Source organism: Benincasa hispida, chromosome 9 (genome assembly GCF_027475165.1).
Source record: "Benincasa hispida cultivar pf3 chromosome 9, pf3_genome.v1.1, whole genome shotgun sequence".
Classification (NCBI taxonomy): Eukaryota; Viridiplantae; Streptophyta; class Magnoliopsida; order Cucurbitales; family Cucurbitaceae; genus Benincasa; species Benincasa hispida.
In genome coordinates, this window is record NC_143486.1 from 89,866,140 (window position 1) to 90,010,318 (window position 144,179).

The 144,179-nt window shown below is 34.8% G+C and overlaps 8 protein-coding genes, 1 long non-coding RNA gene, 2 other non-coding genes and 2 pseudogenes across 14 annotated transcripts in view; 6 read left to right on the forward strand and 7 right to left on the reverse strand.

The window, feature by feature from the left end:
• The first annotated feature begins 23,119 nt into the window (after positions 1-23,119).
• LOC120087282 (uncharacterized) lies at positions 23,120-24,617 on the forward strand. The gene has a single exon (XM_039044228.2). It carries the CDS (start codon positions 23,273-23,275, stop codon positions 24,386-24,388), a length of 1,116 nt encoding a protein of 371 aa, XP_038900156.1. The 5' UTR covers positions 23,120-23,272; the 3' UTR covers positions 24,389-24,617.
• Positions 24,618-24,718: 101 nt separating this feature from the next.
• Positions 24,719-26,174, reverse strand: LOC120087283 (LIM domain-containing protein WLIM1). Its single transcript, XM_039044229.2, has 5 exons — positions 25,768-26,174; positions 25,531-25,627; positions 25,398-25,441; positions 25,225-25,314; positions 24,719-25,112 (listed from the first exon to the last, which is right to left on the reverse strand). The coding sequence occupies exons 1-5, from the start codon at positions 25,900-25,902 to the stop codon at positions 24,939-24,941; spliced, it is 540 nt and encodes a 179-aa protein (XP_038900157.1). The 5' UTR covers positions 25,903-26,174; the 3' UTR covers positions 24,719-24,938.
• Positions 26,175-27,532: 1,358 nt separating this feature from the next.
• On the forward strand, positions 27,533-27,604 carry TRNAP-UGG (transfer RNA proline (anticodon UGG)). Its single transcript has one exon. It is a non-coding gene; the product is annotated as a tRNA-Pro (tRNA).
• Positions 27,605-27,634: 30 nt separating this feature from the next.
• Positions 27,635-34,760, forward strand: QQT1 (P-loop containing nucleoside triphosphate hydrolases superfamily protein). 4 transcript variants are annotated; one of them, XR_005484355.2, is made up of 11 exons: positions 27,635-27,972; positions 28,661-28,705; positions 28,827-28,906; positions 29,286-29,360; positions 29,825-29,928; positions 30,254-30,410; positions 30,497-30,584; positions 30,981-31,053; positions 31,133-31,263; positions 31,619-31,867; positions 34,445-34,760. XR_005484355.2 is itself a non-coding variant. In XM_039043684.2 (10 exons), exons 1-10 carry the CDS (start codon positions 27,881-27,883, stop codon positions 31,674-31,676), a joined length of 903 nt encoding a protein of 300 aa, XP_038899612.1. In that variant the 5' UTR covers positions 27,635-27,880; the 3' UTR covers positions 31,677-32,036. The 4 variants fall into 4 exon arrangements, 1 of the variants encoding a protein (XP_038899612.1); XR_005484353.2 differs by lacking the exon at positions 34,445-34,760 and adding an exon at positions 33,955-34,414; XR_005484354.2 differs by lacking the exon at positions 34,445-34,760 and adding an exon at positions 34,109-34,414.
• Positions 34,761-36,635: 1,875 nt separating this feature from the next.
• LOC120086521 (uncharacterized) lies at positions 36,636-37,591 on the reverse strand. The gene has a single exon (XM_039043218.2). It carries the CDS (start codon positions 37,460-37,462, stop codon positions 36,839-36,841), a length of 624 nt encoding a protein of 207 aa, XP_038899146.1. The 5' UTR covers positions 37,463-37,591; the 3' UTR covers positions 36,636-36,838.
• Positions 37,592-46,494: 8,903 nt separating this feature from the next.
• On the forward strand, positions 46,495-46,600 carry LOC120087398 (small nucleolar RNA R71). The gene has a single exon (XR_005484536.1). It is a non-coding gene; the product is annotated as a small nucleolar RNA R71 (small nucleolar RNA).
• A 6,758-nt stretch (positions 46,601-53,358) lies between these two features.
• On the forward strand, positions 53,359-57,519 carry LOC150034179 (uncharacterized; annotated as a pseudogene).
• Positions 57,520-64,720: 7,201 nt separating this feature from the next.
• Positions 64,721-67,202, reverse strand: LOC120084940 (increased DNA methylation 1-like). The gene has a single exon (XM_039040752.2). The coding sequence runs from the start codon at positions 67,095-67,097 to the stop codon at positions 64,851-64,853; it is 2,247 nt and encodes a 748-aa protein (XP_038896680.2). The 5' UTR covers positions 67,098-67,202; the 3' UTR covers positions 64,721-64,850.
• A 14,480-nt stretch (positions 67,203-81,682) lies between these two features.
• Positions 81,683-85,037, reverse strand: LOC120085284 (mitochondrial outer membrane protein porin 2-like). The gene is made up of 6 exons (XM_039041196.2): positions 84,763-85,037; positions 84,588-84,655; positions 83,048-83,158; positions 82,884-82,970; positions 82,569-82,777; positions 81,683-82,299 (listed from the first exon to the last, which is right to left on the reverse strand). Exons 1-6 carry the CDS (start codon positions 84,812-84,814, stop codon positions 81,993-81,995), a joined length of 834 nt encoding a protein of 277 aa, XP_038897124.1. The 5' UTR covers positions 84,815-85,037; the 3' UTR covers positions 81,683-81,992.
• An 11,728-nt stretch (positions 85,038-96,765) lies between these two features.
• On the reverse strand, positions 96,766-99,271 carry LOC150034180 (uncharacterized). The gene is made up of 3 exons (XR_016532529.1): positions 99,132-99,271; positions 98,964-99,027; positions 96,766-97,013 (listed from the first exon to the last, which is right to left on the reverse strand). It is a non-coding gene; the product is annotated as an uncharacterized LOC150034180 (long non-coding RNA).
• Positions 99,272-108,781: 9,510 nt separating this feature from the next.
• On the reverse strand, positions 108,782-109,855 carry LOC150034181 (uncharacterized; annotated as a pseudogene).
• Positions 109,856-134,139: 24,284 nt separating this feature from the next.
• Positions 134,140-140,056, forward strand: LOC120086929 (autoinhibited Ca2+-ATPase 1). The gene is made up of 7 exons (XM_039043736.2): positions 134,140-134,893; positions 136,071-136,125; positions 136,210-138,161; positions 138,399-138,557; positions 138,767-138,938; positions 139,023-139,321; positions 139,458-140,056. The coding sequence occupies exons 1-7, from the start codon at positions 134,717-134,719 to the stop codon at positions 139,704-139,706; spliced, it is 3,063 nt and encodes a 1,020-aa protein (XP_038899664.2). The 5' UTR covers positions 134,140-134,716; the 3' UTR covers positions 139,707-140,056.
• A 1,722-nt stretch (positions 140,057-141,778) lies between these two features.
• The window catches only part of LOC120086930 (cyclin-D5-1-like), a 2,496-nt gene continuing 95 nt past the window's right edge, over positions 141,779-144,179 (reverse strand). Inside the window, exons 1-5 of the mRNA XM_039043737.2 lie at positions 143,740-144,179; positions 143,559-143,645; positions 143,189-143,480; positions 142,969-143,105; positions 141,779-142,882 (exon numbers count right to left, since the gene is read on the reverse strand). The exon at positions 143,740-144,179 is cut by the window's right edge and continues 95 nt beyond it. Coding sequence (XP_038899665.2) covers positions 142,655-142,882; positions 142,969-143,105; positions 143,189-143,480; positions 143,559-143,645; positions 143,740-143,946 — 951 coding nt within the window. The 5' untranslated portion in view covers positions 143,947-144,179 and the 3' untranslated portion in view covers positions 141,779-142,654. The remainder of the gene's footprint in view (positions 142,883-142,968; positions 143,106-143,188; positions 143,481-143,558; positions 143,646-143,739) is intronic.

Sequence of the window (144,179 nt, forward strand, 5' to 3'; positions counted from 1 at the left end):
ACAAACTCCTTTGTATAGGACACCCCCGCTCGCATGTCTCTACATGAATGATCAGGATCATACCATTTGTAGCACTTTATAACACTTGTAACATCTACAAAGCGGGTCGTATCCATAATGTTACCAGGATAAGGTTTTCCTCCTTTATCCATATACTATAGACCATTTAGGTTATCACTTAAGGTATGTTCCACTTGTATGTCTCCATATACATGCTTAAGTTATAGCGACAACCAGGGATCTTAGTTTATTGGTTTGTGGTAAATGCAACTAAAATATCTCATATTTCATAGATAACAGTGAAGAAAATATCTCATATTATTACATCACAAGCGTGTTCATACACGTGTTTACAAACTACAGAATTTTACAGAGTTTAGGGCATCAACCCCAACACAAACGTTACTTTTTTTGGAAGAAAACCACAAAAGGAGCTCAAGCCACGTAGCAAAATCGTGTTGAATGAAAATTTCCAAGAAACTATTGAATCCTCGACAAGATTTGTTGAAGTAAGATCATCTAATAGGTCAAATCCACCTCAAGTGATGAGGGAACCTTGATGTAGTGGGAGGGTTACAAAACCCTCTGTTCGCTATATGGGTTTAACAGAAATCCTGGCTATGGTAGTTGATGGTGAAATTGAGGATCCATTATCTAACAAGAAGGCAATGGAGGATATTGACAGAGATGATTGGATCAAAGCGATGGATCTCGAAATGGAGTCTATATAATTCAATTCAGTATGGGATCTTGTAGATCAACTTTATGGGGTTAAACCTATATGTTGCAAATGGATCTACAAGAGGAAACGGTGTGCTAATGGGAAGATACAAACCTTCAATGCTAGATTAGTGGGAAAAGGTTATACCCAGGTTGAGGGAGTCGACTATAAGGAGACTTTCTCACTTGTTCCCATGCTCAAATTTATCCGGATACTCTTATCCATTGCCTCATATTATGACTATGAGATTTGGCAAATGGACGTGAAGTCCACCTTTCTGAATGGCAATCTTGAGAAGATCATTTACATTGTGCAGCTCGAGGGATTCATAACCTAAGGTCAAGAGAAAAAGGTTTACAAGCTTAATTGGTCCATTGATGAGCCTTGTGAAGGAAATTGGAAGCGAGATTTCCATGAGCAGCGGAATAAGACTATTCCAAATTACAATCATGAATGAACACATATTTACAGTCGACTTCAATACAAACGGTTATACAATTCATACAGAGAAATTACATCATGAATAAACTCAAATGAACAGAGATCAAACTTTATGCACATATGAGGATGCGTCTCCACGCTCTGTTGCTCAACTCTGATCGAACAATAGTAACCACGAGTGCTCGATCTATATGACTGCAACACAGCACGAACACCGCACGAACACTTTGCGCTCGTCCTCAATGATCTCCTCGATCACGAACTCCTCCACAACACGAGCGGCCTCAACAGTACCATGAACGGCCTCCAGAAAACCTCGATGGTGTCGAGTTGAGTCTGACACCACCACAAGGCGACCTTGGTATTCTCGGTGTGAGAATCTAGAGGGTGGGCTCTATTCGGACTTGGTATGAGGCAGATGAATGGAGGAAACAACGATTGCATACACGATTGGGCAAGTGGCAGATGGTGGAGACCTATCGTAGAGGTCGATGAATAATCATTTAGATAAAGCTATGCGATTGTCTAGCAAAAGCTATACGATTGTTTAGTCTATTGTTTAGCTCTGTTTGTTGCCTACAGTAACTGAGATCGTTTACCTTGGGCCATCGATCGTCTAGCAAAACTATGCGATCGTTTAGTAAATACTGCATGATCGTTTAGCTTTACTCTGCACGATCATTTAGCTCGCCCAACCGTCATTTAGTAAATCTGTATTTACTTGACGACTATCGTGAGTTTCTATTGCACGAGAAAAAACTCAAAAACTTTTTTCAACGTTTGTCAAAACTTCTTTTTAAAATAGGAAAACCATTTTCCTTTTAAACTCACGGTTACCATGATTCAATAACCACCCACTACTTTGGTTATTTTATAGAAAAAGAATTAATTATCCAATAATTAATATTATTATAAACAAAGATGATAACCAACTTATCATACTATATTTATAACCTATAGTTTTAATATTTCATCTCACGAAACATATAAGCCATAGTTCTTTTTCTATTCCATGCTACTTAATGTAAATCTCATTTACATCAATCCTCTACTAGATGTATCTCATACATCATACTGATTATATCATATATAATTAAAATACCTCTTGTCATTTGAACATTTCAAATCAACACCAAGAACTGATCCTTAACTGAATCCATTGAGCGACTAAGGGGACCTTATGGACTTGTAGCTCGAAGCTCCAATGGTACGTGAATAACTGACTAAACTCTTTAGTCATGGGATCCACCATCCGTTAACTGCCAGACACTCCACTAAAGATCGACAGCTGAACTCTCCTTAACATAGATATATTATGTGTCCATCTTAACCAATTAGCAGTGCGATAACCCTTCACAAATCACTCGTAAGTACAGCTGGGCCAATAACCGTTATGCCTCTGTAGTTACATCTGCCTTCTTAAGTACCACTGATCCCTCTAATGAACATAAGTCATAGTTCTACTATGACTAAGTCTTTTCTTTCAAAGAGAAGTTATGGTCACTATGTTCAAGCCCCGGAATCAGCCCTTCAGGGAGCAATCTCTCTACTTATCCCTGCTTCAGGAAAAGAGTGAATTCCATCTTGTGGATTGAGTTCCCAGCTCCTAGATCAGACAAGTCCCCAAAAAGGTAGGCATGTTGATTTGGCAATCTGGCCACTCTCACCCATACTAATCAAAGGACCACCATCAAAGGCAGGAGTTCCCAAAACATTCAGGATTGAGGTCGTGTCACCTATGGTCATTTAGGTGAGATGCAAGTCTCTACTATCAACGGTGTTATATACAGAGACTAATCATCTTGTGGTCTAGGTCTTATAAACTCTTTGTATAGGACACTTCCGCTCCACATCTCCACATGAATGGTCAGGATCTACCATATGTAGTAGTTTACAACACTTGCAAACCTCTACAAAGCGGCCCGTATTCGTAGTGTCACAAGGATTAGGTATCCCACCTTAATCCTTATACTACAGACCGATTTAGGTTATCACTTAAGGAATGATCCACTTGTATATCACATGTACATGCTTAAGTTCACGTAAGATAACCAAGGAGCTTTGTTTATTAGATATGAGTAAATGCCAGAATTAAATAACATTTATTTTATTCATTGAAAAATGTATATCTTTACAAAATAATAAGACTCCGGGAGAATTAGGACACCAATCCCAACACCTTATGTTTACAAGAAAATCATCAACCGTTCAGTAGTTTTTCTAGTATTGTATATAGATGATATTCTACTCATTAGGAATGATGTAGGTTTACTGATTGAGGTTAAGAACTAGGTAGTGACCAAATTCCAAATGAAAGATTTGGGAGAGGCTCGGTTTGTTCTAGGTATTCATATCTTTAGGGATTGAAAGAACAAAATGCTAGCTCTATCTCAAGCATCGTATATTGACAAGATGCTTGTCAAATATTCGATGCAGAACTCCAAGAGGGGTTTATTGCCTTTCAAGTATGAAATTACATTATCTAAGGAACAATGTTCTAAGACATCTCAAGAGGTTGAGGAAATAAGACGGATCCCCTATGTATTGGTTGTTGGCAGCCCGATAAATGTGATGTTATGTACTAGACCTGACATCTGCAATGTAGTGAAGATAGTCAGTAGATAACAATCTAATCCAGGATTAGATCACTGGACCATCATTAAGAACATCCTCAAGTATCTACGAAGAACGAGGGACTACATGCTCGTGTATGGTTCAAAGTACAAAATGACAATGAAAAATCAGGGTAGAGAGCCTGGTAGCAATATCTTGCTTCCCAAGGCTTTTACACTGTTATATCTATTCTGCCCAAAAGATGTTCTTGCTTCCGCAAGAGTTGGCCCTCTCTCCGATTTGGACGCTCCCCGACACTCTTTCGAGTTTACCGTGACGATCTCTCGGTGTAATCTCCCTTCTCTCGCTCCCGCCTTCTAAGTAAAAGAAAAACTATGAACAAGGCTAACTGCTATCTATATGGAGAATTCTATAACTGAGCGAACTGAACGAACTCCTTCACTGAAGGTGGCCTAAGGTATTTATAGAGCTTCAGGGTGAAAAGCTTCTTCTCTTTTATGATTGCACTGATGAGATGACATTAATTCTCTGTCTGATGCACCGAATAATTGTCACTGAAAAGTTGAGTGTACTTGCTACAGTAGGTCGTTAATGACTTGTCAGCTTAATTCGGAATCGACCGTCATCAGCTTTCTATCCCATCGTGATTTATTAAGCTTTTAACCAGATGTGCTGGCTCTATGCGACCACCTCCTTGAGCAGATTTTCGCGAGCGTAAATGATCGCATAGCCTTGCGGTCGCGATCTTTTAATACGCTTGGACGTTAATTTCTTCGGATCGCATTTTTGCCTTGCGTCAATGCATTGTCTGCACAAAAGTACATAAGTTAACTGTTTTCATGCGATGGACGCATGCGATCGTAATGTTGTGAACTTAATGCTTTTGGACGCAATATTGTATATTTTTACCATCGCAATCCTGCATTATTTATAACTTTGTGCTGTAATAACGTGCATTTCTGCCCGTTATCACACCCCCAAATTTAAAACAATGCTTGTCCTCAAGCATAAGCTAAAGATTTTCTCTAGAAAGTCGACCGCCTTCTCTTTCCTAGATTTCATAAGGATGCCTTATTTAAATCCTATGTACCAAAATCTCCTTAATTTTTATCCAAGCCTCTTAAAATATTTCTAAAATTTAGGGACCACAAGTTTAACCTTCAAAAAAACTTTACTAGATTCCAGGGCATCGCATGATTTATTTCAAAAAAAATTTCCAATTGGGGTGTTTTCAAATGATTTTTATCCTTGCGTATTTTAGGCACATATATATATATATTCTATGACCTTACGCTGATCCAAGTGCCTAGCTTTCGTTTTGGCTTGCTCTCACGTGTGTCATGCAGACATCCAACTACGAGCAAGGCGCTCTTTCTCAGTCCAAACTCATGCCAGTTTGGCATCGGAGTTGCGATCATTTTATTTATGCATTGATCACGATTCCTACCTTCATTTTGGCTTGCCCCACGTGTGTCATGCAGACATCCAACTACGAGTAGGATCCGATCGCAGTGTTATGATGATTTTGTTATAACCTAAAAATAGTAAGGTCGAAAATGAATACCGCACCCCCAAATTTAAAATGCGGCCATGTCCTCATTGCTGAAAGATTGAAAGAAGTTATGCGATGCTTTTAGAAAGTTTCGTAAAAAGTCAGTTTGAAAGAAAGCTGACAGACCACTAATTTTTAGAAATCTTTTATGAGTTGACTATCCTAAAATTAAGTTGACTCTAGTGTATACGAAAAAATAGAAGCATGCATTTCATCATTGAAATCATAATTGGTAAGGAGAAATAATGCGGTGACTTACTAAATTAATCAATGTTAAATGATTGCACCGACTAAAGAGGATGTGATGATAAAATTTTCAAAATTAAAATGCGATGCAATAGAGCAAAATTTGGAAATAACGAAGTCAAGAAAAGATACAACCCCCAAATTTACGTTGTCACACACATTATTTGTGAACGAATCCTTCTTTGCGGTGAACTGCTCTCTTTGATTGCAGTGATGGAATAAAGTAGTTGCGTCTTCCATGTAATGCCGCGCAATCGTTCACCTCGATTGTTGCAAAGAAAACATTGAGAGGGTCAAATAAAAATAGAGTTAGCAAAATCGTTTACCACGATCGTTCAACACGATCGCATTTTTTTTCTTTTTTCTTATTATTATTTTTTTTTATAGAATCACAAAGACAAATATGCGATAATAGTTAAAAGAAAGGTAACGAAAGTTCATGATTTATTTATAGGAAAAAAAAAGATATTCCAAAAGGATTGCGTCCCTAATGAGTGTGAGTCGTATAGCAACGCAAGGACTGCTTATTTCAATCTGTGCTTTTTATGTCCAGGGTGGCTTCCTCTTCTTTTCTTGGTCTTCTGAGACCTTGATTGCCTTAATCTGGAGCTTTTCCCTGTTAACGTTCATCACGATCTCCCTATTGTGCACATCAATTTGAGCGCGACCAGTCGAGAGGAATGGTCGTCCCAATATAATGGGCGCACTTCGTCCGCTTTATAATCCAAAATGATGAAGTTTGCCGGCAAGATGAATCTGTCAATTGAGACTGCGGCTTCTTTCAACTCTCCCTCGGGATGTATTCGGGATCTATCCATAAGTAGGAGAGTCTCTATCGTGGGTATGAGTTTGCCCATATTTAATCGTTTGAAGATGGACAGCGACATTAAGTCTACACTCGCCTCAAGATCGCATAGTGCTTGACCAATGTACACCCCTTCAATTGAGCATGGTATCGTGAAGATTCCTGGGTCGCACATTTTTGGTGGGATCGTGGTATTTGATGCGTTATTTTATACGATGAAATAATGGTGTAGAATGCAATGGTGGAATATGCATTGTGCATGCAAGATTTCTCAGTAAGACCCAAGTATAAATTCTACTGAGTTGCCTGGTAAGCCCATGGTCGAACACAGGGACTAAGGAAGACAATATGCGATGGTAATTTTAGATCACTTTGTGGTAACAATTGAATCAATGGATTGGTTGGTTTGTTTTTTAAGGTATAAAATGTATGCGTGGAATTTGAGAAAAGAGTAATTATGCGACAAATACACTGAGTATGCGGAGGAACGGGTTGAGAAGGTCTTTAGCTAGTGTTTCCCAAAAATGCGTTCAAGCTATGTGATCATGCTACACTCATGCGACAACAAATCATTTTCCAATGCAAATGCAATAGCTCCTAATTTTAGGACACATGCGATGAATGCGATAATGTCTATAGAGCTTATTCCTAAGTCTCTACTTCTTGCCTATGCGATGACAAAAGATGCACACAAGGACAAGGCGACCACATACAATCATATCCTCTCTCTAGGGTGCATGCGATGCTTTAATAGCAAATAGAACTTATTCCTAAGCTTCTATCTCTTGATTATGCGGTTCTAATCTGACTCTCCTGAGCCTAGATTCTAATTTGACTTTTCTAAGCCTAGATTCCATCCTTAGACTACCCTCTCGAGTATCTCTAATGGACGAATAACGCATACATAATACAAGATAATCACATAGAATGAAGATCTCAGGTTATGCTAGCTAAGTGCTTCTCAACCCATTCGACAAATTTAGCTACTCATGCGTAATGTACAGAGAGTGGACAGATATAAAGATGCAATTTTCATTTTTATAAATAGATTCAGAGTAAAAATGACGATGAAAAATAAGGGTAGAGAGCCTGGTAGGAATATCTTGCTTCCCAAGGCTTTTACACTGATATCTTTATTCTGCCCAAAAGATGTTCTTGCTTCCGCAAGAGTTGACCCTCTCTCCAATTTCAACGCTCCTCGGCACTCTTTCGAGTTCACTGGGACGATCTCTCGGTGTAATCTCCCTTTACTCGCTTCCGCCTTCTAAGTAAAAGAAAAACTATGAACAAGGCTAACTTCTATCTATATGGTGAATTCTGTAAAACTGAACGAACTCCTTCACTGAAGGTGGCCTTTGGTATTTATAAAACTTCAGGGTGAAAAGCTTCTTCTCTCTTATGATTGCACTGATGGGATGACATTAATTCTCTGTCTGATGTGCCGAATAATTGTCATCGAAAAGTTGAGTGTACTTGCTACAGTAGGTCGTTAACGGCTTGTCAATTTAATTCGGAATCGACCGTCATTAGCTTTTTGTCCCATCGTGATTTATTAAGCTTTCACCGAGATGCGTCGGCTCTATGTGGCCACCTCCTTGAGCAGATTTTCGCGAGCATAAATGATCGCATAGCCTTGCGGTCGCAATCTCTTAATGCGCTCGGACGTTAATTTCTTCGGATCACATTTTCGCCTTGCGTCAACGTATTGTCTGCACAAAAATACATAAGTTAGCTGTTTTCATATGATGGACGCATGCGATCGCAATGTTGTGAACTTAATACTTTTGGACACAATATTGTATATTTTTACCATCGCAATCCTGCATTGTTTTATAACTTGGTGCTGTAATAATGTGCATTTCTGCTCGTTATCAAAATCCCAAATTTAAAACAATGCTTGTCCTCAAGCATAAGTTAAAGATTTTCTCTAGAAATTTGACCGTCTTCTCTTTCCTAGATTTCTCAAAGATGCCTTATCCAAATCCTATGTACCAAAATCTCCTTAATTTTTATCTAGGCCTCTTAAAATATTTCTAAAATTTAGGGACCGCAAGTTTAACCTTCAAAAAGACTTTACTAGATTCCAGGGTATCGCATGGTTTATTTCAAAAAACTTTTCCAACTGGGGTGTTTTCAAATGATTTTTATCCTTGCATATTTTAGGCATATATATATATATATATATATATATATATATATATATATTCTATAACCTTGCGCTGATCCAAGTGCCTAGCTTTCGTTTTAGCTTACCCCCACGTGTGTCATACGAACATCCAACTACGAGCAAGGCGCTCTTTCTCAGTCTAAACTCATGCCTGTTTTGTAGTGGAGTTGCGATCATTTTATTTATGCGTTGATCACGAATCCTACCTTCGGTTTGGCTAGCCCCCACGTGTGTCATGCGGACATCCAACTACGAGTAGGATCCGATCGCAATGTTATGATGATTTTTTTTATAACCTAAAAATAGCAAGGTCGAAAATGAATACCGCACCCCCAAATTTAAAATGTGGCAATGTCCTCATTGCTAAAAGATTGAAAGAAGTCATGCGATGCTCTTAGAAAGTTTCGTAAAAAGTCAGTTTGAAAGAAAGCTGATAGACCACTAACTTCTAGAAATATTTTATGAGTTGACTATTCTAAAATTAAGTTGACTTTAGTGTATACGAAAAAATAGAAGCATGCGTTTCATCATTTAAATCATAATTGGCAAGGAGAAATAATGCAGTGACTTACTAAATTAATCAATGTTAAATGATTGCGCCGACTAAAGAGGATGCGATGATAAAATTTTCAAAATTAAAATGCAATGCGATAGAGCAAAATTTGGAAACAACGAAGTCAAGGAAAGATACAACCCCCAAATTTGCGCTGTCACCCGCATTATTTGTAAACGCATCCTTCTTTGCAGCGAACTGATCTCTTTGATTGCGGTGATAGAATAAAGTAGTTGCGTCTTCCGTGTAGTGCCTCCGCAATCGTTCACCTCGATCGTTGCAAAGAAAACATTGAGAGGGTCAAATAAAAACAGAGTTAGCAAAGTCGTTTACTACGATTGTTCAACATGATCACATTTTTTTTCTTTTTTCTTATTTTTTTTATAGAATCACAAAGAAAAATATGCGACAATAGTTAAAAGAAAGGTAATGAAAATTCATGAATTATTGATAGATATAAAGATGTAGTTTCCATTTTTATAAATAGACTTAGAGTACAAAATGACAATGGAAAATAAGGGTAGAGAGTCTGGTAGCAATATCTTGCTTCCCAAGGCTTTTACACTGTTATCTCTATTCTGCCCAAAAGATGTTCTTGCTTCCGCAAGAGTTGGCCCTCTCTCCGATTTCGACGCTCCCCAGCACTCTTTCGAGTTTACCAAGACGATCTCTCGGTGTAATCTCCCTTCTCTCGCTTCCACCTTCTAAGTAAAAGAAAAACTATGAACAAGGCTAACTACTATCTATATGGATAATTCTGTAACTGAGCGAACTGAACGAAATCCTTCACTAAAGGTGGCCTTCGATATTTATAGAGCTTTAGGGTGAAAAGCTTCTTCTCTCTTATGATTGCACTGATGGGATGACATTAATTCTTTGTCTGATGCGCCGAATAATTGTCACCGAAAAGTTGAGTGTACTTGCTACAGTAGGTCGTGAACAGCTTGTCAACTTAATTCGGAATCGACCGTCATCAGCTTTCTGTCCCATCGTGATTTATTAAGCTTTCATCCAGATGCGCCCACCTTGATGCGCCGGCTCTATGCGACCACCTCCTTGTAACGCAAAATTTGATGATTCTATTTTAGGCATACGCATTACGATATATGATGCATGATACAAGTCCATGTCCCCGAAAACGGCGCCATAAGCTTGTAACGCAAAATTTGATATCTTTAAGCATCTATGGACATGAACAATGATGAATGTGAATCATATAAGCTAATGTTGCTATAAACTTGATGACTTGGAAAGATGGAGATGGAGTGTGAAAGTTGTGTTATGCTTATATACACTTTATGCGATACTACTTCTAGATGTATGCGTTATTAATGGAATGCTTGTAGTATGTTATGTGTTGTCACAAGTTTTCTTGCGCTGAAACCAAGTATAATTCCAACGCAAGTTTCTCAGAGTAATCCGAGGTCGAACACAGGGATTGTTTTCGTTAATGTGTTACATTTGTGATACATGCGATCGGTCTTTACAATTAATAAAGAATGTGTGTGTACAGGAAAGTAAATTGCGGTAAAGTAAAATTGTGCAGATAAACTAAAGTTGCGTTAATAAAATAAATTGCGATGAAAATAAACCTAAGCTAATGTGATGCAAGATACAAGATATACATGATGTTGAGTTCGAGACTGACTGTGAAGTTTATACAAAGGATCGTGGTATGCGATGGCAAGTCTTTTTGGATGAATCAGAAATAGAAAGGATAACTAGTAAAAATATCGCAAGTTTATTAATTGCATTAAAGATGTAACTATGGTTCCGTTTTCCCTTGGTGTAGACCTCTCGGTGATCGGCCACGTTCTCACATCTCTATGGTAAAACAGGGATGAACATAATGAACGCAAGGTTGCATCCATCTCTGAAAGTACTTCTCACTTTAGTTAACACATTCTTCCAACCCTCTCTCGATAGGTGGAATGACATCTTCACTTATGCTCTCACAGGTGAAGATGTCGTCTAGCATGCCTTAGCTAAACATAATTATTTCCTTATCACAGATGAATTTATTTGCTTAATTCTTACTAATTATTAGGTGATTAGGAAAACATCATGGAGAAAGTGAAATATGGAGGAGCGGAAATAGACAAAGAGATGATAATGGAAATGATCATAACATTTAATACTACGATTAAGCGTCTGATACATGGTGTGAATGATAGAGGTTAAGAAGATGAGTACAAGTGATGAACAGAGATAGAAACAAATACAGAAGAGTGTCAACGTCTTGACACAGATTTGTATGGTGGATTTGCTTGTCGGCGTGTGGAATGGATGAATAGAAGAGTTTCCCTCTCAGGTTTGCTCGTCTGGTAGAAGTAACCTTCGTACAGAGCTTCAACGATGGGGATCAGAAGGATTATTGCCTGGAGACTCACCTCTCGGCCTTGTCTCTTAATTCTTTTCGGATCTTCTCTGATTAGTCGCTCAACCAGTCTCTCTCTCAGATCAGTATATACATTTCTCTCTGTATTCAAGCATATTTTTTGAGTGGAATTGCCAGAGCTATTTATAGGCTAAGCTTTGACTTTCTGACTTGTGGTCCCCACTGTATTGTTATGGCAGTTCTGAAAATGGTGGAATGAATATTTCTTCTGTTACGCAATCAATCCCGTCAGAAATGCACAACGGTCAGCTGTACATGTGTCAAAATCCTCCACATTTGCGTTGCTCTTTCCATCTTCGATCGTTTGCCCGCATGCGGTTGAAATTGCGTTGATCGCTTAGCTCTTGATCGATTGTCGAATGCGCCATCATTGCATTGATCGTCTATTCATTCCTGAATGATTGGCGCAATGCGACGGAGATACGTTGTTCTTTTTATCTTGAGCCTTGAATGCATGCGGGGACTTGATTTCCTGCAAAACAGACTTGAAATATTCTTTTCCACCATCGCAATGGTGTCAGTGGGTGTATTGACGATAATTTATAATTCTCGCATTTCTTAGCCAACTTTCATACAATTTACGCAACTTTTTTTCCTTTTTTCCGCAATATCTAAATAAAACAGTATAAATAACTTGTATTTCAACAATTTATCGCCTTGAGCAGATTTTCGCGAGCGCAAATGATCGCATAGCCTTGCGGTTGCGATCTCTTAATGCTCTCGGACGTTCATTTCTTCGGATCGCATTTCTGCCTTGCGTCAACGCATTTTCTACACAAAAATACATAAGTTAGTTGTTTTCATGCGATGGACGCATGCGATTGCAATGTTGTGAACTTAATGCTTTTGGACGCAATATTGTATGTTTTTACCATCGCAATCCTACATTATTTTATAACTTTGCGCTGTAATAACGTGCATTTCTGCCCGTTATCAATACCTTATCCTGGTGACACTACGAGTATGACCCGCTTTGTAGATGTTACAATTGTTGTAAAGTGCTACAAGTGATCTGATCTTGATCATTCATGTGGAGACATGTAAGCGGGGATATTCTATACAAATGAGGTTTTATATACAAAAGAGTTTGTATAAGACTAGACCACAAAATGAGTAGTCTCATTATATAACACCGTTCTTAATAGAGACTTCCATTTCATCAGGATGACATAGGTAACACGACCTGAATCCTGAGTGAGTTATGAACTTCTGTTTATGAAGGTGGTCATTTGATTTGTATGGGCGAGAGTGGCCAAATCGTTGACTCAACATGTCTACCATTTTTGGGGATTCGTCTGATTGGGGAGTTGGGAACACATCTACACAAGACGGAATTCACTCATTCCCCAATGTTGGGGAAAGTAGATATATTGCTCCCTTAAGGGCTGATTTCAGGGCTTGAACATTGTATTGTCACACCCTCTCCTGGCCCGAGAGGGGTTCGTCATAGTGAGACTATGATTTATTGTTCATTAAAAGGAATTAGTGGTACTTAAGGTGTCACACCCCCTCCCAGACTACTCTCTTAGCCTATGCAAGGACATGACTGCAGCAGTTATCAATCCTTTTATGACGCTTACTGCCTACTAAATCTATTTAAGTAATCTGACAACAACATGCAATCTCAAATACTGCGGCTGCCACTAAGGCTAAACATATATTAACTGTTAAACACAAAACAGTTACAAAATTTACAATACAAGTCTCATAAGTCTCAACTCCCAAACTTAGTCCCTACATGCAACAACAACAACATGTGTACAAATATTTACAGGAACCACCTAGCTGATAGGTTACTAGAACTCCTGACTTTATGTGGCAGAACAGATGTAGAGCTATCTTCGGGGGAATTGACTGCTACCTGGGGAAAGAAAAAATTTAAAAACGGGGTGAGCTACAAGCCCAGTGAGTGACTTAAGAAAGAAAACAGGTTCCCATGCTTAAGTCTCAATAAAGAGATCATACTGAAACATAAGTTTTTACAGTAGCCTTGTACTGAAATGTAAACTTTCCAAGCATTAAATATGTAAAGTTGTTATCATCATAAAACATTAAACTGGTCCTTAGTTGAGAGTAACCCTGCTATAGTTAAATCCCAATGTCAAGCCTTAGTCAAGAGATAACTCTTTTGCTCAATCCCTCGACGTCTAACTACCTACATGCACGTGGTTATAACTAAGTACCATCATACCTTAGGTACTATAGCTCGGATACCTTCTCCAAGTCCTTCAGTATTGAGCCTGAAGTAACATTAGTCATACTAAGACTTGCTCTTTAAAGCATGTATACCTAAACGCATAGTAACATGTCTTTAAAGGCTCTAATGCATGTTTTGTGCATATGAACACATATAAGTCGTTTTACAACATTCTTTCATACATGGAATGCGTTTGGAAAACATAAACTCATAGTTTGTTTGGAAATACTACTTTGTAAAATAGCTAGCATGAGAATAATCTTTCTTAAAACCATTATAAATACTTAGTCACTCACAACTTTAAGGCTTCTCCTTAAAGGTTGATATGCTTCTAGCAATGGTGTCAATCCTATGGACACAACAACATATATTCAGCTACTAATAATGGTGTCCCTTTTGAGACTAACTTTTAATTAAGCTTGCGTTTAGCCTTCCTTAGAAGACCTTCACTCAAACGCATACCTAACTATAAGTCAAACACTTAAAAATTTTCTTGAGATTTAGGTTCTTGCTCTGCGGACAACACACCTCACAAAGTGCATTCCCACTATGCAACCAACACTTGCTTTAAGTGTTCCTTCAACTGCACATGGTCATTCATATAGCATCTATGCGTCCTAGTCTTCAATGCAAGTCTTCTCAGCCCAAACATCAGGTTAAACGCATAGGGGTGCTTAACCCTTCGTCTGCCCATGCGCCTACTGTGAGCTGTTAGCTTACTCAACCCAAGCAGCTACCTGCTTGTTCATAGAATTCCAAATTCGAATTACTTCATTAGTAACTCAGATTCTGAAGCTCATCTCAAGAAATTTCCTTCTACAAACTTGTTTAGAATTGTCTTAGGAAGCTTACCTTAAACTTTCAGCTTAAACTCTTTATGGTTCGTCCTAGAGCCTTAATTCTTCATCGATGGCCTGGATTTATCTGTGAACTGAACCTCTTGTCACTTTTTTCCTTCTCTAGCCTTATTCTGGAGACCTTCTTCTAGCAGCACTGTCTCTTAAACTAGACTCATAGAGATTTTCAATGACACCAAGAACTCTCAATTTGCATGGAGGAATTTTTCAAACTGACCTTTTGAAGTTCATCCATCCTTTTATACTACCCTCTACCGTTTACCATAAATGCTTAGCATGGAACCTCCACCTCAAGTGGGTTTAGTTCAGGAGATTAGGATAGTTGGTGCCCCTAATCGGTGGTTTAAGACTGATTACTTCACCTACTATCAACACATGCCTTCAATTAGGTTCAATGCACACCATAGTTCTCACGCAAACCTACTCCAAAGCATGTGCTTTGTGCCTTGGCCTCCTCTTGGCTTCAATCATCATCGCAACTCTAGCCCTTTCAGCTTTGCAAAGCCTGACCAATGCAAGCTCTACTCAATGCATGCGAAGCTTAATCATCGCACAACCAGCCATCGCCCAAGCATCGCTTGCTTGAACGCCCGAGGCTTGTCTTGCCACGCCCCCATCGCATGTTAACCTCTAAGGCCTTGTCCGCACGCTACACCTTAACGCACAACCTTGCCATCGCTTCCCTTCGCATTCGTGTGCTAGGCTGAACGCCCAGTCCTGTGCCAACGCCATAGCCCCATCAGCCGTGCATCCTCTCTTTGGCAACGCTCAACACCCTTCTGCCGCACGCATACTAACCTTACAAGACTTGGTTGCCGCATGTCTTGTCCACGCATAGGGTTGACTACGCTAAACATGGCTTCTCTTGGCGTGCACATCCGACACATAGCTTCTTCTCACTCGGCCACACTTGGCTTCCTTAAGAGCCCAACTAACCTCAACAAATAAATAAGGCTAACACACATGGCACACCTAAAACGCGTAACACAAAGCCACTCATGGCTACACACTAGCAACACTTAGCCAATTTCTAGCATCACCCGAGAGTCAAGCTTCCAAACTTAAACATTTCTTCTAACTCTTCACCCACTTCCCTACAATTAAACATTAGTTCTCACATTAATCTACTCACCATACTGATCTCAGTAGTAATCATACACAAGTAGGGAAATTAGGGTTCATGGTTTACATTAAGAGTTAGATGTAACTATAGGGGCAAAACGGTAATTTGGCCCAGCTACACTTACGAACTATTTGTGAAGGGTCTTCGTACTGTGGATTGGTTATATCCAATGGACACATAAATATATTTGTAGTGCGAAGAGTGCAGTTGTCGGTCTTTAGTGGAGTGCTCGACAGTTAACGGATGTTGAATAATTTAATTAAAGAGTTTAATTAATTATTCACGAACCATTGAACCTTCAAGTTACAGGTCCGTGAGATCCCCTCGATAACTTATCGAATTTTATGAGAATCAAATTTTGGATTAATTTGAATTGTTCAAATTACTTGACGGAATTAATTATATATGATATAATTAAGTTTATGTAATTATATATGATATAATTACTATAATGTATTTGATACATTATAATATAAAGAATTTATGAAAGGAATTAAATATTTGAATATGATTCAAATGTTAATTATATGAAATAGATTCATATAATTAAAATTTAATGTAAATATAATTATATTAAATACCATGAGAGAGAGAAAAGAAACTATAGGTTGTATTTTGTATATGATACAATTTTAAACTATATATATATGTTATATATGATATAACATATGATTGCATAATATATAATAAATTGGTTATTATATATATTTGTTATAATTTTAATTGTGAATTAAAATGATTTATTAATTATTTTATTATTAAATAAAATTTTAATTATTTAATTTTAATGTAATTAAGGGGAGGGAGTTACATTCACGTAAGAAGTAGTGAAGGTCTCTCCTTAAAAAACCCGCAAAAGAAGAAAAATGACAGAAAAGAAGGTTGCACTCTATAAAAGTTTTTTTTTTAAGCTTTCCCAAGGTTTATCTCTAAAAAAAAAAAAAAAGAAATTTTTCGTTCTCCCTCGATCCGAAAACACTTTAGAGCCCACATTGTTGGGATTGGTGTCTTAAATCTCCTTATAATCTCGTAATTTATAAACTTTGTATAAACATATTGTTGTTAATAAAATAAATGTTGTTTTATAAGCATATACTCAATCCAATAAACTAAGATCCTAGGTTATTTTATGTAATTTAAATAAGTATGTAGAGACATACAAGTGGATCTTGTTTAAATAATAACCTAAACGGTTTGTAGTAGATGGATAAAGTTGGGTACCTTATCCTGGTGACACTACGGATATGGCCCGCTTTGTAGGTATTACAGGTGTTGTAAAGTGCTACAAATGATCTGATCCTAATCATTCATGTAGAGACATGTGAGCGAGAGTATTCTATACAAAGAGTTTGTATAAGATCGGACCACGAAATGATTAGTCTCTTTATATAACGGCGTTAATAATAGATACTTACATTTCACTAGGATGACCATAGGTGACATGATCTGAATCCTGAGTGAGTTGTGAACTCTTACTCATGAAGGTAGTCCTTTGATTTGTATGGTTGAGAATGGCCAGATTGTCAACTCAATAAGCCTACCATTTTGGGGATTTATCTGACTGGCGAGCTGGGAACATAGCTACACGAGACGGAATTCACTCTTTCCTCGATGTAAGGATAAGTAGATAAATTGCTCCCTTAAGGGCTGATTTTGGGGCTTGAACATAGTGGCCATACCCTTTCCTGGCTCGAGAGGGACTTGGTCATAGTTTGACTATGACTTATTGTTCAAATACTATTATATGAATGAGATTCATGAAATTAAATTTAATATAAATATGATTTATATTAAATACTATAAATAAGTTGAGAGGAATTAAATATTTGGATATGATCTAAATACCAATTATATGAATGAGATTCATATAAATGAGTTTAGTATAAATGTAATTTATATTAAATGTCATGTATGGTTAAGAGAAAATACATCTATAGGTTATATTGTATTTGATACAATATGTAACTATAGATTATGTGTTATATGGGATATAACATATAGTTTATATACATATAATAAAGTTGTTATTATATGTATAGCTTAAAGGAATACTGCTAGAAAGAAGACGACAAAAGGCTCTTCACTCTCCTCAGACGTAAGTGGAACCGATCTACACAGCAAGACTACTAGTTTTCATATCCAGAGGAAGGGACATAGCCATATTTTTGTCCAATAATAGAGATTGCTAAACCCGTGACAAAAATTTTTCCTTGTGCGATATCAGTAGCTTTGTAAGAAGTCGGAGCTCTCTCATGATCCACATAATAAGACATTATAGGAGATACAGGTACGGTTCATCTTGTTACTTGTCCAAGCATGTTATTGTCTCATCGGATATGCCATACTCAAATTTTGATGAGGTTATAAACCATTTGTTGTTACTAGCATTGCTCATTACTAGGAAAAGCATTCCCGTTTATCGATTTTCATTAAGGTTACGTTGTAGCTTTCGCTTTAATAATGAATGATATGGTGTCTCTCAATATATATGGCACGCTTGACTAATAATTTCCAAAGGGGTTTTCAACATCTATTTCTGCCAGAACTCTTCTCGAGTGTCCCTCCTAGCGAACGGGAAAAGCTTATCCCTCACTTGCATTCGCCTAATCGAGTAGAACACCCGTCGACGATCATCCCACAACTAGTCCCACCTATAGTTATAGTGTCGAAGACACGATCGATTTTGTTGTTCTTACGACGGTTGTCAAAGACCAGATCTTTACACTTCGTGACCCTTTCTGAGTATGTGCTTAATGCAAGGCCTCATAAAACATAGAACAATGAAGTTATGGATAGATTTGAGGCTTCTATTCCCCAATGGAGTCATCAGTAGTAGCGCCTGCATTTTTTTTAGCATCACTTGCCACATCATCACGACTTTGGCCACAAAGCCCTATCAAAAGAGGAAAGAAAGAGGTTTAAAGTCGCCATCTAGGCATAAGGCCTTAGGACTCGAGAATTTGACTCCAAGTCTATGAACCATTGGTCCGAGAAAGGCTTTCCTTTATATATTCCAGTATAGTAGCAAGGCTTTAAAGCAGGCAAGAAAATGGAAGAAGCGAGTCATTCATTTTACTGAAAAAAAGTCAGCCATTCAGAATTTCGTATTACATAAATATGTGACAATTTTTCTTTAAGTAAGACATTGGCCATCGCCCAAAGGTGACTCATTGAGTCGGTCATCGTTTCTAACAGCCTTTCCTCACTTTAGAAGAAAGGCCACTCGATTATTTGTAAGGGGACGAATATTACTATTAATTTAATTTTATTAAATTAACATTAATTAATTGAAGGGAGGGAGTTACAATTCTCTTCCCCTAATTTCTCTCAGCCAAATATGTGATGAGAGGGGTCAGAGGGATGATGCTCATTGATCTTCCTCCATGAAACACTGAGAAAATAATTCTCTCTAGAAAAAACGAAAAGAGAAGAAAAGTTCTTCTCCTCTCTCCTCCACTCCTCATTCCCTCTTCCAAAACCTTAAAACAGAGCCTACACCTTCTGCCATTCTCAATCCCTAAGGAGAATACAGGAGGCTCCATTTGGTGTTGTCTCTTTTGGAGAAGGAGATCCATATGTGACTTGTTCTAAGGATTTAGTCTTCAAAGGTAAGAGTTTTTGAAACCTTAAGTTTTCCTTTTATTAATGCATGCTATAATTTCTGTAAATGCATATCTTGTTCTTGATTTACTGTAAAACTTACATTAAATGAAAATGGATTTGGCAGGATCTTGCTTCCGCTCAAGGTTCTCTCCCCATAGAGTTCCTTCACACACCTCCTAGATTCTCACTAGAGAATACTGAGGACTCCTTCTGGTAGTGTTCGAGAGATTCGTCTGAAGAACGTCTTCAAGGGTAAGTTTTCCTAAATCTTTTTGGTTTATTCTTTTTTGGCATGCTGTATGATTTATTTTCCCCAAATGCATATGCTGTAAAAATTGTTTTCTTTTAAAAATAGATTGGGAATTGGGATGATCCGCTTCTACTGAGGTCCCCTTCACATTTAGGATCAACTCCGACAACCACCACATACTTTGGCACACAACCACCCTAGATGACCAAATCCGACGACCATTATTTTAATTATTAGTTCATAGTATTTTATAATTGTTCTTTATAATAATTGAACTGTTAGTATATAACATTAAAACAAATTTGTATATAATTTTTTTTTTTTGAAAAAGAGTCGTCAAACACATGAGTATTTTTATTTTAAACAATTATTATTAAAAGTGTTTAAATGAAAATGACTTTTTAAATGACATTTTTTCCAAGTCAATCTAACCCTTAGATTCACTTATACTATGCGCTAGTCTATAGACTATAACACATGAGATGCAAATGAAATTTAGTTTTATTTTAATATATAGAAAAAGGTTGTAAAATATTATGAAATAGTCTTTTTGGGGTGTTTGGCTCACCAACATGAGTTGAGTTGAGCTGGTATAATATACTAACTTATTGTTTGGCCCACTAACTTTAAATGTTAGTGGAGTTGAGTTGGTATATTTTACCAACTCACCCCAACTCTCCATTCTTCCCACGTTTTCAATGGCTCTACCCATCGGCCACTGTGACACTCCAAGAACTAACTCCGGGCTTCGATAACCACCTCCGATGAAAACTCCGGCGACCAACTCCGAGCTCTGACAACCACCTCTGATGACAATTCTAGTGACGAAATCCGAACTTTGACAACCACCTTCGATGACAGCTTCGACGACTAACTCCGAAAACCAATTCTGGCCTTCGACAACCACCTCCGGTGACCCAACTCCGACGACCACCTTCGTGCTACCAACTCCGACGACCTATTGGCTCCGAAAACAAACTTCAATGACCAACTCCGAGTACAAATTTCGATGAAAATTACCTTTGATGATCACCTTGGAGCGAGCAACTTTGACGACCAACTCGAGGCTTTAAAAACCACCTTCGACGACAAACTCCGATAACTAGCTCTAATACCACCTTCATGTGACTAACTTCGGGCTCGACAGTCACCTTTGACTATAATCTCTAGCAAAAATTATCTTTGATGACTAACTTTGATGACTACTTTCGCCCGACCAACTCTCGGATTTAAAAACCATCTTTAATGACAAACTTTGACAACCAACTCCAATACACCTTCATGCAACCAACTTCAGGCTCCGACAATCACCTCCGACTACAAACTCCAACAAAAATCATCTTCGATAATCAACTTCGACAACCACTTCCGATTACTATAGGACTGATGATTGTTAAAGTATATTGTAGTTGATTATATAAAAAATATTATTTTGTCTACATTAAGTGCAATATTTATACATAAGAATTTGTAAAAAAATATTTTTATTTAATTGAATTCACATATCAAATGAGTGTTAAGAATATTTAGACGAAAAGTATGTATGTAATTGAAAAGTATGTAGCATATAATAAAAAAAAAAACCATAAAATGAATTTTTTTTTTTCATGTAACATTTTCCAGCAAAAATTATTTTAAAAAAATAAAGATTTATTCTCTGATGATCCTCCAAATTTAGAGGAAATGAAAGTGAAATTATTGAAGAAATGTGGTGACATTCCATTGGTTATTACGATGACGGAGGAGATTTAATTAAAAAAATTCATGACATAGTAAAAATATAGAGCAACAATAAAAAGAAGAAGAAAAAGAAGATGATGATGATGAAATTCACGGAGAAAAATTAGCTAGAATCAAAAGTGTTGATTTCGCTTTGGTTTCTCATTTTATTTAAACATACTTCTATAAGAAATATAATGGGCTAATTGTCGTTTATTGCCCAAAAAAGAAAGAAAAATTTTAAAAATTAAAAAAAATGCAATCCATATTTTATTCAAACAAATATGGGTAGAATTATTGAATAAAAAAGTTTCAAAACAAAAATAGTAATCATAAAAGTATATTATTGGATAAAAAAGTTTAAAAAAACTGCACTAGATACCCAGATATATGAACTCTGCACTCCAAACACAAACATATGAACTCGGACCAAATAACTCTACATCCCAAACATAGACATATGAACCCTACATATATATGAACTCCACATACATATGAATTCCAGATATTCTATCTCAACTCTTCATCCCTAACAACCTCTTTATGTCATTTGATGCAAATAGTAGTAACTATTGTTTCAAAAAGAAAAAAATAGGAGTAACTATTTTGAATAGAAAGATCACAAAATAAAATTTTAAGAAATTTTAAAGGGTGAAAAGTGTGATTACTTTGTTCAAATAAAGATACAAAGATTCTTCCTTCATAGTCTTTTAGTTTTCATAGGGGTGATATTCAAATTATGAATCTCTCGATGGCTGATACATATTCTATGATTTTAAGTTTGTGTTGACACAATTATCGATAAATTAATAAATTAACATGACATTAAAAATATAATTTTAAACGAAAGTATTAAAATAAAAAAGTGAAAAAGGTAGGGGGAAGGGGTAAGTAAGAGTGGAGAGAGGATGAATTGTGGGATGGTAACTGGAGTCCCCAAATTCCCATGGGAATAATAAAAGGCCCATTCATTTTCCTAACTCAACACAACACAGGGAGTTTCAGTTTCAGTTTCTACCATGCTTTGCGTGCTCTTTTTTTTTGACATTTACACCCCTATAATACTATTATTATTATTATTAAACCCTAAACCCTCTTCGCTCTTCCAAATTCAACAGAAACAAAACACACACATGAGGCAGGCGACGCCTTTTCCAACGCCCACACCGTCGCCCGCCACGTTTTCCCCTCATCCCTCCAATCCCCTTTGCATGCAACGCCCTTCGCATTGGCCCGCTCTCCTTGACACGTGCCCCCTCCCTCTCCCAATTATGTAACTGACCATCCCCATCTAGAACCATCTCATTGACAATTACATTCTAAGAGCCCTACTTCATCCCCTTTTGTGGTTCATATGACCTGACTCACTTGTTATTTTCAATTACTTAATGTCTAGAAGTACTTAAAGCTTAAGCATCTTCTTTTATTTGAATGTAATATTCTCAAATATTCTTTCCTGATCTTATAAACATGATACCGTGAAACTTGAGCTTCTTTTATGATTGTTATTTTAGCCTATTGAGATATGTGTTTCATATACTCTTTTACTAATAAGTAGTAAAATAATAGGAGTATGATCTTGATAAAAGATTAAGAAATTGTAGGTTCAATCATAAATGATTATCTAAATGTTAATGGGATTAGTCAAGATGTGCTTATGTTGATTGAAATGGATCCAACCAAACCAATTGTGATAGATGGATCCACGCATGGAAGCCAAACACACACGCGTTCCTTCATTACCATTGGTGCCACGGCCCATTGATTCGCATTCCCAGTTCCCACCCTTCTCTTATTAGTTATTCTCATCTCTTTCCATTGGATATGCGTTGGCTTTTGCATGGCCCCACTCCCTTTCCCACATGTCCCTTTTCCTTACTCTTCCCTACCCACGTACCCCACCGTACTCTTCCACCTGTCCTTCTCCCCCCTCTCTTCTTCCTTCATGTTGCCCTTCCCTCATTCGCCACTGCCCACCGTTTGTTTCAACTTAAACCCCTTCCCCCCCTTCTCTTTCTCCTCCCTCTCCCTCTCCCTCTCCCTCTCCGATCCCCACCACCACCGCCATGATCAAGACCCTCTCTCCCTTCACTTCCACCGAGAAGACGGCGGAGATCATGTCCCGTTACCGCCCCATTGCCCCTAAGCCCGAATCCCCCTTCCCCACCTCCGATCACTCTCCCAACATTCCTCATTCCGCCTCCTCCTCCTCCTCCTCCTCCTCCTCCTCCACCTTTCTTCGTAATGTATGGCCTCAGTTACAAGCCAGACCCACTCGTACTCGCAAAAGAGTTCGTCCTCCCCCCATTTCCCCTCATTCCTTGAAACGATCCAGAACTACTCCTCCTAATTTCTCCCTCCACCGCCCCTTTCCTTCTTTGCTTCCTCATCTTTCTGTTTCTGCCATTAATGCAGCTTCTGGGTTTGAAGACCCGTCTCCTAATTCTAATCTTGTCACTCTTCCGCTTCTTCCCCCTTCCTCTGCTTCTGATGAACCCACCACCCCTGCTTCTGAGATTAATTTCATTAAGACTTTTGATGAAGGGAGGGGTGTGGAATTGAATGTTGGTGGTTGTGCTGCTGTTGTCTCTGAAATTCCCCAAGAGAAGAATTTTTTGCAGCAACTTCAATGTCCGGTTTCCACTTGCAACGTTATAACGCCGCACCCTGTTCGTCCTGTTGGTTCTAGCATTCGCGTTGGGTGTATCAACGAAGCCCAAAACCCTGGTCACTCCAATAATACTCCGCAGCCGCCGAAAAAACCAGATGAAGTGGAGAAGGAGGTTGAATCCGAGGTGTTACCGGCGGTCATATCAGATTCGAATAATAGAGTGAGAATGGCGAATTCGGCATACAAGGAGATGGTCGGCCAGCCAGAGTGCCTGTGGCTGGATTCGATGGTCACCGGAGATGAACGGCTCAAAGGGAGAAGAATCGGCGGCGAAGTGATGCTCCACCTCTCCGATGCGGCGGCGGTGCCTCATTCGTCTAATGGGTTCTCTTGTTGGGTGAGGATTGAATGGGGAAACGGTGATGGAAAGAAAAATTCCGTCACCGCCTTTTGCGATGTTATCAAACTTTCTTGCGTGTCTCGAGACTATCTCTTCACGTGGAGGTTCCACACTCAAACAGGGGATAATCATAATAATAATGCTTCGAAACCCATTTGTATCAACGTTTGATAATCAAATCAAAACGTATAAAAAAAGAAGGGAAAAAGAAAAAAAAAAAACCCTTAGCCATAGCCTTAGCGTAGCTTAGTTTGTTTTGGGACTTTGATGCCTCTAAAGACCATATCCAGAAATTACGTATAATCGGTAAATGTTTTATGTATATGTTAGTGTTGAATTATAAGATATTAGAAGCTATTAATCATATATACATAGTGTTTGTTTAAGGTTGAAATTCAAACCCTGGTGTTCTGTAAATTGTGACGTCCAGAAATGGACAAATTAACAAACGGCCTATTTTGGAGCATGTTGATGTTATTTAGGTAACGGATGATTAATACGTTGGCTTTAATTATAAGTTTATTTGAATTCACCAACCAAAGTGGAAATCAGAGGCAAAACCCAAAAAAGACCCACGCAGTAACTTCTTTTGTTTTACAATAACGTTCAAATTTCAAAGAGAGTGGTACTAAAGTTGAAAAGGGAACAACGTAAAAACAGGACTAAAATAAGGAAGAAAGCTGAGAACATAAAGAAAAAAGGCCTACGAATGTAAGGTCCTTTAATGGCTTCCTTCCAGCTGGCTCAAGTTTCCTTTTTCTTTGATGAGTTGGGTATGGTGATGTTTGCAGTAAAGTCGTCCTTCATGTGCAATGTAATTTGATGGGCTGATTGTACATCCGCCATGGCAGCACTTGAAGCAGCTCTTATGGTACGAGGTTCCATTCACTGAAACCTGAGAAAAAAAATATTAAAAAATGGTCTTAAAATTTACCCAATTCATAACAGAGCTTCTTCAGTTACAAAATTTAGACAACTTCCAAATCCATTTCAATTCAAAATTTTACCTTTTCAGTTGGATAAACTGTGTTCTTACAGCCAAGGCACTTGTCTTTAGTACCCACGAACATACTTGCAAGCTTAGTCGCTGCTGGTTTCTGTCAAATGCATTCGAATAATCTCTTCAAAGGATGAGTTGAAATTAACACAAAACAGAGCAGAATATAATTTAATTAGCTACCTCAGAATCAGCCGGTTTCTCCGGTTTCCCAATCTTTGGCGTCCCTAAAATCAAGATACAAAAGAATGTTGGTTTGAGCTGATGAGAATGATTCAAACCACCTTTTTTTCTTTTTTTCCATGATTTTGAATACCTTCAAAGCTTTTGTCTAAGCTTCCAGTTCTTTTAAAGAGCTGATCAAAGTGTGGCCGACAATAAAGCACCCCTTCAAACGAATTGTAATTGCTTAACTGCAAATCAGATCTGTAATCAGTGAATCGTTTAATTTAACCATAACCCACCAAAATTAAGCTCTTCCAGTTAGCGATCTGAAATCTGATTTCAATGATTCGACAGATCAGAGAGTTTGATATAAAGGGATAATGATTACCTTGAGAGTTCCATTGCAGTGGTGACAGCGGAAGCAAGCTTTGTGGTAGACACGATTGTCAGCAGTGAGCTTGTCGACTAAATAGACAGTCTTGTCGCAAGCCATGCATTTCTGGGTGGTTCCTGCAAAAGCCATGGCAATTGCAAAAGAATCTCAGTTTCTTGTTTCTGTGTTGAAATTTGAGTCGGTGATTAAAGGGAAGGAGGAGGAAGAAGAAGACAATGTGAAGGAGATAAGGAAGGGGGAAAGAAGGGGCAGAGAGATAGAAATTGGGCAATGGATGTGTAAGATATGGGTGTGTATTGAGAGATTCAAATAGACAAATCTAAAGTTGGAGGGGCATAAATGGTAATCAAATTGTCTGAATTTGCAAGCATCCAACCCAACCAACTACCCCTATGTCTCTTAGATTTTTTCCCCCTTTCCACTTTCAATTTGGTCTTTAAAGTTTCTTTACAATATTATGAATAGTTTCATCAATTTGTAATAAAATTTGCTTTTACAAAAACGTTACATTGTTATTACTCTCATATTATCTGAGGTTTAAAATGATCAAATACAAAGCGTCTTGGTGATAAAGTAGCATTATCAATGTTATAGAATAAAAACTAAGTTTGTTACGACTTAGTATCATTAAAGTCGTGACAAATCATTAAAGTTGCATAGGAAGAAAACATTAAGGAAAAATTCCCTATAAAAGGTAAAGGTCATTCCTTCACAACAATACGCAACAATATCTTAACTTACCTCGGCATCTGTTTAGACTTAATATTGTTGACTTGAACTTTTGAAATGTACAAAACCAAGTATTATACTGGCCCAAGATTCTATTATTGAACGTTATATTGTTTATGAGCTAAGCTCATCTCCAATGTCAAACAAATCATTTAGTTTCTTTTGAATTGTGTATCAACAATCTAATAGATTGTCATATAAATGCCGATGGTTGATCATTATAATTATACCACCTAAATTGCTTAAACTAGATTTATGACCTAATAGGTGTTCTATTTCCTTTTGGTTCTATAGGGGTTATCTGGAGGGCAATATGTGTGTCAACGTATTTGGATGGGACCATGAAAATTTGGAGGGGTGACAAAGGAATTAAAAAGAAAAAAAAAAAAAAAAACCTCAAGTGCAAAAGGGAAATTTGAAATCACAAAAAGAAATAATTGAAATGAAATTAAAAGATTCCTTCCCTATTTACGAGCTTGTAATAATTAATCATGGGGGAAGAGGTATCGCTTTTTAATTGATTTCTTTGCCAACCACTTTACTATTCTTAATTGACGTTCGATTGATTTTGTTGTCATCTCATATATTGAATTTTTCAAAAAATTTGTCAAGTAAAATGTTAAATTATTATGATTCTGTTAACATTTTTATTAATATTTTTGCATGTTTATGAGCTCGCCATTAACATAAAAGTGAATTGACATTTATGATTAAAAAAATGATGAAACATAAAAAGAACCAATGATATTAAATAATATAATATGTACTCTAACTTAAGTAAAATATTTATTATTAATTTAAATATATATTCATGAAAATATTGATATTTCAATAAAATTGAGATATCTATATTTTTAATCACCACCACATCAAACTTGGTCAAAGAATATTTAAAGGGAAAAGGGAAGGTAGCCATGGAACATGGGCATTGGAATGATTGGGTTGGCACACCGAAGGCCTTCCAAGTTCCAATCACTCTCAACTTTTTAATTTAATATTGATTTATTAATTTGTTTTTAATTTTAATTCTGGGCATTTGGTCTAGTGGTATGATTCTCGCTTTGGGTGCGAGAGGTCCCGAGTTCGATTCTCGGAATGCCCCTAAAATGTGTCCCATTTTTTGGCAATTTCTTAACCGCCTTTTTCGTCGCGGGTTTTCTTCCTATCTGAAGCCCCAGTTCTCCTGAATTTACAGCGAACGAGTTTGAGTGCGGTTTTTCTGGTCTCTTTTCCCCTTCTCCATTGCTACTCAGCATTTTGGTACATCGAAATCTTTGGATTCAGCTTGTTGCAGTTTAATTAGTTGGGGAAATTTCTTGGCGAAGGAATTTCGAAAAGTAGGTCTTTTGAGGGTGGAGGAAAAGAGTGGAAAACGAAGATGGTATTTGGGCAAGTTGTAATCGGTCCGCCTGGTTCAGGAAAGACTACCTACTGTAATGGCATGTCTCAATTTTTGCAACTAATCGGAAGGTACGAACTTCTCTATGGTGTGCAGCGTAATAACGCATTGATTGAACTTATTTTGTGTTCGTAGCATCTTATCCTCCTTTGCTGCATCTTCCCAGTTAGCTAAACCCTAGGCTTGATCGAATTTTACTCCCTTGGTAGAAAGTCACGTGTTAACTTGTTGTTTGTTTATTCAATCCGACTGTGCGCTAGTCTTTCTATTTGTCATATTTATGAGTTTTCAGTATTTTGAACTGATACTGGTTAAATCGATGCAATAGCAAGCGAACTATACAATGTGATTGGTTGAAGAATGGAAATGAAGCAATTCGTAATTTATATAAGTTTCTTGACATAAGTCATCATCCGATCGTTTAGGTAGATGGCTGATAATTGAGATGTAGGATCGTCGCTTCAGAATGAGCCATGCACTCATGCTATAGTTAAGTTTTCTTATTTAGCATATCAATAGATAGCTTCTGTTATCTCATGACTTCGATAAATTCTTATATGTTAGAACTCCTTCTCTAAAGGGTGGCTTAAGAGCTTGTATTCGCAGTTGTGAAATCCAATGTTTTTTTCTTCCTTCTTTTTTTAAAGAAAAAGATTAACTATTTATTTATTTATTTTTTTTTTTTTTAATCTAGCAAGCCCTATATAATGAGTCCATCTCTTTTAATTACTTTCATGACTTCTTCTTGCTTCCTTACAGGAAGGTTGCTGTCATTAACTTGGATCCTGCTAACGATTCATTACCGTATCCTCACTAATCGTTTTTCTTCCCAATCTGTTGCTCTCTGAGTCTCAACTTTTTACGTGTATTCGAAGAGTTCATTTGGCTAAAATGCAAGTGAAAGGTATCCTTGACGTAAATGTAGCTATGAATGCGCTGTAAACATTGAGGATCTGATCAAGTTAAGTGATGTGATGATGGAACATTCTCTTGGTCCCAATGGAGGTAGGTATACCAGAGTCTTTGTTAAGCTCTTTTTCTTCTAAAATTATTGTGCCAGGTTCCCAAAAGTCCAATTAATTGATGGTGAGTAAAACATGTTATGCTATGCCACATGTTAAACTTGACGAGTTATGGATGAGAGATAGAAAATATCTCTATGAGATGATATGAACTATAGAAAAATTGTCTTGTATGAAAAACCTTTGGTCATTAATATAAAAAAGGGGAAACAGTGACCTTCTTTCAAGTTGAAAAAATTTAGCCTGAGAAATTTCAGTAATGTGTTGTAGACGTAGTAGTAGGTGACTATATGGTGAGCCATTGACCAACGTAGTTTGTTTTTTGATATCTTTGTTGGAATTTGTATTTATATGTTTTACAGGCTTGGTTTATTGCATGGATTATCTGGAGAAAAATATAGATTGGTTGCAAGCTAGATTGGCACCTCTTTTGAAAGGTTGGTATAATGCGTTAGTTTGTTTCCCGACAACTGGTTGATCAATCTATTTCCCACCTTCATTAAATTCTTGTCAAAATAGTGAGGAAATTTTTTTTTATGATGTTATATGAATTTCAATTATGTTTTTTGCGTATGCAATTCTGAGATGTGCATCAGGAAAATTAAGCTTAAGGATTGATATGTTATTAAATTATTGTTTGTAGTTTATCTTTATAAGTGCACCCTTTTGTTTTATCATTCGTTTTGCTCATAATAATTTTCTGCTGCTCATGAATGTGTATATATTTACAATGTGATTATATATTAGATTGTGAATGTTGAATGTTTAGTACGGGTAATTTCTTGTTTAATTGGTTTTTTGTTTGTCTAGATGTTACCCTTCTGTTGGTTTACTATATTCATCAGTTTCTTGGCTAAGAATTTTCAGAATTCCACCTGATGATATTATCAAATTTTTGCAGATCATTATCTCCTATTCGATTTTCCAGGACAAGTTGAATTATTTTCCCTACACTCCAATGCCAAGAATGTTATAAAGAAACTCATTAAGAATTTGAATCTGAGGGTACAGGCTTTTGGAGAAATATGTATATTTGAACTTTGCCTTCATTTCTAGGGTCCATTTGACAACATTGAGTTTCTACTTTTCTGTCATTAGAAAATTAGCTCATCTCTCTCACTCGCTCAGAACATATTTAAAATCCTTGTTAAAGTTTAAAAACCAAAAAAGTAGTTTTATTTTCTTAGTAAAAACAAAACAAATAAATTATTGGTGAACAAGCCTAGACTATAAAAACAGAAAATCAGAAATGAATTATTGTCAAATGGGCCCTAGTTTGTTACAAAATGCTATTAAAAAACATCTTAATAAGATTTTCCTTCTTCTACAGTTGACTGCAGTGCATTTAGTTGATGCTCATCTTTGCAGTGACCCTGGGAAGTATGTTAGTGCACTGCTGCTCTCTTTATCAACCATGTTGCATCTGGATCTCCCACACGTTAATGTCTTATCTAAGATTGATTTAATTGAGAACTATGGAAGGCTAGGTATGTTTTATTGTTTACGTTCGTGTCTGGTGAAGACCAATCACATTGGTAATTGTAATTGCTGCTTATTATTTTTAATCTTACAGCTTTTAATCTTGACTTCTATACGGATGTGCAAGACTTATCATACCTACAACATCATCTTGACCAAGATCCTCGCTCTGCCAAGTACAGGTTTGATGTTGATTGCCACATTTTTATCCAAATTTTGGATCTTTTCACTTTATAATTAATGGTTAAATTGAAGTATAACTGTTATCTTCACTGTCCGTCATTCATTGTTCTTTTATATAACTAGAGCATTGACCTTATTGCTTTCTCACTGTAGGTCCCATCTTTCAAAATGATATTGATATGTTTATTATTGATCTATCCTCAAATCTTTTTCCTTCCAAAATGATAGTTGCAATTTATGATCACAAATTCCATGTTGTCCTGGCATAATCTATTGTGATACAAATGCCTACTCAGTATTTTCTTCACTCTCTGGAAGATAGGTTAGCTTGCAAAGCTTCAAAAGTGCTTTTGGCATCTCTTTTATTATATGATAATATTCTCTCTTTATTGCAGAAAGCTCACTAAGGAGCTTTGTGGTGTAATTGAAGATTTTGGTTTAGTCGATTTTACAACCTTAGATATCCAGGCAAGTCATCTGTCCTTACTTTTTGCATATCAATTGGTCATTCCATTCTGATGGCTTATGGTCAGATCCTTATTCACAGGATAAAGAGAGTGTAGGAAATCTAGTTAAGCTAATAGACAAGACCAATGGGTACATTTTTGCTGGTATGGAAGCAAGTGCAGTTGAATTCAGCAAGATTGCAGTTGGTGCTACGGATTGGGACTATTACAGATATCCTTTTTTGCATACAATTTCTTGTTATATAATTCCTTCTATTTTGCCGTGTTTATTTTGTTAAATCATCAATCAACTCAAAGGATTAAGTTAATGAGTTATGGTAAATTTAATTATATTAATACTTCAACAATTCCCTCACGTGTGGATTTGAAAATTCGGTAGTAGACCCAACAAGTAAAAATCAATATTAATCAGGAAGGAAATGACTTTACAAGGATTCAAACACATGACCTCCAACTCTAACACACAACTGGTTGTGGTTGTCTTATATGCTGTTCTCCTCTCTTGTTAATGTTGATTTATTACTCTAAAGGAACAGTTTGTCAAAATTTGCTTAACTAAGTATTACAGTTGCAGCAGTGCAAGAGAAGTACATGGATGATGAAACTCTAAAGTTCGATGACTGATGACTAAGATTAATATAGATTTTCTGCCGAGGAAGTGCACGTATTGGTGAACTGGTCACATCTGCATTCACGTGCATTGACTGTGCATAAGTTCCCAAGCGTGGCGGTTGAACTGCAGCAATGTTTAGTGTCTTATCTCTTGTGCTGTGCAGCAGCAAATGTTCTTCTCAGCCATAGTGCCTGGTAAGATGGTGAGTGTTATAAATGTGCAAATTCCCTGTCTCTTTATAGTTTTTAAAAGCATGTGGTTCGGAGACTACTATATTTAGTCACTCGAGTATGACTGTGTTGTGCTCCATGGTGTCAAGTTGAACAACTATTGCCCCATCTTTTGGCATCTATTTATGATTTTTCCTCTCTTTTGCTTTTGTGTTTTTTTCCTTCAAATCATCAAACTCATAACTCATACTTCAAAAACAATAGATGACTATGCATTTGCATCGGATGATACATTACCCTCTTATTTCGTAGGTCAATTATGCATGTGTGTTTTATTGCTCAGTTGGTGGGTGGGTACAGTTAGAAGTTTTGTGGGTTCAAATAGTGGCTCCATGGGGGAGATAATTTGAAGGGAAAATTTGAAATTTTGTGTGGTGAAGCAATGGATAATGGAGAACGGTCGTTATCTGTTGGAATGTGGTTGTTATATGTTTGCGTTGCATTGCTCATTATTTTCAAATAATAGCTTTCATTTTCTTTCTTTATTTGTCAGTGTCTTTACGTTCATAATCTTCTCGACACATGCATGCACTAGCTCGTCTTCCCATCTCTCACCTGCCCCTTCGGCTCATTTAAGAATCTCTCACCATCATTTCCTAACTTTTTGTTTGGTTTGTTTCGTTTCTTGTTCCACTAGTCTATTAACACTTAGATATTTGTTTCTACTTTCTGTTTATCGGAAGTATTTCTTGAAGTTTATGCTAGTTTCTACAAATAGAAATATTTTTAAAACAAGATTATTATGCTTTCTGTATATCTAGATTTTGAATTTGAAATTTTAAAATGTAGAATTATATTAGAAAAGTTTAAAAGTTCAGTAAATCTGATATTTCAGGTTATAAACTTGATTTGTTTTTGTTGCTCTAAAATATGCATCATATAATGTTCTATAAATTATATGATATTATAATATAGTAATTATGCAAAGAAAAAATGTAAAATAAGTTTATAATTTAATTAATAATAGTTTATATTTAACAGGGTAATTACTCCGAGTTTGATGCTTTATAAATATATTATGGAACTCAAATTTTGAAACTTATACCAAATACATTTGAAACCATGCATGTTTTCAAAGAGAAAAATACCTTATTGGTTCTTAGGTTTTGGGTTTAGTTTCTATTTAGTCCTTAAATTTCAAAATGTTATACATTTAGTCCTTAATTTTCAGTTTAGTTCCAATTTTAGTCTATAAGTTTCAAAATATTCAATTTTACCCTTAACATTTGAGTTTTGCTTCAATTTGGTCTCTATGTATCATGATTTATACTCTTTTAAACTTTGATTATTTATTAAATATTCATTTTCGCACGAAACTTAAAAGAACCAAAAAGATGTTTTACCCTTTTCAAAAAATCTGTTTTCAAAATTTTAAATTCAAATTGTTTAACAAGCATGTCCTTAAATTCTTGACTAACAAGTTTTTAAAAATTATTTATTTTTTCTTTTTTTAACTTTTTGAATTTTAGGTTTGGTTTTTAAAAATTAGTGAACAGTATACAATAAAAATCAAATGGTTATTATTAAACAAGTTTTTCTATTTCAATATTTTGTATATAACAAAAAAAATATAATTAAAGGGACGTTTGAGATGTAGAGTAGGTTATTATAGTATGTGGGTTATAATAAACTGTCTGCTTTTATAGTTTGTATTTAGGGTGCAAACTTTTTCTACTACCATCTTTTATAATACTAATAATTATGCATATGAAATGTCATATTTTGAAAATATAATTACGACTATATGTTCTACCAATTTATATAAAATTAATTTGATCGTAATTTATACTAAAAATTAATCACTATTTTTTTTTGTCATTTTGGAAGGTACTTTAGTTAACATGGCCAAAAAGGGAAAAAAAAGTACATTACTTTCCTATGCTATTCATGTGTTTCATATATAAACCTTTCATTTTTGGAGGTAGAAAAAATGTAAGACAAAATAACTAACTCATGATTGCATGATTAAAATATGATTAGAAAGATTTCATGTCAAATATACTACAAACTTAAATGTATAATTGAAACAAAGTAAGCATTGTTCATTATTGAAAAGCAGTTCAAAACATGGGTTGATCAAACATTCTCTTCAAGGAAGAGGTTGTAATAGTCCACCTTCGGAGTTGTGGAAGCGAATAAGAAGCTTTCTGTACCTTGCACATTGCGGAATATGATTTGCATAAACTTCACCCTCTGTCGGTTATGCAATTCAGGAATATCTTGGAGTTGGTTTATGAATTTCGCACGTAGTTCGACTTCGGTTGCATGCCTCTCTTTCGACCATTCTGCAATCACCTTTAATTGGTCATTTGCGAACTCCATCGCATTCCTAACAATCTTTGTAATTTCATATTGATTCCCACTTCGCTTCTTCTTTCTTTCTCTTGAAGCATTTCCTGCTTCAATGTTTCAACCAGTATGTGTTCCATGCATGTCATCTTGTGACATGTCCATTCCCTGACTAGACATCGTGAGGATGTTTGGATCCTGTGATTCATGAATAAGAATACTATTATTCATATGGTTTGACATGTTAAACCCATCTATAGATTTGGTTTCGACCGCGATGGAATTAATGGAGATGAAGAAACGTGAAATCAGATTTGAAGACGACATTGAAACCAGATCTGAAGTTGGAGAAATAAAGAGAGAAGGAAGAATGAACCAGATTTGAGCATAATGTTCGATTAGACAAGAACAGAGACAGAAATGATGAGGGAAAAGAGAGGAGATGTTGCAAATAGTGAACAATGTTGATTGTGGGGTTGGAAATAGTGTTCCTTAGAGTTATAATCTGAGGATAAAATTGGAGTTCTAACTAAAAATAATTAGAGTCTCAAACATGGAGTTTATTAGTCCACTTCACTGCACTCCACTCTTGGGCCAAAACAGGTCCTTAATTTTTATCTATTATTTCCAGTTTAGAACTTCCACTTTATTTTTAAACAAAAAAAAAAAAAAAAGAAAAAAAAAACCATGTCGTATATGAAACCATAATCTTTCACGGATACATTGCCAAATTTAATCAACGGTTAATCTGTGCCTCAATAAAAACTCGAACTTAATGAGGGTGGTAGTAATCGTATTTTGAATCAATCAATTACTTTGTTTTAAAATCAAACTTAAATTGTTGCAAAATTGATCTTTTTAAAATTAGTGAGATTACAAAGGTTTATATATTGTTTTCGGTTAAAAATAGTGGGTGAATTGAAAAAAAGAAGAAAAAAAAAGAAAAAAAAGGAAAATTACAACATTTAAATAAGCTTAGAATCTAATGTGATGAAACTAAAGGTCTAAAATGAACTTAGGAGTTAAAAATTAAGTTCCCCGTCCCCTCAAATAATATATATATATATATATATAGAAAAATATTTAAGTGAATTTCGAACAGTATTTATCTTTGTATATTTTACTAAATTGTTCAATCATAATTTATCATGTGGTAATTTTTTTTAATATTTTAATATTTTTTTATGTGAGTGTAGAAAGGGATGCACAAAAATAAGAGCATCCCATCCAAATATTACCAATATATACATATATATGTATAATTTATTTGTAAAAGAAGTTGGCAATACCGAGATTGAATTTAAGCCTAATAAATTTAAATCACGAGGAATCTAATACTTCCATAGTATTGTAGCACACAAAAGAATCTGTTATATTGTAACACTTATTCTCTTAATTTTTATCTATTATTTTTAGTTTAGAATTTGGACTTCATTTTTTAACCCCCAAAAAGAAACACTGAAGTACATCATCCATCTTATATATCCAATTAGGGGTGTTTAAAAAATCCGATGATCCAAAAAATCCGATCAATCCAATCCAATCCATGCGATTTGGGTTAGTTATCAACTCATTTAGGTTGGTTGGATTCAAATAAATGAAAATTTTATGGGTCGAGTTGATTCCTGGTTCATCTAATATAACCAAAACCAATCCGAATTTATTATTAATTTTAAAATATATTTTTTATTACTTATAACACAATTATTTATACATATATTGATTTTAATTTTATTTAATTTTAATATTTTTTTAAATAATTTATTTTTCAACAACTCTTAAAAGTAGTTTATTTGCATTTTAGAAAGAAAATTTTCACTATATAAATTGAAATTAAGTTGTTGATCCTAATTCAATATATGAAAATAGTTAAATTAGATTTATATGAAAATAATTAAATTAGATTTTTACATATTTACATTTTACTTTTTTTAGAACAAAATTTTAAATAAATGATATGATTAATCCGAACCAAACCAACTCAAATATTTCATGGTTGGGTTGGGTTCATTTTTTAATAAGGGTTATTTGAGTTGAAAAATTTACTGTATGAACAATTGGATTAAGTCTAAAAAGACTTTCAACTTAACTTAATCCATGAACACGCCTATATCCAATCATAATTTTTTCATGAACAAACTTTATTTATTTATTTTTCAAATAAATTTTTTTATACGTGATAAAAATGATTCATAAATATGAAGTTGTTTTTCGAAACATAATGATACGAATGAAAATTACATTACCAAAAAAAGAAAAGAAAAAAAAATCCAAAACACGTTTAAGCAGTGAAAAACTATTTAAAACGGGAGGACAATAATTAAACAACAAGGATGGTATCAAGAGTCTTAAATGAAACAGTTTCGACATTAATTATGAACCATTGAAAAAGTCGTACTCAAAAACTCTCAACCTTCCATTCGGTTGGACCATCATTAATTAATCAGCATAAAAAGCTTAATTAGTACCGATTGTCATTGTAACAAATCTAATTAATTTACATTAATGACCATTAATTGAATCGGATCAAATTTTCGACCCAAACCCATCAAAGATCAAACAACAGAACCAAAAAGATCAAATTTTTGTTGTTGGAGGGAGAGGAAAAAAAAAAAAAATAATCGAAGTTGAAAGAAACAATCCCTTTGTAATCTTCACCCACTTCTGCGATGAGCTTGAATTGGAGAAGAAAGAGCAGAGGATCCATCTGGTTGTTTTTCCATCTTATTTGGAACCAAAATCCTTACCTTTTCCTTTCGTCTTGATTTCGATGAACTCTGTTTCAAAACAGGGACCAAATACCAAGCAATACAAGTGCACAAAATGGTCACTGATCTCCCAAAAACACTCAACAAAAACAGAATCAGTATCACTATGGCTGCAATATAATAAGATGGTTTGCTCAATCTCCTCAAATTTCTCGCACGTACGAGGTTGTTCTTGTTCTTGTGAGTTGTTAATTGTTTGTTCTGTTGAGACTTAATCGCCATGGCGTCTGAATCATTCGAGTTCTTGTCTTCTTTCTTGTCCTTCTGTTTCACCACGACAGGAACACACTCATCTGAATTCTTGTAAGCAAAACGGACCATAACTATGTCTTCAGGGTCAGTTTGAGAGTAAATTTTCTTCCTTTTCTCATCAAGATCGGTTAAAAGGGCAGAGAATTTGTCGAGGCCACGGTCGGAGTAAGGATTTTTCTTGTCTTTGTTATGGGTTTTATGTCCATTTCTGGACTTTTTGGGAGTGGAATTGGGAGAAACTGATTCATGAAGAGCCATTACTGATGGAGAAGAAAAGGGTTGACTTAGTTTAGAAGAACAGAGTTGCTGTTTTGAAGAAGGGGTTTGTTATGAGAGCAAAATGGAGAAGAAATTTGTGGGTTTATAATAGTCATTTATAGAGAGGATGAGAAGACCAGATCCAAGCTAATAGTTTGGTCAAATTGAAATCTTGATTTTTTTTTTAAAAAAAACAGTATTTAATATTTTTTTAATTGATAAAATATACAATAGTATAGAAGCTTCGTGGGCTGTTGATTTGTTTGACTTTTTTAGAGCAGAGAATGGGTATGATATTCGTTAAATAAATTGATAGTGTAACTTGGAGAGGGGGTTTTAATTCGTCAACAAGCAAAGCAAACATATGCTATAAGTCATAAAAATAAAATATGTAGCATAAAAGTTCAACGCATGAATTAAAATTTTATTTTAAGTTTTGATAATTATTAACAAAGAAATGTTTGAAGCGGATTTAATCAAGATTTTATATAGAAAATTATCTTATTGTGCAACCAAGAATCAAGAATGATTGGTATCTTGGAATGAGTTTCATTATAAAAGAATTTGAAAAATAATCTTGTTTGCTTTCTAGAAAGAAAAGAAATCTGTGTTTCCACAATTTTTAAAGAAGTTATTAGCCATTACACATGTGGCATGTTCTATTTACCTTCATCCAAGATTGATTTTTTTTTTTTTAAAAAAAAAAATTATTTTAGATTTTGACTTTGATTTCATCAACAACGTACTGAATTTCATCGTAATGTTTATTTTTTGCCGTCGGGATTTTGGAAAGAGATATATTTCGTAATAATTTCTTTAAAAGAAAAACAAAAACTCAACCATTTTCACGATGGGATGCAAGGCTAAGCGCCGATGTGACCCCTGGGGACATCATATCTATGAAATACATTTCATTTCTTTAGTTCTTGTCTCATGGTCATTTAGAGCCTGTTTGGGTTTAAGAGTGGAGCAGGTGGAGTGAGCTATTAGACTTCAAGTACTTTTAGTTGGAACTCCAATTTTATCCTCAGATTATAATCCTAGGGAACACTGTTTCCAACCCACGATCAATGTCGTTTACTATTTGCAACATCTCCTCTTTTCTACCTCATCATTTCTGTTTTCATTCTTGTCTGATCGAACATTATGCTCAAATCTGGTTTCATACTTCCTTCTCTCTACTTCTCCGACTTTAGATCTAGTTTCGGTGCCGTCTCCAGATCAGGTTTCACATTTCTTCATCTTTGTCAGTTCCATCGCCATCGAAACCAGATCTGTAGATGGGTCTAACGTACCAAACCATATGAATGATGGTGTACCTATTCATGAATCACAGGATTTGAACATCCCCATGATATCTAGTCAAGGAATGGACATGTCACAAGATGACATGCATGGTACACGTACTGGTTGAAGCACTGAAGGAGGAAATGGTTCGAAAGGAAGTAAGATGAAGCGAAGTAGGAATCAATATGAAACAGCAGAGATTGTTAGGAACGCGATGGAGTTCGCAAATGACCAATTAAAGGCGATTGCAGAATGGCTGAAAGAGAAGCGTGCAACCGAAGTCGAACTACGTGCGAAAGTTGTAAACCAACTCCAAGACATTCATGAATTGCATACCAGAGTGAATGTAACATCTCGAATTTCAGGAAAATTTAAATTAATTATCTAAAATTATTGAGTTTAAATTTCTCTTTCATTTGGAAAATTGAGATTAAATTGAAATAATTGGAAAACTTTTATTGGTTAAATTGAATTTAATTGATTAGATATTCGAACTAATTATCATGAAAATATTGAATTTTACTTCCCTTTGATTTTGGATTTTAGGGCCAACTTTAAAAAAAAATTAAAGAGATAATTAATTTTATGTGATTTTGAATTGATTTAAATATTTGGAAGGATTTAATTTATATCAAATTGATGGATGTTATTCCATTTAATTTTGATTTTTGAAATAAGATAATTTGAAAAGTTAATTGATTTATAAATTTAATAGAATCTTTGGAGATTTTGGAGATATTGTGATAAAATATTTTATTTATCTTTTCAAAATTAAAAAAAAAAAATTGAGATTTTTTTTTTCGAAATTAAATGAGAGTGAAAAGAGGACAAAAATTTGGAGAGAAAGCAATTCGGTTTTTCATCAGCTTCCACAAAATTGTCGATTTCTGGAGTTTGAACCGTTGGATCGTGCTCAAATTTGATCAGAAGTCATAGTTTTATTTTGAATGGTTTGATCATTGTTTAAAGCTCTGGGTTTGTTTGTAATCGCTGCTGAATAAAATCTGTAAAACTAGAAATTTCCCTTCTCTCTCACTCTCGCAAACCTTCCTCATGCAAGGCCTTCAGTACCAGTCGTGAGACTAAACAATTTATGCCATTCGACACCAACACCCGCTGCCTATCTATGGTAGCCATGAGCCGACGCGCCATCTATCGCCACTGCCTGATCTTTGCCGGAAGCTTGAGAAAAACCTTGGGTAAGACTTATTTTCCTTATAATTTGGGAGGTGAAATTCACCCATTTGATTTTAGGTTAAATTAGTAACCTGAAACTTAGATTCAAGATTTGGAAGTTTTGAGGCATTGACCATCAAGCTAGAGACCATTTTTCGTTTTGCAGAAAATTGGTAAAGAGTGGAAAATTAAGTTATTGATTTTGGATTTAATTCTTGATCAAATTGGCTAATTGAATTGAGTTTTGGAATTTTTCTTGGACCAAGCCACAACTTTAGGTTGATTCAAGTGTGCTAAAGAAATTCTAAGGAGATTTTGTTTTACGTTTTTTACCAAGTTGAGGTAAGTGGTACCATTACCGGTGCCTTTGTGCCAGACGACTTAGTTTAGAATTATAAAGTTAACTAATGGACTCTTGAAGCATGATTTTTTCATTATATTTGTTGCATGACAGTTATAAGTATTATGAGCATGTTCGAATTTCTAATAAGTACTGATATTATGTATGTGGTGCATGAATAGACCAATAGAGTGGTTTACCTTGACACATGTTTTATTTCAGAGGACCTACGAGTTTAGTTTCATGTTTGACGGTGTGTATACGGGCCGCTAGACATGCGTGAGTCGAAAGGTTCACGTTCATATGCCTACGGGCGGCTAGACATGCATGAGCCGACAGGTTTATGTTCATGTTATTTTTATTTTCATGTTTCATGTTTGACGGTGTGCCTATGGGCCGCTAGACATGCGTGAGCCGACAAGTTTATGTTCATGTTATTTTCATGTTTGACGGCGAGCCTACGGGCCGCTAGACATGCGTGAGCCGACAGGTTTACGTTCATGTTATTTCCATGTTTGATGGTGTGTGGGCTGCTAGACGTACGTGAGTTGACAGGTTTAAGTTTATGTTATTTTTATGTTTGACGGTGTGCCTACGGGCCGCTAGACATGCGTATCAAGGCAAGATTGTACGTCTTTTGATTTTCCTTTCATCATCAAAAATCGATGTAGCTGTATGAGCCACGAGCTATTTTTCTTTGCTCGTGGATGCATAGCCTGATCCCGGTAATGGGATCACTTACTGAGTATTTTATACTCAACCTTTCTTAATTTATATTTTTCAGGTAAGGATATGAACGGACCGGCGGGTGACGAGAGGGACCTGTGATCGTACTATATGGGACATGTAAATCTCTTCCGCTCAGCTTACGTTTTCAAGCTATTTAAAAGCTTTGATTTGAAACTAAATGTTGGTCAAAATTTTATTTGTTTAAGTTATTTTTTTTCTTCATTATTTTAGAGGCCCCGAACAAAGGTTTTTCTTATTTATTATTTAGTTTGGAAAATTGTCTTTATTATTTTAATGAAAATTTATTTTCCTCAATGATCAAAATATTTTGAATGTAAATGTGTAATTATGAGTAACGACCCTTATAAGAGTACTCAAAAGGTCGGGTCGTTACAGTGAAGCTTATGCAAATCATATTCCGTAGTGTGCAAGATATAGAGAGTTTCGTATCCGTTCCCATAGCCCTGAAGTTGGACTATTGTACCCTCCTTCTTGAAGAGAATGTTTGATCAACCCGTGTTTTGGACTACTTTTTAGTAATGAATAATGATTACTTTGTTTCAATTATGCATTTAAGTTTGTAGTATAGTTGGTATGAAATCTTCCTGGTCATATTTTAATCATGCAATCATGAATTAGTTAGTTTATCTTACATTTTTTTGTACCTCCAAAAAAGAGAGATTTATATATAAAGCACATAAATTGCATTTAAAGTAATTTACATTTTTTTTTTTCCCTTTCTTTTTGGCCATGTTAACCAAGGTACCTCCCAAAATGACAAAAAAGAAAAATGGTGGTTAGTTTTTAGCATAAATTACAAGCAAATTGATCTTGTATAAATTGGTAGAACATATAATCTTAATTATATTTTCAAAATATTATGCAGAATTATTAGTATTATAAAAGATGGTAATAAAAAAAGTTACACACGGTCTAAAATAATCTACATTCAAACTAATTATATTTTAGTTTGGTTCGGTTCAATTTTTAAAAACGGTTCGATTTTTGGGGTTTGAATGATCACCCCTACTTCCATATGTTTGCGAGCAAATACAGAATAACTGTTACAATATTTAAAAAAAAAAAAAAAAGCTGCAATATTACGGAACTATTAAATTCCTCATCACTTCTGGATGATAGAGATTTATTAGGATTAAATTCAATTGAGTATTGCTAACTCGGTTATTATTATTATTATTATTATTATTATTATTATTATTTGAGGGGGGATTTAATTTTTACCACCAAGTATCAATTTTCATCTTAATCCCTTAATTTCATCAAATTAGATTTTAAGCTTCTATCTATTCAATTTTTGCCAACTCACCCACTAAAATAATATAACAAACCGTTGTAATCTTACTAATTCTAATAATATCAATTTTGCAATAATTTAAGTTTATTTTTTAAAAAACAAAGCAATTCATTAATCACAAAACATAGTTACAACCACCCTCGATTATTCCTTAATACACAGATTAACTTGAATAAATTTAGCCATGTATTAATGTAGTTTTTCTTTGAAATTCTATCCAGCCTTGTATTAATGTAATTTTTCTTTGAAATTCTATCAATTTTCTTTTCTCTTTCAAAAAGGAAAAGGAAAAATAAAAAAATAAATCTTTTCAATTTTGTACCATACACATATTTTATTTTTCATTGAAGGCATATGAGGATGCTTTTCTTAACGAATTTTGGAACAAAAATTTAGTAAAGGATAGAATCTGCAACATTTTTTTTAAGTTTAAGGTTAAAACTAAATTACTTATCTAAGTTTAGGGTGGAATTTGATAAAATTAAAAATTTATTGCGGTGAAAATTGATATAGCTTAACTTCAGGTATCCCCTATCAAAATATTTTGTTTTAGTCTTCAATTTTGCATTAAAAGGGGAGGCTATGTCGTGCTCTTCAATATGAATATTTCTTAATCTAAATACAATGTTTTCTCTAATTAAATCCAAGTATAAATATAATTAGAGTATGCCTCAGTGTGATCCAAGTGTCGAACTCAGAAACATGCGATTAAAATGTGTTGTAATGTTTTGCTCGATCTTGACACAGTGTTTTGATTGTAAAGTAGGCGATGAAAAACTGTGTCTAACTATCCTATTTACTTCTAAGTGATGGGATGGATAAAGTAGATGTGATGATAATTGCAATTCAAAATAACGCAGTGTGGGACGAGAATGGATGAAATAACAATAGAGGAATAGGGTTGAGAAAAATTCACCAACATTTACTCAAGAAACTCATAATTAACGAACTTCAACTCTCGATTTTTTATGCCACATTACCCTATTTCTAGGATGCATGTGACAAGTTTTGATTGCGAAAGACTATCTTTATCTCTAAAGTTCCTTCTTTCATTGTTAAACTGATTCCACGATCGCTTCCTTTCTTAAGGCGTTGATTGTTATGTACTTAGATCAATCTCTTAGCAATTCCATGAGTACATGTTAGAACAAGATGTACACTTATTTATGCATGACTTAGTAAAAAAATGTCAGCTACTCTCCCTCAACCCATGGATAATTTAGCTACTCATGCTTGTGGAAATAGACAGAGTAGTATGAAATGTGGACTGAATTACATTCATATTAAGAATAATATTCTTCAACCACTACACTTAATACAAATATAAATGAATAAAATATGCAAGAAATAAAAGAGAAGTGAAGAAATCAAGTCGTAGGTGACAATCTCTTACTCCTTAAGGCTTTTGGAGGTGATTGCTTTATGCTGACTGCAATGATTTGGAGGAACTCCCTCTCATTTCCCGGATAATTATCAAGCTCTCACTTAAAATTCTCACAAGAAAAGCTTGGGGAATGGTGGTTATGGCGTACTTAGAGCTGGGTTTTGACAAAACTTCTCCTCTTTCGATGGATGAAGTTGATTTCAACTTCTTGGATGGGCTATTTATAGGCATAAAAAAGTGAAGGTCATCGCCTCTTTCTAATGATGGTTCGATGCCTTGCATTAAATTCCATGCCCTATGCCCTACTGCACCGCCTGCTATGCATCAGAGATCCACTGGCTATGTAATGAACCTATCACATCGGCCACCAACTTGCTCTGTTGACTTGACTTCTACTATTCACGCATTTATCATTTTCTGTTTGTTGTGTTTTGCTTCATCGCGTGGTACTATACGTTACAAAGTTGGTGTTGAAATGATATGTTTTCGGCTGCAACTTGTTTCACTTTCTTTTTCATTCATCCTGCGTCTAATAGTGACATGTTTCATACTTTTTTGTTTCAAGGATTGTTAGTTTTGTATGCTTGTGATCGCTTGATGTGATTAATTGCGTGATTTTCTTATCAAGCAAACACATTTTCTATGGCTTTCTCTAATTGTTTTAGAACAAAGAGACAAAATAAATTGTATTTCTACAAGTTATCACACTCCAAAATTTAAGGCAATGCTTGTTCTCAAGCATATATTTAAAGTCCTAATATATATCTCAACTCATTCTGATGCGTCAGCTAAACCTCTCAAAGTGCTTCCTAATTCTAGATTCATCAGACTAGCATTTTTCCTTGGGTTTATTTTCCTTCTTATGAAAATATTTCCAGCCCTTAGATGCAGCAAGCTTATTCTTCAAAAGTCACTTACTCATTTCCAAGCCATCTTATATTTCTTTTTAAAAAATAGGCTTATGATTTAGAGTAGACAAAAGTTTCTCCTTGATATTTTCTTCTCTCTCTTCTTTTTTGCGTTGATCCAAGCATGTCAACTTCATTTTGACTTTGCTCCCATGAGTGTCATCCACGCATCTAACTATGAGGAAGGTGCCCTTCTCAGAATTAACTCATGCATTTGCAAATTTCTTTTTAATATAGGCAGTGGAGTTATGATCTTTTCTCCATTGATCATGATTCTCACATTCATTTTGGCTTGCCCCCACGAGTGTCATGCGGACATCCTAAAGGAACCGTTGCAGGTCCTTGAGCAGAAACGGGATCGGACCCAAAATCCAAATTTTACAAAATTAACAATTTTACAGAAGAAACATAATATTATGCATTTAAGATAAATTACAACATGCTAAAAGAAAAAAATAAAAGAGAATAGGTAGATGAAAATTAACCTTTGAAAAACGATTTCTTCACGTTTATCCTCTCTGCAAAAAATTATGAACTCGAAATCTCATAATGGACACCACCACTTGATTTCCTCTGTATTCTCTGGGATGAGAATGTTGGGAGATTGGGGAAGATTAACTATTATAGAACCATTATGTAAAAACCTAAAGGAAGAAAAAGATGAAGAATCAATTCAACCCACCTTCTCCCACTAACATGTAGTAGAGAGAAAAAAAGGGAGGGAATTACAACTCCCTCCCTAAAATTATTTTTAAAAAATAAATTTAATAAATAGAATTAATTTTAATAAAACATTAATATATATTTATATGATAACTATTTTATCATACAGTATATATTGAACTATATGTTATATCAAATATAACATATATCTAATAGTTTAATATTGTATCAATTACAATATAACATATACTTTAATTCTCTCAACAACGATATTTAATATAAACCCCATTTATATTAAATTTAATTATATGAATCCAATTCATATACTTAATATTTGAATCATATTCAAATATTTCCTCTTAAATAAACTTTATATTATAATACATCAAATATATTATAATAATTCTATCATATATAATTAAATTAAATTAATTATATCGCATATAATTAATTCTCTCAGTTGATTTAAATAATTCAAACTAATCCAAAATTGATTCTCGTAAACCCCCGTTGAGTTACAGAGGGGACCTCATAGACCTATAACTTCATTCCAAATGTATACCGATTTTGTTTTTTATTGTTAGTTTATATATATTCTTTCTGTAAGTTCTCCAGTGGTGATGACAACGAAGATGGTTGTTGTGATGGGCTAGGCACTTGAGCATGTCGTTGCTGTCCTTGGTGGAACCCAGGTGGTCCACTTCTATTCATACCACAGTTACCATGTTAATCTGCATTAGATTATTGATTACCTCCCCAGGAAAAATCTGGGCGATCCTTCAACCTACATTGTAAGTGCTAAAGAATGGATAATTCTTCACAAAGCATACCGACTGAGAGTTATGCGGGCACATTTCAAGAGTATGTGGTCCATCGCATGTTACACAACCTAGGTCCAATATTTGATTCACCCCTATTTGGTTACCATTCTCTCTGCCATTCTTGTTCATAGTCATCACTCGTAGCAGTTTTGACATTGCGCTCACTTGTGTTTGCAATATCACGGTAGTGCTGTTATCTGATTTCGAAGTATTTCCTCTTCTAGAACTTGACCATGATTTGAATCCATTATCCTCCCAATCTTCATGATTTTGAGATATTTGATCCAATATAGCTTTAGCTTTAGTATATATCTTATGCAGTAGGCCTCTTTCTGCCACTGAATCAGTCGCAGTTTGTGATGCTTCGGTGAGAACATCATAAAAAATGTCCATTTGCACGTAGTCAGGCAAGCCATTATGCAGGCAATTTTTTACCAGCTTCTTAAATCTCTTCCATGCATCACTCAATGTTTTCCAGTTCTTCTATAGAAAATTTGTGATTTCTCGCTGCCTCTTAGCATTATTAGTTGGTGGAAAAATTTTCTTCATAAACTAGCTATCATTTGCTCTCACAAAGTGATTTCTCCTTGTTCCAATTCATAAGCCCATTGTTTAACTCATCTTTTAATGAGAATGGGAAAAAAACAGTCTAATCTCTTCGGCAGTAAAGTTTTGGAATCACAAATGTATTCCAAATTCCAAGAAAGCTTTTTAGGTGTGCATGGAGATCTTCTCCAGTGTACCTCCAAACTGTCCTGCCGTTTAGATCATTTGAAGCATCAACGATTTCATTTCAAACCTAGCTCCTTCAGCTAACGTTCGCAAAATTTATGATGAGAAATCATACAGATTAGGTGATGCATATTCTTGAATAGGTCTCTTGCGGTCATTTGTTAAAAGTATGGGGTTTGCCATTGCCAATGCGTTGTTCATTGCATTGTTTCCCATATTGTTGGCTGCATTTGGTGTTGTTGAATTACTGAGTACATGAGGAACCAAGGAGTTGGGTTGTTCATCCATTGCTCGAGTTTTGTTCCTTTGACGCCTTTTTCTATTGGTTCTTATCCGACTATGGAATGTCCGCTCAATTTTAGAGTCATATAATAGCTCAAGCGATGTACCTTTGCTCATACAATGTGTTGCACTCCTTAGACATGAATGTAATACACCAAAATCAAGTTCATGTGAAAATCAAAAGCAAAATAATTTTAGCACAATTTTAATTGCTAATGTCCTCGACAACAACCCCAAAAACTTGTTGCCTTACTAGATTGATGCGATGAAATGCCTTATGTTGTGGTATTCAATATGAATATTTCTCAATCTAGATATAATGTATTCTCTAATTAAATCTAAGTATAAATCTAACTAGAGTATGTCTCAATGCAATCAAGTGTCGAACTCAAGAACATGCGATTAAATGTGCGGCAATGTTTGATCTTGACTCAGTGTTTTGATTGTAAAGTAGGCAATGAAAATGTATGTGTCTAACTGTCCTATTTACTTCTAAGCAATGGGATGGATAACGTAGATGCGATGATAATTGCAATTCAAAATAAAGTAATGTGCGACGAGAATGGATGAAATAACAAGAAATGAATAGGGTTAAGAAAGATTCACCAATATTTGCCTAAGCTATGCATAAGTTATTCGTTCATGCCAAAAAAACTCATAATTAACGAATGTCACCTCTCAATTTTTTATGTCACACTACCTTATTTCTAGGATGCATGCAATGAGTTTTGATTGTGAAAGACTATCTCTAAAGTTACTTCTTTCCTTGTTAAACTGATTTCACAATCGCTTCCTTTCTCAAGACGTTAATTGTTATGTACTTAGATCAATCTCTCGATTTAATCTTAGTAATTTCGTAAATACATGTTTGAACAAGATGAACGCATATTTATGCATGACTTAGTAAAAAAATGTTAGGTACGCTCTCTCTCAACCCATGAATAATTTAGCTACTCATACTTGTAGAAGAAGACATAGAAGTATGAAATGTGGACTGAATTGCATTTATATTAAGAATATTATTCTTTAATGTTAATACAAATATAAAGGAACAAAAGATGCAAAAAAATAAAAGAGAAAATTGAAGAAATCAAGCCATAGGTGACAATCTTTTGCTCCTAAGGCTCTTGGAGGTGATTGCTTTATGCTGACTGCAATAATCTGAAGGAAATTCCTCTTCTTTCTCGGACAATTATCGAGCTCTCACTCAAAATTTTCATAAGAAAAGTTTGGAGGAATAATGGTTATGGTAGACTTAGGGTTGAGTTTTGACAGAACTTCCCCTCTCTCGATGGATGGAGTTGACTTTAAGTTCTTGGATGGGCTATTTATAGGCGTCAAAAAGTAAAAGTCATCGCCTCTTTCTAATGATGGTTTGACACTTACATTAAATTTCATGTCTTGTTCTGCCGCTTGCTATGCATCAGAGATCCACTGGCTATGCAATGAACCTATCACATCGACTACAAACTTGCTCTATTGACTTGACTTCTACCGCCTATACATTTATCGTTTTTGGTATGTCGTGTTTTGCTTCATCGCGTGGTATTATGCATTACAAAGTTGGTGTTGAACTGATACATTTTTGGCTACCGCTTGTTTTGCTTTCTTCTTCATTCATCCTGTGTCCAAAAGTGACATGTTTCATACCTTTTTTTTAAGGATTGTTAGTTTTGCAGCTTGCGATCACAGGATGTGATTAATCGCATGACTTTCTTATCAATTTTCCTATGACTTTTCCTAATTGTTTCACATAAAAGAGGTAAAATAATTTGTATTTCTACCAATTAAAAAAAAAAAAACTATTCTTTTAATCGAGTCATCAATGTGTATTAAAATTCCATTTTAATCCTTACAGATATTTTCATTAATCATTTTAAGAACTCCAATCTCCTGAGAAATCCAAAAACCCAATCAGGGTGGACCCACAAGTTGAGACCAAAAAGATATCATATATTTTTTTTTTTGGATAGAAGAAGAAGCAAATCATATTTTAAAATTTTAACTAAGTTGGCATAATCTCAACCTCCTTATCATTTAGCTATCTAAAAATATATTTTTATGAGCATTTTTCTAAAAGTGATTAAACAAAAAAAATCAAGTCAATTATAAATTAAATAAAAATATATATAATACCAATTAATTAAAATTATATTTATTTTTAGGGAAAAGGTAAATGTGAGTTCAAGTGGCAACATTAATACGCAAAATTAGAAGAAAAAAATCACGACTTCTTAATGGTTACTAAACAGGACCTAGAGGTCCATACGATTTTTATAAAAAGTAAAATAAAAACATTTAAAAATTTAGAAACTAAAATAAATTATATGTTTAAAGTTTAGAAATTAAAATGAGATAAAAACCTATTTTATCTCATATTCTTTAAGTACAATAAATATGATGGTGAGAATTTTGAAACTTCGATTTTAAAAGAAAGAATAGATACCTTAATTTATGTGTTATACTCATGTTGATTCATACATTATGTTTTTTAGTATAAAACTATATGATTTTAGTTGGATGACAGTTTTCATAATTTTAAAATATAGCCTTGAGCACACTGATTTATTATACTTGTAATTTTTTAAAAAAACAAATAATTTAATTAATTAGTGTTAAATTATTTGATAACATCCCATCAGTTCCGTTTGCTTATTTTAGTCAGAAATTGAATATAGAATAATCAACGTACTTAGAAAAATTCATTTAGATTATGTCGATAATTTTGATTGGTGAGGAATTCTTGCGTACGTGTACATAAAATTTTGACAAAGATAGATCTTTATATTATTATATCTATCATTTTCAAATATCAATTATAAGATGAAGGATTAATTAATATATGAATTTCTTTCCTAAAAAAAAAAGATAATATGTGAATTTCTACACTTTTTGCTCTATTTTCAAGATTGTATCATTAGAAATCTCATCTAGGTAATTTAGTTTTGCCATACTAAAGCTAACGTCAAATTTTCATTATTGTTACTCTAACAAAGTGTAACTAAATTATTTATCAATGGTATTTGCATCCTGACATCGAAACATAGTTTAATACATAAAACGTTTATTTTTATATCGGCCAATAATTTGTTGAAATTCTAGCTAAATTCTCGTCGTTTTCTCTAAATTTCACTCATGATCTTGTAATTCTCCCGCACACTTTATTGCTTCATCATGTAAATCCTTTGTGAAACCTCTTTGCCCCTCGACTTATCTCAAAAGTCCTAAGGGGGTGTTTGTTTCAAGGGTTGGGATTGGATGGATTAGGCATCCAAAGCCCAACCCTTGTTTGGGTTATGGATTTAGGAAGTCTGGCTTCCTACATCTTTTCCATGGGTTTGAATAGTGTTTACTATCAAACCCATGGGTTATCCCTTCCCCTTTTTTTTTTTTTTTATAATTTAATCTAGGAAGTATGTCGGTCAACCTTCAAACATCACATTCGGCGATCACCACGGCCAACTCCAGCCGCCTCTTTCCGACGATTGTTATCAGCCCCGACCACCATGGGCCAACTCCGGCATCCACCTCCGATCAACTCTGATAACTACCTCTGGCGAACACCGTTGACCAACTCCGGTCGCCACCTCCTACAGCCACCACTGGCCAACTCTGGCCGCCACCTTGGTGACTGTCGTTGGCCAATCTCCAGTCGCCACTGGCCAACTCTGACCACCATCTACCAACCTCTGGCAACCCCCTTCCCCTCACACTAGCGAAATTTTGGCCACCAACTTCGTTGGCCACCCTCTGACTGCCACCTCCCACTACAAGAAATCTAACTTCTCCCGACGTCACATTTCGTCGGAAAAGTATGGAAAACTCGTCGGGAGTTTGGTCAGGAGAAACCCGTTGGGAGTTAGTCGGGGAACTCCTTACGCCCTATACGTGCGTCGGTGGTTCCCCGACTAACTCCCGACGCCCTATATGTGCATCGGGAGTTCCCCGACTAATTTCCAACGCCCTATATGTGCATCAGGAGTTTCCCGACTAACTCCCGACGGTTGTTCTATGCGTCCGGAGTTCAAAACTCCCGACGGTTTTATTTAATGCGTCGGGAGTTACACAGTAATATATAAGTGGGGAGTTCATTCATTAGTTGAAAATTGTCTATCGAATATTTTTAATCTATTGTTTGTAAAATTTGATCTGAATAACCTACAAAACATAGTAACCCAAATAAAGATTCACATAATTAAACAACGAAAATGAAGTCCATATTATAACAAGTAAATAAAAAATTACAATATCCAAACGAAGTCAATACTAGAAGTTCATAAACATTCACATCACAAATACATAAAAGAAATAAAATCAAAACAATATCTAGAACACAACATCTTTAACAATTGTCCCAGCTCATCTCCGAATAGCATTCTACAATAAAACAAAAACATTCAAATGTTATATCGGTAAACATCCACAACATGTTCAAACTTCAATACAGGTGGTAATGAAACTCTACCCACCCCCCATGACAAACATGTAACCTCTCGAACATAAAAAATACACAAAACGAGTAAACAATGACCAACACACATAAAACTCAAACTTTTCCCCAAAATGGTTTAACCCAATCTCAACCCACCCCCCAACAACACATTAAACTTCGTAAACATTCATAAACACACAAGAACTCCGAGTTCAAGGACAAGACGGATGTAATGAAACTCTACCCACCCCCCACGACAAACATGGAACCTCCCAAATATCAAAAACACACAAAACGAGTAAACAATGACCAACACACATAAAACTCAAACTTTGTCCCCAAAATGGTTTAATCTAATCTCAATCTCCCCTCTCCCTCCCCTCCCCTCCCCTCCCCACCACAACACATTAAACTTCGTAAACATTCATAAATACACAAGAACTCCGAGTTCAAGGACAAGACGGGTGTAATGAAACTCTACCCACCCCCCATGACAAACATGGAACCTCCCGAACATCAAAAATACACAAAACGAGTAAACAATGACCAACACACATAAAACTCAAACTTTGTCCCCAAAATGGTTTAACTCAATCTCAACCCACACCCCAACAACACATTAAACCTCGTAAACATTCATAAACATACAAGAACTCCGAGTTCAAGGACAAGACGAGTGTAATGAAACTCTAACCACCCCCCACGACAAACATGCACTACAAGAAAAACGGGAACTCCTAACGCCGTTTTAAGGCTTCGGGAGTTAGGTCATCGGGAGAGACGGTCTCTCCTAACGAAGTAAAGGATGGGGAACTCTCGACGCCATAAAGGTTCGTCGAAAATTCTCTGGGAACTCCCGACGCATCCAAACCGGCGTCGGGAGTTCCCGGGGAACTCCCGACGGATCTCCCGACGCCCGTCGACGGCATCAGAAGAGAGGACCAGACCCTTTCTTTTTCTCGTGCACATCCAAAAAAATTTATCTCTCAAAAAACCCTAACCCCCCTCGATTTTTTTGCTCGTTGCCCCCATTTACACCGACTGCCCCATTTTCCTTCTTCCCTTCACGCTTCCGCCACTCCCCCCTGTTGCCGCCCCTCTTCACGCCTGCCCTTCCCCCTTCGCGTCACCGTCCGCCGTCTGCCGCCACCTTCCCCCTTCATTGCTTGCAAATTTGTTATTTATTTTCAAGTTTTCATCAAGGTTTGTGCACATCCATTTCATTTATTTTCTCTTATTTTGTATTTTAATTTAAGCCATTGTTTTTAATTTCTAGCATGTTGGTAATGTTGGTAATGTTTAATTTTTAGCATGTTACTAATGTTGGTAATTAATGTTGCTAATGTTTAATTTCTAGCATGTTAGTAATCTAATGTGAATTATGAATTATTGATTGTTGATGTTATTGTGGATTGAGTTTTTTTTTCCCTTTTAATTCTTAAGGTTATGGATTACTTAATTTAGAAAAAAATATTGTACTTAACGCATTTAATATTTTAAAAAAGTTTAAAGAATCTACTAGACATAAAACTAAATTTTGTGTCTAATAGAAAATTGAACTTTAAATTTTGTGTCCAATAGGCTTGTAAATTTTAGAAGATGTTAAATAGATGAAAGGCCTATATTAGACACAAAATTGAAAGCTTGAAGACGTACTAAATAAAACATTTGAAAGTTGTTAAGACAATTTAAGCGACCTATGTGTTTATTTTGCCTTAAGAAATGAAAATTATGGAACTCAATGCTTAATAATACTTTGTACTTTGTCCTCTAAACCAGGTTATTGTTTTAGATTACAAGTTGGTCAGAAAATATTTATTTTTAAGGATGAATAAAGAATGGATTAAACTAAGGAATAAGTTATCAGTGGAGTATAGAGAAGAAGTATCACAGTTCTTAGATATGGCAAGGTTTCATGTAAATGATTCCGGACGAATAAGATGTCCATGCAAGAATTGTATGATTTCAATTTGGGAAAAGATAGATATTGTGAAACGACATCTATTAACATTTGGAATATCTCCTTCATATTGTGAATGGGTATATCATGGAAAGCTAGTAAACTTATCTAGAAGTCATACAAGTCATTCAATACAGGATGTTGAAGTAGATAGTATAGAGAGTAATGCTGTCGAAGAAAATGAGATGTTGAATCTTATAAACGATTTACAAGTTCCAATTGAAAACAAAAATGCAAATGAAGGAAAGATTGAGAATAATGAAATGTCCTTTAATGGTCAAGAAAGAGATACCACAAAATTATTCGAGGATTTAATGACCGAAGCACGTAATGAATTATACCCTCGGTGTTCGCAATTTTCGTCGTTAAACTTTTTAGTGAAGTTGATGCATATCAAAGTTCTGAATGGCTGGAGTAAAAAATCGTTTGACATGTTGCTGGAATTGTTAAAAGCAATGTTTCCAGCTAGCACCTCTATACCTACTTCCTTTTATGAAGCCAAGCGAAAATTGTGTAATTTAGGCCTAGGTTATGAGTCTATTCATGCGTGCAAATATGATTGTGTATTGTATTGGAAAGAGTTTGCAGATTGGCAACAATGCCCTGTTTGTGGTGAGTCTCGGTACAAAGTTAATGATGGCAAGGGTAAAAAAATACCACATAAGGTATTGCGTTATTTTCCATTGATACCGAGATTAAAATGATTATTTGCATCAAAAGAAGGCGCTTCTGACATGAGATGGCATAAAGATAAGCGAGTTGAAATGGATGATGTATTGCGACATCCAGCTGATGCAGAGGGGTGGAAACATTTTGATCGTGAATTCCCTCATTTCGCTTTAGATCCTCAAAATGTTCGTTTGGGATTAGCTTCAGATGGCTTCAATCCGTTTGGAAATATGAGCACTTCTTATAGTATGTGGCTTGTGGTGATAATTCCTTATAATTTGCCGCTTTGGAAATGCATGAAGGAAACAAACTTCTTCATGTCTTTGTTGATACCTGGTCCAAAATCTCCTAGAAAGAAAATTGATGTTTACTTGCAACCGTTGATTGAAGAGTTGAAAGAGTTGTGGACAATTGGTGTACGAACTTATGATTCTGTTGTTGGTGAGTTTTTTCAACTATATGTTACCTTATTATGGACGATTAATGACTTCCCTGCGTATGGTGACTTATCTGGGTGGAGTACAAAAGTTTATCAAGCATGTCCAATATGCAAAGAAGATAACTCGTCCTTCGGGATAAGAGGGAAAATATCATTTATGGGACATCAACGTTATCTTCCAGAGAATCATAGTTGGCGTCGAAGTAGACAACATGATGGAAAAGTTGAACGTAGACCTCCACCAGTCGTAATGAATGGAGAAGAGATATTATAACAAATAAATACGCTAAACTTTTATGCTTAGCAAATATTCATCGAAGCAAGATAAAAAAGGAAAGCGAACTGGACTAAAAAAAGTATTTTTTTTCCAACTTTCATATTGGTCCAGACTATTGTTACGACATAAATTGGATGTAATGCATATTGAAAAAAACATATGTGACAATTTGGTGGGCACATTGTTAAATATTAAAGGAAAGACAAATGATACAACGAACGCTCGATTGGACTTACAAGATTTGAAGATAAGAAAGGACCTACACTTGATACAGGTCAAGAACAGATTTGTAAAACCACATGCAGCATACACATTAACAAATGGTGAATGGATTTCGTTTTGTAAGTATTTGAAATCAGTGAAATTCCTTGATGGATTTGTATCTAACATATCACGATGTGTCAATGACAAAGATGGAAAAATATCGGGGCTGAAAACACACGACTATCATGTGTTGCTTCACAGACTACTCCCTATTGGTATTCGAGCATACCTACCGAAGAATGTATCCACTGCTATTGTTGAGTTGTGTACATTCTTTCGCAACTTATGTGCAAAGACAATATGTGTAAATGATTTGAACAGACTACAAGCAGACATCATAGTCATACTTTGTAAATTGGAGAGAATATTCTCACCTGCCTTTTTCGATGTAATGGTACACCTTACAGTTCATATACAATATGAAACCAAAGTGGTGGGTCCAGTTAGTTACAGTTGGGTGTATCCTATTTAAATAAGTTTATGAACATTAAAACAATTTGTACGGAATAAAGCACGTCCTGAGGGAACTATAGCGGAAGCATAGGCAATGAATGAATCATGGAACTTCTGCTCGCGATATCTAAGTGGGATTGAAACGAGATTTAATAGAGATGAACGAAATGATGATAACATTCCTGATCACGAGATATTTGGTGAATTTGAATTATTTAGGCAGAGGGTACGACCATTAGGGGCGTCAACTTTACGGACGCTATCAGTGGAGGAAAAGCGTATTGCACATTGGTATATTCTCAAAAATTGTAAAGAAATAACAGACTATCGCAAGTACGTTTCAAAATTTTTCCTTTTCTAAATTCTTGGGTATCTCCTTTGATATAACATTTAAATGATAAATATTGTAGGCAACATTTGAGGTTAATTTGTCGTGAAGCTCAAAGCGCCTCTGACTTATATATAAAACATCAACGTAAATTTCCCGATTGGTTCAAATCTCAGGTATACATAGTCATTTTGTAGGCAACGATTGAGGGATGATTAATTCTTTGTATTCATTTTTAATGTATAAGTAATTATCAGATTCTACAATGGCGCGAGAGAGAAGATATCTTTGATGATTTTTTTTCACTTGCAATGGGACCTTCGTCTGAGGTGCGCTCTTACAATGGATGCATTGTTAATGGGGTACGGTTTCACACTGTAGAGCGTGATAATCATCAAGCTACACAAAATAGTGGAATCCTAGTGGCCGAGAAGATCAATGAAAACACAAATGTGGAACAATTTCTACAGTGTTGTAGATGAAATATTAGATTTGCAATATGCGAACAGAAGACGTGTTTTCTTGTTGAAATGTAGATGGTTTGACACAGATAACAACAAAAGTAATAGGACATATGTATATTTAGGATACAAATCGATCAATACATCACACTTTTGGTATGTCGACGAGTCTTTCATTTTTTCTATCCAAGCACAACAAGTTTTTTACATTGATGACATCAAACATGGTAGCAATTAGAAAGTTGTTCAAGTAGGCCAAAATAAACGAATATAGGATGTACCGGAAGTGGATGATGTTGAAAACGCACAACTAGATTTACTAAAAATTATTGGTGGCGTCTGAGTGGATGAAACCATTGAGAAGGTTATTTTATGCAGAGTTGACGTTGATCCTACAGTTGTGGAAAGACCAATTACTATACATGGCGATCATGACTTCATAAACGATGATGATGAAGAACAATTATCTCCCAATAATAGTTCAAGTGCTGATGAATAATTTGAATTAGATTACGATGATGAGTAATGATGTATCTACTAAATTCTCTTTTTCTCTAGCTTACACGTATTTATTATTAATTTAATATTATTTTCTCTCTTTGGTGCTTGTATAGATACAATGTCAACCCCTAATAGGCAACAGAAGGCTGATGAAGAATTCCAGGAGTTATATCTAGGCAACACGGTATCTTCTGTGGGTGATACTTCAAGTTAGTATATTTTGAAATATATTCTGTTAACTGAAATACATCATAAACTGTTTTAAATTTTTTATTCTTCAGATAGTGGCTTAGCATCCAAACGGAAGAAGCGAGAGCATTCGCGAAACATCGAGTTGGAAAAATACGTACAAAAATATGGGAGAATCACAATCGTGATAAATGAGAGAGAGATGAAACCGATATCTCAACATTCGGTTCTTTCTAGTAATGTCATCAGCGTGGTCATGAGATCTGCATTTCCAGTACATTGTCATACTTTTGCTGAGGTTCCAAACAAGTTCATAAAATTGGCTAAAAGTCAATTATTGGTAAGTAATTATAAGTTTATTCTTTTATAGTCATGAACATCATCTATGCTAATTCTTCCCTCCCTCTTTTGTAGGCTCATTTCGATCTTGATCTGTCCAGTCTATGACTTAACCGTTTCATAGAACATCAAATGCAAAACTCGTTCAAAGAATTTAGATCAGATTTGCACAGACATTTTAGAAAGTGTGGAGATCCTCAGAAAGCACGTGCCAATTTGACTACTTGGCTTAAAAATAGGCCAGAAGATTGGTACTTTTTGTGTGACCGCTTCGAGAGTGAAGCGTTTTAGGTACAATATTTATGGCGTGTATCATTTGCTGCATTTACTAATACATCACACTATTGACATATTTGTTTTTCTTCAAATGTAGGAAATTTCTATGACGAACCGGAAGAATAGAGAGAAATTACCGTTCGACCACGTAGGTGGATCGAAGTCATTCTTGTAAATTCAGGCAGAGTTGCAGGCAAAGGAGGGTCGAGAAATAGGACGTGTTGACCTATTTAGGGAAACACACTCTAAAGGTGGTAAGTTTGTGAACGAGGCAACTGAAAGTGCACATGTAACATTTTTTTCTTTACTGTAGTATTTTTTTTTTCACTTTTAACTTTAGTCGCTCGTACTTACCCATTTAATTATTATGTCTAGCATCAAATGTTGGAATTACAATCCAACCCTAGTACTGTAGAAGGTTCTCAACCACTAACAGGGGATGAATTCTGTGAGACGGTTTTGGGTAGACGACCCGGATATTCAAAAGGTCTAGGTTGGGGCCCTAAGCCTAAGTCAAGAAGGAGTACCATGTCATCAAGCTCGTCATCTACTCAAGGAACGGAGGCGGGAATGGATGAATTGAGAGTTAATTTCCAATAGTCTCAGTCGAGGATTAAGGAACTCGAAGATGTTCAGAGAAGAATGCAAGAGGATCATGCGAGACAAATGGAAGAAATGAAAATGATGATTGAAGACATGTACGATCACATAGAGGAGACCCATCAAATTAGGTACGATTACTACATTATTTAGTTGTGTAATATGTTGTTATCCTGCAGTTATGGTAGCAAAGTTTAGTTATGTCATTTAAAGCTTTAACACTCTCATACAAATTAGATAAGCATCTCACCATGCCTTGATGTTTCAAAAGCCCAATCACAGTCCCTGAATCTCGCTCTCTCCCTGAATCTTGCTTGCAAAGATGCCCTTAACAGCTTCACACCCTGATTGACATCCAAAGTAATGACTTTCTCCACCAAAGCACCAACTTCTTTGATATTAAACTTGTTCAAGAGAGTAATACTAGAAATGGTGGACATTGGTTTCACAGTCAAATCATCCATCACCATGTAAGCAATCACATCCTTTACAAACCCTCCTCCCACATTTCTTTTTGCCTATGTAGTTGCACTATTAGGTGGATTCACAAATTCACAGGCTTGGTTCATAACATACGAACAACTCGGACAAAGATATTTAGGATTACTAGAAACTTTATAGTCACATCTATAAGAGCACATGTATAACTTCATTTGATCAGCTGAAGATTCAATATTAGGCAAAAGCAAGGTAGAGCCAGACAGTGAAACTTTAGGCTTCAAAAGGGTGTCTTTGCTCTGATTTGGTTGTAAATATGTGTCATTTAAAGCTTTAACACTTTTATACAAATTAGATAAGCATCTCACTATGCTTTGATGTTTCAAAAGCCCAATCACAGTCCATGTATCTCGCTCTCTCCATGAATCTCACTCTCTCTATGAATCTCGCTCTCTCCCTGAATCTCACTTACAAAGATGCCCTCAGCAGCTTCACACTGTGATTGACATCCAAAGTAATGACTTTCTCCACCAAAGCACCAACTTCTTTGATATTAAACTTGTTCAAGAGAGTAATACTAGAAATGGTGGACATTGGTTTCACAGTCAAATCATCCATCACCATGTAAGGACTAGAATCTCGCTCTCTCCTTGCCTCTCGCTCTCTCCCACCATGCCTTGCAAAACATATGTTAATTTAATTCAACTTTTTTTAAAATCTTAAAAGGGATCACTATTTTATGCCCTGTTTTAATTTAATTAAGATGTGTAATTGTGCTTTTATTCGTTCATGCTTGCATATGAATATGATTCATATTATTGAATTTTGTAATGTAAGCAACGAATAAGAAATTCTTAGCTGTTATATTCATCCTAAACTCATAAGAAATTATCAACTGTTATATTTAATTAAGATGTGGAATTGTGTTTTTTCTTTTCTTTTGATCTTATTTTTATTATTAAATTAGAGGGAGTCTTAACTTGTGATAACAAAGGAATTAAAAGGGAGACTTAAGCAAATTACATAGCAAAGGGGTAGTTAGCCCAATGAGCCCAAACTATGGGTTGAGCTAGAATCAAGGCCCATCCTATCATCAAGAGAAATGAAAGGCCCGCAACAATTATTGTTTCAATATTCCTAAGGCCCAAACTTGCATAAATGGATATGGATTTGAATTGAAATCTCTCCACTTGGACCCATTACAAATAAAAGAAGAAAGGGTAATTGCAATAAGTGGTACTTTTAGGGGGATTAATCAAGTGAACAACAATATATTTAATGAATTGCAAAATAACAAAATATATTAGTTATAGACTCCATCACTAATAAACTCTTATCAGTGATAAACTCTATCATCAAAAGACTCCAACCAACGATGAAGTCTATCACCGATAGACTCTGTTTCTTTCCCCCTTCCAAGAGTATTTCTTTACTATTATTCTACCCCATTATCCTATGCATGCACTAATATTATTTTGAGATAAGCTAGCCCTTCTTACATACTTCTCATACAAATTTAATTTTTACTAGATTCCAATTTAAAAGATCATATAGGACTTTTAAAAATTGAAAAATAGAGGAAATTGAATTGTTTATCGATATAACATTTCAATGTTTTTGTTTTATTGTAGAATGTTGTTCGGACATGAGCTGGGACAATTATTGAAGATGCTATATTCGAAAAGTGTTCTAGATGTTGTTCTCATTTTACTTATTTTATGTATTTCTGATATGAATGTTTATCGACTTCGTTTGGATATTGTAATTTTTTACTTGTTAGAAAATGAACTTCATTTTCGTTTATGTGAATCTTATTTGGTATAATATGTTTCACATGATTTCAGATCAAATTTTAAAAAATTACAAACGATATATTAAATTTTAATACTCCCCATGCATATAGGATCCCCCAACGCACAAAAACGGCGTCGGGAGTTAGGGGGAACTCCCGATGCTTACGTGGCGTCGGGAGTTAGAGGGGAACTCCCGACGCGTTGTAACTCGTCGAGAGTTCCTGGAACTCCCGACGCCGTATACTAAGCGACGGGAGTTCCCCCTAACTCCCGACGCCGTTCAAAAGTTCGTCGGGAGATCCTCTTCCGACGGATTTCTCCCGACCAAACTTCCGATGACCATTTATGCATCGGGAGCTCTCCCGACGAATTTTTCACACTTTTCCGACAAAATATGACGTTGGGAGAAGCCAGAATTCCTATAGTGATGGAACCAAAACAATAACCTGAAACTTTGCCATATCTAAAAACTGGGATACTCCTCCTCTATACTCCACTGATAACTTATTTCTTAGTTTAATCCATTCTTTATTCATCCTTAAAAATAAATATTTTCTGACCAACTTGTAATCCAAAACAATAACCTGGATTAGAGGACAAAGTACAAAGTATTTATTAAGCATGAACTTTGATTAAAAAATTTCAAGTTTGTTCGGAGTATTTAAAATTTTAACTAATTTATAATACAGGATTTGACTTTTTTTTATTGATAGTGAGTTCCATAATTTTCATTTTTTAAGGCAAAATAAACACATGTTTTGAGACTACTGTTTTTAATCATCTTTACAATATATTTTTAATCTATTCTTTTTTAACTGCACACTTACTCAATGAAAAATTGTTATGTAACAATTTTTTTAAAAAAATATTAAATTATTATTATTATTTACTATCTTATAAAAAAAGTGATGAATGAAGGTTCACATAATCCTTACTTTTTTATCTAATAGGTCCCTAAACTGTTTAAATTGTCTAACAACTTTCAAATATTTTATTTAGTACATCTCCAAGCTTTCAATTTTGTATCTAATATAGGGCTTTCATCTATTCAACATCTTTTAAAATTTACAAGCCTATTGGACACAAAATTTAAAGTTCAATTTTCTATTAGACACAAAATTTAGTTTTATGTCGAGTAGATTCTTTAAACTTTTTTAAAATATTAAATGTGTTAGGGACCTATTAAGTACCAAATTGGAAGTTTAAAAATTTATTTTATATTTTTAATATTTATAGATTTATTAGACACAACATAAAAAAGTTCATATACTAAAAATAACACATAGCATCTATGTACTAATTTTCTTTCTCCTTTCAAGGAAAGTTCGAAATGTTAAATCATGTATGCTTAGGCTCCAAATAACCAACATCATATCATTTTTTAGACATAAAGATAGTGTTGTAATCAACTTGAAACTTAAAAGAATGTAATAATGTTTATCTTTAACGAATTATGACATATTCGTTATAAAATTACTCTATAGACTTTCAGAGAATTGTAAAACAAATATATTATGCAAAATTGACGAGATCTTAACAAAAGCGACATGCACCGATATTGGATGATAAATATGTGCATTGGTTAAAATTTAAAATTTGTATCAAAGTTGATATTATTGAAATCTAGTGAAATTGACACAATCTTTAACATTGTCTTTTTTTATTAGTAGGTTAATTAATTATAATATTTATCAAAGTTGAGGTTTAATTTGATTAAATTGAAAGTTGTGAATAGAAATGGATACACACATTTGAATGAACATAATTTGTATGAAAGGATGTGAAATAATGATTTAAATAAATATATAAGAGAAAATAAAATGAGAAGATTACCGGCAGTGGCGGCGGGTAGTTGAAGGCGGCGGTTGAACGAGACGAGGAGATGACGACGACAGTGGGCAGTTGATTGCAGCTGCTGACCGAAGGGAGAAGTGGCGGCGGCAGCGAAAAAAAAGGGGAAAAGTGAGAGAGGGAGGGAGAGGAATGGGGGGAGGGTGAACGGCGGCGGCGGGGAAGGAAGGGAAAATGGGAGAGAGAGGGAGAAGAGTGGGGGGAACTGGTGGTGAGGGGATCTAGGGCGTGGGTTGAAATGGGGAAGAAGGGGATCTGGTTACCAGATCCCCTTCCCCGACGCCGCCCAACGGGCGTCGGAAGAGCTATCGAGAGTTCCAACGCTGAGATGGTCTCTCCCGACGCTCGATTTAGGCATCGAGAGAACTCATTTTTCTTGTAGTGTCCAGTGACCACCACCAACCAACCTTTAAAAACATTAATAAATATACTCTTAGTATATAACAAACTAGACAAATTTGTATAACAAATTTGTATATAAAGAATTGCAATATATGTATGTTTTTTTTTATTTTAATGAGTTTCTATCAAAAGTGTTTAATGACAAATGAATTTTTGAATGATATTTTTTTTCTAAGTCATTCCAAACACGACAATAGACTGCATTGTATAGTTATATTTATTTAGGTTATATGTGTAGAACTATATACGTTCGAAAGTTCTAATTTAATTTAATAACATTTTAATTTATTTTGTTGGTCAATTTAAGTAGCTGGAAGACTTAAAATCATTTTCTAAACGTAAAGATTCAAAATGTTTAAAAGAACCTAGCGACCAAATAAAAACTAAAATTCAAAATTTATTATTTTTTATTTCTCAAATGTAATTTGATAAGAAAAAATATAGTTTTTCAATAATTGAATTTAATATTAAAATACTAGTTTATTTCAATTTCAAGTTAGTATATTATGGTAAAAAAGAATTAATCATTTTCAAATTAGTTAAAGTAACAAAAGTTATGAAATTTTATTTTAAAATCTAGTAAGATTAAAATATAAAATTATTAAAACAATAGATTAAATAAAATTATAATTTTAGTCAAAATCTCTATTTCAAATTTTTTAAAAAAATATGCTTCTAAATGTTTTAGTTTATTTTAAACTTAACTATATTAAAATAATTAAGATGACAAATTTAAACTAATTTAAAATCTAATCGGCGATTAAATACAAGAAAATATTTCACAAGCTAAATATTTATAAATTTGCACTTCATTTCTAGGCTTCTTAAATCTGCACTCCAACTTCTTAAACTAAGACTTCCAAAATCTGTACTCCAAACACAGTTTTTTTAAACCCGAATTACCTAAACCTCCAAGCCTAATCCCGAGCTTAAGATTATTAGGTTTAAGATTCCAAGTCTGTCAAATGCCTCATTTGTTTCGCGAGTATCCTAGATATTCATGGAGTGGACAACTAGATTATGGATTGTTGTGTTTGATTTTCGGTATTGTAAGATGTCCCAACATCTGAAGATTCTCGAGCATCCTAGGATATCCAGACGGAGGGTATCGGGAGAATTTTGGATGCACTCTTGAAACAGGTTTTCCAAATTCCCGACCTGAGAGCATTTTCATTTTACATTTTTGTCCTTAATAAAATTTGTTTATTAAAAAAAGAAAAAAAAACGTGCACCAATTATTTTTCTTTTTTAGAAAACGACTGCCAAATATTTTTTTTCGTCACTTTGTGTATTTTTCTTCTGATGTACATTTCAGATTAATTGAACTTTGATTCTCATTTTAAATATTAATAAACCATAATAAATTGTGGTGGCAAAAAAAATAATTATAACAATAATAATAATTGTTGTCCTCTGCGTTTTGACTCGAGACTTCAGAAATAATATATACATTCTCATTCCACAGTTTTTTATCTTACGTTTTCTTCGTGCTGCACTGTTATGTCAATTTATTAAATAAATTTTTTGTAACAACTCGATCAAAATAACTCAATAGAGGCAAAACTAGAAAAATATTGTCTATTTAAAAACAAAGCTCCATTGTTCCAATAAGCAACAAATTATCTATCCATTTATAACCCTATTTTAAAATAAGAGATAAAAGTAAAGAAATTTAAGGAAAATAGCCTCTTTTTTCCTAGATTTTAAATTAAATTTTAATAATGATAAAAAGGGTGTAATTTCCTTTTAAAAAGTGAAAAGGCTCACCTCAATCCTTAACAAAAATGTTAATTATTCACATCATTATTAGTTTATTATACATGACCAAAGTAAAGCCATAGAAATAGAAACTTTGTAAAACCACAAAAGAGGATTACCAGAATGAAACAGAAATTAAATAGAACACTGCTAAGAAATTAGTTATATTCAACTTAATATCATAAAAGCAGCATAAGGTCAATATACAGTACTTTCCCAGTCATCTACCCAAAAATGCAGTTCAAAAAAATAACATGGGAAAACCATCTATACAAAAAAGAATAATCAATTACAATTCCCTTCCCCCAACCCCTCAAAACTTCACCAATAATAATTGGTTGAATCAAAAGCCTCTGAAATTGAGTTCCAATCATCTAAAAACATATTATCAGAGAACTCATAGTCCAAACAAGTTTGCTTCAGCTTTTTCCTTGGCCACCATTTCAGATTATTTGAGATCCTGATTTTCTCTAGCAAATCCTTCTGGCATCTCACAGTGTGTTGAAAACCCAAGAATGTGTACTTGATCAGCTCTAATCTATCAGAATCTGTCATTTGGGAGAACCCAAATCCGGTTGTCCAAGTGCTGAGAGCCTCAGGAACAGCAGGTAATGTCAGCCTCTTCACTCCTAATTCTATAAGCTGATGTTCCAGCTCGTTCATCAATCTGCGGCACATTCCTTGTCTGCGGTATTTCAATCGAGTGGCAACTAAAGGAATTTCAGCCACTTCATCTCCATAAACTCTCACTGTTGCTACTGTGATTACTGTGTGTTTTCTCTCTAAAACCACTGTGTAAAACCCTTCAAAGTTTAAGCGTTTTGACTCTGATCTTCTGCTTAAGAGAACATCTTCAATGAGGTCGCTTTTGGTGATGGGGTCCTTTACAGGACGAAAACTCTTGTGCATTACACCAAGGGCAATATTCAACTTCTTCCTCTGATACTCAGCCATTTTATCTGGACAATATTTCATTAATGTCCATATGAGGTTTTCTTCTTTTTTCCCAACTGGGATTTGTTTCCATAAAAGCTTCTGCAGACCCATGTGGATATCTTCACATCTTCTGGTGCAAAACCAGTTTTCTCTATCGATGGTTTGATCTGAATCATCTTCAAGCACTTGAATGCTCTTTACACAACCAATATGAACATTCTGGTCACATTGAACACATTTAACAAAAGATATATCAAAAGAGGAAACCTGATCATCAAAGTCGTATGAAACTTGGCCACAAATCTTGCAGCAGCATGAAGGGCAGTACCAATCCCCAGATGGGATGCCTTTGAAACCGAGGCAACTGCCATGAAAAGCAGCAGGGCAGAGATCGCACAAAATCAATTCACCCCCGAAATGACAAACGGAACAGATGCAGTCGTTTTTGTCCAGGCAGGGCGTGTCAGAATGAGCATTGTCATTATTATTGTTTACCTTTTTCTCAGTGGCTTTTGTCTCGTTCTGAGTCCGATTATTGTTTGGATTCAATTGCTTTTGACAGTCCAGTAAGGATCGCCCATCTTCCAAAAAGATATTGGCCGCCGGCCTATGCTTTGTACTGCCTGTATGAGCCTCAAATTTACTGATAGTGAACAGATTATAGCAACAGTCGCATTTAATAATACCTTCATTTGTTACCGATCCCCACCAAGTTATTGATGGACCGTCCTTCGATGCTACAGTGGAATAGACTCTATCTCCTGGCGAAACTAACCCATGATCCATCAAATATGACAGACCCGTTCGTGGATTCCGCCGTGAATTACCCTTCGCCGCCTTCCGCGGCTGCGGTTTCTGGTTCCCCAAATATTGCACAGACAGTACTGGTGATTTCACGCGTTGCGTTTCGTCTTTAGGTTTTTCAAATGAGGACGCCGCAGTTTCTTTTTCTGGTTGTGAATAGTTCTTTGGACTTAGGGAATTATGATCGGCAGCGGCGGTGCCTCCTTGATCGATATAGGCTGCAGTGATTTGATCGATGGACGGTACTGGTGATTCAACGAGTACCGATTCGTCTTCAGGTTTCTCAAATGAGAACGCCGCAGTTTCTTTTTCTGGTTGTGAATAGTTCTTTTGAGTAAGTGAATGATAGGCGACTGCGGTGACTCCTTGATCTATACAAGCTTTGCAGGCGGTTCTGAGAGAAATATAAACCTTGCCATTAGGAGCTTGGTATCGCAACTCCTGCTTGTTTTTCTTCTGAATATAGAAAAAATGCCATCCCGTCCACAAAAGATGCCCTAATGCATTCTCTTTGACGACCGATTTCTTGAGAGCGGTTTTCTTGTCGAGAGCAATCATGTACCAATCGACCACCGCCTGAGGCGATTTCTTCGCTATGAAATTCCGAGCTTTCGCCTTAGGCGCGTGCTTCACTGTGAACTCCCGAGCTTTCCTGATCGGTGGATAATCGTCGTCGTTGTCAGTATTGTCGTCGTCATCTTCGCTGAAGAATTCTGGATTATGATGAAAACGTAGGACGAATTTCGGCATGTTGGTGGTTGAGGGAGTGTGGGAAAAAGGAAACGCAGAAGAATGGGGTGAAACAGAAGGGAAAACAGTAGAAGCCATTAGGGTTAATGGATTAAGAGGAAGGACGAGAACATCCTGAGAGGAAAGAGAAACCCTAATTTGATGAATGGTTAGGAAATCGGAAATCTGAAGGAAATAGCTTGGTGTACAAGAATCTGAAAATATTTGATTTGAGGAAGAAACAGAAATATATATGTTTTCTGTTTAAAATAAATAATAAATTATAATAATAACGGGTCTTTTCTTTTTCTTTTTCTTTTTCTTTTCTTTTCTTTTCTTTTTCTGTCTCCCCTCGTCCAATTCAACTTCAAACCCAGTTTTCTTTTTACTTTTACCACACTATCAAATAAGCCAAGATTTTATCTTATTCCTAAATTTCAGCATATTTTCTTTTTTATTTTGACAATAAAAGTTCGTTTTTAATTCCATTTTTTAAATTTAAAAACAAAAACAAAAATGGAAGACAATAGTCAAAAGTATTCTTTTAAAATGCAATTACTTGATAAGTGTTTTACAAATCAAATTGGATAAATAACAAATTTTGGAGATTGAGTAGTAGTTAAGATGGTAATTTTCATTAGTAAAAAGGGAAGGTAAAGTAATTTAAATGAGGATCTTGGAGGATAGTAACTAAATCCATCTTAAAAGATTTGAAATACGTTGGTATAAACACAGAAATATTTGCTATTGAGATGGTTTGACCACCCTTGAATCTAAACGCTTGAGTTAATAAATAATGGTAAGATTAATTCTATATATATATCTTTACCGTTAATAGAGATATCCATTATTCTATTCTAATTATTTAATATAAGTATTTAAAAAAAGATTTGTAACTTGCCGGATTGGACTATATTTAGAAGTGATTTTGTAATTATCAAAATCACCTTTTCTTCTAATGATGATATTTGGGTTGGATTTTAAAAAATATCTAAAACGTCATTTTAAATTAATTTTCGAAAAAATAGTTGGATGGTGACTTTTCCGAACCAGGGTTTCAAAAATGGATATCTAATTCAATTAGGTACAATTAATATTTTTTTTTTCAAAGTATTGAATTAAATAAGTGGGGTGGAGAAATCAAACTTCTAACTTGATGGTACAAGTTAAGATATGCTCATTTTAGCAATAAAATAAACATTATTTTAAAACCTCAATTTGTCATAGGATTTATTATTTACTACCGTTATTTTACATTCATCATTTTTTTTATTCTCTATTATGATGTTTACTATTTTCTTCTCAAACTAAAATAATTTACACCTCAAATACTATTATAAATCAAACTAAAATAATTTATACCCAAACACAAACTATTATAATTTAATAATAAGATCTTAAGAGAATAATAATCGATTTCTTGTCCCAAACACCTCCATAATAATTCAAAATCACATTTAAGAGTTTGCAATCAAATATTAATATGATTGGATAAAAACCAATTTCACAAAATTAATCATACTTAAAAGCTCTTCTTCTACGACCACTTTCAACTTTCATTCCAAATGTATACTGGTTTTGTTTTTTATTGTTAGTTTAATGAAGTTTCTTAAAAATTAAATAAATAAATAATAATAATAATAATTTCATAAATGTTGGTGTTTTCGGGGAGAATATATTTCTTTCTTTCTTTCTTTCTTTCTTCTTCTTCTTCTTTTTTTTTTGTAAGGTCAATTAAATGATTATAAACTTGGAGAAAAAATAATTGCATAGTTTTAAGTAGGGTGTTCAAATAACCCAACAATTCGAATAATTCGGACTACTTGATTCAAAATGTAATTATTGGATTGAGTTAGTTTTGTTCTTGGGTTGGGTTAAATTTTTTTTTTTTTTTTTTTTGTTCGATTAGATTGGTTCGTGGGTTGGCTAAAAAAAATTCTGTTGAACCAACCCAACCCAAATTTTATATATATTAATAAAATATATTTCTCTTTGTTTAAAATTTGATTATTTTGTATTTTATTTATGAATTTTTAATAATTTTCTTTTAAAATTGTTATGATATTTTTCTTTGTTTAATGTTTGCAATAAATATCATAGATATTTGGTATTTAGCATTTGAATTTTATGAGATTTTAGTTAAGTCATGTTATATAATTTACATGTTTTTTAATTAGAAAAAATAAGGTATAACCCGTCAATCCAACACAATTCGAATTTTAAAGGTTGAGTTGGGTTGTAGACTTTATGAGTTGGGTTGTAGACTTTATTTGGGTCTAAGATGACCCTTAGCTCTAAGAAGATATACTGCGTATGCCAGCAGTTCATTTTTCCTAGCCATCTACTCGTATGATGTCTCATCTTTAGTTCTTGTGATGGTATATACTAAAATAAAAAAATCCTAGATTTAAAATTATGGAATTACATTGTTTCAAAATTTAAGCTTTGGATAGACATGTAGGGCAAAAATTAAGGATGAAACTCCATAGCTTTAACCTTGAATTATTAATAGAACAAATACAACAATCAACAACTAATGAAATACTTATTGTTTGCACGAAGTTTCCGGAGAAATTTGTTTCGTGGAATTTGAACTTTTGTATTTGTATTGATTTCAGTGTAACAAGTACAATCTCTAACACAATAATTCTTTGATGCGTTCAAAATAAACTTTAATATTTAAACTGGTTGATCTTCTTGGACGATCGACCTTTGAGTTTGTTGACCTTCTTAGATGATCGACTTTTGGGCTTGTTGATCTTCTTGGATGATCGACCTTTGAGCTTGTTGATCTTCTTGGATGATCGGCCTTTGGGCTTGATGATCTTCATGGATGATCAGCCTTTGGGCTTGATGAATTTCTTGGATGATCGGCCTTTGGGCTTGATCATCTTCTTAGATGATTGCCCTTTGGACGTGTTGATCATCCAGCCTTTTGGTTTATTGATCTTCTTGGATGTTTGATCTTTTGGTTTGTTGATCTGCTTGGATGATCGCCATTTTAGTTCAATCTCTAGTACTTGATCCTCTAATTCTTTCTCAATTAAATACGTACGCTTGACTTGAAGAAGTAGAGTGCGTGTTTTTCTTGAAGTTAAGTTGAAGTCTTGGAAGAGTCCTTGTATCAAGTCTCCAAAGAGTGTGCAGCTTCAAGAGTCTAGAAGTCTTCTGATTGTTGAGAAAATTCTCTCTAGGCTCTTTGGATTGTAGAATTGTTGACCTCCACAAATGAGTAGAGATCTCTATCTATAGTCGTATGCTTGGGTTTGGTTAGTTCATGCGCCTGGCCTTTGAGCGCAATTAGTTAGATTTGGGCTTAATTGATTTTGGGTCAAAATCTTTCCATTTTTGGGCTTAGTTGGACTTTAACCCAAATAATAATACCAACAAATTAATCCTATTTGGTTCAACGGTTATGATGAAACCACATTACGTCATCATAATTTGTCTTCAACTCTAATTTGGGACACATGGCGACTTTAATTAGTCCAAATTCAATTATTTGAAATTTTGTCATTAATTTAGTAAATGACTTGGCAATTTGTGATTGGTCCAAATATTCTCATTCAATAAATGCCCTTTTTCGAAATTTATGCACATATATGGATAGAGGAATCTCGAAAAATATAAAGTTGGAATCGAAATTCAAATATATCTGTTCTTGAATTTGATCTCAATTGATGTGTCAGTCAAACTATGAATTTAATACATAAGTTTAACTCGAATTTGGGATAAATTTTAGAATATGACCAAATTTTAATTTGAGATTTTAGCCTAATTTGATCTAAAAATAGGGATAAGAAGCTAAATTTGAATGAATTTGATATACAAATTTGTAAGTTGTTATAAAATTGGGTTAGATGTTTAAAATTCATAACAAAGAACAACTGCATGCTCACTTAGGTTAACCACTCGTTTTAATAGTTAAAATAGGTCGTTAAACTTGTAAAACTAGGGTTACAAACTCAACTGGTATATAATCCTGTCAAAGGCTGGGTACTTAAGTTGACGGTCTACGGAACACCTCCTACCTGGGGATTATGGCCGAATAATTAAGCGTTGGTAACCAATTTTATAAGCATTCGTGAGCGGTGTGAGGTAATAAAAACAGTTCATCACCTAGACATCGTAGGTTTAAAATCCATTTATAAATGTTATACTTGGATAAACCACCTAGACTTAGGATTGTTTTTATTAACCAAAAAGAAACTACGTATAAATTTCCCCAAACAACCTATGTATAAATTTACCCAAACATTTAGAACACTTCAGTGGGAGAATAAAAGTTATTAGCTCTCACGTCCTCAAGAGTTCACACCGTGAGATTCATGCTTGGCTTCGTGTCGATTTTACCTCAACTGCTCCATTCGGAAAATATTTGTATGGGTCAATAACAAAGTGAATGAGGGAAGTCGTTCATAGTAAGTGGGTGAAGGAAATGTGTCAACATTGTCCTACGGTCTCCTCCATTAGTTTGAACCGTGAGATTCCTAAGTTACGCCTATTGTTGTTTTTAGGCGGCACTAGCTAGTCGTTAACCGCGACGATCCCCTCGGAGGGTTGTAACATAGGATTCGGAACAACCCAGGCTTCAGTAAAATGAATAGGGTCTTATAGTTCCGTCTTAGGTATTTGTCTTCTATTTCGGAGGCATACTCATAACGTTCTGTAAGATCTGAAAAAATGGCAGGTCTACACTTACAAGAATTACTAAGTGTTAGTAATGATCTGAACGAAAATGATAAAAAAATGACTATCGGAATATGAGTTATTCTGAAGATAATATTTGGTCAAGAACTGTCTTGCTTTTGTGAAGGAATTCTTGACTGTCCCTCGGTAGCATTTGTTCTAAATCACATAAGTATTGTTGCAAAAATAATGATTATGGGTACATTATCACTTTGCTAAAAATTGATTGGATTTAAAAGAAATTCACTTATAAAATTTGTTTATAATTTCAGAATGACGAGTTCAATTATATAATTGTTGGCTTCAGACAAACTGATCGGGGATAACTATGTCACATGGAAATCAAATTTGAACACGATACTTACGATAGATGATTTGAGATTTGTCTTAACAGAGGAATGTCCTCCCATTCCTAGCTCTATTCCAACCGAACTGTTCGGGAAGCATTTGATAGATGGATCAGGGCGAATGATAAAGCTCGTGCTTACATTCTCACTGGCTTGTCTGACGTTTTGGCAAAAAAACACGAGGATATGAGTACTGCCAGAGAGATTATGGAATCTCTGAGGGGGATGTTTGGACAACCGTCCTTCACCCTAAGGCATGATACTATCAAATACGTTTACAATAGCCGCATGAGAGAAGGGACCTCAGTTCTGAACATGTCCTGGACATGATGGTCCACTTTAATGTGGCTAAAGTAAACGACGTTGTGATGAATGAGAGAAGCCAAGTTGGTTTTATTCTAGAATATCTTCCGAAGAGTTTTCTGCAATTCTGTACCAATGCATTGATGAATAAAATTGAATACAACTTGCTACTCTACTAAATGAGTTGTAGGTTTTTCAGACTATGTTAAGAACTAAGGGTCTGGAACCAGAAGTAAATGTTGCTTCTGCTGAGAAGAGAGGAACGTCCTCCATGCCTAACGTTGCCTCCTCTTCGCAAAATAAGAGTATTCAAGTGAAGAAAGACAAAGGGAAAGAGAAGAAGAAGCCTGCTAACAAGAAAAGCAAGAAAACTGTTGCAGAGAAAGAGAAATATTTTTACTGCAACGAAGAATCGCACTGGAAGAGAAATTGCCCTAAATATCTTGCTGAAAAGAGAGCAGAGAAAGGTAAACAGGCTACTTAGTTCCTGAGACTATTCACTCAGCTAGATCAGTGGGAGAAGCTGCTGCTGAAGATGATATTACCTACTTTTGTAGATCTTGTAATAAACATATTGTACATATTTTTGTTTTGAAGGAAATGTTCATCTTCAGAAAATATGTTTGTTCTATCTCAAAGCAACTTCTGTTAAGAATCAAATTGTTAAAAGTCATTTGCAAATATTAAGATATTTAATGGCTAAGATCGAAGTATAATAAGTTTAAAGATTTCTAGATCTAACTGTTAACAAGAGTTGTTAAGGTAGGTCAGACGCACCTTAATCAAAGAGTTGAGAGTACCTCAATGTAGTGGGAGGAAAGTGTGCTTTCTAATCATTATTGAGAATTAGATGCATTCCTCATATAGTTTAATAAAAGCCTATTATACACTAATATGTTTACAATGATTCTCTGGACTAAAGTGCTTGAGAATCATCTAGTAAGACTAGAAATACCAGGTTAATAACCTAAGGCAAGTGGGAGAAATATCGGGTATGGGATACCAAATGGTAAACCATAGGTATGGGATGCCCTAGTTTATTGCATTTCTCTATAAAACTTAGAAACTCAGTCTTATATATCGGATATATAAGTTATCACTAGAGTTTTAGTCCAAGTGGGAGTTTGTTGGGTTTTACGTCCTAAAACTCGCGGTTTGTAAACAATAGAACTTATTCTGAAAATTCAATAAGTTGTTATTGAATATATTGTTTTTTTAGAAATCCAATTTTTAGAGAATGAAGGAAGTTACACCAATATTTGAAGAGGGAGCGAAGCATCCAAACCTGACTTCGAAGAGGAAGTGGTGAAGCCTCTGAACTTGAAGATGAAGAGCATCGACGAAACCTCTGAACTTGAAGATGGAGGAGCATCAACAGAGCCTCTAAACTTAAAGATGAAGCCATCAACGAAAACTCTAAACTTGAAGATGAAGGAGCATCGACGAAACCTCTAAACTTGAAGATGGAGGAACATCGACGGAGCCTCTAAACTTGAAGATAGAGAAGCATCAATGAACCTTTGTACTTGAGCTTGACAAAGCATGACGAATCCTTCGCAATTGAATTTGACGAAGCATCGGCAAATCCTCCGTATTTGAGTTTGATGAAGCATCGATGAATCTTTGGCATCTGAGCTTGACAAAGCATCAACGAATCCTCTACACTTAAGCTTGAAGTATCAGTAAATCCTCCTTACTTGAGTTTGACAAAGCATCGACGAATTCTTCGCATTTGAATTTGACGAAGCACCAAGGAATCTTTCGCATTAAGCTTGACTTTGCGACTTTAAGCATGAAGATGATATTGCAAAGCCTCCAAAATTGAGCATGAAGATGGAGCATCGATGAAACCTTTGAACTTGAAGATGGAGGAGCATCGAAGAAGCCTTTCAACTTGAAGATGGAGAAGCATCCACGAAGCCTCTGAACTTAAAGATGGAGAAGCACGGACGAAGCCTCTGAACTTGAAGATGAAGGAACATCGACGAAGCCTTTGAACTTGAAGATGGAGGGGCATCAACGAAGCCTCTGAGTATGAAGATGGAGGGGCATCAACGAAGCCTCTGAGTATGAAGATGGAGGGGCACCGACAAAACCTCTGAACTTGAAGATGGAGAAGCATCGACGAAACCTTTGAACTTGAGGAGCATCAATGGAGCCTCTGAACTTGAAGATGAAGAAACACCGATGAAGCCTCTGAACTTGAAGATGAAGAAGCATTGATGAAGCCTCTGAACTTGAAGATGAAGGGGCATCGACGAAGCCTCTGAACTTGAATATGGAGGGAAATCGACGAAACCTCTAATCTTGAAGATGGAGGGACACTAAAGAAGTCTCTGAACTTGAAGATGGAGAAGCATCGACAAAACCTCTGAACTTGAAGATGGAGGAGCATCGACAAAGCCGCTGAGCTTTAAATTTGATGAAGCATTGAAAAATCCTTCAAACTTGAATTTTAATAAGCATCGGCGAAGCCTCTGAAGCTGAATTTAAAAAAGCATTTTACAAAACTTCTAAACTTGATCTTGAAGAACATCTATTACTGAAGATAAAGAGTTGAACTATAGATGAGTGATGCTTCGAACTTGAAGTAAGCAACGCCCAACATTGCTTCTTTATTTAAGTGAGCGAAAAATAATTGAATTTTCTAGCAATAACCTTATTGTACACATCCAACCTGTGTAGTATCGTGCAGACGATATGCATCTTCAATGTGTTGCATTGCCCCCTATAGGGATGAACATCTTCAATTTTTTGTGCTGCCCTCAATAGAGATGAACATCTTCATTTGTCGTGTAGTGGCAAACGTAGAGTGATTGTGGTACCCTTTTTTTATGGACTAAACTCAAATTTCTTTAAGTTGCCTACGTACCTTTGAAGCAATGGATCAAGTCATGACATAGTTTTTTTTTTTTTTTTGGGCTATTCACCTTTTAAGCTCATTCGGGCTAAGAGCTTCTACATTTAAACTTTAAAAGCTCTTATTTCATCATGTCTTTGATCATTCTTTTCATTTGTAGGATTTGTCAATATAATGAGTTTTGGCTTCATATCAAGGAACCCTCAGTATTTATATCAACAGATAATTTCCTGTTCATGTATGAAGGAACACAACTGTGAATCTTTTCTTCATTGTTCTCTTCATGAAATGGTCTTACCTCCAAGGTTTTCATCTTTCTTTTATGTTGATTGTTTGTCATCTTAAGACGATCAAAAGAAGATGTTGAAGGTCGATCTTTCTTTGATGTGAATATACTTAGTCTCTTAAAAGTTGAACTTCGAGTTGCAGTAGGCATTAGACATTGGCTTTCTTCTTCTATCGTGGCCATACTCAATCTTTGGAAGATTGAAGATTGAGTAGTTGAAGGTTTTATATGATCGAAGGCAGAAATTCTTTGCTCAATTTCTTTTTAATCATCAACTTCTTCAGTAGTTATATGATTGTTGTCGACTTCCGCTATGTTGGCAGCGTGACATGTAATAACTTCTGATACTTCATCTGGATGATTATCGAGGAAGCTTCTTGGGAGAAATTCTGCCAAGGTTACCGGTCGTCGAAGTTTAGGAAGATCTTTGTCTTCTTCTTTAGCAGGTTTAGGCTTCCATGCCATCTTTTTGCTTTTCTTTTTATGAGTCATGCTCCTTCTTATATAGCTTCAATAGGAGCGCAACTTCTTTTTTTTTTTTTTTTTGTGGAATTTGGTTGTCTTCTCTTTTGACGAGTCACGAGGATCCACCCTTTTTTCGTTATCTTCAATAGGATCATCTTTCTTCTGGGAGTCTGTCGTTTGAATCTCTTATTGGAACCAAACAACTATAGGTTCAAAGGTCCTAAACTGGATAAAGCTATTCCATTAATCATAAAATGATGTTGATGGTGAAACATTTAAAGTTATTGCCACTGTGGTAGGATTTGTTTGAGCTTCTTCATCAATATCTAGCTCAATCTTCTTTTCACGAGCTAACTTTAGAATCAGCTCCTTCAGCACGAAGCATTTTTCAACTAGGTGACTGACGACCCGATGATACTTGCAGTAGTCAAGATCATCTACTTTTCCTGCTTGTTCCGATTGCTTGTATTCCGACAGTTGAACAAGTTGCTTATCTAGCAATTACTCTAGCATGTCCGTAACATCAGAATCAGGGAATGGATAAACCTTATTCTATCATTCTTTAAGAGTTGGGCGACGTTTCTCGCCCTCATCCTATTTTCTTTCAAATTTTGTTTGTTTTCCTTTAGAGAAAAATTTCATTGGGGTTGCATGAATGACCATAGATTCTTTAATGGCACTATCCACGATCTTTTCAGTGTTCTTGGCTTCATTCTTGTATTTTCTCCCTTTAGGGACTAGAAAATCTTTAGTTTCCCTGTTGGTGATGCCCGACTTCACATCATGAGTGCGTGTTTCTAACTCCTCAAATGTTCGAAGCTTTATTCTTTACAAAATGTAAAGAAATTCCCAGTGCATTCCTTGGATGCACATCTCCACTGCAGATAATTCAATGAATTTATATTTGCAATCCAGACTTAAAGCTCTCCATTGGTTGATGTAATCGATGACTGACTCTTCTTTCCATTGTTTGGTGCTCTTCACCTCTATCATGTTAACAATACGCCTTGTGCTATAGAAGCAATTTAGGAACTCCCTTTCTAATTGTTCCCAACTGTGAATCACTTCTGGTTCCAAATCAGTGTACTAGTCAAAAGCGTTCCCTTTTAAGGTTTTGACAATTTATTTGACTAGTAGGTCTCCTTTAGTTCCTGCGTTTTTGCAGATTTTAATGAAACGAGCAACATGTTGTTTTGGATTGCCTTTTCCATCGAACTGCTGGAACTTTGGAGATTGGTACCCAACTGGCATTCTCAAGTTATCGATTCTTTTGGTGTATGGCTTGGAGTACAAAAAAGAAGTTTGTGACGGTCCTTCATACTGAGCTCTTATGGAGTTTATGATCATATCTTGTAGCTGTTGAACTGATAGAGAGGCAACATAGGTGGATTGTGGCGGCTGATGGAACAAACATATGCGCAGCGGAAGAAAACGGATCTAAAGTACTATAATTAGGTTAATTTCAAAGGATAATCATGCAATTGGGAAAGAAGAAATACAACCTTTGTAATCTCAAAACTTCTCCAAATTAGCTCAAATCTCCTCATGAACGGTTCGTAGACCACCAGGAGAGTCCTCCCAACTATTCTCCAACTTTAGAACAAGATGGTGGAATCCAGTGAGTGACTAATTTGGAGAGGAAAATGTTAAGTCTTTGAGAGAAAATTGTAATGAGATTATCACATAATCTCATCAATTTTCACTATGGCCAAGAAAAAAAATTGAAATTCAATAATCTCTTCCTTTTAAAGGTCATTACATGCAAAACATGCAACTTTGAGTTTGATGAGAATTTGATACTAAAAAGTCCACTAACTCAAAGTGGGAATAGTGGACAAGTGTCTTCAAATGAATACAACACTTAGCAAGGCAAAAGTTGGCATTTCCCACTCACATTTGTTGGATTTTTCTACTAACTTGGTCAAAGCTCAAAGTTTGATTCTTAAAGTCCAAAATCAACAAATTTGACTTTTTGACTTTCAAAGTCAAATGTCAACAATTTGACTTTCATTCACTTTTTACCTAGTCAACAATTTTGACTTCTAATGCAATTTTGACCAATTCCATTTAATTTCAAAATTAATTCTAATGATCAACTTTAAAATTAAATTAATATTAAATAAATAAATAATTAATTAATTAATTTAATATTAAATCGAATACTAATCTCATCAATATGAATCCATATTCATAATCTTGATATTTAAATCTTATTTAAATATCTCCTATTTTCTCTCTATTTATGTTTAATTCACAATTATACATTAGGTTAAATATACCGTATATATTTAACGCCTTGCTCCAAAAACCAAATTTAAACACTTCAAATTTTTTCATCATACTGTTTTAAGGTTTAGTCCAATATGAATTAGGAGGGGACCTCATAAACCTACTGATCATGGCCTCCAACAATCTGAGATTAATCGGCTAAATGTTTTAACCTAATTAACCACCATTCGTTAACTACCGGGTCACTCCACTAAAGCCCAGTAGTGACCCAGTAGTTGCACTCCCCTCACTGTAGATATATTATGTCCATTCGATATAACCACAATTAGTAAGTTAACCCTTTAATAACGGCTAGGACAAAAGTTATTTTACCCCCGAGATTACATCTTGCTCCTTAAGTCCCACTAATCCTCTAATGAACAATTGGTTTGTGATCCAATCACTAAACCGAGTCCCTCTCGGGCCAATGAGAGGGTGGGGCCCCTTGTTCAAGACCTAGAGTCAGCACTTAAGGGAACAACCTCTCTACTATCACTAAATGTGGGTAGGAGTGAATTCTGTTTTGTACCCTATGTCCCCAGCTATCTACCTGATCTTACTCCTGAAATGGGAGACTTATTAAGCCAGCACTGTTGAATCAACCCTCGTCTATGCAAATCTAAGGATAATCCCGAATAAATAGGAGTGCATAGTTAGCTCAAGATTAAGGTCAAGTTACTTAGGGCATCGCTTTGAAATAGTCAGTCTTAAACAGTAAACAACGTTATAAAGTAAGAGGACTTAACTCTTGGTCCGATCTTATGCAAACTCATTGCATAGGACACCCCTGCTCCTTATGTCAATACATGAATGAATCAGGATCACTTCGTTTGTAACACTTTACAACAAATTGTAACAACTACAGAGTGGGTCGTATCTGATATTGTTACTAGAATAAGGTATCTAGCCTTATTCGTATACTATAGACCATTTTGGTTATTTACTGAACTTGAACCACTCTTATGTCTTCACATAAAGTTCATGTATTCATATAATAGTCATAGATCTTTAGTTTATTGGATTTAGTCTTTACAAGTGCAATTCACATATTCAACAACAATTTTATTGAATAAACGTCAATAATATCTTTATTGATAATAGAATATGTTTAACATTACAACTACAAGTTTTAGGACATACAACCCAACAGCGACTGACTTTCCTACAAGACAGTCTTTCCTTTAGCATTGGCTTTGACAACAAGAATTTGACTTGTCTCTGCAATTTCTCGAGCCTACATCTGTTCTTTAAGGCAGCAATTTCATGATCTCGCTCCTCTATAACTTTCATTCGGAAATTTATCTTCCTCTCCATCTCTGTCATGGCCGACTCAGCCGTTACATCAGCCATCATGATAGACACTATATCAAAGTGTGATTCTTTCTCTGATCGATCAGAAGCAGGAGTAGAATTGTCAAGTAAGGGATTTTCTCTAATGGCGATCCCACCTTTAGGAAATTCCATCAAATGTTCCCAAATTTTCTCTGTGATAGAGCATTGTTCTTGCTCATGCATAATCTTCTTTGAGTGACTACGGGTGACAGGTCTCATGTAGAAGTCATTTGCAGCGGTAGCTTTGGATGAAACTTTATTTAGTGTCATTTGTTGATTTGTTGACTTGGATGATGAGAGAGAGATGAGAAGTAGAGTCGTCCCACCATACGTGTCAATTTGTTTGCATGAGGTTTCTGGAGAAACTTGTTTCGTGGAATTTAAACTTTTGTATTTGTATTAATTTCAGTGTAGCAAGTACAATAACAAAATAATTATTTGATGTATTCAAAATAAACTTTAATATTTTAATCTTCTTGGATGATCGGCCTTTGGGCTTGTTGACCTTCTTAGATGATTGACTTTTGGGCTTGTTGATTTTCTTGGATGATTAGCCTTTGGGCTTGTTGATTTTCTTGGATGATCGGCCTTTGGGCTTGATGATCGTCTTGGATGATCGGCCTTTGAGCTTGTTGACCTTCTTAGATGATTGACTTTTGGGCTTGTTGATTTTTTTGGATGATCAACCTTTGGGCTTGATGATCTTGGATGATCAGCCTTTGAGCTTAATGATCTTCTCACCTTTTGGCTTGTTGATCTTCTTAGTTGATCAATCTTTTGGCTTGTTGATCTTCTTGGATGATCAGCCTTTGGGCTTGATGATCTTCTTGGAGGATTAGTGTTCGCACGAGCTTTCGAAGAAATTTGTTTTGTTTCGTGGAGTTGAACTTGTGTTGACGTTGATGCGAGTACTTGATATATGCTTGAGACTGTGTCTTCAAGGAGTGTGCAGGAGTCTAGGAGTCTTTTGATTGTTGAGAGAATTCTCTTTGGGCTCTCTAGATTGTAGAATTGCTGACCTCCACAAATGAGAAGAGCTCCTCTATTTATAGAGTTCTCTAGTGGACCTCATGGGCTTCAGCTTAGTTGGTCCATGTGTCTGGCCTGGGTCCATTTAGTTGGATTTGATTGGGTCAAACAATGGGCTTAGTTGAACTTTAACCCAAATAATAATATAGATCAAATTAATCTTATATGATTCAACAGTCATGATGAAACCAAGTAGCATCATCAAAATTTGTCTTCAGCTTCAATTTGGGACACATAAGGACTTCTAATTTGTCCGAAATTCAATTATTTAGAATTTTGTCATTAATTTAATAAATGACATAGTAATTTGTGATTGATTCATATTTTCTCATTCTAATACTTACTGCATTAGATTGATTAATTTTTTTATGAATCACATTTTGGGCATTACAGTGCCAAATTCGTTCGACATAAAACTGTCTATGCAATTATAATATTCCATCAAGTTACTACCCATATAACTAAACTTGAAATACCTTTTAAAAAAAACCGGAGGAAAAAGAACAAACCTCAAGATGCAAATGATTTAAATATGCTTCAAATCGAAAATTTTTCCAATCCTCCAGATGAAGGGTTCGATAGATTTTGGCTCACGCACCAATTACATAAGCTTGCTTTAAACACTCTAATTTCTTCAAAATAACATTAAAAGTACGATCCAACTTGACCCAACCAATTGAGGTCAGGGGCACATTGCCGGTAGAAATGAGCCGACCAGTGCTCACCATAGACCAATTCACCCAACCCATAGACCATATATTAGGGATCAAAGTCACGGTATTCCAAACACAAAATTAGAGCTCCTGATGGGTCTGCCTACTAATTAGACTCTTTTTTATTATGAATCAAGTAGCTTATGTATGAGGTCATTCTAAATGCATGTATTGTATCTAGAGGTTTATTCTCATGGGATGGTCTCCGAATAGCACATTAGCTAGAAGGAAAGAAGGGCCAAGTAAATATGAAGGATATAGTTAATAGTCAAGAAAAAAGGTCATATGTTGCCAACTTGACAAAACGAGCATAACTTAATGGACATGCAGATGTGTGTGACCAGAAGATTTGTAGTTCGAATCCCTTAACTCATGTTATTGTACTAAAAAAATGATAAAGCAGAGGGAGGTTGTATGTTATTCAATCGTAACAAAGAATATTTAGTAACTACCAAGGATGAATTACATTTGGAATTCCACTCTTATCTTTTTTTCCACAAATGAATGTGTGGGAAAGAGAAATTGTCTCAAAACTCTCGAGAATCCATCTCACTATTGCACAAGCACATCACATTAAAAAACAAAAATGAGAGCAAAGAAGGCTATGACTACTGAAGATGTTCTATATTCTGAAAGACAACACAAACAGATGGTAACTTACTAATGTTTGAGCTTCACCCTTGTCTAAATCCTTTTGATATTTCAAGGCTTCAAAAGTAGCGCCAACCCAAACTTGGGATAATTTGCCAAAGCATTGGTGTCAAAGGCACCAGATATAGTTAGGAAAGACTTTGGTGTCAGCTGATGCTGCAAAAGAGCCCCGAGATTGCCATGGTTGTTAAGTTTTGCTTTCACTACTGTTTGAGAGTCAACCACATATGAACATCCTACTGTCAATGTATTCTCATTGGTAGAGAACTTTCTGCTGATTTCTCCCACAACAGCTCCCCCATTCAACTGTTCGAAAAGGTGCAAGTATGCCACTCTTAGTGAATCTCCTTTATCGGCCCTGTAATAGCGAGAAATAAACAAACGAAGTGGCCTACCTTAACTCCATGATATTTCATATGCCAAGCCTTGATAATCCAAAATGATGAACATGCGAAGGGTTTCAAACTTTAAAATATATACGATGACTACTCAGATATTATCCTAGGTTATTACTACCCATCCGTTTTCATCTTAGTCATATGATAATATAATAAAATAAAATGTCTGCATCTACATCAACCAATTGAGGCAAAATATCATAGAACATCCCTTGGATCAAGCACTTACAATATTGCTGATGCATTGGAATCTGCCTTTGTCACACTCACCCCAGCATTATATTTTGCAAAATAACCAGAATTTGTTAAATAACTAGCTTCCGCTCCAAAAGCAATGTGGGGTGTCCCAATGGTTGCTGAAATATCAACTGAAGGAGACTTGTTCAAAGCAAAGGCTGTAGCAAATGTAGCATGCTCATGGAAATATTGAATCTCCAACTGTAGCAAATGATGCAGATATTAAATCTCAAAGATTGCAAAACTTGCAATTTACAGGGAAAATCATAAATAAAGATCCATCTGAAGTCAACTTTGAAAACATTACCTTGCCAGAGTTGTAATCTGGGAGTCTCAATGAAGCAATGACATTTGTGGATGGCAGAATATCTGTAACTGCGAGGACTGAGGAGACCTGCATGAATGATGCAATTTTAGAAACTTTAAAAAATGTGTATAAATCATATCAGAAAATAAAGAGAGATAACCTACAGTTGATTCTGTGTCAAACTTGAAATCAAGAACAGCATTCTTTTGCCTGTATTGTGCTGCCATATCCCCTGTGTAAAGACCTCCCCTCTTGACCACAGTTGAGTTAAGACCCTAAAACAAAGAGAAATTCTTAACATTTCAAGTCAAAATAAGAATGTATGGGAGGTAAGAAAGTAGAACAAGAAGTACTGTGGTAGGACAAGGAGTTAACAGAGTATAGCTACAAGTTGAGGGAAAATTAAAGATACTTGAACCGCGTAGAAGCACTCTACACTCCCAAGAAACACTAGTGGGATACCACACTTGCCCCCAGATAGGCAGTCCCAACTCCCAACTAAAACTTTTAACCAAGAAAGACACCCAAATGAATAGGCATGTTTTACATAGATTCTCGTCAACATAAGTATAAAACAAGTTGTTCATACTGTCAACAAGCTTAGTAGAACCGCCTTCCTGATTGAATATAGAATTTCAAGGAAGATGCAGTCTAAAAAGTAAAGAAAATGCTGGAACAAAAAGGATTCTAAGTTTTCAAGTCGTGTTAAGATTCTAAATATTTGAAGCATAGAGTTACACCCTCGAAACTTAGGGTGTGTTTGGAATGCACTTTCAAGTGTTAATTTAAAAAACAAGTCATTTTGGAAAAAATGTGTGTTTGGCAACTACTCAAAATAACTTTTGAAGTATATTTTCAACAATTTTCGTCCGTAGTATTTAAATAAAAATGAGTTTATGGAAAAACAATTTTTTCTCAAGTCAATCCAAATGGGCGCTTAATGTGATCCAAGGAAAACCGGGGTGTATTGAGATTTAACCATGCTTTATATATTGTAACCAGTTTTACAGAGGCAACCCCTATTCCTAAGGTGATTGATAAATATGAGATAAGACATTTAAATTTATAACTACTATATATTTTTGGCCATAACCCTCCAGTAAACGCACCATCTTTTGATCACAGTTATCACTGAATTGAGATAAAGAACTGAGTCCCCTATTCGTAATCAAACATAGCATTTCAAGAAACAATACTGAAACAGAAAGGAACCTGAGTTTTCAAGTCATATATTAAGATCCTCAACGTTTCAAGCATAGACTTACGCCCTGAAAACTTAATGTGATTCAAGGAAAACCAGGGCTGAGATTTGACCATGCTTTATATTTTTGTATCCAGTTTTACCAAGATAACCCCTATTCCTAAGGAAATAGATAAACATAAGTTAAAACATTTAAAATTTTAAATTTATAACTACATAAACATTTGTAGCCATAACCCTCAAGAAATGCACCATCTACCGATCACAGTTACCACTAGATTACGATGAAGAACTCGAGTAGTCTTCGAGAAGATGAAACAGGACAGCAAAAGCACCCAAAAAGACCGAAAAGAACAAGAAGAAGAAACATGTTTATATACAAAGCATCAGTATATGAACTACAGAGGCTATCGCACAGGGGGGGGATGTAAACGACACCGAATCAAAAGCAAGGGAGATCAATGACAGAAAATAAAAGAAAATGAAGTGAAGGCGTTGAATACCACTCCAATGTCGGAAAAGGAAGCGACGGTAAACTTCTGGTCATTGCTATAGTCCTTCAAAAGCAAGTCTGCAAATCATCGAAGAGTATCTAAAAGGCTGGCGATAAAGATAATTCCAATACCCAATGAGATGGAGTTATAGCAAAGAAGGGGGAATGAAGCGTAAGCTTTTTACCTCTAGCTTGCTTGCCAATGTCGGAGAAGAGTCCGGGACCTTTACCGGTCATCTTGCAGGTCTTAGGGTTTAAAGAATTGAAGGGAGATTTCAGAGTCGCTTGTGGGTGACTAGAAATGAGGGATTTTACACAGGGGGTGGGAATTTCAAAAACCCTCGCATGCGATTTTTCATATCCCGCGGGGTTTTTGTTGTTGAGCGAGAAAAAAAAAATTACGTTCGTTGAATGTCGAACTCAAGACCTCCCACTTACTACACTGAGGCTCTAACCAACTGAGATACGAGAGGACATTTGTTTATTTAAATAAATATATTTCTAGTTTAAAAACCCTTCCTTTTAGTAAATTCGTCTGTTTTCTTAGTTTTTAGTGAATAATATTATATATTTCATATTTCCTTTTCGATCATTGTGATTTTATTAAGGTTCTGTGCGTGGGTATTATTCTTTTGTACGTCTATGATATGATCTTATAAAATACTTTAACGTTAAATATATTATACATAGATAATATGGTCGTTCGATAATCATTTATCGTATATTTCGATAGAATTTATGTCCTAAAGTCTTATGATTTATTAATTTACTAATTATGTAAATTTAAATTCCATTAATCGGAAAAAATTAATATTATTACATAAAGGTCTATAGTTCGTGACTATGGATACGATCCACTCTGTAATAGTTATAAATGGTTTGATCCAGACCGTTCATGTAAGACATATGAGTGGGGTATCCTATACAAAGAGTTTGTATAAGACCGGATCGTGAAATATTTAATTGCTCTTTGTAAATCCGTTAATTGATGAGATCAATATTTAATAGGATAATCATGTGCGACTCAATCTTAATACTGAGTAATCTATGAACTCCTATCTGTGAGATCATTCCTTTGATTTTCATTCGTGAGAGTGACTCGAGTTGCCGACTCAATAGGCCTACCATTTTTTGGACTTGACTAAATGGGAGTTAGGAACATAATTTCACAATATGAAATTTATCACTTACCGTATAGAGTAAGTAGATGAGTAGTTCACTTAAGTGTTGCTATCGGGTCTTAAACAAGGGTCCTATCCTCTCAGTGACCTGAGAGGGACTTAGTTTACGGTTGGACCATAAACAAATTATTCATTAGAAAAATCAGTGCTACTTAAGAAAAATAGGTAATTACAGGATAAAATAGATATTTGACTCAAATAACTCATAAATGATCGACATGCTTATATTGATTATATTCATTGGTACAACTTGTCCTATAATTCATAAGAGTTCAACTATGGGTATATAGTGGTTTGCCCTATAGTCAACGAAGGAAGATTAGTTTAATTAAAAAGTTTAATTAATTAATCTTTGATTATTGGAGCTTATAATATGCATGCCCATTAGATCCCTTGCTAGTTCACCACATATCAACAATAATCAAATATGTAGAAAGACAATTTGAAATGTTTAAATTTTATGAGGAAAAATATTAATTGTGTTGGATACAATTAATTACATCATTTATTAAAAGTTTTATTTAAACGAGATTCAACTTATAATTTTATATTGTGGAGAATTAATTTAATTGAATATAATACAAATAACTAATTATTTATTTGGATGAAATTCACATAAATGAGTAAATTAATTTAATTTAAATAAGATTCGAATTAAATAGATGATGGGAGAATTAATTTACTTGAATATGATTCAAAATAATAAATTAATTAATTAATTTGAATGAGATTCAAATTAAAGAAAATTGGTAAAATATAAATATTTAAATATTTATTTTAAACTATTTAATATGATTTAAATATTTTAAACCTTGTAATACGAGATATTAGATGAGAAATATTTTTTTATTAGATATTATTGAATATTTAATTTAAAATATTTGAATATGGATTCTCTTAATAGGATTAGAAGAGACTTGTAAAAATTTATAAATAGAGTCACGGGGAACACTCATAAAACATACTTGTTGAAGAAAATTCTACAAATTTTAAGGAGAATATTTTGTTGCATTAGTGGATTGACAAATGTATGGTGCTTAACATTTTTTTCTATTTTATGTTTTTAATTCATTAAATAAATCAAATAATACAATTACATGCTTCCATCGGAATTCAATTTCCTTCTATTAGTATTAGACTCAAGTTTTAGTTCTTGGTTTGAATTTAAATTATTGCATGGTGGGTTACTTTTAAAATAAATACATGGGATGTAAGAGATTTTAATTACAGTTTGCAAAATTGATTGTTTAGGCATATTTGGGCATTTTAAAGCTTTGATTAGACCAATTGTAAAATGCTTAAGGGTTACGGTTTTCTTGTATATATTTCATTTATTTTGATAAAAAAAAATAGTATAAAGTTTGGAAAAATCGTGTAGTTTTCTAATTAAAGAAAATTTGAAAAATCTGGAAAATTGAAAATCTGGAATTTCTGTCGTTGTACATCATGGTTTATGTGTCATTAAAGCTTCTTCCAGATTCAATCAAAGCATGTGCGGTTGAAACCTCAATAGATGAAATTTAGGTTTTTTGAATCCTAAATTTTGATGGCCAAGGAAGAAATTGAAGATCGAGACATGTCTGGAAAATACAAATTGTTGTAATTTTGAATTTTATCTTTAATTTATGCCCGTTAATTTTGCTATTTTAATTTAATTATGCATTAGATTATGATTTAAATTAAATTTTGAATATTGCATAAAATATGCTATTTAGATTAAAATATAAGCACATCATGTATTTAAGTGTTATATTTAATTAGACGATGTGGAGATTCTCGCATATTTAAATATAACATGTTGGTGAGATTCTCCTTTATTTAAATATAAATAGTTAGGATAATTCTTAATTAAATGCATGCAGAAGATTCTTTTTTATTTAAAAATAAGTGTTATAGATTCTCTTTTTTAAAATGTAAGTTTTATATTTAAATTGTTAGGATAATTCCTAAATTATATGCATGTAGAAATTCTCTTTAATGGTAGATATAAATGTTATATTTAAATTGTCGTAGAGATTCAAGTAGAGATTTTTCTTTAATTATAAGATAATTGTAATATTAGATAGTTAAATGAAAAATAAAATAAGATTGAATGTATAGATAAAAGATAAATTTAATTCAATTTTAAATAGTTTAAAATTCTAGTTTATCTTTATTTTCTAATGATATTATAAATATTGCATGTTTGTCCAATAGGATTAGGATCTTGCTTACTTAAGATAAAATTAACTTTAGTTTATCTTTTGATTTTTCTAATGAGATTAGAAATATTGTATGCTTGGCTAATAGGATTATGATCTTGTTTATTTAAAACTAAAATTAATGGTTGTTTATCTTTATATTTTTTAATGAGATTAAAAATACTGCATGATTGTCTAATGAGATTATGATATTAGTTGGATAAAGATAAGATTGCTTCAAATTTTAATAGTTTAAATTTTGATTTATCTTTATTAAAATTTTAATAAGATTATATTAAAATAAATTGCATGCTTATCTAATGAGATTAGATTGAAATAGATATTTTAATTTAGTTTTAAATAGTTTAAAATGGATAAATTAAAAAAACTTAAATAATAAAATATTGTCTATAAGGGAACTTTGTATAAGGAAGGTTCTTTCTAAGGCTGGGATATTTAAGTTGATGAAATACTTGGAAGTTGAATTAGTCAAATTTTTATTATAACGTAATGTGATTAGTTTATTAAAAAGTTTAATAGACTTTAATATTTCACATTATATCAACTATACAAACATAAGTGTTATGTTTGGGCAAACAAAATTAAACCCTAGATAAATGAAGTTTGTCTAAATATTGAAACCTCTCCAAAATAATTAGTAGGAGAATAGACATATATGATATGTCGTCTCTCCTACGATCTCTTGAAATATTTACATTGTGAGACTCGTGCTTAATAACTAGACATTATATATTTGGTCAGAAAAAGTCTAGACTTTACACATGCGATCCTAATATGCGCAATTAAATCAATCAATATATGCATAAGCCATGATGATTTTGTAAACAATAATTTCAATAAACTAATTTGTTAGATCAAGATTCAATCAAATCATCCTAAAGAGTTCACAACAATTTAGTTAAATTAACTAGCAAACCTACAAGAAAATAAACATAGGGCTGTTGTTCAAAAGAAATTAGATAGGATTTACTTCTTAATTCATAGATAAATCTGAGATACACATCTAATTCGTCGATTACAACCCAAAATAAAAAGAAAAGCTAACCTAAAGATACCAAAAGAAAAACTAACCTAAAGATACTAAAATCTGAAGGGAAAGGAAGAAGATTGAAGTTTAACTTTAGCCTCCATCAATTCAACCCCCAAAAGTTAGCATCTTCTGACCTAAAGACGAAGGGAGGTATTTATAGAAATCATCATCGCAACGTCGCAACACTAGAAATAGCGTTGCAATGCTCGACAAATAAGGCCACTAGCGTTTGGAAAACGTTGCAACACTACCGTTGCTGTCAACTTGGAGCATTGTAATGCTTCCCTGCACATTAGGCTACTGCCTTTAAGTGTAGGCGAGCGTTGAGGCTTTGTATGAGGTGAGCGTTGCGACGCTGAAGCAGGGGCATTTTGGTATTTTTTACTATTTTGAACCTGAATGCTCAAATCAACTCTAAATTTCTCCAAATTAACCCGTTCTTCACCAACTCACGAATTCTACCTCTTGATTACTCGATACCTACAAAATAGAAAAATAAACATGTAAAATCCAATAATGAGCCCGAATTAAGCTAGGAATAATAGCTCTTTTTTAGAGCTATCAAATACCCCCAACTTAATTCTTGCTCGTCCTGAGCAAGGTAGGAACACACAAAAACATAATATAAATCAATCAAAGATATGCTAGCTTTAGTTGCAAAGTTATTACTCCAGTCTCAACTTTTAATTAGAATAAAGTTTCTAATCAAGAACGAAAATCAATTATGATCAATCCATGAAGCATAAATTTAAGAATGGTTTTTAATCTATTCATGCATGAGCGAGCCTAGAATTTTGCTAGTTATGCTTGCATAGCCTGAAAATGTTTTAAGAAGCCCTCATTTCGTTTTCCCTCTACAGTGGCTCGGTTATCAACCTTGGACATACCAAACTTGCAAAGTGAGGGCAATACTAAGACAATGGTGCCTAAACATACACACACAAAACATAGAGAGCATTTATTTTATCTATAGGGCTAGCTTTCACACCCCACCGTTGGGAACCTATCCATTTTTGTCTCGCAAGACCCTAACTAAACACGGCGGAGGTAGCTCTTTTCATCTCTATCTATGCACATACACTATTTTTTTGCAGCCACGTCAACAAATGCCTTTTATTTATTTTTTCAACTAACTTTTTTTTTTAATTCGTCGTAGGCCCTATTTTATCCACTGTCTAGTTTTGCTCTATAACAAGTATAGTTACTCCTAATTCAAATGTGAATCTTTCGGGGTGACAACAGAAATACAAACCAGATAACCCAATTCTAAGCATGCAAGGCTCTAATTTCGTAAAACAATGACTTAAAGATGCATGATAGATAAGACAATATTTTAAAATAGGGCTAAAATCATGATCATGCTTTCCTAATGTTCTTTTATGCAAATTTTATTACAGGAAGAATGAGTCATAAGCCATCATGATAACAATAGAGAAAACAAGCTGACAAAACAATTAAAGCACAAAACATTGTCCGAGCACAATGCTCAAGGACCTTAAGTTAATATAAAAATTACCCAATAGGTACCCCACCCCCAACTTAAAATAATACACTATCCCTAATGTGTCTTAAGTAAAGCTCAAAAAAGAAAAAGTTCAAGGGAACAAAAAACCTCCCCTGAAAACATAATCACGCAAAGGATGGTGTGGTCGGGCTCGCTTCTCAAAAAGATGATCCTCTCATCTAGGTTATCCCTGCAAAACAAAAAGAAAAAGAAAACTAATCTAGAAAACAAATAAAGAAAGTAGTAAAATTTTTACTTGACTTTCTCCAGGAAGGGAAATTTTTTAACGTTGATTGCTCGACATGACCTGTCCCCGGCCAAGGCATAAAGAAATTCTCGTATTTATTTGGTCTCTTCTTGGATGAGTCGATATAACCTTATAAGGTTATAAGGCTCTTCATCTTTTGAAGAGAACCAGACAGGTCGAATTTTAGATTTTTAATTTTGTTTGAAAAGAAAAAGGAAAAAGATAAATCAAAAGACTCAAGAACTAACTCAAGTGAAAATAAAGACTTTGACTCAACTTAATCTTGGGAACAAGAAGAACAAAACTAAAAAAATATACGATATACCAGACTGCAGAACAAGGCGAGGTTTTTCAACTTCTGACTCTATCACCTGGAAATTGATGGGTTTAGGCTCAGATTCTCCATAGTCCTTACAAACAGGTTCTAAACATGGCATGCTATCCTTCAACTCATCCTCAATGTTGACATAGATTACCTTTTTGTTGCACGCCTCGATGATGTTATAAGATGTGTGTAACAAGGGTTCTCATTCTCTCTTAACTGAATCAGAAGATTGAGTGACTGAGTCTCTCGAACCCTGAATATCAGTTCCAACCTCAGTCTGAAGACTAAAGCTCTCCTTGAGGTCGCAAATCTCCTGCTAAAAAAAATATTGTTAATAGTAAGTTGTTTAATCACATCTTCTAATGGCATACCTGAGTCAGCGGTGTGAGCATGCATCGTCATGTCGGATGTGGCAAGGTGTGAATCATAGTGAAACTAATCCCATCCTAGGGTTCCATAGCCATAAGACTTCTCTCATCTAGGCCGATGAAAATCGTCATCCATATAACTAAGATACCATGGAGTAGTCTCGTGGCATATGGCTCCACTTCTGGTCAAAATATAAAAGGCAAAGGTCGGTAGGATTACTCAATCCACTTTCGGTACTTGAGTGGAAGTGGGAGCACATGACGATGAACTTTCTATTTGGACTGCCTAGAACGCCTTCAGGATATGATGGCATTTGGGTGATAGTCGATAGACTGACCATGACGGCCAAATTTGTACCAGTAAAAGTTACCTTTACGCTGGACCATCTAGCTAAGATTTATGTAGATAGAATAGTCAGTCAGTATGGAGTCCCAGTGTCGATAGTGTTAGATCGAGACCTAAGGTTTACTTCAAGTTCTGGCCTAGTCTGCATAAGGTTATGGGATTTAAGTTACAATTCAGTACGGTTTTTCATCCGCAGACGGATGGACAGTCGGAGAGGATGATTCAGACACTGGAAGATATGTTAAGAGCCTACAATGGTAGTTGGGATACGCAGTTGTCATTGATTGAATTCGCGTACAATAACAGTTTTTATTCAAGCATCGGAATGGCTCCATATGAAGCGTTGTACGGTTGACCTTGTAGGACCCCTATGTGTTGGAATGAAAGTTGGAGAACGGAAATTATTAGGTCTAGAGTTAGTTCAGAAAACCTCTGAGAATGTAAAGCTTATTAGGAATAACCTAAAAGTCGCTCGAGATAGACAAGAAAGTTATGCTGATAAGCGAAGAAGAGAACTAGAATTCGAGGTCGAAGATCAGGTATTTCTTCGATTACCTCCGTGGAAAGGAGTTCTCAGGTTTGGAAGAAAAAGTAAGTTATGTCCTCGATACATAGAACCCTATGAAATTGTGGAACGAGTTGGCCTAGCATCTTAGATTGCAGCAACCTTTAGAACTGGCTCCTATACATGACGTATTCCATGTATTGATGTTGAAGAAGTATGTGTCTGATCCTACGCATGTGTTAAAAGAACAACCAGTTCAAATCAAAGAGAATTTGTCATACAAAGAGGAATCGGTTGAGATTCTAGAGAGAAAGGAACAGGTACTCAGGAACAAAATGATACCTCTAGTGAAAGTGTTATGGAACAGTCATGGTATTGAGAAGGCAACCTGGGAGCCCGAGTAGCAAGTAAAGCAGAGATATCCTCAACTTTTAAGTTGATATTCAGGTAAATTTCGAGGACGAAATTTCTTTTAGGGGGGAGGAATTTGTAAAATCCGAACCCTAAATTACCTTAAATAAGCAAGTGTAAGTTATGTGATGGTTTCTAATGAGTTGTAATGAGATTATGTTTTGGTTATGAGTTATGGAGGAAGAAAACAAACTAAAGAGCAAGAGAGCTCTCGAATGGCTATATAGGAAAGAATGGTCAAATTTTGGCTAAGTATGGGAAACCAAGAGGAGACCATGCTAATGAGATTTAATGCTGAAGTGTGCTGTGAATGAAATGGGAAGAAAGTGGCTTAATCAAATCTCAGCCATTAATCTTCATTGGTGGGCTAAGTGGTCCAAAGAGATTTCATGCAAATAGTTTGGCGGTAGCATAGGAAGGAAGGCCAATTTCATTTGAATGGTTTGGACAGATTACTCGAGTTATTTATGTAATTTTAATGGCATTCGAAAGCTTTATGTGTTTACTTTCTGTAGCTATGCTGTTGGAGGGAAAACTCGCCGGAATAAGGCCGAAGGAGTAAAATAAGGATGAAGGGTTTGTTTCTCGGGTGAATCTAGGCCATCAGTGAAGAATTAAAGCTCCAGGACGAATCATGAAGATTTTTTAGCTAAAACTTTGAGGTAATATTGTTAGCTCAATTATAAACAACTTTGTAGAATAAAACATTTTAAGATGAGGCCTAGAAATTGAGTTATATATTTTTGAAATTTGAACTGAAAATTGTTGAATAAGCAGGTAACTGCTTGAATTGGGGCCAATGATGAAGATTTGAATCTCTAGATAAAACGACAAGGAATTTGAGCTGAAATTTTAAGGTAATGTTTCTAACTTGATTCTAAGAAAGTTTGTAGAAGAAAGTTCCTTGAGATGAGTTCTGGAAATTTAGTTACGAATTATTGAAATTGAATATGGAGTTTGATGCTCCAAAATTTTTCTAAGTGTGGGGAGTGTGGGCGATCAAAGGGTGCATTCTTTTGGCACTCAAGCCCTCCAAATTGGCTAAGTGTCTGACCCTCAAAGTGAAGGGTAGGAGTCAAAATGTGATGGTTTGGCATGTGAGCTTGATTTATTGAGTAGGCCTAAAAGGAAGGCTAATATAAACACTAAGTAGTATGCTTGCACGTGTAGGTTCAATGCCCATTGGAGAAGCCTATCAAGCCTTAAGGAAGCAAACTTGAAGGACCTGTGAGTGACTATATTTATAAATGGTTTATAAATATTTCAATAATCCATGTTTTATCGACAGTTACTTTTATCCTAGTTATTTTACAAGAAGTTCCAAGCAATGCATTTCCCTAAAGTTTATAAATGCATGCTAGTTACGAAGTTCATGGAATATACTTTGATACAATGGTTAAACCATGGTAGTTCTCAAAAGAAGTTCTATGACATGTTTGAGTTACAAGTATTTGTACTATGTTTTAAAGCATATGTGCTCTTGGTGTTGTTGAGCATGAGTTAGCAAATGATATTCTTATGAAAACTAGATTTTATGAGATCAAATTTTCAGTAAGCTTATTTTATGAAAATGTTTTCCTATAAGGTATTTTCAGCTCAATACTGAAGTATAAGGAGAAGGTATCTGAGCTATACTATCTGGTTTTAGTTATGTTATGATTCTAATACTGAAGTACTTAGAAAAGGTATCAGAATAATTCACCCAGTTCAGTAATAAGCAGTGGTACCTTGCTTCAATTATGATCCTTAACGTCAGGATCCAGTTTGCTCTATGTGCACGTATGACAGTTAATTAGTTCAGTAGGATTGAACCATGAGGGTTCTTTCCTAACATTGGCTGAAAGGTGTTGAACAAAAGAGTTCTCACCACAGCCCAGGCTTATGTCTGAGAGATTGAGCAAAAGGGTTCTCTCTTAAACAAGGATATCCGACGTTGAGAGTTCGAGCAAAAGGGTTTTCTCTCAACCGGGAATCAGTTCAACTATATTTTCAGATACAATGGTTTTTAAAGTTTTATATACACGTTTGCTTGGCATGTTTTTAGTTCCAGTATTCTATTTGTAGCTTTCAGTTTAAGCATGAGATTTATGTTTTTATTAAGTCACTCACTGGGCTAGTAGCTCACCTTGTTTTTAAATGTTTTCCCTCCCTAGGTAGCAGTCAACTCCCCAGAAGCTAATTCAGTTGCTGCTCTACCACTCAAAGACTCAAGGATAAAGGAAGATTAGGTGTCTGTTCTATAACACATGTTTTATGCGTATATGGACTAAACTTAGTGTCATGGGCTCACTAGATTTTATAGTGTACATAGTTGTGAATGTGAATAGTAGCTATGGAATCCTGTTGATGTAAGAATGTTAAGTTTCGGTTAATCTATTCAGTACGTTTAGTATGTTAAGCTCTGAGGTTATGAATATTGTCGTTATCAAGTCATAAATGCATATCAGGGTTCTAGAGAAGGTTTTAAATGTAAGTTAGGCATTAAGTGCCGACGAGAGGGTCGGTAACTGTTGTCATCGTATGCCCTTTTAGGTTAAGAAGATAATCTGGGAGGGGGTGTGACAGGAGTAGTATTGCAATGCTCCCCTGCATATCAGGCTACTGCCTTTCAGTGTCGGGCCTTTGTATAAGGTAAATGTTGCGACGCTGAAGCATGGACGTTTTGGTCTTTTTGACTCATTTGAACCCCGAATGCTCAAATCAACTCCAAATTAACCTCATTCTTCACCAAATCGCCAATTCTACCTCTTGATTGCTCAGTACCTACAAAATAGGAAAATAAATACGTAAAATCTAATAACGAGCTCAAATAAAGCTAAGAATAATAGCTCTTTTTGAAAGCTATCAATTTGCAAAGGGATTCTCTTAATAGGATCAGGATCCATAAATAGGGCCCTAGGGAGCTCTCATGAAACATACTTCTATATTATCTACTCTCTATAGTCATTTTGAAAAGACTTCTCTCCGAAAAAAATTCTCCAAATTTTTAGAAATGGGTTGTTAAAAATTATTCTTCCATGTGCCCTTTCATCTTTCAAAAGTAGTTCACACAAGCCAAATCCCTGCCAGAGTCATACCAAGGAGGACCTCGTGGAAAAGAAAGATCTTAAGGAGAAGACTATCGGTTCGAGGAGAAGATTTTGCTACATTAGTGAATCGACAAAGGTATGATGTTTAAACTTTTCTTCTATTTTTGTATTTTTAATTCGTTCAAAAAATTAAAGAATACCATCACATGCTTCCGTCGAGATTTAATTCCCTTCATATTTAGCATGCAAAATTGAGTTGAGTTAAGTTAGTAATAACTATTGTTGTATTTGAGGTGCATAGTTGGTAAAAAAAAATGTTTATTTTTTGGGTACAAAGTTGAGTTAGGCTGAATTATGAATGTCTTTTGTATTTTATAACTTAAAAAGTATGAATTGTTATGTTTTTTTCAACTTTTTGTTCAACCATTAAACTATACAAACAATTTTCTAAATTGTTAACACTCATTTTGAGATGTGAATTCAATAACTTCAATTATATTTTACAATTTCTTACATGTAACTATTGCACTTGATTTGGTTACACTAGATTACACTTTTTTAGACAAATACAGACCAAAGAATGTGAGTGACGTCTATTTTTCTTAACATCCGACCAATTGATACAATCCAAATAAAGAAAATCTCTCCAAGAAAGTGAGAAACTCTAAGATAGAGAGTATCCCTCACCCTTTGGGTTTACCTACTCCTCAGAAGTGATTCTTCACAACATAAACTCTTACCAGTCTCGAGATTTCCTCTCCTTCATTTCACCATGGATGAATATGAATTGCTAACAGATTGGAGAAATCTTTCCCTCTCCACAGACGAAGAAAAATTTGTGTTCAAGGTTGGAAAGATCACTATCAACAACTCTGATAAAGACTTGGGATTTTGTCTCTTTGTGCCACAATTCATTCCAGATTTCTCCTTTAACCTGGAATGAAATGTGAAGACGCTAAACATCACTTCTCTCTATGACATCTAACGCCCCAACTCTTAATATATCTTATACTCAAAATCAAACCCAGACTTCCAAACCAATTTTCAAAAATAGTTTACATTTATTAATAGTGTTTAAGAACTCAACTCATTTTAAATCACAACACTGTTTAAAAAAGATTTACAGGCCAACAGTAAGGATTATTTTTAACAAAACCTCCCATGATATGTAACTCACAAGTTTTAACTATCCTAGAATACTCTCAAATACATGCACAACAATACAACAAATATCCAACAACACTAGTGGCGTTTGATGGCTCAACGGGCACCAAGAACTTGATCGCTACCTGGGGAAGGGGAAGCGGAAGGGGGAACATAAAACATTGGAAACATGAGTTAAAGCCTAGTGAGTGGTAATTTAATACGAACATAAGTTTTCTTTTTCTAAAACATAAAAGAAATATATTAAAATCATTCAATGAATTATTGGCAAAATATATGAGATTCAATAACATCTCAAACCTATGTTATTCAAATAATGACATGATCATACTTCATAAAAAGCTTATTATAAATCATCATTGAGCTATTAGAAAACCACAACTTTGTACCCAAATACTCCTTTACGACGACAGGTTATTTTGGACAAGGACATATGATTGTCCTAGACAAACCACATATCGAATATCCCCCGTAATGGTAAAAATAATAATGTCATATGTGCATGTAGAGCTGTCTCATGGATAAATATAGATATACATCCTGGGCCCAAGTTCTTATGGACTTCTCGGTATACTCTAATCTAATTTGACCCCGGTAGCCCCTTGATTGCCTGGGTGGCGCTACAGACTTAAGTTCCTCTAGACTTTCCAGGATACTTTGGCCATATTCAACCTCGATAACCCCTATTTGCCTAAGCGGTGCTACTAAAACACATTCACGTACCATGAAGAAAATCATCTCTCGGGTACAAGACTCAATAGTTCGAAATCACTTTTCACAAACCATTCAAAAATCATTTACAAATCATAGCTCATATTATATTCTCATTACTCATCAAATCCACAATCTTTGGTTTATTTATAAAACCAAACAAATCACGACAAAGTAAAATCAAGTTCCAAACTACATTTTTATAACTCCAATTCATAGAAAATCAATAAGAATTCATAAATCATGATTCAAAGCATATCTGAAATAATAGTCAAGTAAAACATATCTTATCAATATATTTCACAAATTATAGCATACTATCATACATATATTTTTTTCATATGAAAATACTCAAAATAAAACCACTCATAATTAACTGGCTTCTCTTCGGATTTCTAGTTCCTCCGACTCCCTTTTATCCTAAAATTATATTGATAATCCCCTGGTTATCCTCCACAAGACCATAATCCAATTTTAAAAGTTAACCTTCAAATATAACCAATTTCACTTAAACTTTTCCAAAAACCCTAATTTGATCAAATGTAGGATTTAATTTGCAATTTGGTCCTTTAATTACTTTAAAAATAACTTAAGATTCCAAAATTAATATCAAATAAGAACTAATTCCACTTCAATTTTCCTTAAGTCTTAGTCTTGACCTTTTTAAGGTTTCCCTTTCAATTTAATCCCAATTTCACTTAATTTAGGGTTTACTCATAATTAAGTCCCTTTAATTAGTTTTACCTTAATTCTCCAAATAATTCACTTTAAAGTTAAAATATCTTAATGATACCAACTAGGACTTAAATCAAGCTTGAGTACACTTAATTTTTCCCAAACCCTAATGCCATCCAATTTTAGGAATTTCACCTTACACTTTAATCTTTAAATTACCTTAACATTAACTTAATATTCCAAATTAATTTAATCCCAAGTTCAAAGTATCTTATTGATATCCATTAGAACTTAAATTAAGGTTACGAACACCTTAATCAATCTTATTTTTGTCCAATTTTCCCATTAACCCTAATTAGGATTTACTCAACAAATTAACCCCTTAATCAACTTCAAAATTAACTTAGGATCCCAATTACTTCTAAGTTTAGGTTTAAAGTATCATAATAATACCAATTGAACCCCTAATCATACTTAAGAACACCTTAATTAACCTGAAATTGAATTTCTAGCTTTTTAATGACGGACAATAGATGAAAAAAGGAGTCATCTTCAACCTCCAGCCCAGAATTTTTCAAATTCAACCTTTGCTTTTCCCATGGAATTTTAGACTTGAATTCATCATTTCCGGCAATTGAAAGCTTAATTAACCTATGCAAACCTTTTACCCATCACTAGATTTAGCTTACCTCAATGTTTAAATGTCTGAATCGCACTAGAACTCCTGGAATCGATCAAATTCTCCATGGTTTCCTGTTTTCCAGCGAGAATTTTTAGAATTTAAAATTAGAAATTCTAACCAATAACAATCAAATCAAAGACCATAGAACTCTAAAGAGATCTTATAAGTATCTTACCTTCGAACGTGGAGCCTCGATTTAACCTCTAAGTATACGGATTAGTCAAAAATCCCAAGCTTCATTTGTTTTTCGTCTACTCCAGCCGCCATTGTTTTGCTTCATTTTCCTTCCTTTTTTGACCACGAGTATTTAGCCCAAACTCTCCATGATCTTCCCTTTAACTTCCTCTTTAGTTTAGTTTCATTTTGTCTAATTTTCTTTCACAAAAACACCCTCAAAAGACCCCAAATCCGAGCCCTTTTTTCTTCATCTCTTAAGTTGCTAAACACCAAAACCAAAAAATTCCGGCTTCCTTGACTATTTGCCAGATCCTACTTAGGATTTCCCACATATTTTGGTGACTAATTTGCATCTCTTGCTGATCCAATAGAAGGATTTGATGAGAACAAACCCAAATTTATCAAAAAAAAAAAACCCCAAAAATCTAAAATTTCCTCTTTCTTGAGTCTACCCATTTCTTTCTTCCAATTCTTCTTCAATTCCAACTTAAACTAAGCTTAATAGACCTTAAGCATCCTAATTTTACCTTTACACTTCAAAAATTCCCAAAAGTCACCGCATTTCAAAATGTTGACTTTGACTTGACTGTTGACCGTTGTCTTTGACTTTGACTTGTCCCGAATATGCGTATTTTACCTTCGAATGTCCTATACAAGTTAGACTAAGTTAGTTACCCTCAAATTATTTTCTAGGTCCTTACATTCTTTTCCTCGGTGGAAAAAATGTCGGTTCGATTCTTTTTATTTCTAAATATATCTCTTAATTAAAGTTTTCAAATAAAACTTAATTTGAGTCTTCATGTTCAAACACATTTACAAGAAAGAGTAAAAGAAGAGAGGACTTACACTCTGGGAAACTAGTGTGCAATAGAAGTATATCAGGGGAGATCCTTCAATCAACCTTCAGAAAAATATGGAACTTAGGAGTCAATGTAAAAAACCTTTTGCAAACCAAGAAAGAAAAAGTAGAATCTTCCATACCGATCCATGGTTCTTCGACAAATGTCATCTGGTTCTAAAGAAATCTAAATTTGCTGATAAACCTATTGAAATTGATTTCAACATAGTTCCTTTCTAGGTCCATTTTCTTGACCTCCTGATGGCTTGCAGAAACAAAAACATTGCCCCACTACTTGGGGATGTAATAAAAAAATTTCATTGAAGTTGATAGTGACGTGTCTGGCAATTGTTGGCAATGCCCCTCTAAGTTAGAATAACCATTGACATCACAAAACCTCTATGAAGAGGAATAAAAATCCAACTGGATGGACAACTAAAAGCTTCTTGGGTGTTCTTGCAATTCGAGTGCCTCCTAGATTTTGTGCTTCCACTGTGGCCTCATTGGACACATTCTTAAAGATTGTAGCGGTGTAACAACCCAACTTCTTATAACAATAAAAAGGGGATTGTAACTACATGCATAAATATTCACATTGAGAGAAAAATAAAATAATAGGATTTTGGACCTGCTTAAGTATATAAAGAAATTATTTTTACTTTAATTCAAGATTTCAAATCGTTTGACCCCAAGCACCTTTTAACATGAAATAAATAAATAAATAAACATGAAAAGACATAAAGATTCAAATACAAAAGTGTTTCTAGTTCCTTTGGCGCTGTCACATTCCTCTTGTCAGTCGCTCGAGTATCCTTGCCCTTACCTCAAAAACATAACCGAAGGACGTACTGTCTTGCCTTGACTCGCATGTCTAGTGGCCTGATGGCACACCGTCAAATATGGGAAAAGAAATATGAACGTGAACCTGTTGATTCACGCAAGTCTAGCGGCCCGAAGGCACACCGCTAAACATGAAACTAGACCCGTCAATCCTTTGAAATAAAACATGCATCAAGACGAGATGGTAAACTGCCCTATTGGTCTATCATGCATAACATACATAATTTCAGTACTGTTTCCGTCGCACATATCATAGCATAACATGGAAATTCAAATATGCTCATAATACTCATAACTGTCATGCAACAAGTATATCACAAAGACAAAATCGTGCTTCTAAAATCCATTAATTAACTTTGTAAATCAAGCCGCCGACACTGGTAATAGTACCACTTACCTCAAATTGGTTACAAACGTCCACGCAAATAATTCAAGAAATCAATCACCAACAGCAATTTGAATTTAACGTTCCTAACACAGAAACACAACCTTCAATTTCGACCCAAAACTTCAAATTTTAAAATTTTAAAAAAAAAAAAAATTATCCAAATTCACGCTTAAGGTGCTGGACATCTTGCTTAAGTGCTTAAAATCCTCGACCTAGAAGCCAAAACGTCAAGGTTAATGTCAGTTTGAAACCGAGTATTAATGGGCATTAGAGACATCCCAACAATTAATCTAATAACCACAAAACCTCACCTAAAAAAAAAAATAAAAAAAAAATCCAAGAACGGCGGACGGAGGCCAGTGTGACACCGGCGACTGAGCAAATGGGGAACGACGCATAGCAGGGCTCCGTCCGATCCAGCGGCTCGTGAACAAAATCAATCGCTGGCAGCTTCGAGTCGGCGGCGTGGGATGGCAACGGCGTTCGGCGAAGACCCAGACGAGATGGCTGACGGTGGCGCGCCATTCATAGACTTCATAACTTTGATGACTCCCCATGGCTTGTTGGAGGGAATTTCAACGAAATCCTCTAGATTCATGAAAAATCTAGGGGTGACACTTGCACCTCCACTTTAATTAACAATTTTAGGGAAGCTACCAATGACTGCAATCTCTGTGATCTTGGATATAATGGAGAATCTTTCATATGGTGTAACAAATGGAGACATCGACCCCAAATTCTAAGTCGGCTAGACAGATTTTTTGGCAACACATGCTTCAAAAGCTTATTTCAAACCATCTCCAATACTCATTTAAATTGGTCTAAATCAAACCATGGACCCATTGAGCTTATGCAATCTAAATGTCCCTTCACTAAGAAGAACGGGTTCTCCTCGTTTAAATTTGAAGAATATTGGGTGTCCAACAAAGATTGTCAAAACATAATTGAATGCTCTTGCAATTGGTCCTTCCCCTCAGCCTTGCCATCTTCCTTTGTTGCCAACCTCAGGAAATTATCTACATCCCTTCAAAATTGGGGTTCAAAAGATTTCAACCACATTAAGAAAGAGATCAATACCAATAAATTCTTGCTTCGATCCATCTATGAACACTCTCATCCTATTGACTTCGATCAAGTCAACAATATTGAACAACACTTGGATAATATTCTCCTAAGTGAAGAAACTTACCGAAAGCAAAGATCAAGTAAAAAATGGCTCAAATGAGGTCACAAAAATACCCGGTGGTTCCATATAAAAACAACTAGGAAAAAGAAAAACACTATTAAATGCATTATGGACTCTTCCAACATATGGCAAGAGGAAGATCATATCATTGAAAGCAAATTCACATCTTACTTTTCCAACCTCTTCACCTTATCTAAACCTTCTACTGATAATTTGAATAAGGTTTTAAATAAAATTGATTGTGTTGTTTCTGATGACATGAACAGGTTTCTTAATGCCCCTTTCTCTAGAGAAGAAGTTGAACATGCTCTCCATCAAATGTACTCAACAAAAGTGCCAGGCTCCAACGACTTCCTGGCTTTTTTTTCTTTTAATAAAAAATACTGGTCCGCGGTGGGTAAACATATTATTGGCTATTGTCTTAACATCCTCAATAATAACCTATATCTTAAAGATTGAAATCACACCAACATTGTTCTTTTTCCAACTCATCTTTTGTAAAGGATTCTAGGCCAATTAGTCTTTGCAATGTTAATTACAAAATAGTTTCAAAGATAATTATAAATAGGCTGAAATCTATCCTAAATGACATCATTTATAAACCTCGATTTGCTTTTGTTCCATCAAGGCTAATCACAGATAATATCATACTTGTTCATGAATGTTTCAACACCATTTACATGAAGAAGAAAGGAAACAAGGGTCTTTTAGCTCTTATACTAAATATGTAGAAAGGTTTTGATAGAGTATAATGGTGTTTCCTTAATAATATTATGCTCAAAATGGGATTTTCTCCTAAATGGGTGAACCTAATTCATAATTGTATTTCATCTGTCTCCTTCTCCTTGCTATGGAAAACCTAGAGGCAGCATCATTCTTACAAGAAGGATTAGATAAGGAGACCCCTTGTCCTTTTTCCTTTTCTTCTTATACTCAGAAGGCTTCTCAAAACTCATACATCGTGCTGAACTCCACAATAATTTCTCTAGTATTAAAATAGCCAGGTCTGCTCCTCCTATTACACATTTTCTTTTTGCAAATGATAGCATATTTTTCTCCAAGGCATCTTCTTCTTATTGTCAAACTCTACTAACTAAACAAGCATGGCACCTCCTTAAACATCCACACTCTTTTGTTGCAAAACTCTAAAGGAGAAATATTATCCGACTTCAAATTTCACATCTGCGGAGCTGTGATCTAATCCATCTTATTTTTGGACAAGTGTTATTTGGGGTAGAGAATTGCTCAATAAAGGTACTCGGTTCAAGATTGGCAGTGGTGATAATGTTAAGTATTTGATGATAAATGGCTTCTCAGAGAGACTTCCTTCCAAACAATCACAAAAGATTTAACTAATAACAATATGAAATTCTCTAATCTTATAACCCCTAAAAAATCATGGAACCTTCCTCTTATGGAGGATCTCCTCCTCGAACAGATATTGATCTAATCAGAGCAATTCCAGCCAGTAAACCCCATCCCCTGACTTTTGGATATGGCATTACACAAATAATGGAGTATACAACATGAAGAGTGGCTATAAGCTGGCCCTAAATCATAATACTCATTTTGGTTCTTCAAAATTTTCTACATTATCTAGTTGCTGGAAAGCTCTATGAAAATTAAATATTCATAATAAAATCAAAATTTTCATATGGCGAGCTCTTCCTCAATGCCTCCCGACTAGAACTCGCCTCAAAAGCAAAGGGATCAATTGCCATACTTCATGTCCAATTTGCTTGGTTAAAGAAGAAATAATTGAAGATGTCATACTCAGATGCAAATGTGCCAATGAAATATGGAATTATTTCCTCCCAACTATCTTTGTTATCAATCTCTCAAAAAGGGATCTTTCCAATTGTTGGAGTCAATGGATTTCTTGGCTCAGTTCCCAGAGCTAGCTCTGGCGTGTGTTACATGTTGGGCTATTTGCAATGACAGAAGCAAAGCAAACCAAGGTTTTCCCTACTCCTCTATCCCTAAAAAACCACTTCTCCTCAATTTTCTTCTACCTCCAAACTAAATTGGACTCCTCCACCAGATGATTTCTTCAGATTAAACACTGATGGCTTTTGGACTTCTTTGACTGCTCCAGCTTCCTCTGACGCCATTATTAGAAACCCTCAAGGATCCTTAATTGCAGCCAGGGGGCATGCTGCAAGAGTGTAGGTGAGTGGTAAGCGTAGGAGGCGTGCCCAAAGGGCAGCGGCAGCTGTGTAATGTCATTGACAAATGTGCCTTAATTCTCTTCACTTTGAGCTACTTGCGATCTGTGATGATCTATCCATTATAATTGATAATGGTATAAAAAAAACATCATCATTGAATCTGATCCAGCATCAGCAATTGCGGCTACCAATTGAACAACATCCTCAAATGAAATTAGCTCATAAATCTCAGAAGCTAAAAGTTTGTTATCCTATTTCTCCTCCTTCTCACTAATGTATACTCGTAGATCTTGTAATTCGATTGCTCATACCCTAGCTTTTAAAGCCCTCTCTGTAAATGCCCCTGTATTTTGGTGTAACCCTTTCCTCATATGGCTCTTACAACTTGCCTAAAAGGATTATCGTTTTGATATGTCTGATTTTATTCAATAGAATAACTTTCATTTCAAAAAAAAAAAAAAGGAACAAAACAAAACTATTACACTTGATATAGACATTATACTCTTTTTTACATAATGAACCTTACATCATATTTGTATGAATATTCATTAAATAACAATCACGTGTAGGTAAAACATCGTGAAAATATTTATCAAAGTAATGCTTATGGATACTTTTGTTTTTTTTTTTTAAAGAATAAATCAGCAATAAACACATTTTTTAAATTAACTGAAAGTATATAGACTATAATGGAATGAAACTCATAGTATAATGATCAAAATAATATTTTAACCTAAATTATTTTTGGTTATTTGTTTGTTAAATTGTAAATTCGAATCTTATGGTTTGATTTAGTTCTTGTAGTTAGGTAATACTAATATTTCTACCAATAGGGGTTTAGTTCAACTGACATCAGCGTACACTTAGAATCAAGAGGTCTATGGTTTGAATCCACTCATCTCCAATTTATACTAAAAAAATATATAATACTAATACCCCATGTTTTTTTTTAAAAAAAGTAATGCATTCACTAGCTTTAGGACTAAAAAATGTAAATTTAATTTTTCTTTGACTTTAGGTCAAGAATATGTGTCATTCTCAATCATGCTCATGTAAGCACTCTTAACTTTAACGTGCCTTAAGTTTTTGAATTCCACGACTTATGCATATTTAAAGGGTAATTGCAATGAGTAGTTCTTATCATTTCTTCTTCTTCATCGCCATTGATCTTTTTGACATAACATTATTGACAACCTTCATAGAACTAATAATTAAGTGTATGGCAACATTTTAAAGAATTGCAAATATAACAAAACTATCAATGATAGACTCTATCGTTGATAATAGATTCATATTAATGATATAGTCTATCACTATCGTTGATAGATTCAAATAGTTGGATTTAAATTTTGCTATATCTACAAATTTTTTCATATTATGTCATGTTTGCTAATACTATAGGCTTGATTATTATTATTAATATTATTACTATTATATACATGCATATGTATAGCACACATATATATAGATACACATATACATACATACATACACATATATACAAACATACATATATATATATTCTTTTAACAAGAAGGCATTGAATTCCACCTTAGCCAGACGCGTTTTGTTTAGAGACATTCGGAGTCAAAAGTAAGTATGCAAACTTTATTGCAGAGTACTTTATGATCGATTGGAAAATTTTTATGTATGCTTACATCAAATAAATTTTGAATAAATATTTTACGAGATTTACTTGAAGTGGATATTTTTTATTTGGTCAAATTATATTTTAGTTTGTTATTTCTGTAGGTCATGTCTATTTAATTTTTAAGGTCTCGTTTAGTAACCGTTTGATTTTTAAATTTTGTTTTTGAAAATTAAGCTTATTTCATTTGCATATTTTACAATGATTTGCATCTTTCTTAAGTACAATACTTAAATTCTTAGCCAAATTTCAAAAACAAAAACAATTTTTTGAAAGCTATTTTTTTTAGTTCTCAAATTTTGGCTTGATTTTTTAATCTATTGATGATAGATAGATAACAAGGACAAAAATTTGAAAGTGGAAGTAGTATTTATAGACTTATTTTTTAAAAACAAAAAAAAACAAAAAAAAACAAAATGATTATCAAACTAGACTTAGATTTTTAAAATTACAAATTTAGTTGTCAAAATTTTTGAATTTTTAAAATATTTGACTTTTCTTTAAACCTTTGATTTTCTCTTTGGTTTTAGCCCTTTTTCAATAAAGGTGCTTGTATCAGAGTTGCGTGATTAATGAATTTCTTTAGTTTTAAAAAAAAAAAAAAAAAAAAAATAGTATTTGTAACTAAAAATAACATTCAACTACCGTCATATTTGCCATTTTTTCCTCTCTTATAACTAATGTCTATCGGTAACATTATCTGATTGACTAAACACAGTGCATCGCTTAAACTGCAAGCAATGACAAACTGAGTTGTGTTTGTCAAATTCACTTTAATCGTCCCGTAATTTTTTTATTTTTTTTATTTTTTTTATTTTTTTGCAAAAGTCATCATTGAATTATAGAGCAGTCATAATCAAACATTCAAACTTTGTAATTTGATTGGTATCGAAAGAAATTGATCAATCTTAATCTTTAAGGGATCTTTAACTTTTAAGAGAATGTTTGGCTCATCAACATGAGTTGATACCGTGACGCCCAAACCAAGAAAAAGGGAAAAAAATAAATAAATAAGTTTGTTTTGTGATTTTGGGAGTAGGGTTAGGGGAGGAAGGAAGTATTTAAATATGTCTTTATCTCATTGGTATGCATGCAGATCAAAAAGGAAAAAGAAAAAAAAAAAAAGAAGAAAAGAACTGAGATACTTGTTGGATTTTATGTTTTAAAACTCACAATTTGTAAAAAAATAAATATATTCTATTATCAATAAACTTATTATTGATTCTACGAATTGCATATATAAAAGTCTAAATCCAATAAACTAAGATTCATGGCTATTATATGAATACTTGAATTTTATGTAGAGACATAGAGATTGATCAAGTTCGAGTAAATCACCAAAATGGTCTATTGTACATGATTATGGTTGGGTACCTTATTCTAATAACACTATTGGATGCGACCTACTCTATAGCTCACTAGAAGAATTTCGGACTTTAATGTCGGTTGCAACCGACATTAAAGACCTTCAGTGAAATTTCCAACCGACATTAAAGACCTTCAGTGAAATTTCCAACCGACATTAAAGGTCTTCAGTGAAATTTCCAGCCGACATTAAAGCCTGTGTTACTTTTTTTTAAATTCTTAACTGACATTGAAGTCCGAATCTGTCCATTTTTTTTTTAAATTCCGTTGCCGAATCCATTTTTTAGTCAATAAGTTAAAAACGACATTATATCTCTCGTGTTGGATTAGGAAATGTCCGTCATTGTTTTATGTTAAAAAGTATTTAAAAAAAAAAAAATTGCATGGCAAGCCCATCAATATTTGTCTTCCACCTATGAATTTATCCACAAACAAGAATCAATATTTCCAATCCATTACATATACTCATCAAAATATGAAATAAACACACTAATCACCAACATTTGCATAATAATACCAGAAGCAGACTTTCATAGAATACTTATACCAAGTCATCATTTCTCTCATTCACAAATATCAATTAGTACTAATTCCATGAATACTTAACACCAAATACCCCATGAACACAAAAAATATATCATACATAAATCTTCCAATAATAAACAGATCATGTCTTCCACCTATGAATTTATCCACAAACAAGAATCAATATTTCCAATCCATTACATATACTCATCAAAATATGAAATAAACACACTAATTACCAACATTTGCATAATAATACCAGAAGCAGACTTTCATAGAATACTTATACCAAGCCATCATTTCTCTCATTCACAAATATCAATTAGTACTAATTCCATGAATACTTAACACCAAATACCCCATGAACACAAAAAATATATCATACATAAATCTTCCAATAATAAACAGATCATGTCTTCCACCTATGAATTTATCCACAAACAAGAATCAATATTTCCAATCCATTACATATACTCATTAAAATATGAAATAAACACACTAATCACCAACATTTGCATAACAATACCAGAACCAGACTTTCAAAGAATACTTACATCAAGCCATCATTTCTCTCATTCACAAATATCAATTAGTACTAATTCCATTCACAAAGATCATGGTTAGATAAATTTACATTCATTCTAAGCTAGCATTTACATTCTATTGAGACAAAATACAAGAATTACATCCTTACACAAATCGGCCAACAAAACTTGCCCATTGGGTTCGAATTACATCAATCTCTCCTTGCGTATATGCATCTTTTGCATTGAACTACAAAAGGGGGGGGGGGGGAAGAAAGATAAATTCAACATAAGTTTATGTCCATTTATTAAATTAAAGCTAGTACTATATAAAAAATAAATAATTTACGTACAAGGCTAGTAATGGGAGTAGTAGAATTATGCACTATTTCGTGTATATACTTTTGCACATAGTACCCGCATCCTACAATATCTAACTGACGAGAGCACTGCATATAAAGAAGTTGAAAACAATTGTTAAATTGTTATAAAGAAGTTGAATGAACATAAATTGTTAAAAAAATGAATATAAATTTACCTTTACAGGTTTCCCTTTTGGAGAAGACCGATGGTGTTGGAGATCATGCTTGGCTTGCCGTGTTTTCAATCCAGTAAATAGTTTAAAAACATTAGTTAAACATAAATATTTCAATTAAGAGCTAAGAAAGTTTAATTACACTTACATATTTATAACTCCATGAAAATCCTCTTGAACCTTACTTCGAAGAGAGTCCAAAACATAAACACAATTTTCTTGTAGATTGATTACAACCAATATCCAATGATAACTATAATAAGCAACAATTTTGAAATATTAGTACGTGTATAATGCAAATTAAAAATAACTTAAGAACTTGTATCTACTTGCTCTGTGTTATATGGAATGAGGACTAATTGGTCTAAATTAGCCAATTCTAGTTGATTGGCTAAATTTATGGATCGGATATCTTGAGACTTCACATGTGGCGATATTCTTACTTGATCAATTATAAAAAAACTTCTTCGTAATATCACAACCACATTCATCCCAAAGATACCTAAACAAAGTAAAAGTTATTATTTATAAACATGAAACAAAGTATACATACGCAATGTATGTCAAAATACACATGTAACCTATTTCAACCATATTGCAATATTGGATCAGATCATCGCGGCCTAAATAAATAAATTTGTCTCTTCCAAATATATGCTCGTTCAAAGTGATACGGATCATGTCTACATCGTTTATGTTGTGCATGGCATGTCCGTTCAATAGTTGATAATACCATTGGCGTTAGTATATTTGGAGGACTGGCTGAAACTCTTAATTGTTGAATAGTCCTACCATAACCAAAATTAAAAAAATTCAAAGTAGGAAAAATAATAAATAACCAAACTCATATACTGAAAAAGAGACATATTTTTTTCTCGTCAACCATAACTACAAGCTCACGAGGCCATTTTACGAAGTTGCCCATTGCTTGCTTTAAGAACTCTATTGTACCCTTCACAGGAATTGGTATAGGAAAATCTTCTCCAATGACAATGTCAATAAGAACTTTAACAGTTAAGCATGACACATCATTATCAAATGTTATAGCTACTGCAACAATATTATCTACAATTCCTATAGCCAAGTGGCATGGTGTCTCCTTAACAAATTTAAAAGAACTTATGTCATGCATGGTTAAGCACGTACAATATGATTAAAATTTAAAAGTCACAACAAACAAATTACCTCCAAATCTTCTTTAGACATCTTCTTAATATCTTCTTCTAATAAATAAAAAGTAGTTAAACAATAAACTAATAAACTACTATGCACATGAATTAAAAGTTTAGAAAACATACCGCTACACAATAAAAAAGTTTGTCTTTTAAATGGTTTGGAATTTTTTTCCAAGAATCATACGTTATAGGAATTTGTTGTCGAACACAAACTCCTATATAATTCTGCATCTTCTTTGCTCCAGATCCAACCGGTTGTCCATGTTCATTATAATCGATGGTCAACTGTTGCCCAGATGTCCTTATTTGTGCCAACTCAGACATTGTAGTTGGATCACGTGGTATACTTATTATGTTTTTATGGGATCATATTTCTATCATCCTCGCTGCTATTTGTTGAAGTTTCCATGTCAATTTTCCCAAAGAAAAAAAACATTACTCACACAAAAAACATATAGTCTTAATATTTAAATACATATAACTATAGTAAATGACATACCATGTTTAATACATTATTTATCAACCCATCGACCCTCACAATCATGTCTAATGTACGTGGATGTTGTATCATCAATCTCAGTAAATGTATCAACATTGGGCATTCTTTGCATACCTCCATAACCACACTCTTGTAGCATATCTCCTATTTCATCTTCATAAAAATCATCCTCATTTGTTCGTTGTGGAGATGTTAACACAATTGACCAACCCAAATTTGCAGGGTCTTTAATATAGAACACTTATTTTGCTTGAGAGGCTAAAATAAATGGGTCTGATTTATGTCCAATACGATTGAGGTCCACAATAGTAAACCCAAACTCGTCTGTTTTGACTCCAGTTCTATTCTCAACCCAATTACATTTGAATAAAATAAATGATAATTCATGATAGTCAAGCTCCCATATTTCTTGTATTACACCATAAAAGGTCATATCTAACATGACAGACCTTTTATCCTTAGCACTAGAGACTTGCATTGTTGTAGCCGTTATACTAACTCCACTATTTTGAACCCTCCTAACATCATCGCGATTCTTTGTGTGATAGTAGTAACCATTGACCACATAACCAGAATATTTTGCCACAGTTGGACAAGGTCCATTAGCTATCCATCTCAAAGAAGGTGATATGGAATTTTTGGGAACTTCGAGAGCTAGTGCAACCTACGATATATTTCATAATATTTTAGTAGTTAACATTTAATTATACATCAAATAGTAGGTCTCTAGAGATTACCCGTGTGGACAACCACTGACTGAATGTACGATTATGCTCTTCTTGAAGCCACTTTCTACTTTTATTTTTACCAGAATTGAGCTTAGACAAAATATCCATATGTTGCCTACTATAAATGAAAAAGTTCGTAGATTATTGAATAATCAAATAACCTAAAACGAGAATAAGATGGAGATCTACTTACTCGACGTAAGGAAGCACATCATTTATATTTTGAATGACATAAAGAAGAGCTTGATCCAACTCATCCTTACTCGATCTGATAAAAGAAGCAGCTGACAATGCTCTATCAATGTTTGAATTCGCTTTCTTTGTTGATGAGTTTAGCCCAATAGAATTAACACCAGATACGAATTCAGAACAAAACTCTAGTCTCTTCAACAATATAATTTTCTCTAGCACATCCTTCTAGTCGATTTCTATTTTGTACATAAGTTTTCAACACTTTCATGTATCATTCAAAAGGACACATCCACCTCAAACAAACAGGTCCACAAAACTCAATTTCTCTTACGAGATGTACTATAAGGTGTACCATTATTGTGAAGAATGATGGAGGAAAATACTTCTCTAAAAGGCATAGAGTGACAACGATATCCTCTTGCATACCCTTTAACTGAGATGAAACGATCGCCTTGCAACATATAGCATTAAAGAAGAAGCATAGGTGAGTAACTGCAAGTCTTACATATTTGGGAAAAATATCACTAATGGCTACCAGTAATAATTGTTGCATACGAACGTGATGGTCATACGACTTAAGTTCATAAAGTTTCAAATCTGTGAGCGACACTAAACTTTGAATGTTCGATTAATAGCCTTCAGATACTTTAATTTCTAATAGTACCTTACAAATGCTCAATTTCTTAGCTCATGTTAATGTATAACACGTGGGAGGTAAAGAGACTTTTTTCTTTCCTACTTGAGGGGCTAACTCTGATCTAATGTTTAGTTCCACCAAATCTAGTCAAGTTTTTATTCCATCCTTCGTTTTACCAGGAATATCAAGCAATGTGCCAATAAGATTTGCACATACATTCTTTTCAATATGCATCACGTCTAAACGATGTCGCACTTCAAGATACTTCCAATATTCTAACTCAAAAAGAATAGATTTTTTCTTCCAATAAGTTGAAATACTATCTCCACTGTTCTTTTCTTTGATAGTTTTCTTACCAAATGAATATTGATACTTACTTGTTTTTGCAAGAATTTCTTTCCCACTCAATGGTTCTGGACCAAATTCTAATTCTTGTGCGCCATTAAAAGCTTTCTTTTGTTTTCTATATGGATGATGGCGAGGTAGAAACTTGCGATGCCCGAGATATGTCATCTTCTTCCCTTTTGGTAAATAAGTGGACAAAGTATTCTCTCCATAAATTGGACATGTATGATATCCTTTAACCGTACAACCACACAAGTTACCATACGCAGGAAAATCATTAATGGTCCATAATAAAATGGCTTTAAGCATGAAACGTTGTTCTTCTTATGCATCGTAACATTCTACTTCATCTTTCCAAAGTTTTTTTAAGTCATCTACTAACGGAGCTAAATAAACATCTATGTCATTTCCCGGTTGTTTAGGACCAGATATTAGTGTAGTCAACATTAAAAATTTTCACTTCATACACAACCATAGAGGTAGATTGTACATCACTAACATCACTGGCCAACAACTATATCTACTACTAAGATCTCCATGTAGATTTACCCCATCTGTCGAAAGAGCAAAAAAAAAATTTCTAGGTTTTGACCCAAACTTTGGCCACAAATTGTCTATTTTTTTTCACGATAGGGCATCTTTAGGATGTTTTAATAAACTATCTGTTTCTTTTTTTTTTTTAGCATGTCACGTCAATAAACTTGTTGTTTCTTTACTTCGAAACATTCTTTCAAATCTTGGAATTTGGGGAAATACCACATGACTTTTGCTGGGATATTCTTAGCCCTTTCGTTTATATATTTTTTAAGCTTCCATCTTGACGTATCACAAATGAGGCATACATTTGCATTAGAAAGATCTTTTCTAAACAAGCAACAATCATTTCTACATGCATGAATATTCTGGTACTTCATTCCAAGAGTACCCAACATCTTTTTTGCTTCATAAGTAGAAGTTGGAATTTCATTAAGACTAGGTAATATGTCATGAATTAATTCTAACAACTCAGTGAAACTCTTATCGCTCCATCCAAATTTATCTTTCAAATTATATAACTTTACCAATGTAGATATTTTGGAAAAAGTTTTACAATTTGGGTACAATGTTTTTTCGCATCATCTAATAATTCTTCAAAATTATCAGATTTTCCACTAAAATGGTTATTGTATGCACCTCAAACATTCCAATTGTGTCATCAACATCAACATCATCCTCATCAACTTCGTCTCTTTCACTAGTAGACACATTTTCATTGTTTCTCTTAATCGGTAATGATTCACTGTGAAAAATCCATGTCTAATAACTTTGATCTATACCATTAAAAAGTAAGTGGTATCTTATTTTGTTCACATCTAGAGTCTTTGCATTCACACACTTCAAACATGGACAACTCATGACATTCGGTATATTTGAATGTTGTAGACCATTTTTAATAAACATCTTGATCCCTAAACCATATCGATTGTCATTCTATTCGTTTTCATCCATGACTTATCCATGATTGTAAAATATGCAACTTAATCTATAAAATAATAATAATAAATAAATAAATAGATAACAAGGGAAAATATAAAAGCATAGAATTATGAGTGTAAAATATGCAACATCAACAAATTTAGAACAAATAGACTTTTAAGTTAAGCATTTTATAAATATTACTTTGTAGTTGTTATTAATGTTGTTATAAAGTCCTTTTTGTGTTGGGTGCACCTTCTCCACCTGTCAACCTTCTTAAAATACATCCAATGCAATCTTCCTATCTTCCTTCCAAATCCCCAAGAATCAAAATTTAGCCTTACATGTCAAACTTGAACCTAACAAATGAAAAACTTCACTCAAAATCATTTCATGAGTTGACTCAAAGATTCTAATTTAACTACTTTCCAAAAGAATCTTACTCTGAAATAGTTTAATTCTTATCTCAATTTAACATATTCAAACAATGAATCAACAATCCTAAAAAGAAAGTCTAAGAATTTATACTATCATGTAATGTTTGCCCAATAATGGAGGGCTTAAGGATAATTTGCTGTCATGAACCTATATATAAGAATCCAGAACCTTTATTTTTTCACAAATTTATATATCATGATGGTTTTTGTTAATAATTCACAAATTCAACAAACGGGATCATGATATCTAGATATGATATGCAAACATCCATCAAGGAAGAAAGACCTACATTAACCTTTCGAAGTTCAGAAAACACAAATCAAATACTCTATTGTAAACACAAATCAAATACCATTATGGCAGAGACCTACACATTAACCGGTTGCTTGAACTTTTATGATACCATTGTTACTTTCATTGTGGTAGAGACAATGATATAGTGACAACGATACTATGTTGTAAACATAAATCAAATACAAGGTGTGGCAGAGATAATTTCACAAATCAAATACAAGGTGTGGCAGAGATCATTTGTTGAGTTTTATACCTGTAAACACAAATCAAATCTGAATGGAAGATCAACTACAATAATCAGAATTTTAACAATAATGTTACTTTCAAATCAGATCACAAATCAACTACAAATAATCAGATCTGCACATTAACTTTAACAATAATAATCAGAACTTTAACAATAATGTTACTTTCATTGTGGCAGAGACCTACAACGACAGAGACAAGCAACGGCAGAGACGACCCACTAGCAGAGACGACCGACGACTCATTGGTTTAGACGACCGATGACCCACTGGCAGATTTGTACCCACAACTACAGATCTGAACACTAACGCTATGGAGATCGACGGTTGGAGACTGAAGGACAACAGACAACAAAATTGATGGAGACTGACAGAGACCGACAGACGGCCGACGGACAACCATGAACGGACAAAAGATTCTCACGGTGAAGGAGATCGGTTAGGGTTTGGATAAGAAAGAAATGGATCCGGCCAATGCATGCGATAGGGTATCAATTTTGGAACCAGGTAAGAGAAATGGAAAAGGGGGCGCGCGTTTAATTTTTTAATAAAATAAGAAAAAAAAAATAATTAAACCTTTAATGTCGGTTTAAAACTGACATTAAAGCTCATCTTCAATGTTGGTTAAACCGACATTGAAGATCCATTTTTTCTTCAAAAAAAAATCAACATTATACATCTGATTTCACTTTTTCCAACCGACATTAAAGCCCAAAATTCTTCTAGTGGCTGTTACAAGTTGCTATAAAGATACTATAAACGAAGTGATCCAGATTCGTTCATGTATTGACATAAGGAGTGAGGTCGTCCTATGCAATGAGTTTGCATAAGATCGAACCAAGAAATAAGACACTCTTACTTTATAACTTTGTTTACTATATAAGACTGACTATTTCACTTAGATGACCTAGGTAACTCGATCTTAATCCTGAGCTAACTATGAACTCCTGTTTATTCGGGATTATCCTTAGATTTGCATAGGTGAGGGTTGGCTTAACAGCGTCAGCTCAATAAGCCTCCTATTTCAGGGGTAAGACCGGATAGATAGCTGGGGATATAGGGTGCAAAATAGAATTCACACCTACCTGATTTAGGGATAGAAGAAAGGTTATTCTCTTAAGTACTGAATCCAAGTCTTGAACAAGGGGCTCCACCCTCTAGGCTTAGAGGATTCTAGTTTAATGATTGGATCATAAACAATTGTTCATTAGAGGATCAGTAGGAACTTAAGGAACAAAACATAATCTCGGGGGGTAAAACAGACATTTGACCCAGTCGTTATTACAAACAATCTATGAATGGTTGACTCACTAATTATGGTTAAATCATATGGATAATATATTTACGACGAGGGGAGTGCAGCTATGGGCTTTATTGGAGTGACCCAATAGTTAACGAATGGAGATTAATTCGGTGTAAAAAGTTTAGCCAATTAATCTCGGATTGTTGGAGCCCATGATCTGTAGGTCCACGAGGTCCCTCTACTAGCTCGTAAATGAATTACCTTTAAAGTAGCATGATAAGTTAATTTGAAACGTTCAAATTAGAATTAAACGGAATTAAAGAATTGATTAATACTTAAATATGATTTAAATATTAGATTCATTAAGGTGGAATTTGTGTAAAATTAATTAAATTATTTAATTAATTATTTATTATTAAAATTAATTTACGAAATTAATTTTGTAAAACTAATAATAATTTCACTTTTGAAATTAAGTTGATTTTGGAAATCAATTTGAAATTAGAAAATAGAAAAACACAAAAATAGAAAATGTTGGATTTCTCCACTCACCTAACCAACTGGCTCACTCAAATTCCCACTTACTCTTGCTTCAATTCACTAAGCATGAGCTATTTCTCATGCAACCTTATTCTATACATGAATGTCCTGCAATAAATAGAGAAGATGGAAGTGGAAATCGGGGATGCAAACTATTAGAATTTGCTGAAGTTTTGTTGAAAACTTGCAAGGTTGAAAAAGGGTTATTCAAGTTGCATCAACGATGTTCTTCTCCAAATTTCCTCCATTCAAACTTATTTCAAGTCCCACAACTCAATCTAAACCTCAAAGAGAATAGTAGGGAAGATCTTGAAATGGTTCGCAAGAAGAATTGGAGGAGATTTGCAGCTGAATTCAAGTTTCAAGAGGTTCTACAAAGGTATGACTTGAAACCCTTTTATTAATGTATGAGCATGCTTAATTTGCAGTCATAATTAATGAATTAGAATGCTTATTGATCCTTGTTGCTTCTGCTGCATGCTGATATACTCTTTCACCCCCCCCCCCCTCAATCTCTTTGTTGCTCAGTTATATGTTTTATTTGTTTTACCATAGACCAATAAACATAGAATCCTTAGTTATCTGTATGTAACTTAAGCATGTATGTGGTGACATACAAGTGGATCATGTCTTGAATGATAACCAAAATGGTCTATAGTATATGGATATAGGAGGGAAACCTTATTCTGGTAACGCTATGGATGCGGCCCACTTTATGGAATGGTCACAAGTGTTGTGACTTGTCACAGATGGTCTGATCCTGATCATTCGTGTAAGGGACATGCGAGCGGGGCATCCTATATAAAGAATTTATATAAGACCTGACCACGAAGTGTTAACGTCTCGTTATATAACACCGTTCATGACAGAGACTTCACTTCACTAGGATGACCTGGGTAACATGACCTCAATTCTGAGTGAGTTGGGAACTCCTGCTATCGAGGGCGGTCATTTGATTTGTATGGGTGCAAGTGACCAAGCCACCGATTCAAACCTATCATTTTTAGGAACTCAGCTACACAATATGGAATTCACTCCTTCCCCAAAGCAAGGATAAGTAGATAGATAACTCCCTTAAGGGCTAATTCCAGGGTTTGAACAATGTGGCGCTACACACCTTCTCTTGGCTCGAGAGGTGTTCACACATAGTTGGACTATGATGTATTGTTCATTAGAGGAATCAGTGGTACTTAAGGAGTGAGATGTAACTACAGGGGCAAAATGGTAAATTGGCCTATGTGTACTTACGAGCATCTGTGAAGGGTCATCGTACTCATGATTGGTTATATCCGATGGACATAGAAATATATCTGTTGTAAGAAGAGTTCAGCTGTTGGTCTTTAGTGTAATGCCTGAAAGTTAACATATATTGGATCTCGTGGCTAAATAGTTTAGTTAGCTATTCACTGATCGTTGGTGCTTCGAGCCACAGGTCCATTAGGTCCCCTGGGTAGTTTGGATAAAGTCGAGAATCGGTATTTGAGTCAGTGTGAAATTTTTAAATTGACAGAAGGGAGTTCAATTATATATGATATAATTAAACTTGTTGATTATATATGATATAATTGACTAAATGTATGAGATACATTATTTTGGAGGAATTTAAATATAAATATAATTTATATCGTGTGGAGGAGAAATGACTATAGTAGATATGTGATATCAAATTATATGGTAAGAATATAATATGATTATATTCATTAATTATTTGGTTAATTATATGATAATTGGCCTAAAACTTCTCTCGGACGTGCGTTAGTGGGAGCAGCCGCATTCGGTTATGGTAACCGATGAATAAAATGAAAATTTGTTTCATTTTGCAAAAGTTCAAAAAATTGACATCGGTGTGAAAACGTAACGATCGCATAGTTTGAGATCCTCTACGATAGTTGTTCATTGCCTAAACGATCGCACGCTAGTCCCTAAACGATCGCATAGCTTTCCTAAATGATCGCATAGTTTGCCACGTTTTCTAAACAGTCGTCTACCATTTACTAAGCGATTGCTTAGTAAAACCTATACGATCATGTAGTTTCTTCTAAACAATAAGCACTTAGCTATACGATAGATCCTTTTCTCTCCCACTTGCTTATCGTCTACACGATTTGCTTTTTCTCCAACCTCTACCAAATTCACCAAAATCCCGAATTTCAGAAAAATTTAAGTTAATTATCTAAAATAATTGAGTTTAAATTTCCATTTAATTTGGAAAATTGGAGTTAAATTGAAATGACTGAAAAAAAAACTTTTATTGGTTAAATTGAATTTAATTATTAGATATTCGAACTAATTATCTTGAAAATATTGAATTTTGCATCCCTTTGATTTTGGATTTTAGGGTCAACTTAAAAAAAATTAAAGAGATAATTAATTTCATGTGGTTTTAAATTGATTAAATATTTGGAAGGATTTAATTTGTATCAAATTGATGAATCTTATGCCCTTTAATTTTGGTTTTTGAAGTCTATTAAGATAATTTGAAAAGTTAATTGATTTATAAATTTAATAGAATCTTTGGAGATTTTGGAGATATTGTGATAAAATATTTTATTTATCTTTTCAAAATTTGAAAAAAAAATAAAAGAATTGAGATTTTTTTAAAATCAAATGAGAGTGAAAAAGGTCAAAAATTGGGGAGAGAACAATCGATTTTTCAGCGACATCTTCCACAAAATTGTTGATTACTGAAGTATGAACCGTTGGATCATGCTCAAATTTGGTCAGTCTATTCGAGACATATGGAGTTTTATTTTGAACGATTGGATTGTTGTTTGAAGCTATGAGTTGTTGTAATTGCTGCTTAATAAAATTTGTAAAACTAGAAATTCCTCTTCTCTCCCACTCTCGCAAACCCTCTTCATGCAAAACCTTCACTACCAGCTGCTAGCCTAAACAATTTATGTCGTCCTACAGCAATACCCGTTGCGTATCTATAGTATCCACGAGCCGACGCGCTATCAGCCGCCATTGCCCAATCTTTGCCGGAATCTTGAGAAAAATCTTGGATTCAATATTTGGAAGTTTTGAGGCATTGACCATCAAGCTAGAGACCATTTTTCGTTTTGCAGAAAATTGGTAAAGATCGGTAAGTTTTGGGTAAGTTGTTGGTTGGTTATTCTTTTGGATTGAGAGTAAAAATGGAAAAATTAAGTTATTGATTTTGGATTTAATTCTTGATCAGATTGGCTAATTGAATAAAGTTTTAGAATTTGTCTTGGATCAAGCCACAACTTTAGGTTGATTCAAGTGTGCTAAAGAAGTTCTAAGAAGATTTTATTTTGCATTTTTTTACCAAGTTGAGGTAAGTGGTGCTATTATCAGTGCCTTTGTGCCAGGCGACCTAGTCTAGAATTATAAAGTTAACTAATGGACTCTTGAAGCCTGATTTTGTCATTATGTTTTACTTCTTGCATGACAGTTATAAGTATTATGAGAATGTTCGAATTTCTAATCAGTACTGATATTATGTATATGATGCATGAATAGACCAGTAGAGCGGTTTACTATCTTCCTTGACGCATGTTTTATTTCAGATGACCTACGAGTCTAGTTTCATGTTTGATGGTGTGCCTACGGACCGCTAGACATGCTTGAACTGACAAGTTTACGTTCATGTTATTATCATGTTTGACGGTGTGCCTACAGGCCGCTAGACATGCATGAGTCGACAGGTTTACGTTCATGTTACATTTTTTTTTTCATGTTTCATGTTTGACGGTGTGCCTACGGGCCGTTAAACATGCGTGAGTCGACAGGTTTACGTTCATGTTATTTTCATGTTTGACGGTGAGCCTACAGGCCGCTAGACATGCGTGAGCCGATAGGTTTACATTCATGTTATTTCCATATTTTACGGTGTGCCTACGGCCGCTAGACATGTGTGAGTCAACGGGTTCACGTTCATGTTATTATCATGTTTGACGGTGTGCCTACGGGTCACTAGATGTGCGTGTCAAGGCAAGATAGTACGTCTTTTGGTTTTCCTTTCATCATTAAAAACCGATGTAGTTGTATGAGCCACGAGCTATTTTTCTTTGCTCGTGGATGCATAGCCTGATCCTGGTAATGGGATTACTTACTGAGTATTTTATACTCAACGTTTCTTAATTTATGTTTTTCAGGTAATGATAGGAACAGACCAGCGGGTGAAGAGAGGGACCTGTGATCGTGCCATATGAGACATGTAAATCGCTTCTGCTCAGTTTACGTTTTTAAGCTATTTAAAAGTTTTGATTTGAAACTCAATGTTGGTCAAAATTTTATTTGTTTAAGTTTTTTTTTCTTCATTATTTTAGGGGCCCTGAACAAAGGTTTTACTTATTTGTTATTTATTTTGGAAAACTATGTTTATTATTTTAATGAAATTTATTTTCCTTAATGGTCAAAATATTTTGAATGTAAATGTGTAATTATGAGTAACGACCCTTATCAGAGTACTCAAAAGGTTGGGTCGTTACAACCACACTTTGTGTTTTCACTCCAAAAATTCCAAGGGCCCCATTTTGGTGGTGTCGTCTCCGCTGCGTTCACTTGTTCGTGACTGTTCCTGTTGTTATCGTTCGTGTAAACAGTCGTGCTGCTGTAGCCGACTTGTTTGTTGGGTGATAGAGTTCGCGTAGAGGTCTTCCACTGCGTAAGGGTTCCAAAGCTTGAAGAGGGTCTTCAACCGATATGAGAACTCTTTCCCTTGTTTTTTTATTGTTCGAATCATGCCTTTAATTAGTGTATATTTGCATAACTGTATGTTAGAATGTATGTGTAACATCCTGAATTTTAGGAAAATTTAAGTTAATTATCTAAAATTATTGAGTTTAATTTTCCGATTAGATATTCGAACTGATTATCTTGAAAATATTGAATTTTGCTTCCCTTTAATTTTGGATTTTAGGGCCAACTTAAAAAAAAAAAAAAGGATAATTAATTTAATGTGATTTTAAATTGATTTAAATATTTGGAAGGATTTAATTTGTATCAAATTGATGGATCTGCCCTTTAATTTTGGTTTTTGAAGCTTAAATTAAGATAATTGATTTATAAATTTAATGGAATCTTTGGAGATTTTGGAGATATTGTGATAAAATATTTTATTTATCTTTTCAAAATTGGAAAAAAAAATAATAAAAAAAACTTGAGGTTTTTTTTCGAAATCAAATGAGAGTGAAAAGAGGTCAAAAATTGGGGAGAAAGCAATTCGGTTTTTCAGTGGATTCCACAAAATTGTCGATTGCCAAAGTTTGAACCGTTGGATCGTGCTCAAATTAGGTCAGTCTCTTTGAGACATATGGAGTTTCATTTTGAACGGTTGGATCGTTGTTTGATGCTATGGTTTTTTTCGTAATTGCTGCTGAATAAAATTTGTAAAACTAGAAATTCTCCTTCTCTCCCACTCTTGCAAACCCTCCTCATGCAAGACCCTCGCTACCAGCCGCTAGTCTAAACAATTTATGTCGTCTGACAGCAACACCCGCTGCCTAGCTACGAGCTGACGCGCCACCTACTGCCATTGTCCGATCTTTGTCGGAATCTTGAGAAAAACCTTTGGTAAGACTTATTTTCCTTATAATTTGGGAGGTGAAATTCACTCATTTGATTTTGGGTTAAATTAGTAACCTCTCTTTGGTGTGAAACTTAGATTCAAGATTTGGAAGTTTTGAGGCATTGACCATCAAGCTATAAAACATTTTGTTTTGCAGAAAATTGGTGAAGATCGTAAGTTTTGTAAGTTTTTGAATGGTTATTCTTTTGGATTGAGAGTAATAGTGGAAAATTAAGTTATTGATTTTTGGATTTAATTCTTGATTAGATTGGCTAATTGAATCAAGTTTTGGAATTTATCATGGACCAAGCCACAACTTTAAGTTGATTCAAATGTGCTAAAGAAGTTCTAAGGAGATTTTGTATTGCATTTTTACCAAGTTGAGGTAAGTGATACTATTACCAGTGCCTTCGTGCCAGACGACCTAGATTAGACCTATAAAGTTACTTGGTGAACTCTAGAGCATGATTTTGTTTGTCATTATGTTTTGCTAGTTGCATGGCAGTTACAAGTATTATGAGCATGTTCAAATTTCTAATCAGTACTGATATTATGTATGTGATGCATGAATAGACCAGTAGAGCGGTTTATTGTCTCGCCTTGACGCTTGTTATTATTATGTTTGATGGTGTGCCTACGAGCCGCTAGACATGCGTGAACTGACAAGTTTACGTTCATGTTATTATCATGTTTGACGGTGTGCCTACGGCCTACTAAACATGCGTGAGCCGACAGATTTACGTTCATGTTACTTTTATTTTCATGTTTCATGTTTTGACGGTGTGCTTACGGGTCGCTAGACATGCGTGAACCGACAGGTTAACGTTCATGTTATTATCATGTTTGACGATATGCCTACGGGCCGCTAGATAGGCGTGAGTTGATTGGTTCACGCTCATGTTATTATTATGTTTGACGTTGTGCCTATGGGCCGCTAAACATGCGTGGGTCGACGGGTTCACGTTTGTGTTATTATCATGTTTGACAGTGTGCCTGCGGGCTGCTAGACATGCGTTTCAAGGCAAGATAGTACATCTTTTGGTTTTCCTTTCATCATAAAAAAAACGATACAGCTGTATGAGCCACCAGCTATCTTTCTTTGCTCGTGGATGCATAGTCTGATCCCGGTAATGGGATCACTTATAGAGTATTTTATACTCAACCTTTCTTAAATTATGTTTTTCAGGTAATGATAGGAACGGACCGACGGGTGACGAGAGGGACCCGTGATTGTGCCATATGGGACATGTAAATCGTTTTCGCTCAGTTTACGTATTCAAGCTATTTAAAAAATTTTATTTGAAACTCAATGTTGGTCAAAAATTTATTTGTTTAAGTTATTTTTTTTTTCATTATTTTAGGGGCCCTGAAAAAGGTTTTACTTATTTGTTATTTATTTTGGAAATCTGTCTTTATTATTTTAATGAAATTTATTTTTCTCAATGGTCAAAATGTTTTGAATGTAAGTGTGTAATTATGAGTAACGAACCTTATCAGAGTACTCAAAAGGTCGGGTCATTAATGTTGGTATTAGAGCCTAAGTTTTAGGTTCTGTAGAATGACTTATAATGTAAGTCTTGGTTTTGTGTCTCTTATGCTATTCACGGATCCTTCGTCCTCGCCAGTTATGTACCTTCATTAAATGTTTTATGGAAGATGTGTTTAAAAGTCTTCATGTCTAAGCTTTATGTATTGACTGATTGTTATTGCTAGTTTAACAACTTGAAAAAAAGTTAGTATGAGATGGCCATTTTGTTTTGGTGTTATGGAAAGAAAGAAAGAAGGATCATAATAAGGCCATTTGGCATTAGTTTAATTCATGGAAGGACTGTTAGAAATGAACATATATTTATGTACAGGGATATTGAAACCTGATCGAACTATGAAGTGTTATGCACTTATGACATGAAAGAAAGAAATTGATGTATTTGGTTAAGCTATAGAATAAGGTAGGTGAATTGGAAATTCACTGAGGAATAATATTAAGTTTTGCATTACGAGAATAAAACTAGTGGTGCTACAAGGAACTTTATCATAAAGCACACGTTCTTAGTTACGAGATTAAAGTTTCTTTATAAGATAAGAAAGAGGTGAAGAAGAGACTATAAATTCTATTAAGGATTACTAGATGTAAGTCAAAATGTTCCAAGAAATTTTTTGAAAGGATTAATAGGTCATGATCACTTTCATGGTATTAAAGTTGGTGGAGTGAGTAATGTATGGTGTTTTGGTTCTTCATGTAACGTGCCTAAAAGGAAGAAGAATTACTAGATGGAGCATAAAACGATAATATGAGGAACTCTTTACAAGACCTAGGTAAGATGAATTGGTCAAGGAATGCCAAGATGGTTGAAATTATAGTTACCTTTGGATGGGAGAAATTGAGTTATTGGATTGAAAATTCTTAAGGTGCTTGGGTTTGAACTGTGTGTTTGTCGCAATGAAAAGGTTCAAGTTTAATTAACCATACCAAGAGGAAGGATAAACGTCTTGAAGCTTAAAAGCAATGTTATCTTGTGGGGATACCCTACTATAGTTTCAAGTTTGGAATGGAATTTTAGATTTATGGAAAAGGTTATACAGGGTCATATGTCTTGGTTTAGGAATTATGTTTCCCTCTTGAAGTAAAAAGTACACTTTCAAGTTGTTGGGTTAAACAAGGATAAATATAAAGAAAATAATAGTATTTAAGGAAATGTTTTATTCATCTGGGGAGATAAATGGAAATTAATGTGTTCAAGATTCTAAAATAGTTAAGAAATGTTTGGATTTTAAGACATGTATGGGTGGATACAAGGCATGGTTTGGTATAAAATAGGAATCTCTCATTACCATTTGGAACTTTGTACTGCAATATGCAGTATTCGAAAAAAAATATAGCTTGCTTAGGTTGTTGGATTGTAGACTGTGAAAAAGGATTCGAATAGTCACATGTTTTGTTATAGATATATTTCACTAGGAAAGTGGAAAAAAGCCTCTTGGATTTATTGGTCTTGGAAAAGATAAGGGAAGATTAAAGGATTTGAGAAGTTTTTGTTGTTTTGAGATGGTAACGAAAATTACTGTTTTGAGGTTAAGAACAAAGGTTTGGTTTGGTTTCCAAGATAGAAAATATGTGTTTACGAACCTTTAGAGTTGGTATGAACATCTCGTTACTATTTGGAACTATGGATCTTAGTATTTGTTGGTTGAATAGATATTTTGCCTAAGCTATTGGTCATGGAACACAGTTTCAGTATGAGAATTTGATTAAGCTAGACTATCACGCGTTGGAAGAGTGCTTAGAAATCTTCTTCAAATTATAGTGGAGTTGGAGGAAACAACGTTTTATGAAAGGATGTTTTGTAGCAATAGTTGCTAGAAGCTATGGAAATGGAAAGAGTAAGGTCTCATTAAAGAGGGGAAAGACATTGAAAGGTATTAGCAAGGTTTAGAGGTTTTGATTGTGGACACGAATATTTAGAACAAGGAATTAATGAAGCCATCGATTTGATTTGAAGGCGAAAGTAATCTAGCTCCAAGTAAAAAACAAGCTATATGAATATTAAAGTTGAGTAAATTTAATCTCCCAGAATGACCCCTAGCACTAGAGATGAACTTGAGTTGAGGGCAACTCCTATCCTTAAGGCTCCTCATAGAAGGACTCTAGTAAAGTTGGAATAACCTAAGTCACAAGAACCATTTAGCAAAGTATTTCATATGTGCCTTAATGTTTTACCTTGGAGTACATCAACTTTGTTTATTAGGAAAGAAATATGATTCATGCAACTTTGTATCAACTATTACGAATTGATTATGATAGCGTACCTAGGTGGCAGGGGATTTTCTGGACAACTAGGTGCCGAATCCGAATTCTGAATCCTGGACTTGAGATGCCATGTGAGATATATTTTCTATTACATGGACAGTGAGGTGACCCATTCTATGGAGTGTGAACATTCTCAATATAGATGTATGCAATCATGAAAGTCTTTATCTTAGAAACTGACATCAGGTAATAGTTACAGCTATTATGAGTTTATGGTGATGTATTTTGGAATGACAAATGCTCTACAGTATATGGGAGCTCATTTAAGTGAGATTTTCAGACTCGTGCATGGGAGGGTCTAAATGGTGATATGTATTTGTTTTAAGATTAAAGAGTAACATGATATTGTCTCAAATAAGTTATACAATTTATGGTAAGAGGTGAAGACTTTCTGAAACGTGGAGTTAGTGCTAATTAAAAGTTCTTTGGCAGCATTATCAGTCTAAAGAAGCAATTTGGAAACATGAAGACGAGACAAGAACTAAGTATCACGAGCCAGGACTTGAACTTTCGAGGACGAAAGTTTCTTAAGGAGGGAAGAATGTAACATCCCGTATTTTAGGAAAAATTAAGTTAATTATCTAAAATTATTGAGTTTAAATTTCCCTTTCATTTGGAAAATTGAGATTAAATTGAAATAATTGAAAAAATTTTATTGGTTAAATTGAATTTAATTGATTAGATATTCGAACTGATTATCTTGAAAATATTGAATTTTACTTTCCTTTGATTTTGGATTTTAGGGCCAACTTAAAAAAATAAAAATAAAAGAGATAATTAATTTCATGTGATTTTAAATTGATTTAAATATTTGGAAGAATTTAATTTGTATCAAATTGATGGATCTCATGCCTTTAATTTTGGTTTTTGAACCTAAATTAAGATAATTGAAAAGTTGATTGATTTATAAATTTCATAGAATCTTTGGAGATTTTGGAGATATTGTGATAAAATATTTTATTTATCTTTTCAAAATTGGAAAAAAAAAAATTGAGATTTATTTTCGAAATCAGATGAGAGTGAAAAGAGGTCAAAAATTGGGGAGAAAACAATTCGGTTTTTCAGCGGGAGCTTCCACAAATTTGTCGATTGTCAAAGTTTGAACCGTTGGATCGTGCTTAAATTTTGTCAATCTGTTCGAGACATATGGAGTTTCATTTTGAACGGTTGGATCGTTGTTTGAAACTATGGTTTGTTCGTAATTTCTGCTGAGTAAAATCTATAAAACTAGAAATTCTCCTTCTCTCCCACTCTCGCAAACCCTCCTCATGCAAGACCCTCGCTACCAGTCACTAGCCTAAAAAATTTATGCCGTCCAACAGCAACACCCGATGCCTAGCTACGAGCCGACACACCACCTACCACCACTGTCCGATCTTTGTTGGAATCTTGAGAAAAACCTTGGGTAAGACTTATTTTCCTTATAATTTGGGAGGTGAAATTCACCCATTTGATTTTGGGTTAAATTAGTAACCTCTCTTTGGTGTGAAACTTAGATTTAAGATTTGGAAGTTTTGAGGCATTGACCATCAAGCTAGAGACCATTTTGTTTTGCAGAAAATTGGTGAAGATCGTAAGTTTTTGTAAGTTGTTGGATGGTTATTCTTTTGGATTGAGAGTAATAGTGGAAAATTAAGTTATTGATTTTTGGATTTAATTATTGATCAGATTGGCTAATTGAATCAAGTTTTGGAATTTGTCTTGGACCAAGCCACAACTTTAGGTTGATTCAAGTGTGCTAAAGAAGCTCTAAGGAGATTTTGTTTTGCGTTTTTACCAAGTTGAGGTAAGTGATACTATTACCGGTGCCTTCGTGCCAGGTAACCTAGATTAGACCTATAAAGTGGAACATGATTTTGTTTGTCATTATGTTTTGCTAGTTGCATGGCTGTTACAAGTATTATGAGTATGTTAAAATTTCTAATAAGTACTGACATTATGTATGTGATGCATGAATAGACCAGTAGAGCGGTTTATTGTCTCGCCTTGACGCATGTTATTATTATGTTTGACGGTGTGCCTACAGACCGCTAGACATGCGTGAACTGACAAGTTTACGTTCATGTTATTATCATGTTTGACGGTGTGCCTATGGGCCGCTAGACATGCGTAAGCCGATAGGTTTACATTCATATTGCTTTTATTTTCATGTTTCATGTTTTGGCGGTGTGCCTACGGGCTGTTAGACATGCGTGAACCGATAGGTTAACATTCATGTTATTATCATGTTTGACGGTATGCCTACGGGCCGCTAGACAGGCATGAGTCGATTGATTCACATTCATGTTATTATTATGTTTGACGGGGTGCCTACGGGCCGCTAGACATGCGTGGGTCGACGGGTTCACGTTCGTGTTATTATCATGTTTGACGATGTGCATGCGGGCCGCTAGACATGCGTTTCAAGGCAAGATAGTACGTCTTTTGGTTTTCCTTTCATCATAAAAAAAACTGATGCAGCTGTATGGGCCACGGGCTATCTTTCTTTGCTCGTGGATACATAGTCTGATCCTGGCAATGGGATCACTTACTGAGTATTTTATACTCAACCTTTCTTAAATTATGTTTTTTAGGTAATGATAGGAATGGACCGACGGGTGACGAGAGGGACCCGTGATCGTGCCATATGGGACATGTAAATCGCTTCCGCTCAGTTTACGTTTTCAAGCTATTTAAAAGTTTTGATTTGAAACTCAATGTTGATCAAAATTTTATTTGTTTAAGGTATTTTTTTTCTTCATTATTTTAGGGGCCCCGAACAAGGGTTTTACTTATTTGTTATTTATTTTGGAAATCTGTCTTTATTATTTTAATGAAATTTATTTTCCTCAATAGTCAAAATATTTTGAATGTAAGTGTGTAGTTATGAGTAACGACCCTTATCAGAGTACTCAAAAAGTCGGGTCATTACAGTATGTGTTGTATTTCGGTCACAATGAAATTGGAAAGATCCGAATGTGCTCATGGATGCTCTTCGTTAAAAGTTCCTTCAGCTCCATGGTTATCTTATGTGAACTTAAGCATGTATATGTGATATACAAGTGGATCTTGCCTTAAGTGATAACCTAAATAGGTTTGTAGTATAAGGATTAAGATTGGATACATGATCCTGGTGACACTATGGATACGACCCGCTTTGTAGAGGTTTGCAAGTGTTGTAAACTACTACAAATGGTAGATCCCGACCATTCATGTGGACGTGTGAGCGGGGGTGTCCTATACAAAGAGTTTGTATAAGACCGGACCACGAGATGACTAAACTCTGTATATAATACCATTGATATTAAAGACTTACGTCTCACCTAAACGATCATAGGTGACATGACCTCAATCCTGAGTGTTTTGGGAACTCCTGCCTTTGAGGGCGGTTCTTTGATTAGTATGGGTGAGAGTGGCCAAATTGCCAACTCAACATACCTACCTTTTTGAGGACTTATCTGATTTGGGAGCTGGAAACTCAATCCACAAGATGGAATTCACTCTTTTTCCGAAGTAGGGATAAGTAGAGAGATAGCTCCCTTAAGGGCTGATTATGAGGCTTGAACATAGTGGCCACAAATTTTCTTTGGAAGAGAGGACTTAGTCATAGTAGGACTATGACTTATGTTCATTAGAGGGATCGGTAGTACTTAAGAAGTTAGATGTAACTACAAAGGCATAACGATTATTGGCCGAGCTGTACTTATAAGTGATCTGTGAAGGGTTGTCACACTACTGATTGGTTCAGATTGACACATAATATATTTGTGGTAAGAAGAGTTCAACTGTTGGTCTTTAGTGAAGTGCTTGGTAGTTAATGGATGGTGGATCCCGTGACTAAAGAGTTTAGTCAGTTATTCACGCACTGTTGCAGCTTAGAGCTACATGCCCATAAGGTACCTTTGGTAGCTCAATGGATTCAGTTGAGGATTGGTTCTTGGTGTTGATTTGAAATGTTCAAATTGACAAGAGGTAATTTGATCATATATGATATGATTGATATGATGTATGAGATACATCTAGTGGAGGATTAATGTAAATGAGATTTATATTAAGTATCATGAAATAGAAAAAGAGCTATGGTTTATATGTTTCATGAGATGAAATATTAAAACTATAGTTTATAAATATAGTATGATAAGTTAGTTATCATTTATGTTTATAATAATATTAATTATTGGATAATTAAATTTTTTTTCTCTAATAATAAATTGAGTGGGAGGTTATTGGTGGTTTTCATGGTAATTGTGAGATAAAAGGAAAATTGTTTTCCTAATTTTAGTAAGTTTTGGCAAATTTGGTTTTGAGATTTTCTCTCTCTCGTAATCTCACGGAAGTTATCAAGTAAATAGGATTGACTAAGCGACAACTTGGAGCGAGCTAAATGATTGTGTAGTGTTTGTAGGTGACAGACACGCAGCTAAGCAGTGAGTTAAACGATCACTTAGCTTTTGCTAAATGATTGGGCATGGACCTATATGATAGGTTCAGCCTTCTCCTACTTGCTCAATCGTTTACATGATTGTTGTTTTCTCCGTCTTTTGCCTCAAACCAAGTTAATACAGAGCCCACCCTCTGGATTCTCACACTGAGAATACCAAGGTAGCCTTCTTGGTGGTATCATACTCAACTCGACACCGTCGAGGTTCTGTGGAGGTTGTTCATGCTGTTAGGGTGTTCGTGACCGAGGCGATCAATGAGTTCGAGTGCGCAGTGTTCGTGCTGTGTAGTAGTTGTGTTGGACGAGCGTTCGAGGTTGCTGTGTTCGAGTGTTCGTGATTAAGGAGCTTGGCAACGAGTCTACAAATGTGTGTAAAATTTCTTCTTGATCATTTGTATTATCATGCTGTAATTTCTATAATGAATGCATAACCGTATGTTTCCATTTATGATTGTAATTTGTAAAGTTCATACATGATTGTAATTTGGAATGATCTTTCCGCTGCTCATGGAAATCCTCGTATATGATTTCCTTCAATATTTTACCAACTCACCCCAACTCTCATTTCTTTCCATGTTTTTAGTGGCTCTACCCATCGACCAATGTGACACTCCGAGAACTAACTCCGTGCTCCAACAACCACCTCCAATGACAACTTTGACGACCAACTCTGGGCTCCAACAACCACCTACGATGACAATTCCGGCTACGAAATCTAAACTTTGACAACTACCTCCGATGACAGCTCCGGCGACTAACTCCGAGCTCCGACAACCTTCGTGTGACCAACTCTGACAACCACTTCCGGTGACCCAACTCCGACGACCACCTTCGTGCTACCAACTCCGACGACCCATTGGCTCCGACACAAACTCCGACGACCAATTCCGACTACAAATTTTGATGAAAATCACCTTCAATGATCACCTTTAAGCGAGAAACTCTGATGACCAACTCGGGACTTTGACAACCACTTTCAACGACAAACTCTGACAACCAACTCTTATACCACCTTTATGCGACTAACTTTGGGTTCCGACAGTCACCTCCGACTACAATCTCTAATGAAAATCATCTTTAATGATCAACTTTGATGACCACTTTCTCTTGAGCAACTCTAGGATTCGAAAACCACCTTTGATGACAAACTTCGACAACCAACTCCAATACACCTTCACGCAACCAACTGCACGCTCCACAACCACCCCCGACTACAAACTCCAGCAAAAATCATCTTCTATAATCAATTTCGACAACCACTTCCGACTACTATAAGACCGATAGCTCTTAAAGTATGTTGTAGGGTTGTTGATTATATAAACAATATTATTTTGTCTACATTAAGTGCAATATTTATACGTAAAAATTTGTTAAAAAAATATTTTTATTTAATTGAATTCACATATCAAATGAGTGTTAAGAATATTTGGACGAAAAGTATGTAACATATAACAAAAAAAAAACCATAAAATGAAAAAAAATTTCTCAAAACATTTTCCAACAAAAATTAATAAAAAATAGAGATTTGTTCTATGATGATTATCCAAATTTAGAGGAAATGAAAGTAAACTTGTTGAAGAAATGTGGTGGCATTCTATTAGTTGTTACGATGATGAGGGAGATTTAATTTAAAAAAATCATGACATAGTAAAAATATAGAGCAACAATAGGAAGAAGAAGAAGATGATGATGATGATAATGAAATTCACGGATAAAAATTAGCTAGAATCAAAAGTTTTGATTTCACTTTGGTTTCTCATTTTATTTAAACATACTTCTACAAGAAATGTAATGGGTTAAGTGTCGTTCATCGCCCAAAAAAGAAAGAAAGAAAGAAAAAATTTAAATTTAGAAGAAAAAATTGCAATCCATATTTTATTCAAACAAAAATGAGTAGATTTATTGAATAAAAAAAGTTAAAAAACAGAAATAATAATCATAAAAGCATATTATTGAATAAAATTTTTTTGAAAACTGCATCAGATACCTAGATATATGAACTCTGCACCCCAAACACAAACCTATGGACTTAAACCAATTAACTCTGCATCCCAAACACAAACATATGAACTCCAGACATCCTATCTCAATTTTGCGTCCCAAACAACCTCTAAAATAGTAAATTTCACAAGTCGCTCCCTAAACAATCGTGACTATTTCAATGCTATACTCAACGATGATGACATTACTCCAACTAGACTATATATATATATATAAAATCAAATGTCCAACATCATTGTGAAAATCAATTTTAATCGTTGGAAGAGAAACCAAAATTGTGCATGGTCAACTAGTATAATGCCTGTATTATGAGTCTCGAAGTTAGACATTCAATTATTTTGTTCCACATATTATAAAGAAAAAGAAAATTTGAAATCAAAAATTTTAAAATGCATGAGATTAAAACGCGATTGTTTAAATGGTAACATTGTGTTGAGGGTCATATGATAATAGTTATTATTGTTTATGAATAAATAGTGCATTTTACAATATTTAAGTGTTATAAACTGTTATAAGTTCTAGAGCGATTGATCAAATTGAAAGACAGGGACTTTTCACTAAAATAAATCATGGACAATACTAAAATTAAAACAATTAAATTACAAAATTTAATGAGTTATTAGTAGCTTAGGAATTATTAGACATAAATTTAGAAAGGGTGAGAGTAATTTGAAAAATCAAGAAGGGAAAGTTAGCTCTGAAATCCATTAATTAAATAAAAGAGAATTTGCAATGGATGGCAAATTCAAAATGTATAATCTAACGTGTACCTTCAACATATGAAAAATCGTAGATATGACAAAATTGACAAAATTCTTTAATTTAAATTTTCGTTTATTTCATGTTTCAATTTTGCCCTTTTGTCAATTATATTTTTTTCCATTAATTTGTATATTTTGTATATTTTTTGTTTGTATCAATATGAGTTATTACTCATTTTAATTTTTGTATTTGCTACATTTTTTAAAATTATTTTCGTAGTTTTTTCCCATTTTTAAATGATGTTTATTTTATTTTTAAGTACAAATATACAATAGGTTGGGGAGATTCAACCTAATACTCATATTATACTCATTTTGACAAGTTGGTCGTGTTTGGAATAATTAAAAAAAAATATTTTAAAAAAATCATTTTATGATTTTTTTAAAACACTTAAATAACTAGCCATTTTCAATCATGTATCAAATGTATCAGACGTATACTATGCGTCGAGTTTATCAAAGGTATCAAATGTATATCAATAATGTATCAGGTGGATTGAACTTTTTTTTCTACTTTTGTAAAAGTAATAAGTTTGGATTATGGCCCCATTTTTTAAATTTATTTTATCAAATCTAAATTAAATTATAAATGGAAGGTTTAAGACAAAAAAAATAAAAAAGAAAAGAGACATAAGATACTTTGAAAACGTAAAAATAAAAATGAACAAAAGTGGAAAAGAGAGAAAATGGGGCGTCAAAATTAAAGAACCAGAGCAGGAAATAGCAGCAAAGGAAGTAAAAGAAAACGAGTGGAAGAAACTTCCTAACACCTTCCAGATCACAGTAATCGAGGTCAAAGATGGTGGGTCTGGTTCTAGTACAAACCAACCAATTATAAAACACTGGACAGAACCAGCCACCGGTGGCCATGGAGTCAAAGCCACGCTGCTGAAGAATCAGATGTTGTTTTTCTCTCTTCAATTTAGACGAATTAAACCTCTCTGTTCCTTCCTTATTGCGCATGTTTTTTTGTTTTTGCTAATAGTAGAACAACTGGAAACCTAATTGCACAGTATTCCATCAGATCGACGACTAGGAGGAGACTGATTCTTTCTATATTCGCAGCTCAGCCGCTGACTGTTCTTTTTACGGTTCTCTCTGTGTGTGTGATGTTCCCGTTCTTCTTGCCCTTTGTTGTGGTTTGATTTCTGCGCTGAACTTCAAGCTGAAGCAAGATCTGGAGTTTTTGTTTTTTTTCCTTAATAGCTGTAGATCTTGAAGTTGAAGGTCAGAAGGTAATAGAATAGAGATGGAAAGTTATTTGAATGAGAATTTCGGCGACGTGAAGCCGAAGAACTCATCGGAAGAAGCGCTTCAGAGATGGAGGCGGCTTTGCTGGCTGGTTAAGAATCGGAAACGGAGGTTTCGATTTACTGCCAATCTCTCTAAACGATTTGAGGCCGATGCTATTAGACGCTCAAATCAGGTATCTCATTGATCCTAATTCTTAACCTTTTTTTTTTTCTTAACATTTACTTGAATCTGCAGTAGTTTCTGGACTTGGTGAACTTGATATATTAAGTGGATGTTCTGAAGTTACTGAATTCGAATAATCAGTCCGTTTTCTTTACTTCTGTATTGCCAACAAAGTAAAAACAAATAAAAATCCGTGTATTGTCTAATCTGAATAAGAAATTTCACCACAATTATTCTCTTAACGTTTCTTCACAACCCGTAAAAATCGGCTAGTAGGTGTAGAAAGTATGGAAAGTTGGTATAGGTGTTCCTTATTATTTTTTTAATTGGCTATTTCTATTGAAAGGGTCCCATTCTTTGAACAACGCAGCAAGATTTGAAATAGTAGATTTCACATGATTTCCTGTTAAATACTCTTAATTTCTAACAAATTTTTTTTAGAATATTTTTCAAATTATGGTGGAGGATGACTTTTGTACTTTTCAAAGTGCTCCCTCGAGAAAACACTTTGACTATAGAACCCAAATTTGAAAATTTTGAAAATTTTGAAAATTACATTTAATTAATCATATAACATTTTCATTCTTCAAAAAAGCAAGCCAAACCCAGAGGAAACTCAACAATTGCTTATAGAAAACGTCCTTAAGAGTCAACCTGAAATTACCTCAACCAAATATAGTTAAAGCAGAATGAGGCAGATGAAATACACATTACTTAAAATTTATTTTTCCAGGAGAGTACAATATGCATACGCAGCCAACATACTATATGTAGCTCCATAGTTAATTCGTTCAGCTTTCATACTCGTCAATTTGACATTGATAGCCTGGTGTTTCCCTTGGGTTGACATTATGGGATCTTCTTAAGAATTTGTCTGGTTGCAAGGTTTTACAAACATCATACCATAAGAATTCGTGATCACCAAGGGGAACATTATCTTGTATCACAATTTGCGATCTATGGTTTTGCAAGCTGTGGGACGGGATACAGGCTTGATAAATAGTGTCGTTGTTTCCAGGACTGAGAGATTGGAATGAAATCCATATGTTACACTGTTTTTCCACAAATTTCTAACGTGCATTGGAGTTCAAACTTGAACAAGAATTATATCCTGTAATGCGATCTTCTTTCCTATTTTGTTGCTTTTGATTTTGATGCTTAATTGTTTTTTTTAACAACCGTTGCAGGAGAAGTTCAGAGTTGCAGTTTTAGTTTCACAAGCAGCGCTTCAGTTCATCAATGGTAAGTAAGGTCTTGTTATGCGATCAACTGAGACTGACGTTATAGATTAGTAATTCATGTTGCACTGTCTTTGAATGCCTGCAGGGTTGGATTTGTCTCCTGATTACGTTGTGCCTGAAGAGGTCAGACAAGCAGGTTTTGAAATTTGTGCAGATGAAGCAGGCTCCATTGTTGACGGCCATGACCTGAAGAAGCTGAAGATTCATGGGGGTGCTGAGGGTATTGCAACTAAGCTCGCCACATCAACGGAGACGGGAATTCCTACTACGGACCATTTGATCCAGAAAAGAAAAGACATTTATGGAATTAACAAATTTACCGAAAGCCCACCTCGAGGATTTTGGCTTTTTGTTTGGGAAGCTCTCCAGGATACGACTCTAATGATACTCGCTTTCTGTGCTGTTGTTTCCCTTCTTGTTGGCATAGTGATGGAAGGATGGCCGAAGGGTGCTCATGATGGGCTCGGCATTGTTGCGAGTATCTTGCTTGTTGTATTTGTCACTGCCACCAGTGACTATAGGCAATCGCTTCAGTTCAAGGATTTGGACAGGGAAAAGAAGAAAATTGCAGTTCAGGTTACCAGAAATGGGTTGAGACAAAAGATTTCTATATACGAACTTCTTCCTGGTGATATTGTTCATCTTGCCATGGGTGATCAGGTACCAGCAGATGGACTTTTCGTTTCGGGGTACTCTCTTCTGATAAATGAATCCAGTTTAACAGGTGAGAGCGAACCAGTTAACGTAAATTCTCAACATCCTTTCCTCTTGTCCGGAACAAAGGTTCAGGATGGTTCGTGTAAGATGGTTGTGACTTCTGTTGGCATGAGAACCCAATGGGGAAAGCTGATGGCCACTCTTAGCGAAGGAGGAGATGATGAGACTCCTTTGCAGGTAAAGCTCAATGGGGTGGCGACAATTATTGGTAAAATAGGCCTGTTTTTTGCTGTCATAACTTTCGCTGTATTGGTTCAAGGATTGTTCGGTCGCAAGCTAGAAGAAGGGTCTTACTTCAACTGGTCCGGAGATGAAGCAAGGGAAGTTTTGGAATTCTTTGCTGTCGCCGTAACTATTGTTGTGGTTGCTGTGCCTGAAGGGCTGCCTTTGGCGGTGACACTGAGTCTTGCTTTTGCAATGAAAAAGATGATGAACGATAAGGCACTTGTCAGGCACTTAGCTGCTTGTGAGACGATGGGATCAGCTACTACTATTTGTAGTGACAAAACTGGGACCTTGACAACTAACCACATGACTGTTGTGAAAGCCTGCATCTGCAGCAAGGTGAAGGAAGTTAGCAATTCTAGCAAGTGTTCCGATTATCGTTCAGAGCTTCCCGATTCCGCTGTTGGTATTTTGCTGCAATCGATATTTAACAACACTGGCGGAGAAATCGTCAAGAACAAAGATGGCAAGAATGAGACACTTGGGACGCCCACCGAGTCTGCGCTTCTGGAATTCGGCCTTCTGCTTGGTGGGGATTTCCAAGAAGAACGACAAAAGTCCAAAATCGCAAGAGTCGAACCCTTCAATTCTGTGAAGAAACGAATGGGGGTTGTTCTGGAGCTCCCAGCCGGTGGCTTCCGCGCGCACAGCAAAGGTGCTTCAGAGATCGTTTTAGCTTCATGTGACAAAGTTCTTGACTCGAACGGTGAGACAGTTCCTCTCAATGAAGAGTCCAACAACTTTTTGAAGGAAACCATCGAAGAATTTGCGGGCGAAGCTCTTCGAACTTTGTGCTTGGCTTACATGGACATTGAAGGCGAGTATAGCTCTGAAAGTCCGATTCCCGCTAGTGGCTACACATGCATAGGAATTGTTGGTATCAAAGATCCCGTTCGTCCGGGAGTCAAGGAGTCCGTTGCAATTTGCAAGGCCGCCGGTATAACCGTACGGATGGTTACGGGAGATAACATCACCACCGCCAAAGCAATTGCTAGGGAATGTGGGATTTTGACTGATGATGGTATAGCAATTGAAGGTCCTGAATTCAGGGAGAAGAAGGAGGAGGAATTGAGTGAAATAGTACCAAAAATTCAGGTACATTTGAATAATTTTGATTTTAGAACTGTAATACTGTCACTGTTACTATTAGCCCAAACCGAAATAATGGACAAAATCGAAGTTGGTGTCGATTTGCAACTAACAGAGACAAATTCATCCTTGAGAATGCCTTTTTTTTGTTTTACTCAGCTAGTTCTCTGGGGCATCATGTACCCTCTTAATTGACCCTGTAAGAATTGGCGTGCTAAAGGAATTTTGGTGTTTCTTGTGCAGGTTATGGCTCGATCTTCGCCAATGGACAAACATACTCTTGTAAAGCACTTGCGAACCACTTTTCAAGAGGTCGTTGCAGTTACTGGGGATGGAACAAATGATGCTCCGGCGCTCCACGAAGCAGATATTGGATTAGCTATGGGCATTGCTGGAACTGAGGTACTCAAATTGTCTTAAAGATGATAATTCAGAGAATCCTTAATTCCCATTTCAAAAAAAAAAAAAATATCCCTCCATAAACAACAATATTCTTGGGAGTGGGAGGCCCTGCGTAGTTGGAGGGGTTTGCTGGTCAAATAATTAATCTTTTTACCGTACATTTTGAGCTGATACAATCTTGAAGTTAATGACATAAAACGTGAATGTAGGTGGCAAAAGAGAGTGCTGATGTAATAATTCTTGACGACAACTTCTCTACGATTGCAACTGTTGCCAAATGGGGGCGTTCAGTCTACATAAATATCCAAAAGTTCGTCCAGTTTCAGCTAACGGTGAATGTGGTTGCACTTCTCGTCAATTTTTCTTCAGCTTGTTTGACAGGTTAGCTGACATTGATTTTTGAAGTTATAATCTCCCTTGCCTATGTGAAATTTTGTGAAAATACTTAATTTGCGGATTTCTCAGGAAATGCTCCCCTCACTGCTGTGCAATTGCTTTGGGTCAACATGATAATGGACACACTCGGAGCACTTGCATTGGCAACTGAGCCTCCTACTGATGACTTGATGAAGAGATTGCCAGTTGGTCGGAAAGGGAATTTCATTAGCAATGTGATGTGGAGAAATATCTTAGGGCAGTCATTATATCAGTTTATAATAGTTTGGTATCTCCAGACGAGAGGACAAGCTCTTTTTCATCTTGATGGCGCAGATTCTGGATTGATACTGAATACACTAATTTTCAATGCCTTCGTCTTTTGTCAGGTAATTTGTTTACCCAAATTCTTGACCTTTCCACAGATGCTCGAGTAATATTCTCGTCTGGTACTAGTTGATTGACTGACAACCATCTTCCTTCTTACTAAAGTTAACTGTGTTCATAAATTGCTGGTCTTTGTAGGTTTTCAATGAGATAAGCTCAAGAGACATGGAAAAGATAAACGTGTTTGAAGGAATATTGAAGAACTACGTCTTTGTGGCAGTTCTCGCTTGCACTGTCCTTTTCCAGATCGTAATCGTCCAATTCCTGGGAACATTTGCAAACACCTATCCTCTAAACTTACAGCAATGGTTTGTCACTGTGTTATTTGGATTCCTTGGCATGCCAATTGCAGCAGCTTTGAAGATGATTCCGGTTGGATCAGACTGAAAACAGTTTCTTCTTAACTCTAAAAGTTTAGAGCAGAAAACTCATTTTCTTTTCCCAATTTTTTTGGGGTCATCTCCTCACGAATTTGAATTACACTTCAATCAGTTAGACAAGCTACCAAAAACTTGAGGTAAGGATAACCTTGTGCAGAAGAAGTTGATCTTTCCTGTATATTTTTAGCCCCTCTCAAAAGTTGCCTACCAACGACTTATTTTTCTTTTTTTCTTTTACTTTTCCTTTTTAAAAGGAAGCTGTTATAGGACATCAGTTTTGGATCATTAAAGGTCCTCTCAATATGCTTGTATTTATAACTCATTTCTTTTGATTTATTGCTTAATATTTTGTTAGAACATCGTGGCTCTGATTTCCAATCAACAATATTTATTAGTTTTTTTTTTTTTTTTGTTACATTTATATAGTTTTATCCAGAGTCCAGACCTTCTATGAGGCATGATTGCTATGCTCACAAATTAAAAGCCTTCTAAGCCATTAACCATTAGCCATTAACTCTCTTAGGCCCCTTTTATATTGGATATACAGGTGAAATTGAACGTTTTATTGAATCTTCATCATAAAGAAAGTTATAAGTACATAATTATTGAACTATGCTTTGATTGACACAGAAAGACAGCCGAGTTGTGATCTTTGAAGTTGGATGAAAGTTTGAAACTTGGTATATATAAGCTGTAAAAATCATGAGTCTCAGTGAACTATAACTCCTTTTTCAATGGTAATAAATCAGGTCTCATCGGTGAAAATAGGAGTTTTCACTTTTCCTTGAGAGGGAGATACAGGAGCGTAGGAAAAGGCTGAAACAAGAATGCCCTTTGGCAGTGGGGGCAAATCTCTCTCTCTTCTCACCAAATTTCCAAATGACAGCTCAAGCTTTAGCACCGCCCTAACCTATCAATCATCAAACACATTGTGTGCAAAAGAAGAAAGCTTAGGAAGATGTCACTTTTTAAATTGAGTTTCATACATTGGAAGTAGAAGCTTCCTTGAAAAATAGAGCCTTTGTCACTTCATTAAGAAATATCACTCTCAAAGACTACTCATCTTTTCTTTTTTCTTTTTCATTTTCTTTCCCTTGACATATCATATCTAAATTTCTCTATGGTATCAACTCCAAAACCCCTTTAGACTTTAAAGATATTTGGGGTTAAGCGTGGAATAGTGAGCTCTAAGAAGTTACGAAGTCTTAGAAATTATAAATTTTTGGACCCACGATATAAAAAATTGATAAAATATAAAATTGATGTTTTTAGTAGTAAGACTTATTATCTCCTTGGTTGAACAAAGAATGTAGGTAATAACTCCTATTTCCCAACTCCGTAGGCCAAACACAGCCTTTTAGCATAGTTGTCTTTATTCTACATTCAAAAAAACATTGCAGTCCACCAAATTAACTTCTGAATCACTTGGCCTATGTTGGATAAAATATGGGTGCAAAAGTTTCCCTTTGTACCACCTCTTGGAAAAATTACACTAGCTTTTAGATGGGGGCTTTTTTTAAGCCAATAAGAGGGATCCACATTTCAAGTTGGGTAGAAAATAGGCATCCTATGCAAAAGAGAAGGTACCATTATAGTAGTAGGAGTACTTATTTTTGCTATGTTTTTTTTTTGACTGCACAGCTTGGATTCCTGTAGCTCATTTCAACAAAAGAACAATTCTACTGATAACTGCTCACGGTGTATCCCTAAGCAATCTCATGGGACGTCAACCTGATCCTGACCATATCTCCCATCCATCCCCAAAGGACTGCATTTTGTTTGCTTCTTTTCTCTCTCTCTCTTTCTCTCCTTGGTGAAAGTGAATGAAGAAGACTCTTTAACCTTTGTCTTGGTAAATGGGTAAAATCCGTTTTTAGTTTCAACTCTCAATTGACTTTCATTCCCCCTTTGTTTGGATATTAATCTTTTTGTAAATGCCAAACCAATAGTTTGGCTTTTACGTTGATAGCTACAATCCATCTTTGATTGGATGGATATGGACTTTTTGGTTTTGTTTAAACATTGCATAGTAGTGATTAACAGTACTCTGTGTGTATTGGGAAAATGCAGAGTCCACAGTGCACAAAAATCAAATATCATTGAAGTTTTGATCAAACCATATTACACATATTAAAAAAAAAAAAAAAGTCTTGGAAAAACAACCAGGCTGAAGCTCTAAGTTTTTATTTTTCTTTTTCTTTTTCTTTTTTTTTTTTACAGGGAAAAGAGCTTGGCCCCCACCTCAAAAGGCTTGCCCCAAACATTCAAACATATCCAATCACTTTCACCTTTTACAAAGAAACATTTTTGAAGGCTAAAATGAAGCAAAGATGCATCAAATCACAGTAAACAGAGCTTGTCCATCACTCCTCAGCTCTTTTTCAGCACTTCCCCCACACTCCCCAGAGCCTCTTCTCACTTCTCTCAACTTTCTTACAGCCTTTTTCAAAGAAACCAAGAAAAGCATCCCCAGCATCCCATGAAAAAGCCAGGGTTTCGCAGAGACAGCTAAAAAAAAAACACCACAATTTTTAAACCAGTAAAAAAGGAAGAGTGAAACCATATAAGCAAAGAGAGAGTGAACATTAAGTAAGAGAATAGCTGTCCTATAAGCGGCAGCTTTCTTCCAAGCCCTTCTCCCTCCCTCCCCCTTGTGGCCTCCTGGTCCTTCCCTATGACTTTGGCCTAATAAAAATCAGAATCAGCTTTTCTCCTTCACCTTTCACTTTTCCTATTTTTTACATGCAGGTGCAGCCCAATAAATCTGTACTTTTCTTTTTAGTTTCTCTATTCTTTCATCATTGGTTCTTTTCCGGGAAAACTTCATCAATTAACCAACAAATCAACCAATTATTGTGTCATAAAACCCCCTAATTTATCATCACAAGTCATTTGTGAGAAGGTAAAAATGGAAACTAAAAGGAAAAACAAAAACATTCCTCATCATTTTTCTCTCTACCGGGGCCGTTTTGCTTCAGCCACACCACATTTTTCATCAAAGTTACTAAAGTTTAGCCGTTTTCTTTTCGAGGCAATCGTCGATGTTACTGAAGAATTTTCAGAACAATCCATGGATTTCATTTGGGTTGGTGATAAATCTGGCGATTTCAAACACTCTGCTTCTTCTCTACATTTTTCCAATCTGAGCTCTTGCATCAGATTGTAACAAGAAACCACCTCTTCCTGTGAACAAAAAAGATAGGTTAAACTAAATCAGAGATTTGGCAAAAAAGGGAGAAACATGGTCCCAATTTCTTGATAGAACTTACTACTTCAAGATATCTACATTGCGAAATGGAATTCATCTTCAATTCCAAGGCTTTCCTTGTTAATCTGTCATCCATTGCTGCTAAAATGGCTGTGGCTGCTGCTACTTCAGAAGGCCGATGGTTTTCTGTACTTGTTTCTGCATTCAAGATTTGAACGTAATGAAATGAACAAAATCCGATTGGTTGAGAAATTGATGGAAATGGGTTATGTGAAAACTACCTCTAATCATGACCCAGATGAGTTCGACAATCTGAGAAACTTTATTGCTTGGTGGGGATTCAATGGATAATTTAGATATGAAATAAGGAATGAAGGAGAAAGGAGTTGTTGAACTCATCTTCCATTCCAATGTGTTCAACACCAAAAGCTCCATTCTTTGGATTACCTTGCTTTCAAAGTTGAAATCATCCACTGGATATTCTGACAGTGCTGGAACCTTCAATTCTTCCATTTTCGCCGCTAAGGAAAGACAAGCCACTGCCAATAGCCTAATTGCCCACAGCTTCTCATTCTGCAGCCATGGATTTTTTTTTATTAACAGAGTAAATTAAGAAGCCATTGCCAGAGGAAATGGAAAAATGAACCTTACAGTAATGGCTCTCCTCGAAAGGAACCGATCGAAGTATATCATTGAAAGATAAGCCGTCTGGCAACCAAATCCAAACACATTTCGGGTCTGTGAAATTAGAACAATAGTCAATTGAATTGAATTGATTCAATGCCCAGATGAATCGAGCAAAAAAAAAATGCTAAAAAAAAAAAAGACGAACTTTGAGAATCCATGCAATTGCATCCAAACGAGCACATTTCACCCAGTTCCCAAACACCAAAGATTTATCTTTTCTAAACCCAAAACTTTTCTCCTTTACAAGCAATGTATCAACATAATCATCCTCTGCTGGGCTTCGATTTCCAATGTTAATGAATGTGTGTTCATCCACAGTTTCCTCATCCAAACAAGCCCCAATCTCATCCATTTTTACAACAACCGAAAACCCTTTTCTTCTATCACATTCAAGATGAGATCCGATTACAAAGAAACTGAAAAAACAGAAAAAGAAAGAAAGAAAAACAAATCCAGAACCACGAAGGGAGAACAGGGGGAAGTGGAGATTAGGGGTACCCCCAAAAGCAGAGGTGGTGTTGTTGTTGTTGTTCAGCAGTTACAGAAGAAGGAAAGGATTAAAGAAAAGAAAAACCCAATCTGGGT

Excerpts from the sequence above, each read along its gene's own strand:
- LOC120087282 (XM_039044228.2), top strand. The coding sequence starts at position 23,273 with ATGATCAAGACCCTCTCTCCCTTCACTTCCACCGAGAAGACGGCGGAG.
- LOC120087283 (XM_039044229.2), bottom strand. The coding sequence starts at position 25,902 with ATGGCTTTTGCAGGAACCACCCAGAAATGCATGGCTTGCGACAAGACT. Across the intron at positions 25,442-25,530 it reads CTTAGACAAAAGCTTTGAAG|GGACGCCAAAGATTGGGAAA; the intron begins GTATTCAAAATC and ends TCTTGATTTTAG. Across the intron at positions 25,315-25,397 it reads AGAAACCGGCTGATTCTGAG|AAACCAGCAGCGACTAAGCT; the intron begins GTAGCTAATTAA and ends TGCATTTGACAG.
- QQT1 (XM_039043684.2), top strand. The coding sequence starts at position 27,881 with ATGGTATTTGGGCAAGTTGTAATCGGTCCGCCTGGTTCAGGAAAGACT. Across the intron at positions 27,973-28,660 it reads TTTTTGCAACTAATCGGAAG|GAAGGTTGCTGTCATTAACT; the intron begins GTACGAACTTCT and ends GCTTCCTTACAG. Across the intron at positions 31,054-31,132 it reads TTACAACCTTAGATATCCAG|GATAAAGAGAGTGTAGGAAA; the intron begins GCAAGTCATCTG and ends CCTTATTCACAG.
- LOC120086521 (XM_039043218.2), bottom strand. The coding sequence starts at position 37,462 with ATGGCTCTTCATGAATCAGTTTCTCCCAATTCCACTCCCAAAAAGTCC.
- LOC120084940 (XM_039040752.2), bottom strand. The coding sequence starts at position 67,097 with ATGGCTTCTACTGTTTTCCCTTCTGTTTCACCCCATTCTTCTGCGTTT.
- LOC120085284 (XM_039041196.2), bottom strand. The coding sequence starts at position 84,814 with ATGACCGGTAAAGGTCCCGGACTCTTCTCCGACATTGGCAAGCAAGCT. Across the intron at positions 83,159-84,587 it reads CCTTTTCCGACATTGGAGTG|GGTCTTAACTCAACTGTGGT; the intron begins GTATTCAACGCC and ends TCTTTGTTTTAG. Across the intron at positions 82,300-82,568 it reads TCCAATGCATCAGCAATATT|GGCCGATAAAGGAGATTCAC; the intron begins GTAAGTGCTTGA and ends TCGCTATTACAG.
- LOC120086929 (XM_039043736.2), top strand. The coding sequence starts at position 134,717 with ATGGAAAGTTATTTGAATGAGAATTTCGGCGACGTGAAGCCGAAGAAC. Across the intron at positions 134,894-136,070 it reads CTATTAGACGCTCAAATCAG|GAGAAGTTCAGAGTTGCAGT; the intron begins GTATCTCATTGA and ends CAACCGTTGCAG. Across the intron at positions 138,162-138,398 it reads AAATAGTACCAAAAATTCAG|GTTATGGCTCGATCTTCGCC; the intron begins GTACATTTGAAT and ends TTTCTTGTGCAG.